The sequence below is a fragment of the Arvicanthis niloticus genome, chromosome 15 (genome assembly GCF_011762505.2).
Source record: "Arvicanthis niloticus isolate mArvNil1 chromosome 15, mArvNil1.pat.X, whole genome shotgun sequence".
In the NCBI taxonomy this organism is placed as follows: domain Eukaryota; kingdom Metazoa; phylum Chordata; class Mammalia; order Rodentia; family Muridae; genus Arvicanthis; species Arvicanthis niloticus.
The window spans coordinates 57,397,811-57,516,595 of record NC_047672.1 but is presented as its reverse complement, the minus strand read 5'-3'; the positions used below and the strand labels follow the sequence as shown (position 1 = coordinate 57,516,595).

At 41.8% G+C, this 118,785-nt stretch overlaps 5 protein-coding genes across 10 annotated transcripts; 2 read left to right on the top strand and 3 right to left on the bottom strand.

Moving 5' to 3' along the window:
- The first annotated feature begins 4,411 nt into the window (after positions 1-4,411).
- On the top strand, positions 4,412-15,792 carry Gatad1 (GATA zinc finger domain containing 1). The gene is made up of 5 exons (XM_034519589.2): positions 4,412-5,024; positions 5,439-5,564; positions 7,669-7,728; positions 12,023-12,206; positions 14,152-15,792. Exons 1-5 carry the CDS (start codon positions 4,791-4,793, stop codon positions 14,340-14,342), a joined length of 795 nt encoding a protein of 264 aa, XP_034375480.1. The 5' UTR covers positions 4,412-4,790; the 3' UTR covers positions 14,343-15,792.
- Positions 15,793-16,792: 1,000 nt separating this feature from the next.
- Pex1 (peroxisomal biogenesis factor 1) lies at positions 16,793-57,978 on the bottom strand. 4 transcript variants are annotated; one of them, XM_034519585.2, is made up of 24 exons: positions 57,754-57,972; positions 51,061-51,204; positions 47,369-47,452; positions 46,682-46,796; positions 45,826-46,583; positions 44,553-44,672; positions 42,320-42,443; positions 41,989-42,098; positions 40,746-40,828; positions 39,598-39,730; positions 35,826-35,922; positions 34,127-34,297; positions 32,485-32,639; positions 30,239-30,428; positions 29,780-29,946; positions 28,326-28,460; positions 26,808-26,872; positions 24,924-25,066; positions 24,743-24,846; positions 23,226-23,402; positions 21,122-21,352; positions 19,355-19,552; positions 18,965-19,095; positions 16,793-16,999 (listed from the first exon to the last, which is right to left on the bottom strand). In XM_034519585.2, the coding sequence occupies exons 1-24, from the start codon at positions 57,880-57,882 to the stop codon at positions 16,915-16,917; spliced, it is 3,849 nt and encodes a 1,282-aa protein (XP_034375476.1). In that variant the 5' UTR covers positions 57,883-57,972; the 3' UTR covers positions 16,793-16,914. The 4 variants fall into 4 exon arrangements, 3 of the variants coding, with proteins under 3 accessions (XP_034375476.1, XP_034375477.1, XP_076769186.1); XM_034519586.2 differs by lacking the exon at positions 28,326-28,460 and having other exon boundaries at positions 57,754-57,973; XR_013103898.1 differs by lacking the exons at positions 16,793-16,999; positions 18,965-19,095 and having other exon boundaries at positions 19,407-19,552; positions 21,122-21,290; positions 57,754-57,976.
- Positions 57,979-58,130: 152 nt separating this feature from the next.
- On the top strand, positions 58,131-69,199 carry Rbm48 (RNA binding motif protein 48). The gene is made up of 5 exons (XM_034519587.2): positions 58,131-58,307; positions 58,818-59,008; positions 61,958-62,103; positions 62,911-63,473; positions 68,376-69,199. The coding sequence occupies exons 1-5, from the start codon at positions 58,197-58,199 to the stop codon at positions 68,460-68,462; spliced, it is 1,098 nt and encodes a 365-aa protein (XP_034375478.2). The 5' UTR covers positions 58,131-58,196; the 3' UTR covers positions 68,463-69,199.
- On the bottom strand, positions 68,854-85,766 carry LOC117720885 (calaxin-like). 2 transcript variants are annotated; one of them, XM_034519590.2, is made up of 6 exons: positions 85,580-85,766; positions 77,003-77,158; positions 75,826-75,930; positions 72,625-72,776; positions 70,957-71,061; positions 68,854-68,957 (listed from the first exon to the last, which is right to left on the bottom strand). In XM_034519590.2, the coding sequence occupies exons 1-6, from the start codon at positions 85,635-85,637 to the stop codon at positions 68,901-68,903; spliced, it is 633 nt and encodes a 210-aa protein (XP_034375481.1). In that variant the 5' UTR covers positions 85,638-85,766; the 3' UTR covers positions 68,854-68,900. The 2 variants fall into 2 exon arrangements, with proteins under 2 accessions (XP_034375481.1, XP_076769188.1); XM_076913073.1 differs by lacking the exons at positions 68,854-68,957; positions 70,957-71,061 and adding an exon at positions 71,916-72,145.
- A 2,271-nt stretch (positions 85,767-88,037) lies between these two features.
- Positions 88,038-114,451, bottom strand: Fam133b (family with sequence similarity 133 member B). Of its 2 annotated transcripts, none has more exons than XR_013103897.1 (11): positions 114,301-114,451; positions 102,488-102,585; positions 99,342-99,420; positions 98,634-98,708; positions 98,488-98,520; positions 97,997-98,059; positions 97,533-97,625; positions 96,334-96,384; positions 93,515-93,601; positions 89,444-92,117; positions 88,038-89,349 (listed from the first exon to the last, which is right to left on the bottom strand). XR_013103897.1 is itself a non-coding variant. In XM_076913069.1 (11 exons), the coding sequence occupies exons 1-11, from the start codon at positions 114,322-114,324 to the stop codon at positions 89,321-89,323; spliced, it is 684 nt and encodes a 227-aa protein (XP_076769184.1). In that variant the 5' UTR covers positions 114,325-114,451; the 3' UTR covers positions 88,038-89,320. The 2 variants fall into 2 exon arrangements, 1 of the variants encoding a protein (XP_076769184.1); XM_076913069.1 differs by having other exon boundaries at positions 92,066-92,117.
- Between the last annotated feature and the right edge of the window lie 4,334 nt (positions 114,452-118,785).

The window sequence follows — 118,785 nt, the reverse complement described above, 5'->3', positions numbered from 1 at the left end:
ATGGGTCCAACCCCTACAGGTGATTAATGATGAGAGAGAGAGAGAGAGACAGAGACAGAGACAGAGAGAGACAGAATAAGATTGTTGAGAGGAGGAAGTGTCCTGGGGAAGCTGGAGGAGGGAAGGAGATGGTTCTCTGACAGTACAGGGAAGTGGGGCTGAAAAGACAAAGCTGTAAGGCACCAAAGTTTGTAAGCATGCAAAACCAAAGCATGATAAACCTCAGGATTGCAACAAAGAGGTGAGACTGGTAAACCATCCAGGTGAGAGTGGGAAATGCACAGGGCCCTGGTGGAAGATGCGGCTTCCAAATCTTACTTAGGTTTTGCTTGCATCTGGTGAGAAGTGTGCAGGCACCCATCTCCTCTGGCACAGGGATGGACTGGCATCCTTCACATGGCAAGCTTCACTTACTACTCAGGGCAGCAAGGAAACGGTCAGGAGTCAGCTGGAGCGTCCCTGCATCTCTTGTTGCTCCATGGCTTTCAGATCAAGAGTCAATGCTCTAAAGTAGCATGTTTGGGGCTAGACGGTTCAGGATCCCCTCAGCATTGGTCTAAACTGAGACCACACTTCAGCCATCATTTCCAACCACTTGTAGAGGATTTTGGTTTACTGGCAGGGAAACCTACACATACAGGAAACCATCGTGACTGAAACACAGCACTTTTGGGCTCTGAAGCTCTGCCCCAGGAGCAGGACCATAAGACACAGATGTAATAGCAGGCAGCCCTACAGATAGCAAAGACCAGAAGATTATTAACTACATTCATTTCCAGCTTTCCAGGAAGAAACAAGTGTCTATCTTCTCCAGTGAGGAGACAACCCTGTGTGTTTAGCGTTCCTCGTCTCCCTGGTGCTTATGTGCAGGCACAAAGACCTCAAGCCCATCCAGCCTCAATGCAGTGGCATATGCTTCTATTACCCCATAGAATGGAAGCAGACAGGAAGATCACATAGTGCTTGTTGGACAGCCAACCTCACCACCTAACAGGATGTAGGAACTCCTGGTTGTGTGAGAGGCCTGTCTTAAAAAAAAAAAAAAAAAAAAAAAAAAATTGCAAAGGGAACAAGAAAGGCCTCCCAGTGTTAACTTCTCCCCTGTCCCCACACACAGATACACAAAATTGAGACATTTTAAAGCCCAAGACATAAGTATGTATTGATTAGCCATTGGGTAGCCATGCTTGTAGCCTCTGAACAGAATTCCAGTGTAGCAAAGAACAAGAGTGAGTAGGCCTGATTCCTAACAGCACTGTTGAATAGTGGTTCTGACCCTTCGGATCTCCCTAAAGGATCTTGAGACATAGGAGGGTCACACTCAGGAGCAGTCAGGAGGCTTACCAAAGCCTCTGTGAGAAGCCAGGCGGGCTTTAGGAATATCCATAGCAGAGATCTCGCTGTCCAGGCATGTCCCTTCAAACTCTTGTAGCATGTCACTCTTGCCCCTTCTCACCATCTGGGTTCCTTGGATTTGGCATACTTGGAATGCTGCTGGTAGCCACGCGGGGACAAAGGAAACACAAGTCCCATGCCTACAATGTCACAGTCTTATTTTGTGCTCATGATAACCTTTTTTTTTTTTTTTTTTTTTTTTTTTTTTTTTTTTTTTTTTTTTTTTGAGACAGGGTTTCTCTGTGTAGTCCTGGCTGTCCTGGAACTCACTCTGTAGACCAGGCTGGCCTCAAACTTAGAAATCCGCCTGCCTCTGCCTCCCAAGTGCTGGGATTAAAGGCATGCGCCACCACCGCCCGGCTTCATGATAACCTTTAAGTGAGAAATAAATTATTCTTGTTTTATCATTAAGTGATGGTTGATATTTGACTTGCTTGCTGTCTATCAGCAGAGCTTCAGAGCCCAAAAGTGCTGTGTTTCAGTCACGATGGTTTCCTGTATGCGTAGGTTTCCCTGCCAGTAAACCAAAATCCTCTACAAGTGGTTGGAAACGATGGCTGAAGTGTGGTCTCAGTTTAGACCAATGCTGAGGGGATCCTGAACCGTCTAGCCCCAAACATGCTACTTTAGAGCATTGACTCTTGATCTGAAAGCCATGGAGCAACAAGAGATGCAGGGACACTCCAGCTGACTCCTGACCGTTTCCTTGCTGCCCTGAGTAGTAAGTGAAGCTTGCCATGTGAAGGATGCCAGTCCATCCCTGTGCCAGAGGAGATGGGCGCCTGAACACTTCTCACCAGATGCAAGCAAAACCTAAGTAAGATTTGGAAGCCGCATCTTCCACCAGGGCCTTTGCATTTCCCACTCTCACCTGGATGGTTTACCAGTCTCACCTCTTTGTTGCAATCTTGAGGTTTATCATGCTTTGTTTTTGAATGTTTACAACCTTTGGTACCTTAAGGCTCTGTCTTTTCAGCCCCACTTCCCTGTACTGTCAGAGACCCATCTCCTTCCCTCCTGTTTCAAAGAAGTTAAAAAGTGGCTAGCGAGATGGTTCAGTCAGGAAAGTGCTTGGGGAGCCTGAACTGAATCCCAGCATCCATGTGAAAGGCCACACATGGAGATTAGGACCCAGGGAACTTGAAATGGTGGTGGTGGTGGGGGGGGGTGTTCCTGGGGCTTGCTGGTTAAGCCAGTCTAGGTTAATTGGTAAGCTCCAAGTTCAGGAAAAGACTGTTAAAAAAAAAAAAAAAAGGTAGAAAATGATCAAGGGAGAGCACCCAATGTCCAACCTCCATTTTCCACACAATGCTTATATATGCACACACACACACACACACACGTCTGCTCAGAACACATAGAAATGCACCTATGAACATGTGCACACATACCACATGCAGAACAAAACTCCACTGAACATACAATTTTTCAGTTCAATAAAAACCTAATTTACCTGTAACCAGTACTTAGGATTTCCCTCATTCCTTGGGCTAGTTTCCCAGGGGGCTTTAGACTTCAACAATCATAGCCAATGTTCAGGCTTAATTCTCTCATATGAATACAAGTCTCCTTTCCAGGTGAAAGGTGTATTGTGTCTGCTTTTGCTACTGGTTCTCCCAGAGAACTGCTAGTTTTGCAGTGGTTTAAATGTGTCCAGATTTACATGTGTCCAGTTCCTCAAACCAAAGATCACAGAAAAAAAGATAAATTCTTTCAGCAATCACCCCTAATTAAAGCAGTGTTCCACGAAGTCTCCAGTAGTTTTTTTTGGAAGTCCTTTATGCTAAGCCACCTTATTTTAAATGTTAGGAAGGTACTGCTTGTTCTTTATGCAAATAAGTTGATGTGAAGCCATAAAAGAAACGAATATCCCAGCTCTGAACCCAACTGTGTTAATACAAAACTGTAATAATGTTTTAATTATAGTATAACTCATGAGAAATAATTGATGGGAATTCTTCTGCACACTGCTCATTTTTAACTCAACTAATAAACCCCCTCATACAGTCTTCAGTGCACAGCACTGTTACAGCGGCCCAAGTAAAATAAATCATTGACAGATTAATCTCACCCTGGTGTTTCAGCTCTTTTCTGTCTGAATGTTCTTAGTACGGGAATTTTTTAGATCCCCAATTTGGGGGTAGGTTTCAAGAGCACTTTATTCTAAAGCAGTATGTCAAGTAAGAATGTTTAAAGGAAGTTCCATAGATAGTGTAGGTGCTAATTCTGGATCTAGTCTTAGCTGTCTCTCCACACACCTAGCTTTTTAAGTGGGTACTGGGTGTTAGCATTCTGTCTAAACTGCACCCCCCTCCTCTCTCTCTCTCTCTCTCTCTCTCTCTCTCTCTCTCTCTCTCTCTCTCTCTCTCTCTCTCTCTCTCTCTCTCTCGCTGGCTGTCTCTCTCTCTCTCTCATCTTGATCTCCCGCTCTCTTGCTTCTTGGGCTCTACCCTTCCCCCACCCTCTCCACATGGTCCTGGCCAGCCTCTACTTCTCTACCGTCTCCCTCTCTCTGCCTCTTCTACCCTCTTAACTCCCCTCCCCATGCCCTGAATAAACTCTATTCTATACAACACTGTTATGTGGCTGGTACCTCAGGGGGAAGGGATGCCTCGGCATGGGCCCGCTAAGACATCACTGGGGATCAAAGTCAGCCCATAAGCTTGTGCCAGAAGAAGTTTACCCATCAGGTCACCCCCAACCCCCAGCCTCCAAAGTGAAAAAAGAAATAAATAAAAAAGTGTAAACGAGTTCTAATCAATACGGCTAGATTTATCAAATAAGAACACAGGATACGCGGGTAAGTGTGAATGTGAGATAACTATCACACGGGCTACTACTCTCACTACTCATTTGAAATTCACTTTTAACGGGAAATTTTGTATTTTCCCCGCCAGTTACAAACACAGCAGAACGACAAGCAGAGGTAATTGTGGCAGGGCCACTTCCGGCCAGTAGGTGGGGCTTCCGGAGCCCAAAAGCCTAGGTCAGCTACTCTGGCTTACCCGGCCCCGCCCCGCCCCGGGAGCCCCGCCCACCGCCGGAAGCCCCGGTGGGCGGAGGTAGGGCTGTGGTCGCCCTCGGGACCCCGGCGGCCCGGTCCGCCCCGGGTGGCGTCCCCTCGGCCCGAGCTGGCTTTCCCGGGAGGCCGGGCCGAGTGTCGGGCCTGCGTGCCCCGCGGGCGGCCCAGCTCCAGGGCTGGGTCCCGGGCTGCCGGAGCCCGCTTCCCGCCTCCAGGGGTCAGCGGTGGCCGCTGGGTACCGGCGCGGGCCGCTCAGCACCTCAGACCTTGCTCTTCCAGTCGCCGAGGTGGCGGGCCGACCCCTGGGCGGCCTGTGCAGACGGCCGCCATTCCCGTGTCGCTGCGTCCGCGGGGCCCGCCCGAGCCGGCCACCATGCCGCTGGGCCTAAAGCCCACCTGCAGCACGTGCAAGACCACATCGTCCTCCATGTGGAAGAAGAGTCCACAGGGCGAGATCCTCTGCCATCACTGCACGGGCCGGGGCGGCGCGGGCGGCGGCGCGGGAGTGGCGGGCGGGACCGGGGGAGGCGGCGGCTTCGGCACCGCCACCTTCGCCACCATCTCGGCCGGCCCTTCGCAGAGCAACGGGGCCGGGGGCGGCAAGCAGGTGAGCCCGCGGGGCCGGCCGAGGCCATTTGGTTGTCGGCCGAGGAGCTCTTGCCTATTATGTCCTTGTGGTTACGTTAAGAAATTATTAGGACGTTTAAAACGACAGCATTAGAATTCTGTTACGAGGTATGCAGGAAACTTTTAGGCGGGGTAAATGGATATTTTACCTGTGCAATAATCTCAACAAACGAATAATAAATAGTTCCCGCCTTGGCCTCCACCCACTCCTGTCCTCTTCCTGCATGAAAGCAGCGCCATCTCATGGGAGGTCCTGTAGGGTTCGACAACTCAGCCCAGGGTCCTTTAAGTATTTTAACAAAGTGCATCCTCTGATCTTTGTGAGATTGTTAGATTGTCTTTTCTTCCGCAGTTTTAATTTCTTTTTTTTTTTTTTTCCTAAATTGTGTAACAGAGTAAGCAAGAAATTCACAGAAGGTCCGCTCGGCTCAGAAATACCAAGTACAAATCTGCCCCAGCTGCTGAAAAGAAAGTTTCCACCAAAGGAAAAGGGAGAAGACATATTTTTAAGTTAAAAAATGTAAGATGATTGTGGACTGTGTTTTCTGATAGGGCCCTAAGGGTATGGTGGGACTTGCCACGGCTTTCTCTATTCGTTATTGAATGCAGTGTACCTCTTGGGAGCACTTATGCATTATTCTAGCGGGAAGGCAAGATTCCCCACAAGACAAGCTCTGTGGTAAGAAGCTTGCAATATCTGACGTTAGGAAAGCAGTTTCTGGGTTTTTTTCTTCAGCTTTAATTTTTCATCTGAAAAAATATAGAAGATGAGTGTAAGAAATGCTGTATAATTTACCTCTGTCACATTCTCTATGCAAAGAGAAATTATTCTTCTTTTGTACATTGGTTAAATTTGTTCATTGACAGTTTTTTGAAGTTATGGTTCTTGATACATAGTTAATTAAGAAACATTTTTTTGCTGGGTAGTGATGGTGCTAACCTTTAATTCCTGTACTCAGAAGGCAGATACAGGTGGATCTCTGAGTTTGTGGCTAGGCTGATCTACTGAATGCGTTTCAGGACAGCCAGGGCTACACAGAGAAACCCTGTCTTGAAAAACAGAAGGAAAGAAAAAAAAATTTTCTGTCTTTTAAAAAGCGAGGCAAATAACTTAATTCATCAATACCTTATTTGTTATGATTGCACCAGAAAAAAAATGTATCTATTGGTTCATGATTAATTTGGTGATTATAAATCCAAAATTTTTCTAAACCTGATGTGTATGAAGATTGTTTAAAGTCTCATGTCTGATTGTTTAAAGTCTGTTGTGGTAAGTTTTTTTTTGTTTGCTTGGGACAGTGAATAATATAAGTGTTTTGTTTTGTTAATCTCAGCTTGGTTATTACTTTGGAACAAAAATGCCTCACTTGCCACCTTTCTAAAGTAGGCATACTCATTTGAAAAGTGGGCCCAGGAGAAGAGACATAAAGATTGTAGACTCTTGTTTAAATATTTGTTTTTATTTTATATGTATGAGTGTTTTGCCTGCATGTGTGTACCAGGTACCCTCAGAGCCTAGCAGAAGACATTGGATCCCTTCGTCCTGGAATAACAGACAGTTATGAGCCGCCATGTACAGAAGGTGTTGGATCCCTTGGTACTGGAATAACAGTTATGAGCCGCCATGTGAGTGCTGTGGACCGAACCTGGCTCCTCTGCAACAGCCAGTGCTCTCTCTCCACCACTGAGCCTCCTCCCAGGCCTAATTGCTTTATTTCTTTTTAAATGTATTTTTTTTATCGTATACATATGAATGCAGGTACATATGCCAAGGTACATATGTGGAGGGCAGAGGGCAGATTCTAGGAGCTGGCTCCCTCCTGCCTTAGTTCCCAGGTTCCAGCTCAGGTTGTCACACTCTGAAGACTGTGTTCTATTCAGTTACTTCATTATCAATTTCTCTGCATATCCATTCTTGGAAAATGGCACAGAGGCACAGGAAAGGCCATTTTGATGTTGTGATAAGGTTTGTGTTGCAGTTCTAAAAAAGGATTTTAATGGTGGTGCAATGTGGCAAATTACTAAGAACCTAAAGAGTTCAGGCTTGCAACAAAATTAGATTTTTCATTTTATATTTATCTGGACATTTTTAAACATTTCCATCCTGTCACGCTCAGACATTTAGAGCCACTGTATTTCTAAGATGTTACTATCTGCTGGAGCGCTAGAGAGCTGTGTGTGTGTTAGCACCTAGCAGCAGCATCAGAAACATCACCTTTGTCTTCAGCACTTTGAAATGGCTGGTAGCAAAAATAGTAGAACTAGTCACCTGCTTCACATTCTGTATATGTGTGCGTGCATGCGTGCCTGTGTGTTATGTAGTTTCTGTCACCAAATAGCAGTATTTTGGTTTGGTTTTTTTGTTTTTTTGTTTTGTTTTGTTTTGTTTTTTCAAGACAGGGTTTCTCTGTGTAGCCCTGGCTGTCCTAGAACTCACTCTGTAGACCAGGCTGGCCTCGAACTCAGAAATTCGCCTGCCTCTGCCTCCCAAGTGCTGGGATTAAAGGCGTGCGCCACCACTGCCAGGCTTGGTTTTTTCAAATTAGATAATTCTCATGTAGATGAGAAAATGCCCATACATACTATATAGGTACATAAATGTTTTTGCATCTGTTTTCTTGTAGCCGATCAAAGCTCCTGAATCTGTTTCTACCATCGTCACTGCGGAGTCAATCTTCTACAAGGTAAGGCCCTGAAGTCACTGAGAAGGAGCAGCTGGGCTGGTTGTAGCCTGTGCTACTGAACACTGCAAGAAAAGTTCCTGACGAGCATAACGGTGCCTTCAAGCAGAAGGCAGAGCAATAAAGGCAGTAGGCATCAGGGCCTCTGTGTATGTGTTACTCTGTTAGTTTGGTGTTTTGTGGGATTCCCAACAGTGGAAGTGGCTGTCTCTTTGACTCTTTTCCTCCTACTGAGTTGCCTTGTTCAGCTTTATTATGAGGGGTTTTGCCTTGTCTTACTTTATCTTGTTTTGTCTTGATTGACTATTATACCTTGGAAACCCCTGCTCTTTTCTGAAGAGAAACAAACAGGAAGTGTATCTAGGGAAGAGGGGAAGTTTGGTGGAAAGGACACGCTGGGAGGAGTGGAGGGAGGGGAATCTGTGGACCTGATGTTTTATATGAGAGAAGAATCTATTTCCAAATTTTTAAAAAAAGTTTTTAAAAGTTGGGCTGGAGAGATGGCTCAACAGTTAAGAGCACTGCCTGCTCTCTCAGAGGACCCAGGTTCAGTCTCCAGTGCCGACATGATGGCTCACAACTCTGTTCTCCAGTTCTAGGGCATCTGAAGCCATCTTTTCATCTCCTTGAGCACCAGGAACACACATGGTATACAGACTTACATGCCATCAAAACAGCCATACACATGAAAAAAAAAAAAAAAAAAACTTATTAAAAGCTGACTGAGTCTAGGGTATATGTTCTTTCCAGGGATATATCAGTTTATATCTGAAATACCAGACTTTCTGTATTTGAAATATATCAATTTTTATATATAGACTGTGTAAATATAGTTATAGTCTGATTAGTATGTAGATTGGCACACAGTCTGCAGAACAGGCGAACAGGCAGCTTCACAGTATCTCTGCCTACAAGAAGCCTTAGAGTATTAAGGGCAAACATTTACAGTAAGCTTGCGTTTTTCTAATACATTTCTTTACATAATAAAAATTAGCGTTGTAAATCTAGTCAAGGGGTATACAATTGAACTTAATAAGCAAAACAAAAAACTGAACAAGAGTATTCTTATTCTTAGTTCACGCTCCAAAATTTTGCTGATAAAGTAAGATGTTCTTTGGGCCAAAGCATGCAGACAGCTATAGCTTCAGTGAGGCGTCTGACATCTCATTGCTTTTAGATTGGAAGACATACAAGGAGAACATAGCTAATGCCTCTGAGGCTGGCAGGCCTGGCATAAGCAGCAACCGTTAAACTGCCATGCAGGAGGCAGTGGCAAGTCAGTGCTTTATACCTGACCTAAGTGGACCAAACAGCCGATGGCACTCAAACGGGTTATGACCTTTGCGTGAGCTTATTTTTGTTAGTCCACATGTGTTAGTAAAAAGAAAAGTCTGTCTGTCCTAGGCCAGAGTTCCTCTTATATTTCTAGAATTTCGTGTATGATTAATTGTTAATCATAAAATAAAGTTGAGTGTGTATGACCACACATGTATATGCATGTGTGTATGTGTACTTACATGCTTGCACACACAAACATGCATCCTATGGGTCAGGCAGTGAGCTGAGCATTGTTTTCCTCTTTTTATGGATAAAGACATTGACTCATATACTCATGAATTAGCTTGTTCAAGATACTACAGTAAGGAATGGAGCACAGCAGTCTGCTGCTAGAACCTAAGCAGATCTTGTCCCATTTGCTTTGGCAAGTGATTATGTTACTAATCTCTAATGTTCCTTCATCTGTAAAATAAATTTGTGAGTAGTAATTATTTCCTGATATTACACATGTTAAATATTTAGCAAGGTTACTAGCCGATGGATGATACAAACGGCCACCATCACAGCTTCAGATCTGTAGAACTTCTCCAGCAATTCATAGGTTAGAAGATACAGTTTTAGCATAGTAGTGATTTCTATGTGTGTGGTAATGGAAAAGCATGTGGGACTTGTTATTGCAAGGATCAGTCTTTTCATATTGCTATCTACTGCTTTGTTTATTAAATACTAAAACCAAAATACAGCAAAAAATTCAAGTAATGTTGCCGAGAGCCAACATTATGGACACTGGCAGCAGAGCCGACATCATGGTGGCAAGTTCAAGAGGTCAGTGTGAGCTTCTATCAGTGTGGGCTTCTAAGCTGAGCTGGAGCCCCAGATCAAACCTGAGAGGGAGGGACTGGAGAGGTGGCCCAGTGGTTAAGAATACACACCTCTGTCTCAGAGGACTCGAGTTCAGTCCCCAACACCTTCATCCAACGCATCACAACTCTCTATACTCCAGCTCCTTTGGCCTCTGTGGTACCTGCATTGACATGCTGCGCTAATTAGAGTGGCCGTTCCTGATCCAGTGTGCTTTGACATATGTGCTCTCCTCTGCTGTTAGCAAATGCCAACTGCAGAAGTGTCTCAGTGATGTTTGTTAGATATTTCTGTTAGTCTTTCCCTATCTGCAGTTTCAGTTGTTTTACTACTAAGTATTCTATTTATTACTAGCTATTGCTGCTAATCTCTTACCCAAGTTATTATTTATAAATTAAACTTTGATAATTATGGATATATAGGAGGAAAATTTGGAGTGCATAGAGTATCAGTGTCTAAGGTTTCAGGTGCTGACTGGTGTATTCATTGTGTCTCCACAGTTAAGGGGAAACTGCTTAGACACACCTCATGTGCTCGGTATACTTGCCATTGAAACTTCTCTAAGACCTTGTCTTTGCATTGCGGTTTTATTTTCACAGTATATGTGTGATTCATATTCAGCATATGTCTGAGTGCCAGTTAAAAGCAAATACAATTGTCTGTAATTTGGGAGAAACTACATTTGTAAACATAGCAGATAACAAACACAAACTATCTGATGGGTAACTTAGAACAACTTTGGAGTAGTAGAGGCAGGAAAGGACCAGCTGATAATGGCTGTGGACTAATAAGTAGACTGTAGCCTGCAGTAACAGTACACATTATTGTGACCCAGGTGTGAGTCACCTCAGACACATGAAGAAGCATCCACTAGGAGAAACTCTTGGTCTATCAGATGCCTGTGTTGCCATTGAATTACTGGAAGTATTCATTATCATTTTTATGGTTAAACTCTATGTATCTTAGTACCTTCGGTTGCTACAAAAGCCTTGTTTCAAGGAAAACACACATACTTCCTATAGTTGAGGACCATAGGACGTATTGAAAACTGCACCCACTTACATGGAAGTTTCTCATGTCATAAAGATCAACCATTATGGATATTCAAAGGTGAGTTTTTTCCATCTCAAGATCCAAGGAGGAGGACCTAGGATGGATAGCGGAAGAAGCACAGGGAGCATCAACACTGGAATTCTACAGATTAGTTAATTGGATACATAGTAGAACAGGAAGTGAATATGTCATTCTTTTGTTGAGAGGATGTAGAATAGAAGGAGTCTGGGAAATGTGGTAACACATCCTGAATGCTGGTTATAATTTAAAAGGGTTTTCATCTTTTTTTTTTTTTTGAACTTACCAGATCTATTTTCTTTGAGTAGACAACTGGAAAGGGCAATGTGTAGAATCCAGTCTCACCGAGCAAATGGTGATTTTTTTTTTTAAGGTAGTACAGGAAAACCACTGAGCTAGTTAACGTAGGCACGTAGTTTACAGTTTCTCCTGTGTGGACTTCAGCAACAAGTCGTTCAAGTTTTCTACAGTTTAATGACTGTTAAATAAAAAAAAAAAAGTAGGGCTTTCTAGGCCAGTGGAGCTTCTCAGTGACGTGATCATAGTGGATCCCTGTTACACATGTCCCAAAGCCCCAGCTTATAAAGCACCAAGAAAACTCAGGTTAATCTATGATGTTTGAGTCATCAGGATGTGGTGTCTAGTTCATCAGTCACTGTAACTGTCTCACTGATAACCGAGACTTGGATAGAGGGTGCATGTATGTGCCAGGTAAAGGAACCAGGGGAAATTCCCTATCTGCTTCCATGATCTCACTGTAAATTCAAAACTAGTCTTAAAAATGAAGTCTTTCTTTTAGAAATAGAGATAGTACTTTCATGATGTAAGAATCAAAGAATTTATATACAGAAATATTTTTCCCAGTTGTAAGTTGTCATATATTGGTGTTATGTAATTATTTTTCATTCAGAAGGGAAACAAACATCAACATAATGTAAAACATTGATATTCAGACTTTTTTCTTTTTGTTACTATTTTGATTTTTTGCTTTTTGAATTTGTTACTATTTTGAAATTTTGCTTGCTGATGAATGAAGGTTGTGATCTGTTACTATTTTAAATACAAGATTGTCCTCTGGTTCCCCCAGGGAGTATATTACCAAATTGGTGATGTTGTTTCTGTGATTGACGAGCAAGATGGGAAGCCGTACTATGCTCAGATCAGGGGCTTTATTCAGGACCAGTATTGTGAGAAGAGTGCCGCGCTGACATGGCTGATTCCTACCCTCGCTAGTCCCAGAGACCAGTTTGATCCTGCATCATATATAATAGGTAAGGCCCAGCATCTTACATTTGGTTAATTCTTCAACACATTATAAACGAATGTGCTAGTCTGTGTGAGCTGTCATATGGCAAAATGTCACAGACTGTGGGGCTTGAGCAACAGACTGTTCTGTAAGTCAGAAGTCAGCTCTGGGTGCTGGGACGATGAGCGTGGATGAGGCCTTGCTTCCTGGCTTGCAGATGGCTGTTTGATTGCTGTTTCCCATGGTCTTTGTTCTCTTGTGTGCACACTGAGTGAGAGTGCTCCATTGTCTCTTAGAAGGACACCAGTCTTATCAGACAGGGGCCCACTATTTTAAGTTAAAATGCAATTATATTTTTTCCTTTTCTTCCTCTGATCCTCTCGTGTACCCCACCCCATTCTTTCTCAAATTTATGGTTCTACTTCTGTTACTGTTAATTGTTTAATTATTGTATATATTAATGCATATTCTTAAATACATAAATACAACCTGCTGAGTCCTTTTTATGTTACTTTATGCACAGTTTCAGGGCTGCGCACTTGGTAATAGATAACTAATTTGGAGATAGGGCTTTTTAGTTACTGTTCTGCTGCCATGAGGAAACACCATGACCAATTCCCTCTCAGCACTTCTTAGTTGCCTGTAGTTCTTTATCTGGAATTGAGGGAGCCCACTCTTTTGCTTTTGTTTGACCCTGGTTACCCGTCTAATGGTCCCATCTGCAGCACATAACATATTAAGCATGTGAAATGAGGCTTGAGACCCAAGTTCAGTCCAGAATTTAAAAAGGCATAAATATCATTACGTACAAAAAGTAAAGAGCATTGTATGAAATACGGACACATTTTACATAGTTGATACTTGGATGTCATCTGTTACTATGGGCTAGAACAGTGTGTACCCACTAACACGTGGGTAGGATGTGTTTGTATGACCCAAGAATAAACTCTATGAAAAGAATTACACAGGAGTCAAGGTTATATAGGGGACCTATAAAATTACTCAAACACAATTTCTAAAAGAACTTTTCTAATTATTTCTAAAACCTATAAATCCTCAATATACGTCCTTCTATACAGCATATATAATCTTATTCTTAAAAAAAATCGTTGATGGTTGAAATGGCATACTGTACTCTATCATTTCAAGGCATTCAAAAAGTAAGAGTACAACTAATTTTTGACAGACTCATAAAAATGACTGGCTAATATAATTTTGAAAGTTCAGTCTCCTTCAGTTATTTTGTACTTTTCTTTCTGAATTGGGCATGTGTTCATTTTGCATCCCAAAGGGAGTGACATTTCTCTTAGGGAGAACTCCCGGGACAGCTGACATCCCATGTTATTCTCATTCACTGTCAAGCTCATCGCATGACCAAACAGTTGTCTGTGTCTGTAATATGGAACATCAGAGGCCATGACGTACTGAATCGTTTCTAGGCTCCTCTTTCACTCCCTTTTCGTGATCCTCACAGTCCTGATGCTTCCCTGTCTAGATGATGTCACATGGTGTTCAGGTCAGAGCACAACCTCTGGACCAGACTACTGGTTTCATAGACCCCCCACCACCACTTGCCTGCTGACTAAGGAACTTCACCAGTCCTTAGTCCATCTTTCCTCAGTGTGCCTATATGTGAAATTGGAAAAAAATAGAGCCCTGGGAGGAAGTTGTGAAGATTCAAAGCGTGGGTATATTTAAAGTACTTAGAACACTACAGGCACCACTTAAACTACATAGATACTCAGTGTTTTAGGACCCTTTCTCAGTTGAGCTCTCTGGGAGGATGCTGTATTCCTTAGTCAGTTGAGTAGAGATGATGGAGTGTGACTTCAGAGAAACACATGTTCTGAGGCAAACATCAGGTAGGTCATCCAAGAGCGCTTCTTCTTAGTGTCTGTGAATGCTAACATTTTGTAAAGATGATACCTGTGTTCAAAACTGTATTTACTATTTCACCGGCTGCCCCTTAGGGCCAGAGGAAGATCTTCCAAGGAAGATGGAGTACCTGGAATTTGTCTGCCATGCGCCTTCTGAGTATTTCAAGTCAAGGTCATCACCATTTCCCACAGTCCCCACCCGACCAGAGAAGGGCTACATATGGACTCATGTTGGACCTACTCCTGCAATAACTATTAAGGAAACAGTTGCCAACCACTTGTAGTTACAAAACCAAACCTGGGGCATGCCTACTTAGCAGGTATAAAGCTTCAGTTTTAATCCTAGAACATACATACATGTCCCAAAATAAAGCCAGATTTCCAGTTTTCTTATAACAAGATATGCCACACATTTTCCTCTTTAAAACTTTTTTTCTTTAATTTTTTTTAGATAGGGTCTCATATGTAGCCCAGGTTGGCTTGACTTTGAGATCCCCCTGCCTCATCCTCCTTGAGTGCTGGAATTACAGGTGTGTTACACCATAGCTAGTTAATGCCAGATACTTCTTCATGAAGTTCTTACATGGAAACATGACTTGAGAACAATTTTACCCTACTTACTACCCAGTAATTATATTACCTTGCTTAGTACCTGTTGCTTACAAAATCACAGGGTGAAAAAAGAATGAATTGAAGTAAAATACTAAATTTAATGTGTATTTTCCCAGGCAAAATCGCAGATTCCAGGGATACCATTATAAACATATAGTGTCTATTTTTCTTCATAATTTATTTCTAGGAACTCATAAAATGAATTACTTTTTTATAGGCACAAAACATTCTTAGATTTTTTTTTTTTCTTCTTTTTTTTTAAACCCAGGATTTCACTATGCAGTCCTGGCTGTCCTGGAACTCATTCTATAGACCAGACTGGCATTGAACTCAAGAGATCTGCCTGTTTCTGCCTTCCAAGTGCTGGGACTAAAGGTGTACACCACCATGCCAGGCTTAAGTTTTAGATTTCTGATCAAGGACTAAACCAAAATGTGGCCAGTATGCCTCACAAACCCAGTCTTTTTTCTTCTCTAGAGGCATACCTTGCTGTGTTAGTCCTATAGAAAGCAACTGGTGGGTAATTGGTTAGTCCTGGCTCTTCACACTTTCATCTCATGCCACAGCTTTCAGCTGCTTTCAGTAGACATGCCTTTGCCTGTCAGCATCAGCTGCATCTGTGAGACTGCTTCAGCCTTTGATCTATCTGCATGCAGTACAGACATCCCCTCCTACTGAGGCAGCAGCCTCTGGCTGTTGCTAAGACAGGCACTGGTGACTGGCTATCTCGAAAGTGACTAAAAGGTCATTAGTTTTGATAGTCAAAAGATTCAAACTATGAGCTGAGAACTTGGATGGTGTGCTTTGGCTTGGGAAAGCCTGTCGTATATGCTTCAAGTGCAGTTTGGTCACATGATGGAGGGAAGTGGGCGGGTACCCACTTGTTGCCTCTGTCCTGATCTATCTAGACAGACATTTTTAGCTGTAGGAATTTATGGGGATTTGACATGCTCTAAATGATTTTCATCAAAACTCTTTTACCCTTTTTCTTTAGTCCCAAAGTTGGGAAAAAGCATCTTCAGGCTTACATAAGATATAATAAAGTTCATTGTAAATATTATTGGGAATGATTTTCTAAATGCTAACATTCCAGTTTTTTATTAAAAATTATTTTTACCATGGGTTTATTTTGGATTTTTAAATTTCACTTAAACTACTTAAAAAGGAAATGGGATGCTTCCCCCAAGATGGTATTAAATAGAAACATCAATCTTTTGGTTACATGATTCACCTCACAGTGAAGAATAACATAGTGCTACCTGGGGGTTCACAGGATTTAGTTTAAATGGTGACCCTGAGCCAGTTGACCTTTAGGGGAGACAGCTCTGGGAGCCTGCCATCCTACAAGGCACAGCAGATTTCCTATGTGCTGTGAACCAAAACCACAACCCTAATACTAGAACTGGAGAAACTGAGGGAGGACGTATTAGAGTTTAAAAGAAAAACTGCAGGGTAGGCAAGCTATAAACCGCGGCCAGCATCCAAAAGGAGGAGACAGAAAGTTTTCTGAGACCTGGCAGCCAGTTATCAAGACTTCAGGCAGGCAGACATTCTGCATGTGTACCCACCCACATGCAGTCTCACACACTTACCTATATGTTTCAATTTACTAACTCTGTCTTCCTTTTCCAAAGCCAATTACTAGATATTAGAGATACTGTTTGTGTTGATGGTGGCAGACTTTACAAGTTAGTTCACGGATTAAGAGAATATCAAGATAAAATCAAAGATTCTGGACTGGGGGCTGGATTAAGAGTCTTATCAGGCATTTTTGGTTGAAGGGATTAAATTTATTTGAATTATGTGTAAATGTCATGTTCTGATTTAAAAAAAAAAAAAAAAAAAAACAGGATAATAGAATGTATCTTTTTCCAAAACAGTCAAAAAGTTGCAAGGTATACAATCTGTCAAAAGCCAGAAAAACAGTAACTCTGGGCCTGTGAGTTCGGAGAAACACTTCCCTCTAATAGAAAACGAATGAGCTCCACCACTGACATAATGTCATCCAGGATTTAATGCAGACTTGGGAATAAAATACACAATCTGTTACGAAGAACTTCATTTAGCCTGCACTGTTACTCTCAGAGTGTCCTGAGCATTATGTAATCACAGCACTTAACCATTCTGTGAGATTAATAGATTAGTCAAATTTATTAAATTAAAATTTTTACATCATTTTTATAGTTACAACTTAGGGACAGACCATCAGGCAAACAAACACATCTAGAAAAATCAGAAGTGCATTTATGCTAAAGTCACTCTCTGTCCAGTTCGAAACACGGTTCCACTTTGACTTTTTCTCTTCTTTGGATTTTGAAAGTTTTCATACCTTAAAAAGAAAGATGATACTAATGAATAATACTTCCTAATTACAAAATAAAGATAATGGATTCTTTTTAAATAGCTTTATATTTTAAGAAATAAAAGGGAAATAATTTGGAAAGTTATAGAGAAAATTCAAAATTTCTTAAAAATAGGTTTTCCAAGTTTCAGTTTAGTAAAAAAGAAAATAAACAGTATATTAGACAGAAGAAAATACAAATGACAAAAAACAGTATGAAAACAAATAATACACAAGCACACACATGTAATTGTATTTGAGATATAGCTCTATAGTTTTATTCAAAGACAAGGAAACTGCTAAACAGTACATAGTATCTCTGCAGTCATATGCAGAGATACTATGGTTAGAACAGTGGACACTGAGCTGCGGGAGGGTTTGAGATCTGGCATGTGTTCTGCAGTGAAGGACACTGGACACTAGTGCAAGTTGGCCATGCATTTTCAAAGCCTTAGAACTATTAGTGCCCTGTGATGCAGTGATTCTGTCTTCATCTCGGCGAGCTACTGAAAGTAGTGCAAACATTTGGCTTCAAGCTGCGTACAGAATAGCAGTGAGCACCTTGAGGTATGTAAATGTCAAAACATGGGCACTGTCACAGAAATCTACTGGAAACTGGCATTGAACACAACCAAGTGGTCACCTGCATAATCACACACAGTGTTTAAGATGAACAGATGGCTTAAAGAGGACAGTGGCCTACCAGCATAGGGAAAGCACTCTGGCTTTAAAAATGTAAGTACACAATAAAAAAAAAAAAAAAAAAAAAAAAAAAAAACCTGGTTCAGGGTGCACAGCACACTATTGTTCCTTTTGTAAATATGTGTTTTAACTCACTCTGCTTCACTCCTGGGCTCCTTCACCCAAGAATTAAATGGATATCAAATTATGTGTTTTAACTTATTCTACTTCACTCCTGGGTTCCTTCATCCAAGAATTAAATGGATATCAAATTTTTTTTTAAAAAAATGTAAGTACACAAAGTCACATGAGATTAAGGAAATTTCTGTTTCTTACTCTTCTTATCTTTGTTTTTTTGGTATTTGTACAATAAAAACACATTGCTGATATATGTACACTCCCTCTAAAGAACTGCAAAGTTGAGCAAGAATTGAAGTATTTAACTCTTAGACAAAACCAGGAACAAACTTTTTGAATTATGTTGAATCACTAACATGGAATGGTGGCCAGTCCACCATGAAAAGTAGCCAGAGTGTAACCTTTCCATAGATAAGAAAGATTCTAAGTAAATGTTGACACTAATAAACTGTAAATCATCTTAAGGGCAAAACCAGCACACACACACAGTATATATATATATATATATATATATATATATATATATATATATATATATATATACACACACATACATACATACACACATACATATATATGTATACACATACATATATATATACATACATACACATATACACATACATATAATATATACACACACATCATACAACTATATAAATAATACACAAGCACACGCACATATGTATATGTATTTGAGATATAGCCCTGCCTGTCCTGGAACTCAGTATGTAGACCAGGCTGGCCTCCACCTGCCTCTGTCTCCTACGTGCTGAAACTAAAGGGTACACCACCACGCTCATCTAAAACCAGTATATTTTTAATAAATATTATAAACTAAATAGAATTAATTTATACCATTCATTGTCCTATTTGTTTTCTAAAATTCATTTACTATAATAGAACTCATAGACTCTAACAGATTAGTTAAGGAAAGTCTAAGTGCATACTTATTACAATTTCTCTTTTGGTTATGGGAATGATGATCCAGGGTCTCACATATCCCAGGCACATACTCTGTCACTCATTTACAACCCCAGTTAACCATAGATAGCTTTAAATTAGCTTCCAAATTTAAAAAAATGTAAACAATTCAGAACTGAAGTGAGCAACATGTTTCTTATGGTTACTTACAGCTCAGCAAATTCCTTCCCTTCATCTTCACTAATGGATGGTCTTGTGTGGGCCAGTGCAGTCATTAAATGTGCCTGGCTAATGGCAAAATTGGTTTTGATTGGTCCAGGCTGGTTAAGGGATTCATCCTCCTTAAATAAAAATCAGATTAAGCAGATGTCAACTTAGGAATTCAAGAGATAAAGTGGCAGTCCCCGAGCTATTTCTTGTCAAGTATTTTCCTGTAAAGCATACATTCTCATGAGACAATCACAGAGCAAGGACCGTCACTGGGCTGGGTCACTGGGCTTCAGCACTTGGCTTGTAAATATGTATCAGTCAAAACCCAAAGAAACATGTCAGAAAAGGAAAAGCAACTTGTAAAAGTTCTAAGAAGGGAAAAGGCCATACTCCACTTTGGCTCCGGTATCTGCCTTTGATGATGCTGATGTCCGCCCTCAGCTGGTCTCTCTGTTCCTGTGTAAGGTCTTGGCAGCCTTCTTGGGAAGGTGTCCTGAACACAGCATGTGGTGTAAACAATGGGTCTTTCCCAGGAGCTGCAGGTAAATCCTGAGTCATGGAGCTTGGTGCTGACAGACAGTGTGAGCTCTGCATGATGGGTAAAGTCCAAAGAAAGAGATGGGAGAGAAGAGAGGGAAACAAAGAGCCATGTTCACTAAAGATAAAAAATGAAAACTTTGCTTTCTCTTTAAAATTTATTACTTGAGAATTTCACACATGCATATACGTAATTTTATCAAATCCATCCCACTTCCTGGCCTCCCTCTGCTGCCATACTCCCTCACCACTTTCCCTTTCAAATTCATGTCTGCTTGATGCTGCTCTGTCTACTTGGTAGGAATACAGGCAGACTCTCAGGGGCCATAACCCTCAAGCAATAACCTTAGGTAAGTTTATATTTTATTCACTAAAGTTAAGCAAGTTTAAAAGACAATAGGTTCACTGATACCTGTGGTGTAAGATCTCCATAGCAAAACAAACCACCATCCATAATATAAAGGTTTATTTTCTTTTAATATTTGGATACTCAAACTTATTACACTGATGGCAAGGACAGGTTCAGCATGAGCCTTACTCTTCAGCACGCGTGCGTGCGCGTGTGCGTGTGCGTGTGCGTGTGCGTGTGTGTGTGTGTGTGTGTGTGTGTAAAAGCATGTGTGGAGGCCAGGAGTCAATGTGAGGTGTCTTTCTCAATTGCTTTGCACCTTATTTTCTGAGAGAGACTCTGACCTGGAGCTCACTGATGTCTAGACTGTCTGACAGCAAACCTCAGTGATCCTCCAGTCTGTGCCTCCCCAGCCTGAAATGACAGATACGTGTCACTGTCCAGCTATCTATCTATCTATCCTGGGTCCTGGGAATCAGAGCTCAGGCCATGCCTCTGTGCCAAGCACTTTACTGTCAGGGGTCTTCCTAGCTCTTTCTCTAGTCCCTAGAAAATAGTTATGCTAGTGTTCCCAGGTGTGTCTAGAGAGAAGTTAAAAAGTAGAAAACAGAAATTTATAAAAAAAATTTAAGACCTTCTCAGAAAAGTAGGTATTTTTATATTTTTAGAAACATGAATTATTAAAAACAAATATACAAAAGCAACCATATATATAAAAATGTTATATATTGAAAATAGTAAGCCACTATTTGAGTGAGCATATATTTTAAAGAGAAAAACAATGATATTGGCCATATTTAATCTAAATTGTCCTTGTTGATACATGTTATTACTTCTTTTCATGCCTTCCATAAGAAGGTTCACAAGTAGGCATCATTTGTGGGTTTTATGAATTTTAGACATTATTGCAGCAAATTTCCTAATATCCAGAAGTACTTTATGATGATAAAGTTTATATTTAATATTAAATAGATCTCAACAGTAAAAAGGGTTTAAAATCACTCCTGGGGAGAGAAACTCCCAAGTGACCACAAGAGGGAGCCACACCAGGTCCCTATGGAACCAACCCCCTTGCTCTTGGCTCCTGTTAAAAATGTTTAATAAAAACTTAAAAATGACTGGCATAATTTAAAAAACAAAGCTACCTTTATTTCAGACCAACCAACCATAAAGACTATGTGGGGCAGGTTAGGAGACGAATCCCAGTCCAATATCACATCAACATACAGCTTTATGTATCTGAGCCACACAAGGACAAATGTACAAGGTACCAAGTCAGAAGAGGTTCCATTTCCAAGTTCTGATTCATATGAGCTTCCAAAGTAGAGCCGGTACATATTGAATTTTGATTCGTCTGGAAGGATCTCAGACATCTCGAGAGAAACAAGGGATTGCTCTAAGCCACACTCTCCATCTCCAGCTGAGTCGTCGGAACCACTGCTGTGGTTAAGAAAGACCATTGAAGACAGACTTAGGTCACTATCAGAGCTGGAGCCTCCATCCTAAATTACACAGAAAGAGTGCCAGTTGTAAGACTTAAATACTCCGTAACTAGAAATAGCAGCAGACATCACTCCCCAGAGCAGCATGGGAAGCTTGCACTTCTAAGGAAGCTCTTAACCCTCTGGACTGAGGTATGCAATAAAAACGTTTGTATGAGACTTGGTGTTGTGGAGCCCACACCTGCTACATTTGCTATGTAGCTTAGGCGCACCTTGATGTTATGATTCTTAGGACTTCAGGTGCACACCAGCATGGCTGGTTTACCTGGTGCTGAGGGATGAATCCAGCCTTACACAATACAAATGTAACTATTACCACAAAGGAGGATTAACATGAAGAAAACCCACTGACTATCCCAATGACAACAAAAGGAGAACTTAGAATCTTGGTTTTATTCTTCATCTCTGCCTTTCACTCATTTCTGCTTTTACTGTGAAATTTTATCAACCACATTAGAGTATATGTCTGTGTGTGTGTACACTTGTAAAGCATTCATATGAAATAAGGATTCAGAAAGAAGAAACTTGTAAATTGGCTCTCCACCAAGCTGCCTTTCAGTGTCTCAGCTGCAAGCAGCTCATATCATCACCGGCCAAGGCCAAGATCAGCACATAAAAGGCCCTGGCCACCCAGATATTCTCTCTCTCTCTCTCCCTCCCCCTCTCTTTCTCCCTCCCTCTCTCTCTCCCCCTCTCTCCCTCCCTATCTCTTTCCCTCTTTCTCCCTCCCTCTCTCTCCTCCCTCATCTCTTGTACCCTATCATTCCCTTGCTCACTCTGTCTGTCTGTCTCTCATGTCTTCACTCCAAGTTGGCCTTTCACTCTTCTCTCCTCTCCCAGTAAATCTCTTGCCCTTGATCTGTTGCACGATCTAACTTGTGGCATTCCTTGGCTCCAGCCTGCCAAGGCACCTTTTGCCACTTTATCCTAGTAGAAGTCTTCAGGGCTAGGGATGTAGCTTAGTCGTACAGAGTTTGTCTAGCATGTGTTAGGCCCTAGTTCGATCCCTAGTACCATAAAGAGCAAAAATAAACACCCACAACAATGGCTTGCTAATAGCAAAAGTCGACTGGGGAGAAGTGCTGAGTCTAACCCCCAGAACCCGTGTAGAACCTGGGGCACCGAGGTGTGGATCTGGAGTCAGTACTGCTGAGACAGGTATGACCGAGATGCTCCCTGGACAGCAAGCCCACCAGGGACAGCCTAGTGAGAGACTGATTCAGAAAGAGAGGGGTGCTTGAGGCGTGTCACCCCCGGTTGCTCACTGACTGCCATGTACACGGTCATCCCTATGTCCTCCCCACATACTAGGAACTAGTTAAGAAATTTAGAACCTGCAGAAATTTCCAACCAAAATTGGTGGAGGGAAATATACAGAAAAGCTTACTAGAAAATATAGGCAAAGTCAATAATGTAAATTTATCTATTGCAATAATTAAAATTAAATGCCATTGTTGGAGAAAATGCTGATTCTAGGGCTGGGATATAGAAAATTCAAGATAGATAAAGATCATCTTGTAGCAGGGGCTAAGACTGCTGAAGAATGATGGGATAAGAGACCCCAAGTCATCCACAGAGACTGCCTCAGATAATACTCGTTACAAGCACAGAAGAGTGGAAACCTTAGTTGTTGTTCTATTTATATGAATTCACACTACTTCACTCTAAATAATCTTTCTAATATCAAGTAGCTTGTTAATATTAAGGTAATATTAGGGAAACAGATACCAAATCTTCACAATTAAAATTCTCTGCAAATCCCACATTCCAATTTTGGACTATTTATAACAGGCAAATGAAAGCTTCTACACAGTCTATCAGTAAAGTGCTTTTCCCTCAGTGACCCCCCCAGCTGCCTTCCCATGGGACTCACGTGGAGCCCACTGGGCAGCAGCCGTCCCTGCAGGGCCTCCAGCTGTGCGTTGTACAGCAGAGCTTTTAGATCCGCTCCAGTGAAGGACTCGGTGACAGACGCCACGTGCTGAAGGTCCACATCGTCTGCCAGAGCTAGAGACTTGCTGAGGACAGTTAAAATCTCAAGACGAGACACCTGAAGGAAGAAAAACTAACTTACTAAACACACAAAAAACTAGCTGTTACTGTAACTTGTGACTCCTATGACCTTTCTCATGAATTGCCATGTGTAACAAGCTTTCCAAGGACTTTGTACTAGAAGTAAGTCATTTTTCTCAGAACTGGATCCCTAAAAGGAGACATAAGTGTAGCCTTTGCTGCTTTGTGGGTGTTTTCTTCCACCTTTCTCTACCCTGTCAACTCTCTAACACTAGATAAAAGAAAAAAGGGTAGAGAGAAAAGGGGGCGACTTCCCGCTTAGGGGCATCAAGTTCCTTGGGGCAAGTTTAATCTTCTATGACAGGATATCTAATTTCCTCTTCCTCCTCTGCCTCTTCTTCTCACACGACTATTTAACAAACTGTAAGCAACAACCCACGACAAACAAACTCTCAGGGGAACCAGCATTTATGTACCTTCTGAAAAGTCCCCAGAATTCCAAACATCACACAATTGCAGAAACTATCTGCAGCTGGCAAAACCAAGCCCCTGCTGGAGCACGAGGCAAATCATAGCTGCTGTAACAATCTGAAGCAGCCCCACATCCCCACACTTGGGATTAAAATGAAAGCATATTCCTATTTCTATGTTTCTTAAAGAAACCCAAAAGCCAACATTTGTAACTTCAATGCAAATACACATACTGTGGTTATCTCCTAGATTTGGACAACTGTGCCAACACAGGAGAATCATTAAGAAACAAGCACACATGGCCTATAGACTTTGACTTTTGGGCCATTCTCTTTCATTCATTTATTTATTACTTTCTACATTTGGGAGCAAGGATTTGCAGAACAAGACAAGAAGAGTTGAACAACTTTCTCCACGTGACCTGGCCACATGCTCACTGGACACATGCTTGATTCTGAACTGGAGGCTAATTACAGTATATGGAGTGTGGGATCTTGTATGCTTTGAGTAAACAGTGAACAAAGCATTCGCTTGCAAAGCTGTCTTCTTTTTTGTTGAGATACGGTTTCACTGTGTAGCCCTGACTGTACTAGAACTCGTTCTGTATATCAGGCTGGTCTCTACTTCACAGAGATCTGCCTGCCCTTACCCTTGCCTCCTGAGTTCTGGGGTTAAAGGCATGCATCACCACTACCACCACCACCACCACCACCACCACCACCACCACCACCACCACCACCACCACCACCACCACCACCCACCACCACCAAGCTTCAAAGCTATTTTCTGAGGACAAAGCTATCTTCTTAGGACAATTGCTATCACATGACCAAAGTAAAGCTCACAAGCAAAGAGTGTGGCATCTGATGGAGGAGAGCATCTGTGGATGCTCCAGCATTTTGTCACCTGATCTGGAGGAGGGCAGTATACACATTTATCCAGTCGGCCAGGCCGCAACAGGGCAGGGTCGATTAAGTCAGGGCGACTAGTAGCAGCCAACACATAAACTCCTGAGAGGAAAAAGACTTTTAGCATGATCATTTAGTAATTTATTTTATATTGTGCTTTTGCGTGAACAGTGATTTACCCTGTAAGCCTTCTACTCCGTCTAACTGTGTCAGCAACTGGTTGACTACTCGGTCTGTAACCCCTGTGTTGTCGTGACCTCTTCGAGGAGCGATGGATTCAAACTCATCAAAGAAAAGAATGCAGGGCTTTGCAGCCTGTGCTCTGAAGGGGGAAAATCCTATATTTTATCAGGGCTCCAGAGTTTTCAAACTCTTCACACACACATACACACACACACACACACACACACACACACACACACACACACGATAATAATATATAACATAACTGTGTATATAAGCAAGTTACATGCAATTATTCTTATTTTCTGTCAATTTAAATTTAAACTGAGTTTTCTGTTCATAACAGTGCTACTTATATTATTAGTTCTCTGATGACTCCATACACACACACAATGTATTCCATACACACACACAATGTCTTCCATATATTCACACAATGTATTCCATATATACACACAATGTATTCCATACACACACACAATGTATTCCATACATACACACAATGTATTCCATATATTCACACAATGTATTTTTGGTCACATTTGCCTCCCATCCTCCTCTCTAAATCGACTCTTGCGAGTTTAAAATATTTGTTTGGAGATTCATCCCTGCGGATAAGTAAGAGACTAACACTCAAATCTTAGCCAATAGGTTATCATGGATAGCCATTTGTATTTTTTAATGTGTGTGTGTGTGTGTGTGTGTGTGTGTGTGTGTGCAGTGTGTGTGCACGTGTCCTCAGATGCTAGAAAAGAATGTCAGGTCCCTTGGAGTTGGAGTTAAAGGCATTTGTGAGCCACCTGAGGTGAGTGCTGAGAATCAACTCCAGGTTCTCTGGAACAACAGTAAGCTCTCTGAACCCCTGAGCAACTCTCCTGCCCAAGGTGGCCATTTTTATGTGTGCTCACTGGCTTCTGCTTCTGAGAATGCCTGTTCAATTCTTCAACCTGTTCAAAGATAGCAAGCTCAGTATTTCTGATTGTTTTATAGGAACACTCAAAAAAAAATCTTATATTATTAGATAGATAATATTTGTAATTATAATTTTTTAAATTAAATTAAATTTAATTTAAATTTAAATTTAATTTAATTAAAAATTTAATTTTTTAATTTCATCAATATGTAGTCATGGACTTTAATAATAACCCCTCTTTGAGGCTCTATTTCTTAAATTGCACAATAGATACTTATATAAAACTTTACCTTATTATATTTTACAAATTATATTCATATATTTACTATATATAGTAAAATGTTTAGAAGACTATTACAGAGTTAAAAAATTACCATAATTCTGTGCCCCCTGAATAATTATTTCAACTTTAAGTATTTTCTTGTGTATTAATATATTATCTTATGTACGTTCAGTAATACAAGCATTAATGAAACTGGATAGACGGTGTATTGATTTCTAAGAGCTATGTTAGGAGCAGAAGAAACAAGAACATAAAACTTAAAAACATAAGGTGTGTATTAGGAATAACTATTTGCTTCATATAAGAATCTAATTTGAAAGCAAAATGTGGTGCTGTATACTTGTAGTCCCAGCAACTGGGGCAGAAGGTCTGGGAGTTCAAGGCCCGTCTGTCCCATAGACTGTGAGCTTGTCCCCAAAGAGAGAGAGATCTACTCTGATCTTGCTTTGAACACTACTTAGGATTCTACTTTCAGGAATATTACTACTGTAATTACAAAATAATCTCCAAAATTTAACACTGAAGATAGCCTATTTTTGGTAGTATTTGCTGAAATAAAACTCTTGCCCTTTGTTAGTAATTCACATAAACCATGGGTTTTAAATACTGTTCTTCAAAAAAATATGTCCAAAACCATGATTTAGTAAGTGGTAATGGTCACTTATTAAACACTCCTAAGGCCACCTGGTGAAGACGTCCCGCACGGCCTGCTCACTGGCTCCGATGTACTTGCTCAGTAACTCTGGTCCCTAGAGGGTAAAATAAAATCAGAGAGATGAAGTTAATTATCAACAACAGGCCTTGGGTCTAGATTAAGCATAATGAAGCACAGAACTTCCAAGATACAACTGAATGGGTGTCTCTTGCGTATGTAAGGATGAGCTTACAAATGAACTGCACCGGGCTAAGTGACAGCGGGTCCCTGCCCTGAGCTTCCTGTGCCTGTAACATTGTCACATGTTCTCGTAGCCTATGGCTTTATTTCCTTTCCATCTTTGTCAAAGCATCCCTCTTCTGAAGATCTTTGCATGACAACACTGTGACCACCCCAGCTACCCCGTGCCCCTTTACTGTGTTTTTCAGGTTGTGCTTCCTCCCGCCCAGTGTGCTGGGTGTCTGTTTACCATCTCTTTCCACTATTAACTCTTGTGGTTGCTGTCTGCCTAAAACCATGTTAGAGCTTGCATGCAGCAGGGAGAGTGAAGGGTAGCCAGCAAGGGACCATAAAACTGGCCTTTACTCCTGCAGGGCTCTTCTCCCTTAAATACACTTTGCTTGTTCTCTTATAAAACTCTATTCACAATGATGGTGGTTTGCCTTAAACAAACATACGAGCCACTGAGAAAGAGGTGGATCAGCACGGGAATCCTAACAGCTCTAAACCAATGAATACGTCATTCTTCCCCCAGCTTTCCAGATAGGAGATAACCCATGACTGAGAAACATAACTGAACTGGCCAGGACTGTGGGGGCGGGGGAGGGGGATGAGGGTTCCTGAAGGAGCTAAGCAGGACTTATCAGAAGACCCAGTGATTCTACTCATTGTACCAAAAGAAATGTGAACATATGTCTACAGAAAACAACAGTACCCATAAGAGCCTCATGGTAGAATACTGAGGTGGTAGCTCAGAGGATGCAGGCACCTGCCACAAAGCTGGCAACTTGAATTTGGTCTGTGGAACCACATGGTGCAAAAAAGAACTAACTCCCACTGGTTGTCCCATGACATGCTCGCCGTGGCACGTGAGTGCCCACACATACACATAAACATGCAGGCAGAATAAACAATTCCACGTGAAAAACATGTAGTAAAGCCCAATGGTGAAACAACCCAAGTGTTCCCAGTAACAATGAATGTCTATGCAAAACGTGGCACAGGGAAGCAATGGAATGCAGTTCTGCCACAAAAGGGATGATGGTATTAACACACACAGCTTGAAGCTTACTAGGTAGAAGCAGCTAGACACTGAGGAGCACCTCTTACCTGATTTCTAGCATACAAAATCCACAGACACAGACGTAAGATTAATGGCTGCTAGGGAATGAGAGGAGAGGGCACAAAAACAGAATCGGGAGGGGGAGGGCTCGGAGCTCTGTGAGTGCACTACAGTGCAATGAGCTCTACACTCAAGCGGGTAACTGGATGGGACGTGAGTTTGACTCAGTTAAAAACACAAGGGAGGAAGGCAGGTGCACACATACCTTAATACTAATAAAATTCATTCCACTCTCTCTTGCAACTACCCCAGCAAGTAAAGTTTTTCCTGTCCCAGGAGGACCATAAAGCAGTATTCCCGTCCTCTGTCGTATGGGTAAGTTTGCAAATAATTCTGGGTACTGAAAAATAGTAAAAGTATGGCAAAGAGCAAACATCTAAACAGAGACTGCACGAACACAGTGCACAGAAAGTATCTGGATGATGATAACTGCCACCTCCCTTTATTAACAAGAACACAAACGCAGGAAAGGAAACCCTCATTGGAAATAATGAATGGAGTCCATGGAATGCATGTGTACAAAGAAAGCATCTGTCAGGGCATCAGAACGTCCTTCCACTTCGCTGAGGTTTTGTTTTGGTGGTAAGAAAGCGGGGCAAGGCACAGCCACTGAGCTATAGGGAACTAAACCAGTCTTCCTTTTTAACATGTGATAAAAGTACTGTTAGGAAAACAGAGGCCAAACATCCAGTCTTCCAACAGCATACTACCGCTTGTTTGGTTAAATTCTGATAGCTGATACATTCAAGTACTGCATCAAAGAGACACAGAGGAAGCACATGTCTTGGTTACAGACAGTCATGCCTCTCCCTGCTAAACAGTGATTAATTCTTTTTAAATAACCAGCTGCCCAGAGAACAAAGCCCCATCTGACATTAACTAAGTATCAACTACAGTCAGCACTATCCTTGCCTATTCTCTCGAGCAAGCCTCTGCAAGTCATCGACTGACAAAATTCTAACCTCGCTTCTATGGTCACACTCACTGGAGAGCCCTCCAGATATGTGGGTATTAATGCCTGGTGCCCAAACTCAGCATTTGAGGTCATGATGTTGCTGGCTAGTAATTTTATGCCAATTTCTCCTCCCATAGGCGTAAACCTATGGTTCTGTGCTGTATTCAACATCCCAGGCCCTGACAACAAGAGTTGCCGACCACCACAGGCAACCCAAAATCCTTAATCATTTCTGTCCTTTGCATGACTCCTGGATCTCACACAACTGCCCTCATTTCTCAGTCTTCCTGATTCAACACACTGTGCCCTCGGCTCTACCTGCAGCCCTTATCGTCCCCTCAACCTAGCTCATACTACCTGTCAGCTCTGCCTTTCTAGGACAAGTTCCAGAGTCCAAAAGCCTGCATAATCCACCTGTCCTACACCACTCCTGTCTGCTGCTGTTGAAATTTCAGCAGATGGCTCACTGTACTTTAGCAAATCTGAGCGACTTCAGCAAAACAGAGTTAAGATATTCATGCCAAAATGGATTCACATTTACAAGCCAAGAAAATGTCAAAATTGGGTTTTGTCTGATAATTTGGTAAATACTTGTCAATCAGTTGGCAGCTGGATGAGCTAATAAATAAAGCCATAGCCAATAGTTCAGGGTTTCTTCTGGCCATTAGTACTCTGTTCGTGCGTGCCCGTGTGTTTTATTTTACCTTGGCTGGTAACTGGATAGTATCCATGAGTATCTGCCGAACTTCATGCAATCCACCAATCTTGTCCCAGCCCAGGTCTCTCGGTTTATGCAGGTTGACATTTCGCAGAGAAGCAGGAAGAAATCCATGGAGAGCCTTTTGGAAGTCTGATGTTGTTAAAGTCAATTCTGTTTAAAAATAAACAAAAGTGCTTTTTCTCTTTTTTTCATAATTTTAGATGAGATCTCACTAGGTAGCCCTCGCTAGCCTCAAACTCAAAGAGATCCGCCTGCCTCTGCCTCCTGAGTGACGGGATTAAAGGCGTGCACCTCCAAGACCAATTCATTTTTAAAATATGCTATGATATTGGCTGGAAATGCCAGACTTCTACACAAATATCATCTGAAGTCAAATGTATGTAATCCTTGCTGTGCTCTGACTATTCCCACAAGAGAAAGAAGGGCAGGGTTGCACACACACCTTCCCGGGTGGAGCCATGCTGGCGAGACAGAGAAGAGTGTATGGCTCGGTCCACGAGAACTGTAAAGTCTCGAGCCACAAAAGCTTCCGTGTCTTTAGCTATGCACTGCAGGTCCACGTCCGGAGACTCGCTTATATCACAGCCCAGTTTATTTTTCACTACACTATGCAGAATTTCACATCTCTGTTCCTTAAGAAAAAAACACAAAATTCAGATTATTAATTTCTCAAGGGAACATTCCATGAGTCATATGTCACTTAGCAATGGGAATATAATCAGAGAAAAGCCTCACCAGGCAATTTTATCATTATGTGAACATCACAGAATGCATTTATACAAAGTGGGACTGTATAGACTTCTAGGCACCCACACTACATGGTGAAGTCTGCTGCTCTGCCACATGCACTCTGGCAGGCAATTCTGTCCACTCCCAGCATATGCAGCTCGTGAGGATGGACTCCCAGGCCCTCAGCACGTGATGAAGAGCTCGCTAGTGGGCCAAGTCTGAGCTGACAGAACTTAGGCAGCACGGCTGGGTGGAGCCTTTTCCTTCAGAGTCACAGATAAATAAGCTCTTTGCTTCTTCCGAGACCCTGTCAGAGGGTTATATTTTTGTGTCTTGTCTAAAATTATACTTCAAGCATTTTTCAGTAAATTTTCAAAAAACCCACACTGATACAAGATTGCAGTTTCTTTCTCCAATAAGTAACATAATAATAATAAGTAAGTAACACTCTGATTCTTAAGAGGGGTTTTTGTTTGTTTTTTTGTTGCTATAACATTTCTAAAAACATACTCAATAACCAATGTGCAGGATAGTTTTATGTTAACCTTATACAAGCTAGAGTCATCAGAGAGGAAGGAACCTCGCTTAAGAAAATGCCACCATAAAATCAAGCTGTAGAGAAGCCTGTAGGGATTCTCTTAATTAGTGATTAATGTGGAGGACCCAGCCCCTTCTGAGTGGTGCCATCCCTGGGCTGGCGGTCCTGGTTGTATAGTCAGCAGGCTGAGCAGCCACGGCAAGTCATGGGAACAAGGCAATAAACAGCACCCACACCAGCTTGGCCTGCAGGTCCTGGGCCTATGTGAGTTCCTGCTGTCACTACTTTGTATGGAACTGAGGGAAATTAACCCTTTCCTCTTCAAGTGGCTTTAGGTCCTGGTGCTTTGTCACAGCAGCAGTGACCTTAATAAGACAGCCAGTATCACTGCTGAGTCCTGAACCCAGGGCCCTTACACATACTCGGCAAGCTCTTTACCACCAAGCCACTGTGACACAGAATGACAGGGCCATACTCCTGCTTTTTCAGTACACAGTTAAAGGGCAAAGAGTCTGAATAGTTAAGGTAGAACTAGGCAAGAATCTTAAACAAAATTCTTACATGTCTCCAGTGTGCGTCTCAGCCTGAGAATCCTTCCCCTGCTCATGGTCACTAAAGGCTTGGTGAGCATAGGGTCACAAAGGGAGTTATCACATTGTTAAAAGATGTCTAGTTTTCATTTCATCCTCATTTAGAAAAAATACTAACGGTAAGAAAGCCATGTCCTTCAGGATGGGTATGGCCCTCATGCCTCACTGAACGACAGAAGGACCATTGCCATTACAAGGTCCCCTTTAATTACTGGAGGTCAGGCCTCTATCGCCATGGTCCTTATATACTTGGAGAAGGGAGGAGATGTCAGGGGTAGCCCTGCTTATACACTGAAGGCCTAAAATCAGCCATAGGCCTAAGTCAGCCTGCTAACACAAATCCTTGGTCTCTGTGGAAAAACACTAAAACAAATAGCTATAAGATATTGTAAGCAGGCAGCTTTGGTGGAAATTTACCAGCCTGGATAAGAACTAATAGCCACAGACCTTGTGGATAGGCAACCTTGGTGGACAGTACCAGCTTAGATAAGAAACACGTGATTCACAGACAGAGTCATAGTGACCTGTTCCCTGAACCTTCACCCAGCCGATACGCTGTTCTGGAAGATATCTGTACTCCCCCTGAACACCTATGCTCCTGCATCATCCCCTTCCCTACATCCTGCCTTTTTGTGTTTATAATCCCTGTTTGATTAAAAAAAAAATTGAAAAAAAAAAGTCATGTCCTTAGCAAGTACATAACATTTTAGATGATTATAAATTATAATCTCAAACTGCACTTGTTGCCCTTAAATATCCACACAGTCTCCTATAAAAGCAGTTTCTAAGAAAAAGAATATGGCATGATAACCTTTGTAAGTAGTGAGTTACCTGGCTGGGAGGCTGAATGTGCTGGATGCACTGGAATGTGTGGATTCCTTGAGCAGATACAAGTGAAGGGTGTAGAGAGCGCTGCAGCTGGCTCGTGGCGATGAGCCCAACCAAGCTTCCCATAGACACAAGCTCTTTGATCATATCGTTCAAAGCTAGAATGATGTAAAATACCATAAAGCTCAGGGAAAAAAAACATGACCATTTAAACCTGCATATTTATTAAAATGCTAATAACTTAACCTCAAGCTAGAAGATGGAACAGCTCCATCATGTTTAAAACCCAGTCACTGATGCTGAATCAAACAGAAGTGTAGGAGGTCCTGGAAACTCAGAACATGTCTACTCCTGGATCTTATAAGGTAAATGAATCAAAACTGTTCATTTTTTGACATCTTAGAAGTGAATATTCTAGAAGGATGGTAAATGTCCATACTATCATGGTTATTAGCAGAACAAGCTGTGTTTCTAACACTTCCTAAATAATTTCTTTCTATTCAAGGCTTAGCAATGTTTGGCTGAGATTAGAACTGAAATAAGCATTAGTAATTTATCTGAGTCCTGATCCAGAGAGCTGCAGCCTTCCTTTGAGATCAACTCTAGCTAGCCTAATGGAAGCTACTCTTGCTATATTTTGGTTGACTTCAGCTCTCTAGAACCATGAGGTAATCCTGTCAGTCCCTGCAGCCCTCCCTCCCCACCAGGTCCATCTTCGAACTGTAAGCTACAGTCAAAGGCATACTCCTTGACATGATAATCTCTTGCACCTCAGCACCTTTCCCTGTGAACTGTACATCTTTTGCTGCTTGTTGATTTTCACCTTTCCATTAAAACTCGGTTCAGTTACCAGTATCTCTGGAAGCCTTCTTGGTAACCCTTGTAGCCCATCACACTATCTTTTTAGCTTAGATGCTCATTCCTCTAAGACAGTGCATCTTGCCACCTTCTAGTTGATTAACCTGGCCCAAATACTTGTCACTTTCCATTTACTGGCTTATGAAACCAGGGGATACCTGAATGAACTCTCAAGGCATACCCTCTCCCAGAAACTGCATCCTACAGAGCAGTCACCATTATTACCACTATTCTGCACTGAAATTGCTTCCTTTCCTCTCCTGGACTTTGAGAAGGCTGAATACAAAGGCGTATTCAACCAGTACCTGTCAATGCAACAGAAGCGAGAGGAAGTCTGTAACAGAACAGTTTCCAGAAGTGATGTAGAGTGAGAAGGCCAGTCATGAAGTCAGGGGATGTCTCTGTTCTTGCTCTGTCATTTCCTAATACAGAGCTGGAGAAGGCTACCATGTACCCAAAGGAACACACAAGAAGCATATACCTTATTCCCTTAAAGTGGAAGACTTAGGGTTGGCGAGATGGCTCAGCAGGTAAAACCATGTGCCACCAAGCCTGGCAGTCCTAGGCCAATCTCCAGGATGCACATGGTGGAAGGAAAGAAGAGACTCCTGAAAACTCTCCTCTGATCTCCATATATACACCCAGGTATTACGGGTGCTACCCCAACAAATGGACAAGTAATAAATAAAGAAAACTAATTAAAAATGTAAAAAAATCGATTTACCATTAAAATGAAAAATGTTGACTGACAAATGAAAAAGCTCCCAACCCAGTGGGGGACCGTTACCATGTGCCAGCCGCTGGCTCTGCACCGCCTCAGGGCTGTGTTCATGCTCTGGGACACTTGGCAGTCCAGCAATGAGGTCCAGGTCATCCAGCAGAAGGACAGATGGCTGCCTCCAGGCCGCCTCTGAGAAAGCCACCTTGAGGGCTTTTTGTATGCTTTCAAGCCTTTTTCCTAGACACAAAAAATGTGAATCCAGTGTTATTTCAAGGGTGGGAAGTTTAGGCTCCTCTTGAAAGCACTAGAAGAACTTAATATTAATCTGTAAAACTTAAACCCATGTTTTTATTAACACATCAATCAAAAACCTTATTAATCACTGATACATTCAACTCCTAAGTCTCCAAGGACTCAAAATGCCAAACTGTATCCCAAAGGACAAGAATATACTCCTCTGACTCTTGTCTGCACGCACTCAGCCACACTCCGGAGTTTCAGACAGGTCACAGCTGTGAACTAAATAGGACGTAAAAACACACACCAGAGTAAGGAGGCGACATCTGACTCAAACCTAGCAGTTGCCCAGAGACCCTAAAGTTCCTGGATTTCTGTGATACATTTGATTCAAGATTGCTCCACGTGTGGTACAAAGTTTTAATTTTCAAAAGACAGAAAGTTTACAGGTCTATAATCTAATGCAAAAGTTTCCTGATACTTAGCTCTAAATTAAATTTTTTTCCCAGGGGGCCTCAAAGAAGATTAAAACCTCCTTTGTAGCAAGTGAAATAATGAGTTTTCAAAAGCTGTCTTTATCTTGCTTTAAAATGTATTTTTTATTTGTTCTTTGGGGATTTCATACATCTATACAATGTTATTTCTTCCTTTCTTCTTATGCACTAGGAAAACACATAAGCTGCAAAGGCTAGCTGGGAGCAGGGTGTTGGTGGGAACCCAGAAGAAAGTCACTTGTTCAAAGAAGAACTGTCCCAGCCTCGTGTTTTAACTAAACAGATAACACAGTGCTAGACTTGAAAACACACCAGGAGTGGTGACATATGTCTCTAATCCCAGCACCTGGGAGGAAGAGGCAGGTGGATTTCTGTGAGTTTGAGGCCAGCCTGAACTCTACAGAGTGAGTTCTGGGACAGCCAGGGCTAAAGAGAGAACCCCTGTCTTGAAATATCAACCCCCCACACACACAGAGAGAAACCGACAAGTGTTACAAAGTCAACTATAATTGTCTTGTTGCTACCACCCATAGCCACCCACTCGCTCAGTCCATGAGTTCTAGCACTTTCCTACAGCAATTCAAAGATGGAGCACAGATTCAAATGCAGCATGCCCTAAATACTTGGAGCGGCATATGTGGTGTTTCTACAGAGCTTTCACTTAAAAAAATGGCTTCCATCAGACTGTCAAACAGAGTTTTATGGATTTCATCACAAACATCAGAAATATAAAGTCTTCAGGTTTCTAAGGATTTTCTTTTTTTGCTTTTTTGAGACAGGGTCTCCCTATGTAGCTTGGAAGTCCTGAAACGTGCTCTTTCCATCAGGCTTCCAACTCCCAGAGATCCGCCTGCCTCTGCTCTGCAAGTGCTGGCATTAAAGACTTGTGCCACAAGCCCAGCTTCTACATTTCTAAGGATTTCCAATAACTAAAAGACAAAAATAAAAGTTTAGAAACTACATAACTGTATCTATTAATAGCACAACAATACGTTCCTGTCTACAAAGGGGGATCTGTGTGGACTCATTCCTACCTCGTAAAGCTTTGCAGTCGACTATCTCCACATGGGCATCCAGAGCGGCATGTGCTTCCTTACAGATGGCTTTAGCTAACGTTGATTTCCCGCTTCCCTGGAAGACAATTGCTTCCTCAGAACAGTCAGTAGACTCACTTACAGAGGCAGCTTCTGCCACTGCCGCAGCCACCGAGATTCAGCCTCACTGACTGATGAGTAGACACCAGGCCAGCTGCACTGTGGGATTCTGTGCAACTAAAATAAGGCTCTTACTGTGTTAGGCAGCGTGTGTTCACAATAGTGCACAGGTAAAACATAAGCTCATTTCTACACTTGCTAGCTAATACTACTGATAGCATTTAAATAAAAACCTGTGAAAATAATACTTTATTGGTATAAGTCATGATTAATATAGAAACAATTTTTAAATAAATAAGAAATTATTTAATTTCAATTATCTTAATGAGAAAAGTAGATTACTATCCCTATTACCTTGTACTAAATATTTTTAATTACCACTTTCTTAATGATTTATGGCCATTACTGTAGCTACCAATTCATGTGGAGTACAACCTTCAGGCACCTTTTTTCTGGTGACAGAGATATGCCATATTTTAGCAGATCAGGTCTTATCATGTTGGTCAGTCTGGCCTTGAACCTAAGATCCTCAGCCTTTGGAGAGCATGGGATTACGGTCACATAGCACTGCCCTTGAGAGACAAGTCAGCTCCCAGACTGTCTACACTGATAGAACAAAGGACTTGACACTGCCTTACAGTCAATGAGATTTTTTTTTTCAGATACAAGTTTTGGGTTTTTTTTTCTCGTTCTAAAATATTTTGTAAAGATTAAAAACATGTATACTTAGTAAAGAAGGGTGAGAGACCTCAGGTGAGAACTCTGCCCCATATCAAGGGTTTCATCCTTCTAAGCATTCTGTTACAAATGTATACAAACAGAACTAAAATATTAATGAAGTTTTATAATTTCATGTTTTTACTTAAACTGTTTAACAAGTTACTTCTCTATGCTTTATGTTCCTTCTGATTTTATCCATCACCAGGTCAAAATGAACATCCATACAAACCCATGTTTAGTGGGCTGTCAGTATGCTTTCAGAAGGAAGCAGCATCATGACATCAGAAGGTAGCACGTTTCAGTTTTTGCTCACATCTCTTCAGTGTCCTCTAGCATGACCAGCCTGGGTAGGTTTTTATAGTTCTTTGCCATCAGCTTCCTCTTTCAGTCTATTACCGCTTGCTGTCACTTCTCTGGAGTCTAACAGCATCGTATCAGTTCACATACAGTGTCCTGATTACTAGCAAATTCCAGCAAAATTTGACATGAGAAAGCTAAACTTTGGAGGCAATCAACAAATACATACTACCATCATTATCTTTCATAGAATTAGGTATCATATAGAGTTATATAGAGAGATATTATACAGAATTAGATAATATAGATATTATAGAGAATTACCACATTTAAATCCAATGGACCTCAAAGACTAAAACACCATGAGGGGTGCTGGACTGTGGACCAGCGTGTCATTGTCGTCTGTCCTATCAGTCAGCCTTTTCTTCCAACTCAGAGTAAGTCACATTTGTAGGCACTGTTTGTGCATGTTTTCTCTCCCTTAAGTGACGCTAATCCCATGAGCACAGATGAGAAACAACTTAAAACTTAAACAACCACAAGTGCATTACAAAGTCAATCCGTCAACCCAGGATCTCTGTTGTTCTGCCGGCTATGGCACTCTAGGAGGGACTGCAAACGTCTGCTTTTATAGACAGTGGGATAAGGCTTCTTAAGAATAAATATTTTACCCTGATGATGTGGTCATTAAAGAATGACAAAGAATAGTTCCTATATTTACATAAAATAGGAAAAAGAAACTAGACTAGCAACAAGAAAAGTTATTTAAATGGAGTGAAGAGAAATGAAGAAATTTTAATGTCTATAATTGTAAAAGCACTATGACTAACCAAGACCACACTGTGGGGTTTTTGTTTTTAAAGATTATGTGTAAGACTTTTTTAATGCATGCTTGTGTGCTGTGTGCATGTGTGTGTTTGTGTGTGTGTGTGTGCGCGTGCGCGCGCGCGCGCGTGCGGCATGCGTGAGTACAAATACCGTGGAGGTTGGAAGAGAGCACCATATCATCTGGAGCTGGAATTACAGGTGGTTGTGAGCCACCCGATATGGCTGCTGGGAACTCAGCTCCAGCGCTCTGCAAAAGCATTAAGCATTTTTAACCAATGAAGCAACTCTCCAGTGACAACATGCTGGCCTTTGGGCACAGGAAATAACACAGCATTGGAAGAGAGTAAGACAGTAAGCCTCTTTAAGAGGTCAGGGATCTCAACCAAGACAATAAAGTTAAAAAGAGAAGAGACATCTCCAGTGTCAGGAAACAGGGCAGCACAACAGATCCTGCAGGAATCTGGAACTAAAGGAAAACAAGAGAAAGTAACTTTATGCCCGTAAATTTGACATTGTATAGAAGAACTGCACCAAGTTTAAAAACCAACAACTGCTTGTCAATCAAGATGAAGCAGACGACCAAACAGTCCTGTAACCATTAAGAACATGGAGTTGATCATTCAAAAGCTATTGCATTAAGGACTCTCTAGGCTTGGATGGGTTTGCTGCAGATTTTACAAAGCATTTAAAGAATGAATGAATGCCAACTTCATAGTTTCTTCCCCACAAAAACGAGGGGACACTTGACAGCTCATTTTATGAGCAAGTAAAACACTGACTGTCTTAGTTAGGACTTCACTGCTGTGAACAGACACCATGACCAAAGCAACTATTATAAGAACATTTAATTGGGGCTGGCTTATAGGTTCAGTCCATTATCAAGGCAGGAACATGGCAGCATCCAGGCAGGCAGGGTATAGGATAAGCTGAGAGTTCTACATCTTATTCCAAAGGCAAACAGAAGACTGGCTTCCAGGCAGGTAGGACCAGGGTATTAAAGCCCACACCCACATTGACAAAGCTACTCCAACAAGACCGCACCTCCTAAGAGTGCCACTCCCTGGGCCACATCATCACACTGACTGTACAACTAGACAAGACAGGACATCAGCAGGAGCTGCAGAATAGTGTCTCTCATACATACAAACAGAATGCTAGTAAGTACAAGTAACCACAACCAAGTGGAATTTATTTTTAAAAATATACCAATACTATCAACAACCTCATCAGTAGGCTAACCACTAAAAATTATGTAATCTTATCAATCAACACAGAAAAGGAATTGAGAGGTGTGCTGGTATGAAGAGGAACGGCCCCTACAGACTCATGTGCTTGAATGCTTGGTCCTTAGGGCGTGGCACTATTAGGAGGCATGGCTTTGTTGGCCACTGGGGGGGTGCGGGGGGGGGGGGGGCTGGATTTTAGGTCCACTATCCTCATGCCCAGAGTGGCTCACAGTGTCCTGCTGGTTTCAGGTCATGCTGTAGAATTCTCAGCTCCTTCTCCAGCACCCTGTCTACCTGCATCCTGCCATGCTCTGCATCATAATAATGGACTGAACCTCTGAAACTGTAAGCCAGCCCCAATTAAATGTTTATTTATTTTTTTTTATAAGAGTTGCTGTGGTCAGGGCGTCTCTACACAGCACTAAAGCCCTAAGACAAGAGGGTGTATGAACTCATGATTACTTCCCTGATACCTGACAAGCACACACCTACTAAAAGTTCTATAAAATACACAAACAAAATCAAGAGAGAAGCATGAAATGCTACTAGCTAGTGAGAAGGAACATATTTTAACTGAATACCTTTCCTCCAGTGATCAAAAGAGCCCCATTCCTAAGTCCTGCGACGAGAGACATCAGCTGCCGAGACAAAGGGCGTCCCAGGAGACTGTGAGTGATGTGTTCCATGGCGGATATACCTAAGGAACTCACTCCACTGCAAAACACATAAATTCTTATGTGACAAAAGACCGTAGCAAGGAAAACCTAGCTATAAAAGACTGAAGCCTTACTTCCTGGGCTAGTTAGCGATGTTGTAGGAATAAAGTCTTAGAAGCTTCCTTTAATTAGGCTAATGGTGGCAGACTGTATCTGATATGCAGCTTTCAGACACTGCACAGCTGAAACTGTCTGTCAGCTCATCTCGATGCTCCCATCCTCACAGCCCTTTTGGTTTGGTAATCAATAATATCAGACAGCTGCTTTGGGAGTGCTTACTGGGGTCATCAAAGACACGGCTCCTCTGAAATTTCCTGTGAAACATAGCTTCCCTCTGTCTTAAACACACTTTGAATGAATACTATTTCTTGATTTCTACCATGATTTTATTCATGAAAACAGAAAGGGAACAAAAACTCCAGAAAGTGGGATCCAAGGAGAGTTTACTTCCTATTAACACACACCTTTGCACCTCTAAAGGTTTAATTCTTTCACTAAAGCTCTCGCCTCCAGTATAAGCTCGGAAACTATCAAGCGAATGCTTCTATGGCTGCCTCTCATAGCGCACAATAAAGAAACTAAGAGGCTTTCCTTTCAGATTTGTTTTTCTGAAACGATGAAAAAACCATACCAAAAAGTTGCTGATCATTACAATAAAATAGTGAAGGAATAACTTAATTTGAAATATTTTTCACCACTGAACCAGTGTTTTAGATTTAGCTATTAAGATGCTTTTATTGGTCCCAATCAGTACGTTTTGGTCAAGTACAATCAGGTGATTTCCAGCTAGCTTTCGTCTCAAAAGTCAATTCTCCAAGGAGAGAATCTCTAATAAAATCACCTACCTAAGGAGACTAGGTCAACTTCCAACCTGTGTGTGAGGAAAGAAGCAATCCTTGACAGTTCTCTCCTCATCTTTGGCGTTCCTGGCCACTTAACACACTTGTCCATGAAGCTGCCGGAGAGCCTCCAAAGCAGTCTGTAAACAGACTCATTTGATCATAACCTCTTACCCCAAACAGCTCAGCGTTAAAGAGGGAAGAAGAAAGTCAATTTCCGCACTGTGTTCTTCTCTTATCATGGGCTCTAGAAGGACCTACAGCAAGGAAGAGCCAGTTTTACATTTCAAGGTTATGTCTTTTGTTGGATTTCCAAGTCCCAGAAAAAACAATCACCAACTTTGCTAACAGAGAAAGGAGATGCTGGCGCACAGAGAACACGCCTGACACTCCCTGCTGACCAGGTCCTCTTGCATGGAACACAGATGTTCACAGCACAGAGACCAAAGCTGTCTGATGACACACTACGGGTGCGTGTTTCCTTCATTTGTGTCATAAGCATTCTTCACACGGTCCTTACATTTGCCCCTTTTCTGAAGGGCAGCCCCTCAATCACATTTCAGAGATAAGGGAACAGTGTCTAGATCCAAACCACTCAACTTGCAAACAAGGAGCACAACTTTGATTCCACTGCAGCAAGCAGAAGGAAACAATATTCTAAAAACACGGGCACTAAGACATCTCTGCAAGAAAAGCAGTGTGAGCAGAGAAGTTAACAACTATCAAAATAGTATAGCAAAAAGGCATGTGAAAATATGAATTAAAAACATTTAAATTATTTGCACTGCAACAAGAAGGTGGATCAGGTGTTGCAGCGCACATGTGAGGGTCAGAGAAGATTCTGAGGTGTGTGTGTGTGTGTGTGTGTGTACACTTCAATGCAGAGGTGGCTTATGTACACATGTGGAAGTCAGAGAACAACTTTGGAGTAGGTGTGCACACACACTACAATGAAGAGATGTCCCATGTGCACATGTGGAGGTCAGAGGACAACCTTGGTGGGGTTGGCTCTCTCCTTCCAGGAATGGAACTCAGGTCACCAGGCTGGTATGGCAAACATGTTTACCCACCAAGCCATATCACTGGCCCCAAAATAAGAACTTTAAAAAAAAAATCAGTCTTCTAAAAATTTCCATTTGTTTAATACATAGAACTTTAGCTTGTGACCCATTTACCAGTTTACATAAGCAACGGAAAATCTGGAACTTAATTGTACTTAACTGATGTTTACATTTAGGATAAATCAGTACTTTGTTTAGATAAACTACAGAGTAAGATATTTAAAATCAAGCTATTCCTTACTCTTCTCACGTGCTTTCTAATCTACTTCTGGATGTACACTCCAGACAGACACTCAGACTTTACTAGTCGCAGATAGCAAGCATCGCTTCATTGCACATCAATAGTATATAATTACTTGTACTGAGATCCTCTGCAGCAGAATGGGACTCAACACAAAAACAGTTTTTTCTTGATCCTTTTCTTTTTTCTGAGAATGAACTATACTCAGAGAGAACTCTTTCAACCCTGTTAAGAAGAAAGTAACAAACGAAGAGTTAGAACTGAAACTGAGAGGAAATAATTTGATTTGAAATATCAGACTTATTTAAATTAAGGACATTCTTCAACACAGAGAACACTGTGATGTTTCACTGTTTAGGTGTGACACAAATTGGAAACACAATTTTAAAAAATGTTTCAATGTTACAACTGTTTCATAGGGGAAACAAAATCACACTTTTACCTACCATCTTTAATTTCCAGTTTAATACACTCTTCCTTTGATATTACCAAAGGAAGCATGGTGGTAGTGGACTGCTGTAGCCAAGACGAGAACACAGATTTTACATCTTCTTCACTCACGTCTTTAGGCTGCCAGAGAAAAAGACAGAAGAGTAAACCAAGTACCCTAATATCCGCCTTGCCTTTTCCACACTTATTTTAGCATGTCTTCCTAACAACACACAAAATCTTACCAAATGCAGCCAGCACAGGATGCTCGGCTTCTACATGCTGACCTGTGGTCTGCTGTGACGCTTGCATTCCTCAGCGTGAGCTACTGAGGAGCCATTTGTATGCATAGCAAAAGATGTAAGCGATCCTTTCCTGTCTGCCCAGTGAAACAAATACCAAAGTGGAGTGTATGCAGCCTCGCTGTGGCCGGTGGCATGCAGTCAGCAGCCATGAAGAACCTCTCTTCCCACTCAAAGGTAAAGAACAAGCATCAAGGAAGCTTAGGCCTTGTTTTGTTTTACTAGTCCATAGAATTCAGACAGGACACTCAGAAGCACTGCAAGCATGTTGTATCTAAAGGAGCCAAATCACAGCCAAAGACAGCAGGAGAGAAAATGATCCAGAGCCTAGGTCCTTGTCAACAAGGTTAACCACCCATGAGTACCTTCAGCTGCATTCCCCGTACATGGTACATGAGAAAATTAGATACCACATGTTATTTAAGCCACATATTTAAGCCACTGTCCCTTTTCTTAATGAGGACCACAGACTAGTTATAGACTAAATGAGTAGAGTGTTCATTGTTCAAAGCTCTAAAATAAATTATAAGAAACCCATTGCTAAGTTTTAAAGTTTTAAAAATTCAGTTCTTAAGAACTCATCTGACAATAAATGACACTCAGTAACATCACTAGAATAATAAAAATTCATAAAGAGTTGGGATGATAGTTTTCAAACACAAGCACCTGAGTTCAGTCTTAAAATTTTTAAAAGCCAGATGTGATAACACACAACTGGAGTCCCAGCCTTGGGGTAGATCCCAGGGCCCCGGGCTAGCTAGTGTACTTGCCAAGTCCTAGGCCAATGAGAGACCATGATTCAGAAAACAAAGTGGGTGGCATCTGAGGAATGACAGCAGAGGTTATCCTCTGGCCGCCATATTCTGCATGCCCACAGGCACACACAGTGTGTACATGCATATATATATCATATAGAAAACACTGTGACTATTTTCCCAGTGCAGTAGACCTGCGCTCTCCCATTTCTCAGACAGGCCTACTTCTGCTCTTCCTCTTATACAGTCACCTGCTGGCTACGCTCAGTCTAGAAGCTGATCACTACCAAAGGGGAGCTAACTAAGAAACAGCACCAACTCCTCAGGTCTCTAGGCTGCCCTTGAACTTGGTGGTGCTGAAGATGACCTTGAATTTCTCATCCTCCTGCCTCCACCTGCCAAGGGCTGCTATTAACAGGTAGGCAGACAAACACTCTCCCAACTGATCTGCATCCTTACCTCCAAAATATCAATTAAAAAAGACAGAATACCCATATTTGCACTGATACATTCATACTTGCTTACTAATGATTTCTTTGCTTCTAAAATTAAAGTTATTGGCCCAAAAATCTGTGATATCACCTCTAGATATGTGTGTGTGTGTGTGTGTGTGTGTGTGTGTGTGTGTGTATCTCCAAAGAATAGAACACAGAGAGTCACAGACACTTGTACCCCACTGCTCCCTGCAGCATGACTCACAGAAGCCAACAAGAAGTTAACTAAGTCCATCACTGTTTGGACGGACTTACAACTCCATAATGAAGTACTATCCACTAGATGACAGAATGAAGTTCTGATGCATGCCACAATATAGAGGGACCTTGAAAACATTATGTGAAATGAAGTAAGTCAGATACACAAGACAAATCCTGTCTGACTCCACGTCTACACAGTATCTGGAATAAATAAACTCAGAACATAGAGCAGGTTGTCAGGAGACGGGGAGGAAGGGAAGGGCATCATTGTCTAACGGCTAAGTGTTTGTCTGCAGTGAGGGAAATGGTTCGGAAAAGGCGGCAGTGGACAGCGCACAACATTATGAACAGTTAATGCAGCTGAGCTGTTCTCTGAGAATGGCTAAATACCATGCCATGTAACTTGTAACAAAAAAGAATCACATTATTATTAACAAACAATGAGAAATTCTATAGCATCCATAAAAGAATTTTGATACACCATAGGTTTGAACTCACTAAGTTCTCTCTAGGCTGTAATTTCAGACATCTTGGGATTTTAGGGGTGGTTTCCAGTGGAGTTATTCTGACTACTGCATGCATTTCTATATTTAGTCTCTTTCTCAGGTCATCTGGAATCTGCAATTTAAAAAGAATATAAACACATTCAAAGACTGGTTAAGGTATTTCATAGCCTAAATACTGATATTAATTCTCTAAATTCAAGTGAAATTATAGATGTCATCACACTATCATATCACAGTGATCCATAGTTCTTTCAGCCCCTTGTTTCAGACCACTTTAACCAAAATACCATGTGACTGGCAACTCATAGACGACAAAAATTCATCCTTGGTTTATAAATTGGGATGTCTACCATTAAGGCACTGGCAAGGCTCTCTCACAGACATGCATGTGAGGACTCTCTTGCCGCGTCCTCACTGGGTAGAAGAGGAGGAGTCAGAGAGGGCATCTCCCATAATGACATCAGTTGCACTGGACCCTTCATCCTTGTAACCTAATCTCCCAAAGGTCTCATGTCCTGACACAGTCACCTCGTAGGATGGATTTCATATATTGGTTTGGGGGAGACATAAACATGAAGACTATCAATGATATAACCATTTGAGATGTCTTTGTATTTGTATGAGAAAGTTGAGAACCACTGAGAAAACTAGAGTAGTAGTCAAACCTAATCCCAATCTGCCGTGGGTACAGTTCAATCCAACAAATAAAGGGTAAAACTTACACCCACATTAATAAAAATACTCTAAACTGAGATTATGGCAATGATCACACGATATTATACTAAAAACAACTTGTATACACATTAAATTGTACACTTTAAATTTCATCTCAATCAAGAGGGTCAAAAATTCTTTAAACGTTTTCTTAGATTTAGTATAGGTGTGTGTTCTGCCTGTATGCATGTCTGTTCTTCACAAGCATGCTTGATGCCAACAGAAGCCAGAGGCTATGGGATCCCAGGGACTGAAGTCACAGATGGTTGTGAGCCACCGTGTGAGTGCTGGGAATCGAACCGAGTACTCTGCAAAAGCAACAATGCTCGTAAGCATCACTCCGAACTCCAGTGCCCCCCAAAGTCTCATCTCCCCAGTACTGGTGAGCACTAAAAGATTAACGAGGGACTGGAGACACTGCTCACTCCACACGAGACTTTCAGAGACTCTAACTCTGGTCCGGTTGGTCTTCAATTTGTATGTAATTATAATCCAAAGTTTGGGGAAGATCAAGTCACAAGTTTCCCCCACACTGTAACCCACATACTAACCCAGACTTTGCCTCGGTGGAGAGGCTCTAGACTTTTGGTGAACTCCGAGGCATTCTTCAGCTCCTCGAGTCCGTTCCAGACTACCTTCAGCACGCAGGCCTCGGCTTCCTCACTGTGGGTGGAGCCGATCTGCTTAGGATCTGGAGACTCGGATGGTTGCTTTTCTTTTTCAGGTAACAGGGCACCCTGCTTACTTTTGTCTTGCTGTTGTTTTGGAGAATGTAGCTTAACTAGTTTTCCATAGATCACAGTGAAGCTGGGCTCCACATCAAAATATTCTTGGTCCCACGGAAATACATGGACGGTACAGTGTTTGTGAAACACGGAGGTAGCGGGGGTGTTGTGCACACTCGGAGGCTGAACTCGGCATACTCTGTAAATACTGTCTAGAGGGACAGCCTGTGACTGCATGTTTTTGAAAGCACCAAGTTCCAACGAGCCCCAGGCTGACTCTTTGTTGTCAGGCCCAAAGGAAAACATGCTTCCTAGCACAGCCCACCAGCGTGGCTTCAACGGGTCACCTGGGACTTCTGGGTCTCGTCCATTAGACCCGGGAACACCTTCTGTGTTCATATGAAGCTGCTTGGTTTGCAGTTCTTTTGATATCCCTTTCTGTTCTCGGCCATAACTATGAACTTGTCCATGTGTGTCTCTTTCTTTTGGAAATGTGCTTTCTTTGGTTTGGCGTGTCTTTGGCTGAATAAGGAGTTTGGTGTTGGTCTCTAGCCTTCCGTAAGGGGCAGCTGGCATCAGAGCAACTGGGTAGAAAACAGAGCCCATTAGTACATGTTCACCTCTGCTTCAGACCTGGCACTCTAGAGCAGGGAATGACAGCAAATCTTACAGTATCACCTACCAATCTGGATAAAAATGTACGTCTGCTGGTCAACCCAGATGGGAACAACGGCTTGAGGGAAAACGATTCGAATCTGATCTAGAAGATGCTGCTCGAGGGAAACGGCATGCAGCTCCTAGAACCAACGGAGAGCAAGGTCAGATCATGCTGCATTCAGATCCTTCCATACCTGGAATAGAATCTCCACTCTTGTTTATTTTAAAGTTTCTTGTTATATTTGAGATATACCTGATGGCATGGGACACACAGGGCAGATCCAACATCTCAGCTAACCACTGTTGTTTTGTTTCTGTGTCAAGAGACTCTAAAGTCTATTTAAAATTAATTTCCCGTACCTTTCCACAATACCGCATGCCCAGTGGTGGTAAGGCACACCTTTAATCCCAGCATTTGGGAGGCAGAGGCAAGGAGAATCTCTGAGTTTGAGGCCAGCCTGGTCTACAGAGTGATTTCCAGGACAGCCAAGGCTACACTGAGAAACCCTGTCTGGAAAAACTGAAATAAATAAATAAATCCCAAACATAGAACGGTTAGCTCATCTGTGGTCTCATGTTATACATTACATCTCTACCAAGCCATCTTTAAAATATGAACTAACTCAGAATACATAAAGAAGCCTAGTAAAATTTATCAACTGATGTTTATACGGTTAACCTTACAGCAAGAGAGCACATAGTTTTCATTTACCAGTATCTCCCAGTCGTCTGCCGAGAGGGGCTCCACCTCAACCTGTTGGCAAGATACCACATGGGAACAAGGCCTGAGAAACACCTGGAGAAATCAGAAATAAAATATTACTTTTATAAGATTTTCCTGTATCTCTAGAAAATAAGTTATCTCTTTACATAAGATTCTGTTTCACTGTCTCTCTCTGTCTCTCTCTGCACATACACACACACACACACACACACACACACACACACACCCCTTGCCTTTCTCTCTTTTTCTTCTTCCATGTCTCAGATAAGTACCTATTCTTATCTAGGCCTTGATATACTCACTATTTTAGGAAGAAAACTTTCACAATGAACTACAGAACAAAGGAACATCCAAGTACAACACATTTTCAAAACCAAATATATTCCAAGAAAGAAGGCTGGAGCTACAGACAGTTATGAGGTGCCACATGGATGCTGGGAATTAATATGGGTCCTCTAGGAGAGCAGGCTAGTGCTCTTAACCACCGAGCCATCTCTTCAGCCGCTCCTTCCTTTTTTTTTTTTTTTTTTTTTTTTTTTTTTTTTTTTTTTGGTAGCTCTGACTACACTGCTAAGGCTAACCTTGAACTCAAGGTTCTCCTGCCTCAGCCTCCAGAGTAGCTGGGATTACAAGCACAGGCGATCACACCTGACACGCTCTGTTTGGACGGGATGAGTATGGGGAAACAGAGCACCTCCCGCCCACCAGGAAGCGAGTGCTCCCCAGGCTAGCAAGGGGACTTGTTCATATTCTTTGGGAGTCTTCATAGTAGGATACAAAGGAGAGTCTGCAGAAACGCAGGCAAATGTCACTAAGAAGCAAGCAGAAATGAGAAGCAAGGACTGTTCAGAGTTCTAATCGAGACATCAGAATGTACCCTAGGAAGCTGACCCTGCCCAGAGCTGTTGCCACTGGATTGTGCTAGGAATCCTGGGCAAAGAAAGATAGGTTGGCAAAGCAAGGCACTGGTGACGTCTAAGGTCATTTCCTGTTAAAAATGGAAGATTCTAGGGGCTGGGGAGACAGTTCAGTCTGCGCTTGCCATGTGTGCATGAGGACCTGAGTTTGGGCTCTGAGCACTCAAAGGTAAAGCCAAAGGTTATAGAAATGGCTCCTATAACCCCAGCACTAAGGAGGGTCCTTGAGGCTTGCTGGCCAGCCAGGCTCAGTAAATTACCAGGCACTAGGTTCAGTGGAAGACCCTCTCTCAATAACCAGGATGGACAGGCTGGAGAGATGGCTCAGCAGCTAAGAGCATGTACCCGCCCCCAGACAATGAGAGGTATGGTTCCTAGCACTTATAGCAGGTAGCTCATAATCCCTGCAACACTGGCTCCAGGGGCATCTGACTTTTTCTTCTGGCTTCTGTGAGTACTTACACTCACATGTACATAGCTCATTTGGACACATAATTGGGCAAAGAAATCTTAAAACCAAAACAAATCCAAACAAACAAACAAACAAACAAAAAAAAAAACTAAGGTGGGAAGAGCAATTAAGAAATTAAGGGAAACATCTGTTGTCAACCTCTGGTCTCCACATACATGTGTATGTGCATTCCTCCACACACACACACACACACACATACATTCCCTCCATTAAAAAAATAAAACTCTAGGGAAAAAAAGGACACACAAAAGCCTATCTCAAGACTTATGGACTTCTCATGAATGACTTATTTTAATTATCAACAGCACACATAAGTAAAGCCATCATGAGTTCAGAATAAGTTTTAAGCTATGTGGCACCTCATGATCTACTATGAGAAACTGGTGATAGAGAGACCTTCAATGTCATGTCACCACCAGACATGATGAGTCCATCTTTGACAGCTTATTCCCTATTAATTGGTGAAGTACCCCTAACTTGAAAACGTGAATTTTAAATGCTCTGGAATCTGAAATGTTCTGAGCATGAGTTTTACATTTCAGGCAATCCATGATATAGAATTTTGGATGTGCACTGCCAACGGTAGGCTCTGCAAATACTCCCAGGTCTGGAGTACACCCGGTCCCAAGCAGTTCACGAAAGAGCTTCCCACACTACTTAAGATTCTGAGAAAGTAAAAAAGCAGCTCCAGAAAGTAAGACACTGAGACCTTGGGGCTAGGCAGCCTACGTCGGTTCCTGCAATGATGTACAACCAGCTGTGGAGAGAAAACGATGGAGAAAAAAGCCTGCATCTGTATTAAACATCTTTTTCTTGGCACTGTCCCTAAACAATATAACTATTTACACAGCACTGACACTGAATTAGGTATATAAGTCTCTCACGGTGATTTAAAGAGTACAGGCTGATGTGCACAGGTTTTTGCAAATACCATGCCATTGTATAAAAAGGAGATGAACATCTAACGACCTTGACCTTGGTATTCATGGGTGCTCATGGAAGCAACCTCAACTCATACCCACTGGTGACTGTACATAGAAAGGTATGTGATATACTTTGTGGAGTAAAAATTATGGGAAATATGTATGAGCCTTTTCTTTTTATCCTAAAGGTCTAGTTGGATCCCAACAAACAGTAATATCCATTCTAAGGTTGGGTTTCAGAAAAGGGAAAAAGGAACTTGTTACTTTCAATCAAATTTTAAGTGACTATTTAATTTAAATATTTAAAGTTAATAAACTGATGAACATAATGTAACAAAAAAATGACACAAAGCCTTATGCTTTGTGGTCTACAATAAGCACATACAATCATGGGTAAGACAGAAGTGAAAAAAAACCACTGTCTGCTGAAATAACATTTTTAATAAACCAAGCTCATGGAAGGTTAGAAATTATGTAAGAAAAATAATAAGCCAGGTATCTTGGCACACGACTGTAATCCCAGCACTTGGGAGGTTGGACCAGGAGGATCAAAGAGACTAGAGTCCATCCTCAGCAACACAGTGAGTTCTTTAAAAAAAAGAAAGATGAGGGGGAGATGAGGGAAAGAAAGAGAGGGAGGAGGAGAGGGAGGGAGAGAGAGAGGAAGGGAGAAGAAGAGAGGGAGAAAGAGAAGAAGGAGAGAGAGGGAGAGAGAAGAAGAGAGAGGGAAGGAGAGAGAAGAGAGAGAAGAAGAGAGGAAAGGAAAGAGAGAAAGGAAGAAAGAGGGAAAGAGAAAGGGAGAGAAGAAGAGAGAGGAGGGAGAGAAAGAGGAAGAGAGAAGTTGGAGAGGGAGGGAGGGAGAGAGGGAAGGAAGGAGATAGGGAAGGAGAGAGAGAGGAGTAAAAGGGGGGGGTGTAAAATGGAGCCAGGGAGATGGCTCCGTGGGTAAAGGCCCCTGCCATCAATCCTGACAGACACCCTGAGTTCAACCACTGGAACTCACTTATGAAAAAAAGAGAACAGATTCCTGCAAGTTCTCTTCCGACCTACAAGCATGCCTTGTGACCATCCCCCATCCCACCACATACACATAACCACATAATAAATCATAAAACTGTTGTGACAAGAACTAAAATTAAGTTCTAAAATAAGGAGAAAACCTGACACTCCAAAGGAAAAATAATTTCACAAAAAATTGACTGAAAATTAGCAATACAAAATCACGTAGGAGGCATGTTAAAGATAAGATAGTGACTTAACAAACTATAGTTAGCTCGAGTATCTTGGCCTGGTTACAAGAGCATCGAATTACCTCACCTTAGGATAAGACATTAAAAAGAAGTGACTGCAGTCACGCTTTGTACTTACCTGATCCCCGCTCGAGAGTCCAAGTTTCTGTCCAACTTGTCTATTAACTTCTGCCACATTTTCACTTTGATCATTAAAATGCCTGCCTTCTACCCAGCTCAAGTAGGTAGGCTGGCGGTCCCCAGTTACTTCTATAGCTTGATTCTATTTATCCAAACAATGGGAAAGAAAAGGTGTTATAAGTTTTTATGGTTTTTTCCTCTGGATTCAGATTTTTATTATAATACATGAAACAAAAAAAAGTACTAGAGGCAGTTAATCATTTTTATTCACATTTATAATTTTAAAAATGATAATTATTTTAAACATCCAGTAGTGGCAATGCTATCCACAAAACCAATATGCTCACAGTCTTATGACAGCCTTACTGACTGATTCAGGGAATTCATAATTCAAATGCCATAGGTATTTGGATGAACTTACACAGGCTTTCAGTATGCATGTGAGAAGAAAAAAACCTACATACATCCAGGGAAAATGCTTATACATTTAATAAAATAATTAAAATGTAAAAGTATAAAACAACACAATTTAGACAATATCAATTAGCTGGGGTATTTAATCTCTTACTGATCAATAAATTTATTTAAAAAGTAATAAATACACATGATAAAAGTACAAAAATTGCCAGGCAATGGTGGCGCAGGCCTTTAATCCCAGCACTTGGGAGGCAAAGACAAGCAGATTTCTGAGTCCGAGGCCAGCCTGGTCTACAGAGTGAGTTCCAGGACAGCCAGGGCTACACAGGAAAACCCTGTCTCAAAAAACAAAACAAAAAAGCACAAAAATGAAAGAAGGTAAAGGTGAGGCCATGTTCCTAGAGGGAATCACTGTTAGTGACTTCCTGAAATATTTATTATATTATGCAGTTTCTTAATGATTTTTAAAATTCATGAAACTGGCTGGGCATGGTGGAGCATGCCTTTTATTCTATCACTTGGGAGGTAGAAGCAGGCTAGTCTCTGTGAGTTCAAAGCCAGCCTAGTCTACACAGTGAGCTCCATGTCAGCCGAGGCTACACAGTAAGACCCTATCTCAAAAAAACAAAACAAAACAAATAAGTAAATAAAGGTCATAAAACTATAGAAACATGGTTTAAACAGGGGTCAGAGAGATGGTTCTGAGTAGAGCAGCAGCTGCACGTGAGCCTGTAGGGGATCGAGCTCTGGCATCCTCTGGCCTCCATAAGTACCATCATATGCACATAACTAAAAATAAATCCTTAAAATTAAAAATCTGTTAGACCAGCAAAATGTGAAAATAACATAAAATGTACACTTGTGGCTGAGAGTTAAATGACCAAAGTCCTCTATAATTAAAGAACTATATTGGCAGGGATGCTACTGCAGGTCTGTGGTCCTAGCACTTGGGAGGCTGAGGCAGGAGGGTTATGATTTAAGGTCAGTCTGGGTCACATAGTGATATCTTGTCTTAAAAACAAAAACAAGAACAAAAAAATTATCCTCATAGGAATCTTGGGAAATATGTGCACTTGGAGTGAAACACAATCATATGACCTATTTTGTAAACTTCTTGCTAACCCTTTTCAGTCAGTGATTCATGAGTTTGTATGTTATGGACAGGACGTAATGTTTTACCCATATACTATTACATCACAAGCATTCCACGCATTTACCACTCCTTAGGAAAAATCAGCAAGCACCTTGATGAATAGTCCTGAAGACTCGGGATCTCAGGAAGCTTAAGTGTTACTTAATTTATTTCAAAATAAATTCATTAACCTTAAAATAATGAAGCCAAACTCTCATTTATATCAAATTTCAGCACTCCGTGTTTCTTTAAACAAAACAAATGGCAAAGAATACAGGAGTCTTAGGCAACATGGCTCTCAAACACACTCACTAGTAAACTTGTGTACATTAGAAAGTCACTGTTAGGGCTGGAGGGCTGGCTCAGCGGTTAAGAACACTGACTGCTCTTCCAGAGGTCCTGAGTTCAAAGCCCAGCGACCACATGGTGGCTCATAACCATCTGTAATAAGATCTGATGCCCTCTTCTGGTGTGTCTGAAGACAGCTACAGTGTATTTATATATAATAAATAAATAAATCTTAAAAAAAAAAAAAAAAGGAAAGAAAGAAAGAAAGTCACTGTTATCCTTTAATCCCAGCACAGGCACACAGATCTCTGAGTTCAAGGCCAGCCTGGTCTACCCAGTGAGTGCCAGGACAGCCAGGGCTACACAGAAAAAGCCTGTCTTGAAAGAACAAAAAACAAAACAAAAGTCAAAAGTGTTTGTCCTTTAGCTGAATAATTTTTCTCACAATTCCAAACAACGATGCAACTGCTTTTTCTGGCAAAGCTCATTCCAGTAAGGACAGTTGATAAAGCCAAGCAAGCCCTGGCTCCGGGGCAGACGTCCTCAGTCACTGTCTAGGTTACCAGGGCAAAGGTAACCGAGCTCCAGAACTTTTTAGGTGGTTTCGTAAGCTGCTGATATTACAACTCAGTGCCTCCCATTTAATAAGAAAGCTTGAAAACCAGAGACATTAAAGAAAGAAATATGAAGTATATCCTGAAATATCTAAAATATCTATCTACTGGGCCACTGGGAAAAACAAAAGAAAAAAATCAACTTTATCAGACAAGAAAAACATTTCAGTCATTTGGTTTTGGTCAAAATGTAGTTACTAGCTGCATAGTGTCATGAGCTGCACTCGGTGAGGTTTGGCAAAGTAGTCTTCTAAGCTGATCTGCACATTGTTTTTCATCAGAACCATAGAAGCCTTCAGATAGAGGCAAGCAATTGAACAGAGCCCCTTCAGAAATATAACCAAGAAGTGCACCGGTTGTTTACTTTGGCCCAGTTATCAACATCACCTCGAAAGAAACAATCAGCTGAATCTATACATTCAAATGCCTCAGGAGTGCCTAGGTCTAAGGCCTGGGCTATGTCTTGCTAACATGAGGAAATGATAAGTCTGTACATGGTGATTTCTGGGTGAGGTGTAGATCCATTTTCTGCATTCAGTGTCAGTAGGAATCCTTTTGCTGTTGCAGTCACAATGTATGCTGAGATTAAAATATACAGAGACTGACTGGAAGCAGTGGTTCTCACCGGGGTGTGACTGTGTCCCTCAAGGACAGTTGTGTCTGGAGATGGTTTGAAGTGTCACAATGGGAGACACTACTCATATCTAGTGAACAGGGGTCATGATGGCCTTAAGTATGTTACAGACCAGGCATGGTGGCTCCTACCTTTAATCCCAATGCTCAGGGGGCAGAAGCAGGTGGGCCTCTGTGAGTTCAAAGCCAGACTGATAAATATACAGAGTTCCAAGCCAGCCAGGGCTACATAGTGAGACCCTGCAATAATAGAAACCTAGCAAGAAGTAAGGGTTGACCAGTATGACCAAGAACTTCTAAGTTAAATATCTACTTGGTACTTAAATAAGGACTTGTGTGAACAAAGTAAGACAAGCTTGAAACCAACTAATATGTAACAAATGATACACAATTAGCTATGGGTAACAGAGATCCACAGAGCTATGTGGGAGGACTGTACTATTGTTAAAGACCTGGGTTTATGTAGCAGCATATATTCCCCACAAGTTGGGAGGAGCTAAGGTGGGAGGAGTAAGGCGAGGAAGAGGAGGAGTAAGGGAGGAAGAGGAGAAAGAAGAGGAGGAGCTAAAAGGCAGAGATGTAGGAGCCATGGAGAGCCACACATGTATTGGGAGCAGCTCTGGTTAACAACTTATATCTAGGTTAGTTAATTGGTTAACACTTCCAGTTGTGTGGGCATCTTGTTATTGAGAATTACCAAATATATAAAGCTATTGGATAATCTTTAAACATTAGAGTCTCATTTCTCCCGGGTACCTTGGATGGCGGGATGGTCTGGGCTCAGCCCAGCCTTGTGGAGAGGGCATGGAAGATTGGCAGAGCCATCTCCCATGCTGGCGTCTAGTGAGTGGCAGGGCCGGTGTCTCTGGCCACCTGAGCCAGTGGCCTGAGCCTAGTGGCGGCAGATCAGGTACCACCGATTTACAATATTACCACAACAGGCTGATATGAAAGGAAGGAGACTAAGGTGGGGGCGGGCATAGAGCCAGCAAAAGAGCAGAGTCAGGAGTGAGATCAGTCAGGTGAGAAACAGCCACAGGCTAGTGGAGCTGACACAGGGCAGATGAGAGCACAAGTTAACTGCGTGAAAATGGAATCTGCATAGGACTCCAGCATCCTTGTGTTTGTTTGACAGTAGGAGAATGACCTAGATAACTCAGGTCCTTTCACTGTTAACCTTCATGGTTCTATAGCCATGGCTCTCAACTCTGTGTACCTAGGTAATCTGACGATTTATAAATTTTAAAAATCTGCTCCTCACAGATTCTGGTTCAGTAAGTTTGAGGAAGAACCAGAATATTTAGATTCTGAAAACCTTGATGTAAATCAGATTAAGGCCATTGTCGTAACCCTTCCATTAACTGCACATCTGTGTTACATACGTAGGGCTTCAGCTCAAATGAAATGATTCAACCTATTAATTCCCAACACATGAACCTTTCTGCCCTAATACTATGTCTTCTAGCCCAATTTGTGCTGGATAGTTTCATGTTAACTTGATACAAACTATGTTATTGGAGAGGAGGGAACCTCGATTAAGAAAATGCCTCCAGAAGATCCAGCTGCAGGCAAGCCTGTAAGGCATTTTCTTAATTGGTGACGATGAGGGAAGGCCAGCGCATTGTGGGTGGTGACACCCCTGGGCTAGTGGCCCTGGGTTCTATAAGAAAGCAGGCTGAGCAAGCCATTAGAAACAAGCCAGTAAGCAGCACCCCTCCATGACCTCTGCACCAGCTCCTGCCTCCAGTTTCCTGTCCTGCTTCAGTTCATGTCCTGGTTTCCTTCAATGATAGACTACAATGTGGAAGGGTAAGTCAAATAAACCCTTTCCTCCCCAACTTGCTTTTGGCCACAGTGTTTCATCGCAGCAGTAGAAACCCTGACTAAGACACAATTTTTCTGGGAATTCTAAATAACCAAAAAAAGAAAAAAATGAAAACAATGACCCATAAGCAACAACACTTTACTGTTTCAGTAAAACATAGCTGTCACTTTAAATTTCTAAAAGTTGAGTTTAAAAGTTAATCATGGTGAGCAATTATATAAATTATGGTGTAATAATTTATATAATTTATAAATTTTATGGTGCCAGTTTATGATGTTATACCAATTAACTACTAAAAATGGCGATCTCTTAACAAAATTAGTCATAGTACTGCTACACACAAGAACAGGGCACGAAGCTACATGTGTATACAGCTCCGCACTTCCATAAACAATAAGGATTAGATATAAGCACGCGAGACTGAATCCAAATGCTTAGTATTAGTTATTTCCAGGCATTGGAATTATGGATAACTTTTATCTTCTTTTAAATAATCTTCCTATAAAACAGGTATTCATTTGATAATAGGGGGTGGGGCTGATGTGTTCTGCTGATACAGGCTTAGAAGAAACAGCAATTTATTCCAAGGCTGAGAACATTTAAACCTTTGAACCAGTTCTCAAGAACACTTCTTCACATCTCAAATAATAATAAAATAATAATAATAATAATAATACCGAGTCTGTGTAATTCCTAAACAGCGATGAATCTAAGGAAGCAACAACATGTCAGGATCAAATTCTTAGTCACTGTAAGGAAGCATTTTTCTAAACTCATGGAGTGGTGAGTTTATTCCTATAAACTCATTAATTTGGGAGTTGAAAGTACACTGAAAATCTCCATCAGAAAGGACAGGGAACAATGAACCAAGCTGGAATTTGGTGACAGTGACTGATTCTTTTCAGCCACCAGAAAGCAAACCAGACAGTTAAAGAATATTTGGTGAAGATAAACCAGCAATAAGAATGATTCCGATGAAGTTGGTGTGTTTTGATAGGTGGATGGTAAAGGCAAATTAAATGAAGCAAAGAGGAAATAAAGGTGAGACTCTTGAAGTCATTTCAAACTCTTGGATATTTCCTTTATGAGCCAGTATTCAGGTACCATGCACTTAGGACTTTAGATTTCATATAGTCTAACCCCATGAATACACTCAAACTAAGAGAGTCTATCTTAGAAAAATATGGATGTTGTATTTCCACCGATGGTTATAGCCTTGAAACACCATAATGACAGCATCCAGACAGTGATAGTTCTCTGAGGTCCAAGTAATCCTGACTACCCAGGTGAAAGTGTGAGGTGTGAATAATTCCATCGCCTCGACACCTCCCCCACCCCCAAAGCCCATACTCTTGCTGTGTTCGAAGTCCTCCTAAGCAGGGAGACCTGTCACCTTATTAACCTTTGGCACAGGTTGGAAACCTTGGTAATCTACAAACCAAATCTGCCACTCAACGCCTCTACGGCTGCACTGGCAATTCGTTGGCAGGATAATGCTTTAGCAAAACCTGTAAGAGCTCTCTAGAACTTTCCATCCTAGAGTGAGGACCGCTTCTGATTGTTGTGGCAGAACCCTAGTATGTTCAGTCTGGTTTAACCGAGTTAAAGGGTGCACTAGGAATCTCACTGTAGGGTCTGGGGATGCACTGGCTGCCACCCCACGCCCTCTCGCTCACGCCTCAGCTCGGGTCCGGTGACAGACGGTGCCCCGGCGGGGAAAGCTGTCAGCAGACACTCGTCCCACGAGACATCGGTGGCGTCCGCGTCCGGCCAGCGCCTTACCTGCAGCAGGTGAAGCTGGGCCACGAGGCGCCGCGGCAGATGCAGGAAGCAGTCCCGAGAGTTCGTGAAAGCTATCGTCACGACCGTCCCACCAGACCCCGCACCCGCCAAGCGATCACTGCTCCACATTGTCCCAAGGTTCAACTCTCCAGGGAGAGCGGAGTCCACCCGCTTCCCGTCAGGTCAGGGCGTCGGAGCCCGAGAACATCGATCGGGCCCGCCCCCCTCTACACACACCGGGCCGCTGTCACTCCAGGACCTCTCCTCCGAGGCTCTAGGGGGCGGCACATCGCTCGTCGAATTCTCGCTCTCAGGAAATGATCGTCGATGGCGTCGATCCTCCAGCCAATCCTAGCACGCTTGGCCCATCCTGCTCTCTCATTGGACACAGAGAAGAGCGGCTGGCGGATGTTGTTCTGGCCCGGAGGACTAGAGCCGGCAAGATGGCATCTAGTGACGGGAAACCTGGTGGCATATTCGACCACCACGTCCAGACGGCTGTGTGTGACTCGAGGGCCAAATACCGGGAGGGCCGACGCCCTCGCGCGGTCAAGGTAGAGTGACTGGGGTTTCTTCTCTCTCCTCGGCAGGAGCATTAACTTCCTGTGAGCACTAGCTCCCATGGCCTGCCTCCGTAAAGGCGTGATGCTGTCAAGTACTTCTCTCAGTGGAGGGGGCCACGAGGAACCCGGTCCCAGGTACCAAAGGTTATCACTGTTAACTGCTTACTAAACTGCCAATCCACGATTTTTAGCTTTGTATCCTATGCGTTGACAATAACACTATTCACAGGATAAGCCCAGGGTGAGTGTTCGGTGGCTGTTTAATTTCTCTGGAGTCAGCTTTTGGAAAAAGACGTCTGTTAAGTAGTTTAGTCAGATACTCATATGTGGAGTATGTTATTCTTTAGGCAGAAAGAGTGGCAGTTTTGTGTGTATATTTTGCAGAGCAGATTGAGCCGAGTGTTTCTTGTTTTCAAAGCTCCGTTTAAAAGGGGGTGGGAGAACAGATTTGCCATAGACTTGTTTGAAGCGTACATTTAACGAGCTCTCCCCCGGCTTTAGGTATATACAATCAATTTGGAGTCTCAGTACTTACTAATTCAAGGAGTTCCTGCAGTGGGAGCCATGAAGGAATTAGTCGAGCGATTTGCTTTGTACGGTGCGATTGAACAGTATAATGCTCTAGATGAGTACCCAGCGGAAGATTTTACAGAAGTTTATCTCATTAAATTTGTGAAATTACAAAGTGCAAGGTATGTACAAGTTAAGCAGAACCCGTGTCTTCTAGTCCTGTTGCTGTCATTTTGACCCCAGGTTTTTCCCAAACGTACCCAAATCACTCAAGCACTTCTCGCTGTCACTTCCAGATTTGGGGGGGTGGGGGGGAGACAGGATTTATTTCTGTAGACTAGGCTGGCCTTGAACTCAAAGATCCCTCTGCCTCTCGAGTGCTGGGTTTACAGGTATTCACCACCTCACCTCCCCTTCCAGTTTGTTTTTTACCAGGTCTCATTTATGCGACTCAATCACTCTAACAGTGAGTGACAGCCCAGCTCTTCCTTCAAGCTTTTAAAAGGCTGACTTTGCAACAATTCTCTTCTCATCCTCTCATACCTGTGCTTGACAATTTTGAACCTGTAGTGTGGTCGATTAAGAATTACATTTGAAGTAAATTTCCAGTCCTATGACTTTGGAGAATTTTAGTCCTGCTAAGCACATTTTTTTTTCTTTTCCTAAAATCCATATGGCAAAAAGGTCTACTTCTTGAGGAAAGATGAAATAAAACAATTTATGTAAAGGGAGTAGACTGGTACTTCCTATTAAGAGTAAATATTAGAGCTGGGCGGTGGTGGCACATGCCTTTAATCCTAGCACTTGGGAGGCAGAGCAGGCAGATCTCTGAGGTCGAGGCCAGCCTTGTCTACAGAGTGAGTTCCAGGACAGCCAGAGCTACCCAGAGAAACCCTGTTTCCAAAAAACAAACAGAAAGAGTAAATATTAGTAATGACAGTTCTCATTCATATGGTTCTATGTTAATCAACCTTGTATTCCAATAAGGCTGAACTCAACAATGCTTTATGTTAACCCTTTTGTGGGGAGGAGTGTACTTGCACTTGCATGCACACTAGCCTGAAACTAGCTATGTAAACCAGCTGACCTGGAACTCAAAACTTCCTCCTGACTCTGCCTACCCATCTCCACCAGCTTTAAAAGCATGTGCCACTACAGTGCACTCTACTGTGTTTTTTGAGACGAGGCCTCTTACTGAATCTGCAGCTCACTGGCTAGAATGGTTGGCTGACAAGCTCCAGTGATCCTCCTATCCCTACCTTGCCAGCCCCGGAATTACAGGCACAGTGTTGGGCCTAGCGTTTGTGCTCATGCTAGGAGTCTCACCAAGACGCCTAAGCTTAAGCAAATGCGTTCTGCCTGAGCAGTCTCCCTAGCTCATGTTAGCCATTTTTTCTTTTTAATCACTAACCTGATTTAAACTATATCTTTTCTCTGGTGCTTTGGTTTCATCATGAGATGGTTATGAGATACCAATTTAAGTGACACATTTGTGGCTTTGGATGGAGTAATAACTCAATAAACATTAATCATTATCTGTAGATACAGAAGTACTTAATTACTTTTTATAGTGCTTGGTTCAACATAGGTGTTCAGTATTTTTTTTTAAACATTATTTATTTGTTTCTCTTATTTTTATGAGTATTTGTTGTGGTTATGTGAACTTTTACACCCTCTGTGCATGCAGGATCCTGCAGAGCAGAAGAGGGCAGTTCCCCCTGGAACTGGAGTTACAGACAGTTGTGAAGTTGCCATGCTGGGAATTGAACCTTGGTCCTCTGGGAGAGCAGCTAATGCTCTTAACCCCTTAGCTATAGCTCCTTAGCCCCAGAAGGAACACACTCCTTAATTTTGCATTGATTATTTGTTGTCTATTCAGTATTTTCATTCATGTGTGTGTATCTAGGAGGGCATGCCATGGCATATGTACAGGAGATGGGCCTTTCCTACCATGTGAGTTTCAGACACTGAACTCAGGTCACCAGTCTTGGTGACAAGCCCAAAGTTACACATTTTACTCACAAGTTCTATAACTCAGGCTAACCAGTAGGATCCTGAGTTAGTTCAAAAAAGTCTAGGTGAGTGTGTCCAGCTTAGCTGAAAACGTATTACATTATTAGGAGAGGGAAAGGGAAGAATAGTTTCTTGGTGCTGGAGAGATGGCTCACTTTAAGATAGCTTGCTGCTCTGCCAGAGAATTCTAGCACCCTTATTAGGTGGCTCACAACAACCTGTAACTCTAGCCCCGCTGGATAGAATGGCCTCTTCAGGTCTCTGTGTTGCACTCATATGTATAGACACACTTACATAAAAATAAATAAAAAGATAAATCTTTTCCTTAAAAGAGTACTTTCTGGGTCAGTGGGGTCATTCAAAAACAAAGCATCTTATCCAGCACCCCTACACACACACACACACACACACACACACACACACACACACACACACACTTGGCTCCTTAAAACAAACTGTGCAATATCTGTTAATCTTTTATTTTAGGTAAATCTGTATTTAAAACACCATGGCTGGAGAGATGTCTCAGTGTTAAGAGCATATACTACTCCTCCACAGGACCTGAGTTCAATTCCCATCAGCTAGGTCAAGTGTCTAACTCTAGCTCCAGGCCAGAGCCTCCAAACATACTTACACATAACTAAAAATAATAAAAAATAAATCTCCCTGGGTGTAGTGGTGTATGCTTTTAATCCCAGCACTTGGGAGCCAGAGGGAGGCCTCCATGAATTTGAAGCCACCCTGATCTACAGAGTAAGTTCCAGAACAGCCAGAACTATATAGTAAGGCCCTGTCTTGGGGTTGAGGTGGGTGGATGATGGAGCCATGCATCTGGGAGCTAGAGAGGTGACTCAAAAGCTAAGAGGACTTATTGCTATTCCAGAGGACTCAGATTTATAGTTTGGTTCCCAACACCCATGTCAGGTGGTTCACAACTGTCTGAAACTCCAGTCCCAGGGAGTCTATCACCTCTGGCCTCTGCAGGCAACTGTACACATGTGTATATACCCACATATAGACATCCACACAGAAATAGAAACAGTAAAAATAATTGTTTTTAAGCCATGTAACGTATGCGTTTCTTTAGAGTTCTCTTTAAGTTATGTATTTCTCTTTAGGCTAGCTAAGAAAAAGATGGATGAACAGAGCTTCTTTGGAGGGCTACTTCATGTGTGCTATGCTCCAGAATTTGAGACAGTTGAAGAAACTAGAAAAAAATTAGAAGAAAGGAAGGCTTATATTGCAAGAGTTACTAAAAACCAAGGTATGGAAAGTCTGTATTAACACTTCCTGTGATTCAGGCACTGCTAGGTATGTGTCACTGGAATTCCTGCTCAGTCAAAGTCTTCAGGGACTTGAACCGCAGGGGTCTGTGCCCCACTGTAGAGTCTCGGCTGGGAAGGGAGAGACTTGATTCATGGATATTGCTTCTGGGATGTGAGAGATGGTTGACTAGTTGTAAATGGTAATCAGAAAGGAAGGTAAATAGGATGGCATGGTAAAGCAGGCTACATGTCAAACACTTTGATAAATTGCCACCATACATTTGGTTACTCCCAAAGTACCTAGGCTGAGGGACCCAGCCCAGGAAGTCAACAAGCAGCAGTTGTGGCGTACAGACTGCTTGGATGTGTTGCTGGTCACAGAAAACTTCCAATTATTGATCAGCAGCTGGTGTAGTGGCACACACACCCAACTGAGTTTCTCTTGACACAAGTAAACATGGTTTATCCATATAGTAGAATATTCCAAAACCGTAAAACTCTCTATGCAAGCATGGAGACTCAGATTAGTTACTGGAAAATGTAAGTTTTGTTACATTTCAAGTGGCTGCAGAGGACAATGGAGGCATTCCAGATAGATGAGTAGGTGAGGCCTCACAGTGTCCATGGGGTCCTCCCAAGCCTTCAAATCTTACCAGTGCACTCTGACCGCTACAAGTATCATTTTGGGAATAGAGCTTCTTAGCATTTGAAGGTTTGTTTTTAGAATTTCAAGATTCTGAATGATCAAAATGATTAATGAACCATTTGTTTCCCTTCCCTCAACTTTTAAAACTATGACTGTAAAGATTATTACATGACAAAGAAGAAACCGGTTCCAGAGCAAAAAGGAACAAAAGATTCTAGACAAGATTTCCATCCGCCCATGCCTGGATTTGGTACAGCTGCTTTAAACACACCTTCCGAGAGTCCTCCGGGGAACTCAAGTCCTTGTCTTCCTTATTCGTCTGAATTCCCTTTATGCTATTTTGCCTCCCAAAGCAGTTGTTCACCTGGGGACCACGTGGACAGAGCATCAAACTCCTGTAATAGTGCTAGGAACCATGGGGAGCTACCGAAGCACCATGACCACAGTGCCTTTTCCCCAAAACTACAGATGAACACTTACAAGCATTCTGTCCCTTGCTCCAGTGTGCAGGACGCCATTGCTACCTCACAGGTAGTTGGCAGATTTATGCCTAGGACAACACAACTGCAGGAGAGGAGAAGGCGGCGAGACTGTGACCGGGAAACAGAGACAAGCGGGAACGAGGTTTTGATTGGACCTAAGTTGCCAGGTATTCCCACAGTGGATCTGCAGGATGACTCCTTGAATACAACCGCAAACTTAATTAGGAGTAAACTTAAAGAGGTGAGGTCTGTCTTTGCTTTTTTTAATGGAGATAATTGTGAGACCAGCAACTTGATAGGAAATTATTTGGAGGAACTAAAACTTTGTAATTATTTGTTGTCTTTTTCAACCTTTATCTTCTAAAATAACAAATTTGATCAAGATCTATTTGATTTGACAGTCATTTTTTTAAAAATTTATTTACTTATACATGTGAGTACACTGTTGCTCTCTTCAGACACACCAGAAGAGGGCATCAGATCCCATTACAGATGGTTGTGAGCCAACATGTCTTTGCTGGGAATTGAACTCAGGACCTCTGGAAGAGCAGCCAATGCTCTTAACTGCTGAGCCATCTCTCCAACCCTGATTTTGATTAATTAATCAATTAATTTTGATGGGAACACAACTCAGGGACGTGTGTGTTAAGCAAATACTCCATCACTGCCACATCCCCAGCCCACAAAATGAGATTTCTAAAGACTGAGTCTGTGGTTGCCTGCACTCAACATTTTATGTGTGAACCTCTAAGCTCTGAGCTAGTTGGAGATCAGATTGTCTTCCCCCCTGTTATTTATATTATTTTCCATTTCCTAAGCACAAACGAAAGCTAACAGTTGGAGTAATTGTGAAAGCTTTCTTCTTGTGGAGTGGAGATGGACCTTGAAATCATCCATGGAAGGCCGTGAGCATTTTCTTAGTTAACTCCCAGGTCAGCAAGCCCTGCTCACATGGGCGCCCACACGGGCGCCCACAAGGTGCTCTCCTGTTCTGCAGTGTGATTAGAGAAGCTAAGGTGGCTTTTTTTTTTTTTTTTTTTAAAGAGTTTTAGTTTTGCCTAATTGAAACAGTAAAAGTGTATGAACGTGGTTTTTAATGTTTAAGTCTACCTAAGTTTTTCAGTGTATGTCAGCACCTTACTTCCTTCATGTGCACTGCACTAAGGCGTAGATACAGACTCATGGATGTCTCAGTCAGGACCAACTTCATTTAAAGTGTAAAGTCTACATCTCAGTGAATTAATAGGACAACAAAAAAATATGTAATATACCTCACCACAGCTTAAATCAAGATGCTCTTATACTGTTTTCAACTTACTATTAAGTTATTTTGGGGAATGGAGTAACAATGAGTTCAGGATCCATTGCAGCTGAGATCTTTGTAAAGCCAGTCTGGTCTACCTAGTAAGTTCCAGGTCAAGCCAGGCCAGTCAAAGTTACACTGTGAGATCCTGTTCAAAAACAAAACAAACCAACAGGTAAAACCAGGGTGTTTTATCTGTATCGTGTTGGTTTTCTTCATTGTAGCTGTTTCTGGAGGGACGTGAAACCCCAGTGTGGTTTGAATTTGCATTTGCATTTGCTTAGTTGAGGTGGGATAGCATCCTAATACATTCTTTTGCATTTCCCTGATGCTAATGATGTTGAACATTTTCAAACATGTTCTGGCCATATGTCTTTCTTCCGATGAGATCTGTTCATCCATGAGCCTGTTGATTGGATGCCTTGGTTTTAGCGTATCACTTTAAGTGTTTCTTTACAGACGCTCCATTTAACTCCTCGTTTGTATAGTTGGGCACAGACTCCCGGTTCACAGGCTCTTTTTACTTCGATTTTCTGATTGTGTTCCTTCCTCAGCTCCATGTGATCCCATAGTCAGTTTGGGCGTATAACCTGTTCCATTAGAATCTGCTGCAGAAAATCTTTTCCTATATCTTGAGGTGCTCTTCCTGTTCTCCTCTGGTAGCCTCAGAGATTGTTACATACAGTCCTCAATACATGTTGAAGTGTGTCTGTGTATGTGTGTGCTTGTATGTTTTCCCCATGTGTTTTTGATACCCTTGTCAAAAATGTCATGGCTGTAACTACATAAGATTATTTCTGGAACTCTATGCTACTCCCTCAGTCTGCATTCTTGATATTATCCAGAACGAGGCTGCTTTTGTGTCTTAGAGTTTCTAACGCCATAGCCAAAAAGCAAGTTTGGGAAAACAGTTTAATTAGCTTATATTTCTATTGTTGTTTATTATTGGAGGAAGTCAGGACAGGAACTCAAACAGGGCAGGAACCTGGACGCAGGAGCTGATGCAAAGGCCATAGAGGGGTGCTGCTTACATGCTCAGCTTACTTTCTTATACAACCCAGGACCACTGGCCCAGGAATGGTACCATCCACAATGGCCTGGACTTTCCCTGTCAGTCACTAATTAAGAAAATGCCCTACAGCCAGATCTTCTGGAAACATTTCATCAGTTATGACACAGACTGGACAGCACATCTTGTCACTGTGGCTCTGTTATCAGACATAAGATTCTGTTCCATCTCTAGTCTTGCCCTCACTGCTTGGGATGGCTTTAACTCTTTAGGGGGCATTCCTACTTCCATATGAATTTTAGGATTTCCTACCTTTATGAAGGATGTCTTTGATACAAGGATTGTGTTTATTCTACAGATCACTTTTGAACATAAAATCATTTTTACAATATTAATTCTGCCAGGGCGGGTGAAATAGTTGAACTACTTTCCACACGCCCGACAACCTGAGTTCAATCCCAGGACTCACATGATAGGAAGAGACAGCCAGTTCCCATAAGTTTTCCTCTGGCCTTCATGTACATGCTATGGGCACATATGTATTCCCTTGTGCACAAATAAATGAATAAATGTAGTTTTCAGAATTAATTCTGCCAGGGGTGGTGGCAGAAATCTTTAATCCTAGCACTTGGGAGGCAGAGGCAGGCAAAGCTCTGAATTTCAGGCCATCCTGGTCTACAGAGCCAGTTCTCGGACAGCCAAGGCTACACAAAGAAACCCTAGAAACCGTGTATTGAAAAACTAAAAAAAAAAAAAAAAAAAAAAAAAAGAAAGAAGAAAAAAAGAATTAATTCTGCCAAGGGCTGGCAAGATGGCTCAGTGGGTAGAGGCACTTGCTCCCTAACCCGAGCACCTGTGCTCAAGTCCAGCACCCACTCCAACAAGTAGTTCTGACATCCCTGTGTGCCCTGTGTTGTAGGTGAGATGGGGCAGAACAAGAAGTCTAGATTGTTAAAATTCTACAATCCAGGAACATGAGGAGTCTTGCCATTTTCTATTTTTCCTTCAGTGTCTTTTCTCACTAAGAGTTTGAATATAGAGGTCTTGGGCCTTCTAGTTATGTATTCCTGACTTAAGTATGTGGTATATATGTGTAGATATGTTCATGTATGTTCATGTTCATGTACATGGCTTCTCTGTCACTTTTTACCTTATTTTTTGAAACGGTCTCACATTTAACCTGGAGCTCACTGATTGAGCTAGACTGCCTGCCAGCAGGCTCCTGGGACCCTCTGGTGTCTGTCTCTGCTGTTCAAGATTATAGGTGTGCTCCACTGCGCCTGGCCGTTTTGCAGGGCGCTGGAGATCAGAATTCAGGGCTTTGTGCCTGCATGGCAAGCACTTCACCACTGAGCCATCCTCCCAAACTGTTTGGTTCCGTCGTTGTTTATTGTGAATGGGATTTTTTCCTATTTTTTTTTCTTGGTGAGTTTATTGCTTTATAGAAAAGCTACTGTTGTTTGTTTGTTGAGTTTATATGTTTTGATGATAGTGTTGAGAGTTTTCTGGTCAGATCTTTAGAGTCTTTTAAGTATGGAGTTGTGTAGTCTAGAGATCATACGACTTCTCCCTTTCCTCTGTTATTTTTCTTGTCTCGTTGCTCTGGCTTAGACTCACAATACCATATTGAATAGAATGGAAAGAGTGCACACTGTTGTCTCTGTCCCTGACACTAAAGGCAATGCCTTGTCTCCTCTGTCTACTGACAGGAATGTGTCACGTCTGTTCTTGAGTCTATGTGCTGGATTGATTGATTTGCCTATGTGGGACCCTCCTGGAAATCTTCAAATGAAACCGACTTAGTCATGGTTCTGTGATCTTAATGTGTTCTTTTATTCAACTTGCAGTATGTATCGAGACTTTTTACTTACATGTTGATCAGCGGGATTTGGCTCTGGTTTTCTTGTTTGTTGTGTGCTATATGACTTATGGGGTGATGCGGCTTCATAGAGTGAGTCAGGTGATGTTCCCTCCTAACTCTTCTGCTTGTTTACCTAGTTTGAGGAGTGTTGGTATTAGCCTTTCTTTAAGCATCAGTGGGATTCAGAAGTGAATCCATTGGACTTGACTTTTCCAAGGACTTTTATTGATGCTTCAATCTTGCTGCTTGTTGTGGATATATTTAAATTATTTGTATCATCTTGAGTTAATTTTAATAGGTCGTATTGTTAACCCCATTGCTCAACCTTTTTTGTTAAATGAAGCAAGCTTTATTTAATGTCAGACAGGGCTGTCTCCCTTATGTAGGGATTGAAAGATCAGCATTGAACATAGAAGAAAGTGGGATTTGCATAGCTTAAGATCTGCAAGACTAGATTACAGAGGAACTCACCAGGACACCTTATCAGGGTGGATATGGGTGTATAGTATGTGGAACATGTCAGATTCCAGAAAGTGGGCCTAGGCATGGTCAGAGTTACGGAAAACAGGAATGAATTTATTTTGACCTTGTAACAAGATGGGTTAAATGGGTCAGGCTGATCCATCAATATGCCTAGGAATTTATCAATTTCTTCTAAGTTTTCCAGATTTTTGAAATATGTTTTCAAAGAATTCCCAAATGATTCTTTTAATTTTACTAGACTCTGTTTTAACTTCCTGGTGTTTTATTTGTTTGTTTGTTTGGTCAGTTGGTTGTTCGGTCACTTGTCGTATGTTTGTTCTTTCTCTCCCCTGTCTCCCTTCCCTCCCTCCCTCTCATTAGTTTGTTAATCAAGTCCTTTGGTTGGTTCTATGTGTTGTTCTTTTAATCTAAATTTTATTCATTTCTGTCCCATTTTTACTAACTGTTGCTGTTGACTGCTTAGTGATTCTTTTTCTTTTTAAATCAGGTGATTTCATCTGTGCCAAAGCCTCCAGAGGACAATAGAGAAGACTTGTGTACAAGTTACCCACGAAAACAAAGAAGAAGAATATAGCAGCCAGCAGGGACTTAGTCTCGTCTTTTCTTTCTTTTTTCTTTTGAATCAGGGTCTCACTGGATAGCCCTGGCTGGTCTGGAACTCACTACGTAGACCAGGCTGGCCTTGGGCCTCTGCCCATGAGTGTTAGGATTAAAGGGTGTGTGCCTTCACACCCAGCTAAAGCGGTGTTTTCTGGAGAAAGTCCTTACGTTTGGCCCATATTAATTCTCCCGGGCATCTTAACCACTGCTGTTGTAAAGTTTTTCTTTAAACTGTTTGCAGATGTTCCCATCTTCCTTGGATCTACACTCAGTGTGGCAGAGACTATGCTTTTCATACCATATTAGTTCTTATATTACAATATGTAAGTTGACTGAAACAAATATAAAAGTATGTAATGCAAATAAAGCTGATCAGGGTCTGATTTTAATTCAAGTATGGAGCAATTTGTGTTCAAAAACTGGCAGGGGGGTTGTTCTTGAATACCAGGGTTTCAAAATGAAAGCAGGTCTGTAAAGAAAAAATGCCAAGAAAATGTTAGAACAAAGTTGATATTAGAAACTTACATAATGTAACTTCTAAGACTAATTTACATCAAATATGTTGATGTAGAAACTAACTTTGGAAATTCTAGGTTTCTGCACTGTCAGCACATCTGTACTTTTTCTTCTTTCAGCGGGCCACCGTGTAATTTTGTCAGGCTGTTTCCATTTTCTTTTCTGCGAAAAAATAAACTGAGAAGGCACATGCTACACTGTGTGCTGTGTGCCTGTCAATTCTCGTCCTTAGGGGCCTCCTTCAGTGGGCTGTATCTGGCCTTGTCGCATAAGGTTTGCATTGGTTGCCATGGTTGACAGTACAGCTCTTCAGTACTGGAACCTGGAACCTGACAGCCAGGGGTTAGGTTCTGCGTGTATGAGAGGCAGGTACACAGATTGTCATGCTAAAATCTAAAGACACATAGTATCGGCCTATGACACACGGAGCTGGGCAGAACATATGTCACACAGATCAGGCCGCTCAGATATAAAGTGCTGAGTGTGTCTCTGTACCTCAGGACCTTGATCTGTTCTGTGAGTGTGAGAAAGCATTTGATTACCCGCCTTCACCAACATACACGGTAGTGGTCATGAGAGGGAAGAATAAGCACGGGCCACATCAAGCAGAGGAGGAGAAAGAGGAGGAGGCAGGAGGCATCTTCAGGAGTTTCCACAGTGGAGGTACATAGACCACACTGCAGTGGAGCTACAGACCCTGGCCCTGTTATTAGGCTAAGCTGGCTAGCCAAGAAGCCCCAGGATCCCCCTGCCTCTGCCTCCTCAGTGCTGGGATTACAAGCACACTCCACCATGCTCAGCTTTTTACATGGGTGTTGTGAATTGAGATCAGGTTCCCTGCTTACTGGGAAGCCCTTTAGTAGCTGAGCTGTCTCTCCCATCAGCCATTCATCTCCTCAGTTTAAAAGCCTCCTCAGTTTCATCAGTACATTCGTTGATTAGAAGAGGTCATGGTTCTAGCACCTTATGTACTTGCTCAACCTACTCATTATTCAGTGTTCCATCATGTAAGTGAGGTGAGACACTGCTTCAGGCTGGGTAAAGTGTGTCTCCTACTTACAGAGTGTTCCATCATGTAAGTAAAGTGAGACTCTGCTTCGGGCTGGGTAAAGTGTGTCTCCATACTTACAGAAGACAGGAATTATGTGTAGCCAAAGAGGTAACAAATTAAATCAAAGTCTTTTAGCTATAATAACTGAACTAGTCAGTAATGTCATTTTTACCCCTGAACTGGGATGAGGCTAGTGACTGTACGTATGACTGTCTTCGATTTGGCAATAGGCTGAAGCTCCAAAGATGAGAGGCAATTATTTCCTAATCTTTAACCGTTTTTCCTTAGTTGGGCCAGTGAGATGGCTCAGTGTGTAAGGCATTTGCTTTGAAACCTGACTGCTTGAGTCCAGTTCTCTGGGATACTACAGATTGTCTTCTCATCTCCACACAAGCATCGGGGCAGGTCCTGGATTGAGTTACTGCTGCTGTGATGAGACACCATGTCCAAAAGCAAGCTGGGGAGGAAAGGCTTGATTTGGCTTATGCTTGCTTCCACATCCTTAAGTCCATCACTGAAGGAAGTCAGGACAGGAACTCAGACAGGGCTGGAACCTGAAGGGAGGAGCTGATGCAGAGGCCATGGAGCGCTGCTGCTCACGGGTTTGCTCCTCATGGCTTGCCCAGCCTGCATTCCTATAGAACCCAGGACCATAGCCCCAGGGGTAATACTACCTACAATGGTCTTGGCCCTCTTCCATCAGTCACTAAGAAATGCCCTTCAGCCGAACCTTACGGAGACATTTTCTCAGCTGAGGCTCCTGCTCTCAGGTGACTCTAACTTGTGTCATGTTGACATAAAATTAGCCAGGACCTACACACACACACACACACACACACACACGTATACTTTTAATAAAGTTCCCTCATCTACTTTAAGCTCTTAGTATTTGTAACTCTACCTTTGCATCTGGTAAACACGGTCCAAACGCCTCCAACAAAAGTCCGTCCTTTTTCACTGCTTTTTCAAAGTCTGCAAAAGAGATCTTGCCATCATTGTCATAATCCTAGAGAGAAAGATGATTTCGTTTTAATTTTAACATGGAAAACTAGCTATCTAGACTGCTAAGAAAAACTAAGTTTGTTCTCTTGAAGACATTATTTACACAAATCTATGGGGATTTATGAGTAGAAGCCACTGGCGTTTGATTCTAACCAGAGTCACCTTAGCTATACACAGTGTAGCCCTGTCAATTACATACATTGGAATTGAGGAATAATGCAAAATATTGGGGGAACTATATTAACATACTGCCCCCTTTGCGATTAAATAAGTATTATGTCTCAGATTTGTTGAGAATAATTTTATTCCTCCAAAAGCCCTTTATTTGGGAGCTCATCAGGCAGGACAGATAGCTGTTAAGGACAAGGCACCTGGAGTAGCTGTCCTGACTGGACTAGAGTCATGGAATGGAGACTCCTGCTGGAATTAATACTAGAGGGCTTCCATCTAGGGAAGTACAGGGGACAAGCACAGTTCTGCCACCTGCATTACAGGAGGAAGCACGCATCTAAGTCCATAAACTGTTCTGGACAAGGCTTTAAAAATGAAGTATGTTGTGCAGAGTGCAGGGAAGGAGGAATCTGTATGTGAATTACAAATGCCTTAGACTGCTGCTTCAGATTGAATAAGACGACCTTGATTTTTTCGTTTTTGTACATAAGTTCAGAATCTACTTTAGAGGAAAGTATGAGTGGCCATCAGAATAAGGTGCACCCCATTCATTTCCATTCCAGGAAGGAATCTGAGAACATCTTGTTGCGAAGAAGGCATCTGACTCAGCCTGAGCAGCAGCTAGTATTTCTAAAAGAGATACTCTCACACAGGACAGACAGACAGACAGACAGACAGGCCCACAGTGTGGCTGGTCTTGAACATGCACCACCATGCCTAGCTGTTTCTTCTCTGAGCCTCTGAGTAATGTCAGTGAGTTTGTCAGGCCTGCCCTGGATTCACAAAACCTCACTCAAAACAGTCTAGGTTCCTCATAAGAGTGGACGCCACCATTCCTGTAATAAGGAGCCACTACCGTAAGGCTTTATTGCTAGGTGAATTCTGCACCACAATTCCTGTGCTTCAGATCGTCTCATCTACAAAGTAGAGATAATAGTTCAGTGGATAAAATGCATGTCTGCTCTAGAGGGCCCCAAAGGCCGTCTATGTAGTAAGCACTCTCTAAGGGTCAAATGGTTTTTTACTGTTATTTTGCTGAGATGAGTACTTGATAGACTCAAAGAGTGAGGTCATGAAGACAGAAAGTAGCACGCAGTTTTACGTCTGTTGCATCAAGCCTCCTCCCAAATTAATAAGCTCGTACTGGTAGTGACACTTTTTTAAAAGAACTGAACGGACATTTATTTTGCGTAATGATTATTTAGTCAGCGGACTGTCCCTTGTCTATTGAGGGCCCACGTTAAATGAAGCATTGCTCTGGGTAGTGGGTGGACCAGAAGAGCAGGTGAGAACTGCCCACAGGGAAGTTGGTCATTGCGGAGAAGCGGCCAGTGCTCGCTCCGTAGCCTCAGTGAAGCAGCTACCTCCGTGAACGCAGCGTGGTGCCCAAGCTTACCATCTTCTTCAGGCTTATTTCTACCAAATCCTTTACTCCTTCTTCATTCTCGTCTTCAGGAGAGTGCTGGAAGAGACTACTCTTCAACATGTCAAAAATTTTTTCTCGGGAAATATAAGCATCTCCACTTAAATAATAAACTTCAAAACAGACTTTATAAGACACAGGAATCAAAAATTGAACAAACAAAATATCATTAGTTATTTCGGCATAAGATAATAAAGGATAAATATACAATTACTGATCTGATCCACTATATGGCAGAAGTTTTATGACAAAGAGCTTCTTGTTAAATTTCTTTCCATAGGAATAAATACCCTGTGGTGGTTTGAATGTGCTTGGCTCAGGGAGTGAGTGGCACTATTAGGAGGTGTGACCTTGTTGAAGGAAGTGTGTCACTGTGGGGGTGGGCTCTGAGAACCTCCTTGTAGCTGCCTGGAAGCCAGTCTTCTCCTGTTTGCCTTTGGAACAAGATGTAGAACTCTCAGCTCCTCCATGTCTGCCTGCACACCACCATGCTTCCCACCATGATGATAATGGACTGAACCTCAGAAAACTAGCCCCGATTAAATGTCCTTTATAAGAGTCACCTTGGTCATGGTGTCTCTTTATGGAAAACCTAACTAAGACATACCCTTGGCAGGTGAAAAAACAGCTCAGTTTCTGGATTTGGGGTTTAAAAATGGTATCAAACTGCAATAAAGGAGGTGGATTTTTATTGATCTACTTTTGTTTGTATGCTTACGTATGTATGTTTACATGTGTGTGGTGTGTTTGTATTTCTATTTATGCATATAGACTATTAAAACGAACTACATACTTTTCTGTATTCTTGGAAAATGGTTTACATACACACATTTATATAGTGAATTAAGTAAGCTCCTTGGGGTCTGCCCTTCTGTCCTGTGTTCAGACCTCTCTCTGGAGAGTAACTTCTGTCTTCCACCTCAGATGACCTTACTCATATCCTGGGAAGGTGGGTGGCAGTGAAGTAGCTTTCCTGGAGTTTATTAATAGTCTAGTTAAATGTTGGCAAACACCAGGAATATAAGCTGGAGTGATAGATAAGTTGGGTATCCGTTAAATCCCTCCAGTTCACAGCATGACATACAAGTTGAACAAGCCCCCTGTAGAAAGGGTGGTCCCCTACATGAACTCCTAAGATGTGTAAGAAGGCTTTTAGGAAGCAGGATTGGAGAAGAAGCATCTTCCTCAGTGTGATCTATTTAACCACATAACTACTCAGCCACACAGCTATGTTCCCCAGCAATTAGCGTCCCCACAAGGACTGACGACCTTGACGCAGCTGTCCCATCCTCAGTGAGACTGGTGTGAACCCTGCAAGGTTGGAGGAGATGGACTGCAGGGGACGATGGGTTAGAGTGGTTGCTTTAAAATGTGTGAGGCCCTGGGTTCAGTCCCCAGCACCGCCATCTCAAACCCTGGAGAGTGGGAACTACCATGAAAGATTAAATGGGGAGAGAATTTCAGAAGAGCCCGGAATTATTAAATATCAGAAGTTAGGGTGTTCAAAACACTGTTATATAAAGCTTAAGGTACCTTTAGCTTAGACATTTTTTATTAGAAAATCATGTGGATGTGTCTATGTGGATGTATACCATGTTTGCACAGGTACCTACAGAGGCCAGAGAGAGTATTCAATCCCCCAGAGCTAGACAGATTACAGGTAGATGTCAGCAGCCCCGTGTGGATGCTGGGACTCAAACTGCAGTCCTTTGGGAAAGCTGCAAGCACCCTATTCTCTCTCTCCTCCAGGCATCTTTTTCAGTATTCCAAGTTAAAATTCAAGTGAAAGGGCAAAAAGAGATGCAAATTTTCTAAACTACAAAGAACTCTGCAGTCTTAAGGGAATGGATAATCTAGGCAGTTTGCTCCCCCTGACCACTGGTGTCTAAAATGGTTGTTAATTCTGTCTCCAGGATTCTACACAGGGAATCCTGACAGCTGGAGTAAAGCATGGGAAACGGACATAACCCTGGTGGAGGTGGGGTGGGGGTAGGGCTTGGGGGGGGGGGAGGAGGACGAGAAGGGGGCGGGGCCAAGAGTGCGGGCAGGCCGGAACGACAGGAGTAAAGTATAGGGAATGGAGGAGGGGTGGAGCCAGCGGATCAGGGCTGTTGCTGTGGAGAAGTGTGGATAAGGGCAAGCTTCCCAATGTTCAGTGCTCCTCCTGTTCAGAACTCTTCTATCGGGCTTGAATTGTCTTCCGCTTTTTCTCACCTCCCTCTCCTCCTCGGTCATAAAGACCAGGATATTAATGTGTGGGCTGTTAGGGGGTGTTGAGCATCGTCCTCATTCTCTTGTAGTGTAGTGCACATTTTCTTCAATGAAGAGAAAACGAATGATCCCAGAGTAACACAGACATGACCCTACATCAAGGCCTGCTTCCTGCTGAGCCCAGAGGCAGGCCCTTAGCCTGGTCAGCTGATCAGAGTTAGAGCATGGCCGCTGTTCTTAACTGGGCTGGTAGCCAAACACCCACTCCAGTGACAGCTGAGCATTCTAGGCTCAGTAAAGGAGATGGGTCACACGTAGGTCCCCCAATTCATCGTTTGTGGGGTTTTCCTTGCTTTTTTTTTTTTTTTTTTTTTTTTTTTTTTTTTAATATTTATGTATGTGAGTATACCAGAAGAAGGCATCAGATCCCATTACAGATGGTTGTGAGCCACCTTGTGGTTGCTGGGAATTGAATCAGGACCTCTGAAAGAGTAACCAGTGTTCCTAAGGGCTGAGCCAGCTCTCCAGCGCCCCCGACCCCGGGGGTGTAGAGGGCTGTTTTTATCTCCTTTAAAAGGCCATTTATTTTCCACTTCTGTATGTGACCTAACATCCTCATAACTATGGGTAAATTCTTTGGAGTGTTTCCAGCAGCCCAAAAGCTGATAATGCCATCAGACAGCACAAAAGACCTGGAACAAGTCCCTGCCATGCTGTGACCACACACTTAATATTGCCAAGTGATTTTCAAAGTGTTGTTTTGTTATTACAGAAACCTCACAAATTCCACATCCAGATGTGGAATTTGGGTAAACCAGAATCTATGTTCCCAGGCTATGGTCACTCCTAGTTATCTCAAAATAAACTCTCTCCTGTCCTTTTTGCAGCGATGACTGGCACCACCTTAGCACACTAAACGAAGGATTGATGGGCATTAACACCCAGCCAGTAACCCCTTCTTACATCTCATCTTCTCTTCAAAAGTCCCTCGGAGAAACACTGCCAATCCTTTAATCCACTCTTGTAAATTTACATGGTTATCACCATCTTTGTCAAATACAAAGAACACTGAAAAAGAAAAAGAATCTGTAAGTGTATTGTAGCTGCAATTGTTTTATAATGCCCGCCCCTGTGTTTAGACAGAATACTTCTTACTAACCGGGGAGTGGGGGGTGTTGTCTTTTGAAAGAATCTGAATTATTGGGAATGTGTTTTCCCCCTATAAGTTTAAATCAGAAGGGTCATTCCACACAATGAGCAATAATAGTCTTCATTTCTGATGTTTTATATAATTGCTAGGGCCAAGAAAATCCTTGGAGCTAATTAATGACATAATTTTAATTTTCAAAAATAAAAAGTGAAAAAAAGTGGTGAAAATGTTATAGAACTTTCACGATCTCAAAGTAAATTACTAGTGTGTGTGTGTGTGTGTGTGTGTGTGTGTGTGTACAAACATGTTAGGCAAAGGTCAAAGGACAGCCTGTGGAACTGGCTCTCTCCCACTTTACCTGATGAGCCATCTTGCCAGCCCAATTTTTAAAGTTACCCATGAAACTTTATCCTATAGAAAACTTCAAATGTAATTTGTCCTTTGGAGATGAGGGATGTATTGATGTTTTCATTATGGTGATGATTTCAGGAGCCTACATGTGTCAAATCCTATCAAAATGTATGTCTCAATGATTGACCACAGAACTTAACTTGGTACACCCACCCTTTCCTGTCTCAGATATCTGACTTTTAATATTTCCAGTATAAGTAGTCACCATTTTTTGTGCTGACACACTTCTATGAAGAAAAAAAAGCCAATTAATGATTTACATTGGTGGTATGTACTTTCATGATTCACATCTGTGGTGTGTGCTTTTGTAGTTAAAAGTCCTCAGTTACTTATCCTTTAAAAATACTAGATTCTTTAGTCCAGTGGTAATTATTTTTCAAAACTCCTCTGCTATGAACTACAAAGTCCTGAGTGGGTTTGTATTAGAAACTGTCCTCACAACCGTCCTGGGTTCTCTTTCTATCACTCTCCTTCTACTGTTGTTCCTCAGTGTGGCATTCAAAGTCCAGTCTCATGAAGAGGACATGCAGAACAATTCAGCTTTTGGTTTGTACATTTTGGTTTGTTGTGGCTTCTTACCCCTATTCATCAACATATCGTGAGTCATTCCAAATATGTTCTGCAGGACTCCCCGAAACGTATTGCGGTCCAGCCTGGCATTATCAACCTTCCCAACAGAGCTTCCCGCCAAGCTATAGAAAAGTTGTATGAGACATTCAATTTCAAATTTGTTGACTGTAAAATGAGAAGAAAAATAAGATGTAGATTTAACCACCGTGTTACTCAAAGCAATTGCAGCTATTAAGTTATGATGCCAGATGGCCATACACGATGTGAGTTTGTTATTGAGTAGTGTAGTGTTTTGTTTCTACTAGACCTGCAGCCTTCAACCTGGAAATTTGGAATACTCACACATGGTTCATTACAGACTTAGAAAGTGATGTTTAGGGCTGAAGAGATGGCTCAGTAGTTTAGAGTACTGACTGCTCTTCCAGAGGTCCTGAGTTCAAGTTCCAGGAACCACGTGGTGGCTCACAACCATCTGTAGTGGGATTCGATGCCCTCTTCTGGTGTGTGTGAAATAAAATTTGTTTAAAAAAGTAAAAAAAGGTGGTGATGTTTAGACACAGGTGACTTTGGTGCCACCAGGACAGAAACTGAGCATTCAGCCTGGGGTTGGGGACACTAGACTTTAAGCATCTGGACTCTGTTTCCATTTCTTTATTAAGATTTATTTTGGTTTTATGTATATGTAGATAGGTGTCTTCCGGCATGTGTATCTGTAACACATGTGTGCAGTACCACTGGAGGCCAGAAGAGGGCACTAGATCCTTGGGAACTAGTTGCAGATGGTTGAGAGCCATGATATGAACTGAGCCTGGGTCCCCTGCAAGATCAAGTGCTCTTAAACATAGAAACACCTCTTTAGCACATTTCTGTTTCCTATCCTAAACAGGTAAGACTTGGCTTTTTAGTGCATTCTCTAGGAACAGCTGAGTACTATCCTGGGTACTATCTCAGACGCTTCAGTCTCAGAATGTTTAATTCTGTGATTGTCTTAGTTAGGGTTTCATTGCGGTGAAGAGACATCATGAGCAGAATAACTATTATAAAGGCAAACATTTAATTGGGGGTGGCTTACAATTTCAGAAATTCAGACCATTATCATCATGGTGGAAAGCATGGCAGCACACAGGCAGATTTGGTGCTGGAGGAGCCAAGAGTTTTACATTTTGATCTGAAGGCAGCCAGGGGGAGGCTGTCTTCTGCACTGGATGGAACTTGTGCATAAGATCTCAAAGCCCACCCCTTGGAGACACACTTCCTCCAACAAGGCCACACTCACTCCGAGGCCACACCCACTAATACTGCCATTTCCCACGGCCCAAGCAAATTCAAACCACCACAGTGACTCAACAGCTACTTGAGTGAACTAACATATGGAGTGAGAGCTGCTTGTCATTTTTTTGATCCCTTCTTTCTGTTTGTGGAGGAAGGTGAGGGGATATTTTAATACTATCTTTGGGATGATTTTAGGTTACCCACATGAAAGCACTGAATATACGGTGAATACTCAGTTTATATGTGGGGTTCTATGTGGTTTAAAGAACATTGTTCCTAGGATAGTGACTGATAACCTAGAGAATAAGCAGTTTCAAAGGTGCTTAATAACATTTATTTTGTAAACCAAATTAAAATGTTTCTTAATATAATTTCATATTATATCAGTGCAACCCTGAAATAGAATGGCTAAGTTCTGTTCAGTGTCTTAAAGAACACAGAACATGAGTCAGTGAGCATACACAGACAGCACTGTTGCCCTCAAGGCTGTTGCAGACTTGTCAAGACGTACATTAAGAGCTGTGGTGTGGCTCAGTGGTAGAGCATGCATAGCATGCTTGCTCTCCAGATCCTAAAACAAGTGTGAAGAGTTAAGTAAATAAAGTATAGTAAATCAAAAACCAAAGGAAGTGATAGTCAAGTGGGGAAGGTGCTGAGTGATTAATATCCAAAGTGGAGGCGTTAATCGGGGCTGAGTCTGTCAAAGGGCCAGGCACTTACCTAGAAGGCAACTTGAAGGTTTGGAGCTTCTGAGCTCTGAGTCAGCAGATGGGCCCATGCTGAGGCATGCTGTCATATCTTACAGACAATGCAAAGCTTACCAAACAATTCCGGCTGATAACCAGACTTGGATTTAAGGACAACCACTTTCTCAATACATTCTTGAAATGATTTTTGAGTGGACGACCAGCAATTTGTATTCTGCTACATGATCATAACCTGTCCAACACATACACACACACACTTTTTTTTGAGACAAAATCTCACCATATAGCCCAGGGTGGTTTGACATTCTATACCAGTTCAGTCTCCCAAGTGCTAGTGTTACAGACATGTGCTGTTGCCTCCAGCTATGTGATTTTCACTACAGAAGTGAGGTCTAAGAAGCCTTCCTTTAAAACTAGTGAGATTTTTTCTGGTGTGGTGATGCATGCTTTTCATCCCAGCACTCAGGAGGCAGAGGCAGGTGGATCTCTGTGAGTTCAAGGCTAGCCTGGTCTATAGAGTGAGTTTCAGGCCAGCCATGGCTACACAATGAGACCCTATAATGGAGGGCAATTTCAATTGTCAACTGTCACATTGCCATTTCCTCTGACCTCCTCTTGGAGGGTCAAACCAAGGAAGTAGATGAAACTGACAAGGTTCAGAAGTAGAAGTCTTGAGGAAGCTCCTGAAACCCGTGCTTTTAAACCCTTCCCCAAGGTTATGTAGGTGCTAACAGGTACTTGAGAAGGGCTCTCTGCCTGCAAGTTGTGTTCCACCGGGGATGCCAATGTTGGTTTTCTTCTTGACAGTTTCATGTATGTAACAAATTTTAGTCTTTCTCACCTGCCATTACTCTCACGCAACCCCACACTGAAACCTTTTTCCACTTTCATGTCCTGTGTGTGTCCCCCATGGAGTTTCATTAGGGTTGCTTGCATGTCCATGCTTAGGAGGCTGTTTACCTCCAGAGGTGCATGGGTAACTGACCAATGGCTATACCACTGAAGAAAGGGATGCCCCTTCCCCCAGCCATTAACTGTCGGTAGTCCCTCAGGGGGCAGGGCTCATGAACCTTTTCCATGGTGAAATGTTGATAGGTCTCACTCTGGTCTTGTGTGGGTAAGCAAATGCTGAATGAGTTCATTAGTGCAACAGCAATGTCATGTCAGGAAAGACACCATTTGTGATGCACCTCCTCCATCCTTTGACTCTTTACTGTCTCCTCTCTCCTGCAATGCAATGTTTCTTGAGTCTAGAACGGAGTGATTTGGATGACCCGTTTGGGGCCAAGCAGTCAGTCCATTGCGATTATCTCAGAACTTTGACCGGTTGGGAATCTCTACATAACTGCTGCCTATTGCAACGGCTTTTTTTTTGATGAAGACCAAGAGCAGCTTTAATTCTATGCAAATGTTAAGTATTTGAAAGTGGTTTGACCATGTCCACTTAGCCAAATGAAAGCAGTGGGTTCCTCTTTAGGTACTATGATCTCCCTGCCGCCAGCTCCTGACCAAGTGCACAATACCAGGAATGTGTCCCAGCCTCTGGAGCAGGCCTTGACTGCAATTAGAAATTGGTTACCCCCAAAACGTCCATACCATTACCACACCAGCGGACAAATCTTATTAGGTCATTTGTTACTGTAACTCTTAGTATTCACACCTAGGTAAGAGTGGTGGCAGCTTTCCTCCCCCTGAAGTTTGCAATAGAACCTTCTAGCCAGCAGGAAGCATCCAGCTATTCCAGCCTGATTTCTCTAAGTTCTGTGACCAAAGTGTGAGTGTCTTCAGCAACAGGGTCTTACTATCAAGTTCTGTTGGAAGCCAAAAGCAACAGCAGTAGCATGTGGTATGTTGGGGCTTCTGTGACCAACACATCATAGGCGAGTATTCCATACCTGGCACTGGGATCTTTGTTAAGAACAAGGATTCTGGGAGGAGCACTAGGGGATGCAGATTTGTCACTGTCCATACTAGGGTGGGCGTTTTGATGAGACAGCAGCCTTTGAGTCATCGATGCTCCTGTGAGATCCCTCACCTGCATTCCTAAATAAACTCACTGGTTCACCCAGGTAGATTTGGTTCTGTGGCATGTTGTAGATACCTTGGACAAACTACATCGGTATCTCCCCATGAAAAATTGCACATCAACTTGGCAGGATCTAGAACCACCTAGGAGATAAATGAATTTCTAGACTGGGTTAACTGAGGTGGGAAGACCCACCCTAAATGTGGGCAGTGCCATTCCAGAGGGTGAGCGAAGCACCAGCATCCAGGTTTCCCAACTGTAGGTGCAGTGTGACCAGGTGCCTCACATGCTTGCAGCCATGTCTCCTTAACGTGTGAGCCAAGATAAGCCTATGCAGACATTGCTTTTGTTGGGTATTTGTCATAAGAGCACTACAGTGACTTTAAAGGTTGGGCCATATAGGGGATGCAGCTGCCCTGAAGGAAGAAACCTAGATGGTTTCTTCTGATGTGGGCATGTTATATTCATGAACAGGGCAGATTGATTGATTGATGGCCTTGAGCTCATGATTCTTAGTCTTCCAAGTGCAGGGGTGACAGGTGTGTACTGCTAAACCCAGCTGGAATAAGCTTTAAATGAATTAATAATTGATCAGCTTGGGCATTTTTTGAAGGTTTCAGATTTACCTAAGAGCTACAAGGATAGTGCAGAGATCTCTTCTTGTATCCTTTGCACGAAGTCGAAGCTTACAGACCTATGGCACTTGCTCAAAGCTGATCACTGTAGACTCCTCCTAATGGTAGACTGTAGTTGTATCTTAGCATTTTCCCCACTAATGGCCTTTTGCTGTGTTAAGATTCAGTCTAGGATAACACAGTTGGTTGCCCAATGTCCTCTCATCTGTGATCATTTCCAGTTTTTCTTGGCTTTCATTGTTCAGCAGTTTGGGTCTGATTTTGTGAAGTGTCTCATGTGTCTTGGGGAGCAATGCCACAGAGATGTTGTGCTGCATTTATCAGTCAACAGAAAGCCACATATGTGGTATGGTCTGAGTGGGTTCCTCCTGCTGTATGTTGAAATCCTCCCCTCCAATATGACAGTTTAGGAAGGCGGGGGGCTTTTCTGTAGTGATTGTGTCTGGTACCCCTATAAAACAAGATTCCAGTAACCTACCAGCTAGGAAGTAGGCCAGTGATCTCGCTTGATTTAGACCTGGCAGCTTCTAGAACTCTGAACTGTACATTTCCAGGCTCACCTTATATTATCCCCTTTATTTATTATTTATATATTATTCTCCCCGCCCAGTGAGTTCTAGTTCTTTTTACTTGAGAAAGCAGCAGTGGGATTGGTGCTATTGCAGTGCAGCTTCTCAACCTTCCGCACAGAGCTAAGACATATTTATGCAAACTATGCACACACTGGCATGTTGTCTCACAAATGCCTAGAGGTGGCCCTGCTTATGGGTGTTATGGGTGGCACCCGTAAATCTTGACTCAAGCCTAGGGCCAAGAAACAAAATCCCTCCAATCTCTGAGCTTACCCAAGCTCGGAAATTGAAACCCCAATCCTCACCCTGGAAATATCTGCTCCCCAGCGTCAAAGATAAATCCTAGATAAACTCTGCCTTCTGCTTAGTTGCCCAAGCAGAGGCAGACACCATCCTGGGTTTCCCTCCCAGTCAATCTCTTGTTTGAAGTTTGTTGTGCAGTGGTGACTTTGTGGGATTCACTGGCTCCCTCCAATCCCAGCTCTAACTGGGGAAGCCTCTCCCTGCTGGAGCAGAGCTGTAACACTCCTGTAAGGGAAGCCCTTCACTTCAGAGTTGCAACTCTTAGTCACTGTATCTTAACACTGAGTTAAAAGTATGAATATTCAGTCTGTCCTTTGTCTGGGTGGCAGTATGTCTTTCAGAGACTCTTGGTTATACTGATAGTGTATAGATAGATCCTTCTATTAGATTCAAATTTTTATTGCTTATCTCTTGTAGCTCAGATTTGCCTTGAACTACTGATCCTTCAGTGTCTACCTTCTTAAGTGCTAGGAACACAGGTGTGAGCCACCATTCCCAGCTTGTGTGGTGCTAAGGATCAAACCCAGGGCCATATCTGTGCTTAGCAGGCACCCTACAAAGGTTTATGGCCTCTTCAGCATCTCCTGTCATACAGCAAGTAAGGGATGCAGGCGTCTACTCCAGATGTGAGCCCAGGGCTCCATCACTTAGTCACCTTCTCACAAACTAAGTTACTGACAACAGGGTATTAAACATGAGGTCCTGTGAGAATGCAGTTTGCACAACCACAAAGCCAGTCTTCAGAGGTAATCCCCTGCCTCCGTGCCTAGATTAAAAGACAACTGTTATTGGAAATGGGATTAAAACTATGTCTTCAGCACTGTACCACCCAACAGACCTTCTCATATCTGTGATGTTCAGTTTGGTAGCCATCATATATAGGTGGACACCGACTCCTGAGAAGTGGCTAGTGTGACCAAGAAAAGGGCATTTTAAATGCCAACCATTTACAAATGGTCATACATAGCTAGTGCCTACCTTACTGAACACGGCAACTCTAGAAAGTAGTGCAAAATTAATAGATACTATTTACACTGCCTGTAGAACACATAGCATTCTAGACTGATAGGGAAAAAATGCAACAGTTGTGCTGTAAAGACTTCCTTTGTGAGGTCACTAGCTTTTTGAGAGTCTTGAGAGTCACTCAGTAATGGCTGTTGTCCTCCCAAAACATTTTCATCACTACTAACAACAGGAGCAAAATTAGTTATGAAGTGGCAACGAAAATAATTTTATGATTGGGGGTCGCCACAGCGTTAGAAGTTGAGAACCACTGCTCTAAACAAAAGCCCAGGAAGGTTCTTGCCTAGAGTGCTGTACAAAGAGAGAAAGAATTAAAACTGAAGCTCTCCTAAGCAGCATAGGGCAAACCCAATCGCTTTATGCCTGGTATGTGGGAGCACACACACAGACAGCCACAGAACTGCCTCCACTGAAGTACAGGGACCACCTGAGAATTAGAACAAGCCTTTGTGCAAAATCTCTGCATCTGACAGACAACCTGTACCAACTTTGTCACCACCAGAAAATCTAATTAATGTGTGACTTCAGATCACTAACTCTAAGGGCTGGTTCTTTGTTAGAATCTCTAACCTCACTGGATTTGTCTGTAAACCAAGTGTAAAACAGGCGACTGGCTAGAGCTGGGTCCCAGCACTGGACTCACTACTGTCTAACTTACAGTATCTTTGCAAGACTATATATAAGATATGGTACTAATCAACGATTATAGCCTAGCGACTAAAAATTACCAACCAGGATCATTTATAGTTACGTCTAAGGAAAACCCTCAGGCTTGTACCGAAACTTTCAGGGCGAGGATTAACGGACTTGATGGATTAAGTTTGGTTTATAGGCAAATACTTGCCACATGTAAAGCACCACACTATTAGGACTTTTGGGTTGTTTTTTTGGAAACAAAGAGTCTAAGTAGCTCCAGCTAGCCTGAAATTCTCTTGTATACCAAGCTGGCTTTGAGCTCAGAGACCAACCTGCCTTTGGAGTGCTGGAGTAAAGCTGTACCCAACACACCCCACCAAAATTATATTTAAAAAGGGCTCGTGTACGTGTGCATACAAACATGCCGTATGTGCGAGTGGGGGTGAGAACAACTTTGTAGAGAAAGTTTTCTCCCCCATTTTACATTGGAGACTAAACTCAGGATGTCAGGTGTGCAGTCCAGCATCAACTCCCTTACCCACGGACATACCCTGCCATCCCTGCCCTAAAACTGTTATCTGTGGTTTGTTTTAAATCTTGTTATTACTAGACATTTGTACAAACATGTATAGAGGTTGGAGAACTTTGGGGGAATTGGTTCTCTTTCCACCAAGGGCTTCAGTAGTCAAAGTCAGGGCATCAGGCTGAGCCATCTTACTGGCTGAATGAGTCATCTTATTTGTTTCCATTAGTCCCCTGAAGTACAGCAATTTGAAACTGAGTTTTGTGCTAGAAACCACAGAGAACTGGTCAAAGTAAACACTTATAATTTAAATTCTTATTGTCAACTGCTTTGTTGGCAGATTCTTTTGCATTTATGACAAACATTCTCAAGACATTCTCCCGGCATGGGTAAATGTGCCAGACACCTGATGGCTTAATTATTTCTAAATACAACTATAATGGTTCACTTGTTTATGTACTTTAAAGTAGTTTATTATTATTTTGTGTGTGGTATGCAGGTCTAGGACAGTTTTTTTTTTGGACTCAGTTCTCATGTGCCCTGGAGACTGAACTCAGGTTTATCAAGCTGTGCAGCAGGTCCTTTATGTACCAAGCCGTCTCTCTGGCCTCTTACCACTACTCTCCCGACCCCTTTTTTTGAGACAAGGCCTCACTATGTAGCTATGGCTGTCCTCAAACTCAGCGATCCGCCTGCTCCTGCCTCCTGAGTGTTGGGATACAGGGCGTGGCCACCATGTGTAGCTGCATTTTTTCTAAATGACCAAGGACGTTAGAAACAGACTCATTATACATGGTTTTAGAGCACTTCCTGATGTCCAATAAATCCATCAGCCAACCTCACTGAATCAAGGCACTGAGGCAGCGTTAGGGATCTGCTGGGTACTCACAGCTCTTGACGGTTTTTCTGATGGATTCTGCCAGTTTCTTCATAGCTCTCTGCTCCATGAGAGTGAGTGGTTCAGCTCACTGCTTTCCCAAATAGCCCGCCTCCAAGCTTGTGTCCCAGGCTGGTACTAACTCTACAACTCCAAAACAGAATGTGGCCATGGCAACTTCCCAGCAACCACACAGAATGTTCTCAGTTTGGAAGATGAACAAGTGGACCCTGCCATTCAGTACATATGCAGCAAAGCTGTTGTTATTTATCTTATCTCTGAGGATAAACATCGTGTAAAATGCTATTTCATACTATTCCCGTGCAAATTAGAAACACTGTTCTTCCTACTTGAATATATGCTCACAAAGCTTTTCTTTATAGATTGCCAATAGCTCCTTCGAAGGCTGCCACCTGCTCTGTCACCAAGCACCTTCTCACGTAGCCTCATACACACGAGTTTTTCAAGCGTAAAACCCACTTTCTTGCTTCCAATTTGGAACCAATGGTAGGAAAACATGGTCTGACTGCGCTACACTGACTAAAACGTAGCATTTTATCTTTGTGTGAGACCTTGGAAGATCAGCTATCAAGCTTCTAGGCCTTGTGATTTTCACAGAGACAAGGCAATACTAAAACTATGGTTACAATTCAGTACAATTTAGTACTAAATTTAGTAGTATTTACACAATTTAGTACACAATTTAGTATTCTTTTTGGGGTGTGGTATTTCTGCTCTACCAGCCTTATGATCTAGCCCTGAGATACAGGTACACATATCCTCAGTCCCTCTAAGTTTTCAATAAAATAGAAAACAACTTCTATAATAAAGCAGAGGGGCGGAGGGGGGAGGGGTGCTCTCAAAATCCTCCTTATAAATACACCTGAAGAATGCAAATGATTTTAAACAGAAATATGGCAATTTTTTTGTGTGAAAGCTACCAGCTAAGTTTGCAGAAGCAATTCACACTTACTGTCCCTGAGGCTACAAAACTGCGGAAAGGAAAGGAAAAGGGAAAAAGGAAAAAAAAAAGGAAAAAGAAAAAGGAAAAAGGAAAAAAAAAAGGAAAAAAAGGAAAAAGGAAAGGAAAGGAAAGGAAAGAGCAGGGCTTAGCATAGCATGACTGAAGGGCACAACTTTGTATTTTATATAAAATACAAAATATATTATATAAAATATATTTAATAATATTTTAATATTAATAACTGGTTAAAACTTGTATAGCACATGCACTTTAGAATTGTGAGCTATCAAGCCCAGAAAGTACCAGTGTCTACTAAACTTTTTATATATTAAACTTTTTAATACATAAAAATATTTTATATAAAATACAAAGTTTGGATGCTCCGAGGGCACTAAAACAGCTAACAGCTTTGCTTGAGCAAACAAAGGGAATCCAAGTGACCAGAAAAGCTAGTGCCGGTGTCAAACAGACATTTCTACAGATTTTCATCATCACTTTCTGGCAGCTACCACAGTGCCACTGTTTTAAGAGATGTGTCAGGCCTGCAAAATTCATATAAAATCACACAAGAAAGAAGAAGGGCAGGTTGGGGGGAGGAGAGAAGGTATGTTATTAACTTACACATCATCATAACCATGGAATTAACATAAGGGGCAACATCCCATAAATATCCATTTTATGTCTATCAGAAGACTTGCTAGGGTCACCAAACACCATGAAAGGAGTGTTTCAATCAACAGACTCTGAGAAAGACACGTTCCACCAACCACCTACTCTCTACCTTCTCTAATGTAACAAACAGCTGCTTCTCACAGGCTGTGGCTGTCATATTCTAGACAGTCCTTGTACATTCAATAAAAGTGACAAATGATCCAACAGGCTTTTCTAACATTTAGATAAACATTAATTTTGAAAAGAAATTGGGGGGAGGGGTAATATAATATATCCCTCAAACTTTTTATACCTTATATTAGGTATCTTTAAGCAGGAAAATTTCAGAAACCACCTAAGAAAGAAGTTGTTTTTATCTCTAAAAATCTGATGGTAGCTGGGCAATGGTAGTACATGCATTTAATGCCAGCACTAAAGAGGCAGAGACAGGCAGATCTCTGTGAGTTCAAGGCCAGCCTGGTCTATACAGAGCAAGTTCTAGGACAGCCAAGGCTAAACAGAGAAACCCTGTCTCAAAAAAACAACAAAACAAAACAAAACGGTGTAGTTACTTTTGTAACTCCCTGTGTGACCCAAAGGGAGGTAAGAGCACAGCTATCTTAAGTAAAATAGCTATTTATTCAGCCTCTTCTCATGCCAAAATGCTCTGTGCATCCTCCACTACAATTAGCATAGCCTCTGAGACTGGCAAAACTGTCCATTGTTGTATTTCACAACCAGATTATATAAAAGTGTAAACTGAAAGTGACTTATCAAGGCCTTTAGCATTCCTAATCATTCAGCAGAGACACGAAGCACAAAATCTTAGGAATCATGACACAGGAAGACCAGTAATGTAGTTCTCACGTAAGTTGACATGTCACAATCTGTTATTGATATACAAAGACAACAAACTTTTAAAACATGTGTTTACTAAGATTCTGGCAATAGCTTTATGTAACAAGATACAGCATCCCAGGCCTGCCACTCAACTTGTTTGTGGTAGTCTCAGCTTCAATATGAAGCCGTTAAAAACAAAAACCAAAGTCCTGCTTTTTACATGCTAAATATCTTGTAAGTGTGCCATTAAACAGTTATGAACTTAAGACAGCAAGAGTTACTTAAAAGCTAAACACTGCAGCCGAAACAAAATTTATACGAAACATAAAGTATCTATCACTGGCTACGTAAAAATCTCCTGACTGGTTAAAACTTGTATAGCACATGCGCTTTAGAATTGTGAGCTATCAAGCCCAGAAAGTACCAGTGTCTACTAAACAATCCCTCTCCAAAGCCAAAGTGTAGTCGAAATGAATTCAAATGACGTAACACAATGTAACCCAAAAACATTCAGTTATTATTGATGTGGAGGTAAATTCCAGAGCTTTGGGGGCTTTCTCATGCTGCAAAGTGCAGGGTATCTCTGGTTCATTCAAAGCAGCATACACCAAAGTCTACGGATGTCATTAACCTCAGTCGGGGGCAGGACTGATGGTGCCCAGCTCTGTCCTCCCAGGAAGCATGGCTACTGTGTCCACAAAAGTAGGGTGTGTGAGATCAAAGGCACGCTGTTCTGGTAGCTAAAAAGATAGCAAACCACCCCCTCTTTAAAAGCTCCTTCCCCAAGTAAATCAAAGTATACATGGGGAAAAATTAAAATATACTTATCTACAGAGTAAGGATTTTGAAATATTCATCTAATCCCTACTTTGAACATTTTTACTAGAGCCATCTCATTACTTCTGGTTACATCTTAAAAGATGGATCCAGATTCAGTTTCTGTTGATTTATTCTTAAGTACTTCTAGCAAAAAATATTAGCTTTATTCCAAATACCTTAACCACTAGCATGACTGCAAAGTACTATCTCCCAGAGTCGCCAAGCACTGGAAGAGGAAAAGGTGTTCAAGCAGCAGGCAACAATCATGGCCCTCCACACAGCGGAATCCAAGTGGTACTGACTAGTCCAGGACAAGTCTAAAAACAAGGGAATTCATGCACGTCACTAAGTATGTTATCATCTTCACAGTTGAGAGCTCCTTTGACATTGCACTCAGTAAGGACCCTGGTCTTCCTGGATGCTACGGCGAGTCTGAGCTTGAACTGGCAGCCTTCTTTTTCTTCTTCTTGCTGTGCTTCTTATGCTTCCTTCTCTTTTTGGCTTTGTCCTGTAAGAATAATTCCATGGCAGGCGTTATTACTGTGCCCACTTAAAACCATGCCAGTTAAGAACACCATCACTTCTACATCTAAGCTACTTACTATAAACTACCGAAGAAGCAGGCACACTAGGCAGACTTTCTAAAACAGCCTCAATAACCACAACTATCAGGACGAGAGTTCTTGCTGGGTCTCAAAGACAGGGAAAAACCTGAGTCAATGGAACATTACAGCTCCCAACAGAAACTGCTACAGAAAAGACTACTGGACTATGCCTCCAACCACTACATTTCATGTTAGACAGCTTCTAAAGGAAAAGCTCTAATGCAGGAAAGACACATGCAGCAAGGCACAAATGGCAGGTTTTTAAGGACACAGTATGTTTAGGTTGGAACACTACATTAGTTATTAGTACCATTTCATTAATATAAAACATTGATATACTGAAAAAAACATGTTTATTAAATATCAATAGATATTTTATATTGATATTTAAAAATATCAATAGATATTTTATTTAATGAAACATCAATTGATATTTTATTTAATAAGACAAATGTTAGTATCAATTTACAATATCAATATTTTAAATATTGATATTTAAAAATGAATAGATATTTAATGAAACATCAATATCAATTGATATTTTATTTAATAAAACACATGTTTTTTGTCTTTGTTTTTTGAGATAGGGTCTCATTTAACTCAGGCTGGCCTTGAATATGCTATGTCGCCAATGATGACCTTGAACCCCTGATACAGGCATACACCACAACATCCAACCAAATGCCTAATTTTTATAGGAAAATTGCTGCCTAGAAAAACAGTCAAATTGTTAGTGGATTGAAGGGTGCTAGAGTTTAGGCTCCAAGCCTTCTGAGTGCTTCTGCTGCAGAAGGCATAATTTCAAGAAGCAGATACTTCAAGAGGCTAGAGCCCAGGTAAGGAAGGCAGAGCTCCGTCTCGTCTGCTCCTGCTACAGAAGAATCTCGCAGCTTGCCTGCTGGGGAACTGTTGAAGAAGGAGCCACAGCTTTGTGCATGGCAAGTGCTCTTGTCACCAGGGGACAACCAGCCCCCGAGAGCTTTCCATTTAAAAGCACGTACTTAAACACATTTCACAAAGAAGCCAAAGACCTCTGAGCACTTATTTACTGTGGTGCTGGTGAAGGAAGCACATTCCCGTGGAGTTTCCTCCACAGGCCTGGGGTGGCCTTCTTTAGCTGCTCACTGTTGTCCACATATATACTTCTACCTATCGCAGACTCTACGGAATCTTGAAGAACTAGATTGTTCTGGTAGAGAGGCTGGTAACAAACATACAGCACTTCAAAGAACAAGAGTGCTAAAGTCTACCCTAGACCTAGCCAAATGTTTTTCTAATCAATCAATCAATCAATCAATCAATCAAAATGACAGCCCAGAACAGCCACACAAATTATTTTCCACTTGGAAAAAAGTGTTTCTTGTAACCATGGTCACAAAATACAGAAAGTGATTGAGAATCATGTCTCCCCAAGTGAAGCTGGTGTTTCAGAGGCAGTCCTAATACTAAGAGCTATGAAGTTCTAGGAAATGATGAACCCAGGCATACAAATGAAAATGCTCTCCTTCCTTTTACCTGTCCTTAAGAAAGCCTTCAAAGGCCACTTCTCACACCTAGAGGACCCTTACTTCACAGAGAAGGTCTGTGCTACTCTCTGGAGGTTATTAGCTAGTTTCTTTTTCTGGCTTGCTTCTCATTTGAATACATTCCCTTTCCTTAAACCCCCTTCTTTCCCTTCTATCGATTTGCATAACGGCAGGGCTGTTTTTAAAAGAATATGATAATTAGTTACCCATTCCATGTTGCACTTCTAGTATATTTCTCATTGCAGCTAGTACGTTTTAGAAACCTTTTATTATTCTAGGTTTGGCTGACTTGTAAATAATTTCTTCTAGGAGACTGAGGTAATCACCATATTTTATTATTGTTTAAGAAAGTTAAACAGGAGCTGGTGATCTGGATCAGTGGTTAAGAGCACTAACTACTCCTGCAAAGGACCTAGACTCAGCTCCTAGCACTTATAGGAAAACTCTAGTTTCAGAGGATCCTATACTTTTCTGCACCCCATGATACACACACACACACACACACACACACTCAGGCAAACACTCATACAAGGAAAAATAAAATTGAGAGTCAAATGTAAGTTGGAGCATATACATGTGTGTATTTAAATATATAAATGATACCATTTTCTAACTATATTTTTATTTATTTTATGTGTATATGTGTGTCATGGTGTACACGGAGGTTAGAGGACAACTAGTATCTTAGAGATCAAACTCAGGTTGTCAGCAAGCTCCTGTACACACTGAGCAGTTTCATCAGCCCCTTGAACTTCTATTTCTTTTCTTCCCCCTCCCCGCCAAAATAGGGTCTCTCTGCCTGTCCTAGAACTCACTATGTAGACCAGTTAGTCTTGAACTCACAAAGATCCATCTGCCTCTGCCTCCCAAGTCTTGGGAATAAAGGTGTGCACCACTCTGCCCAGGTCTGAACTTCTATTTTTAACAGTAAGATACTACAAGGGGTCTGGGGAACCTTGTTTCCCTTCCTAAGCCAACTGGATCTTCTCCTATCCAGTAAGCAAAGGTGATAGACACCACATCGTCCCAGTACTGAATCAATGTTTCATTAAAGAACAGTGGGCCTGCTGTTGTCTATAAAAACATAAGATACTTGCTGTTGTTCTCTCTCGTTCTTCACCGCTTTTCTTCTTTTTTGCTTGCACCTATAAAGTTGACATTTTTGTTAACAGAAGACAAACATGGAATTTGTACTTAGTACATTTTAATCTTATACCTAATATATCAAGTCATATGTAGAAATGTTTGATTATAAAACCCCATTTTATGACTCCTGTTATGTATCAGTACAAGCAACAGCCATAACTTAAGATTTTAAATGTCTCTAGGAGCTGCCTTTAGCATCAAAACCAAGCAAGGAGCTGGGGAAAGGTATCATAACCTAGTATAAGCAGACAGCACCCGAGTCTCAGCTTCAGCTTAATCACGATCAGTATTCTCTACTGCCAAACACATGGACTGCCCTCTGTATAGAAGAGCGGCTTAAAATCCTTGTAACAGTTGTATCATTTGTATTTCCTTTTGATCTTTTAAAGGGTGGTGCACTGAATTGAAATTAAATCCAAAGTTGCCAAAGCCCATGCATATTAAATGTTATTAAACTTTCCTTATTGTATACTGGATGAATGTTAAATACAGCAGCCCTAGAAGATAAAACTGCCCAAGAATTCAGTTGTATGGCATGCCTGTTTGATAACTACATGATAGACAAATACATGACACAAACACATAAACATGTCATGACAATCTAAAGGCAAATAAGGATTAAAGGAACAGACATAAAACAGTAGACATTGTTTGCTTGCAACTGGGTGACAGTTCTCTGAGAGCTTGTCTAGGTTTTGTCTACCATTCTAGAACATGACTGATGGCAAAGACTTCCAAAGGCCACCTGTGAGGTACCATCCAGCCTGAACTGAAGGTTTTATCTCCTGAGCTTATCATAGTCAAGTACTCACACAACCAAACACAATCTTGTCAGATTATACATTGGTATTTACTTTGTTTTTTTTCTATTAGGGGACTGCTGGCGTTATCTAGTTTATATTAGCTATGAGTTTCATTTCAAAGCGTGTAAAAACTACAATGATGAGATAGATGAGGTAGCAGGTCTGAGGCCATTACCACGGACCACAACCAATGAAGTAACAAGGAGACTGGCACAAGCAAACAAGGAAGGTACGAACATGAGAGAGCAGCGAGCTAAGGGACAGAGTTGACAGACAGCTGGGCAAGACGGATGCCAAAGGACAGAAGCCTAGAGAAGCATGACTTGGGAAAGTAGCTCCTTTGGCAATGCCCAGACAGTGCGTTTAAGACAAACAGCACACGTGATCCTTCTTTTGACTTTAACCATGACTGGATCTGAGTTGGCTATATCGTATATAGCCTCTTCCATGTACCCAGATGACTACATAATATCAAAAATATGACATCAGGTAGGCATACAAAAACATGATTAATTATCAAAATGATAGCCATGTAATATCTTCTGGAAGAACTGTAACACTTACTTTGAAAAGCACTACTTTGTTTTACTCACCTCTCCACAGTCTGACTCTGACAGTGACTCAGATGATAATGGTTTATCTTCATACATCTTTCTCTTTTTGCTGAGTCCTTTAGTGTCCTACAAAAATAAATAGAAACACCCTGATTTTAAGAAATAATACTCTGCCAAATCAACTTTATGGTTAATTTTCAAACTGAAAGGTTTATGTCATGTGTGTGTATCTATTTGTCAGCAGATGTGTGCATGTGCAACAGTCAGAGTAACTCTGGAAGTCTGTTCTCTCCTGTAACTTTGTAGGACTCGAGACTCAGTTCTGACTGCACCAAAGGCTTCAACTGAGCCATCACACAACCCCGAACCTTATGCTTCTAAGTTACATTTAATAATTCTTCTAATTATTACAAATACCCATTTCTTAATTTAGAAATTTCTGAAAATGGTGACATTTACTAGGATTTCAGTTTTTAATTCTACTAAAACAATGCTTTTATTTAATAAATTGAAGCAACTACATATCCATTTAGATCAGTGGTTCTTAACCTATGGGTTGCGACCCCTTTCTTGGGGGGGGGGCGGTCATCAGAAAACATAAATACTAATGATTTCTAACAGTAGCAAAATTACAGTTATGAAGTAGCGGTAAAAATAATTTTATGGTGGAGGGGTCACCACAACATGAGGAACTGTAGCAAAGGTCACAGCATTAGGAAGACTAAGAACCACTGCTTTAGAAAATAATGTCTGCATTTCTTTAAATTAACAGATATAATTTTTTAGGTCATAAGAAACCAAAATGATGGAAGATTTAGGTCTTCTGTATTTTAATCCTTTTGTTTCTACTCAGGGTTTCACCAGAAAAGAAAGAGAGAGAGAGAGAGAGAGAGAGAGAGAGAGAGAATGAATATGAATATGAATGAATATTTGTGTGTGTGTGTGTGTGCGCGCGCGCGTGCAGGTATCCATGGAGGCCAAAAGAGTCAGACTCCCTGGAGCTGAGGTTAGAGGTACTTGTTAGGCATGCAATGTGGGCGCTGTGAACCTCAGGTCTACGGAAGACAAGCAAATATGCTTAAGCACTAAGCCATCTCTTTAACTCCTACATTCACATTTTGAAAACATCTTAATTAGGGACAGCAAAATGGCTCAGAACACAAAGACCACCAGAAACTCATATAAAGGTAGAAGGAGAGAACCTACTTCACAAAGCTGTTTTCTGATCTAGATACATAGCATCATTCCCCCATATCATATGCACATTGTATATACACACACTAAAATTATTTTTTATAATGTACTTAGGGACTTAAATAGACATTTTAAGAACTAAAAATTATGCAAACATCTAGTACAGCCAACTGTTTAGAAATGTAAATTGATAAACTAAATTAAATGTATCTACATTCTGAAGACCTAGAAATTACAGTCCTAGATATGCATTAAAAAATTAAGAATAACACATAGGAGCAAAAATACCCTCTGAATAGAGCCAGGGAGAGCTCAGTGATTAAGTGAAAACTGCTGCTAGTTCAGTGCACAGCACCTACACGGTAGCTTACAACTGCCAGCAATTCCAGTTATGGAGTCTCTAACGCCCTCTTCTGGCCATCCTGAGCACCAGGCAAGCACATGGTGCATATGCATACCTACAAGCAATACACTTAAACCAATACAAATAAATAAAATCTTTAAAGTCAAGGAAGACATATGTACTGCAGCAGTTTGTGTTGCTGAAATCTGTAAATAATTGGTGGCTGGAGAAATGGCTCAGTGGTTAAAATTAAGAGCATTTACTGCTCATGCAGAGGATCCAAGCTTAGTCGCCCCTACCCATAACAGGCACCTCACAACTCCAGTTCCAGAGATCCTTTATCCTCCCCCGGCCTCCACAGGCACACACCTGAATAGACACAGTGCACACAAACTCATGCAGACAGATACACAAATAAATAAATCTATAAATTTTAAAAAGTGAAAATAAGCTGGTCAGTCAGTGGTGGCCCACACCTTTAATCCCAGCACTTGGGAGGCAGCCTGATCTACAGAGTGAGTTCCAGGACAGCCAGGGCAACACAGAGAAACCCCTTCTCAAAAACAAAACAAAAAAAACCTGAAAATAATCTAGAGAATAACTAAATGGACTATTGTAAACAAAAGAAATAAACTTGAAAACAACAAGGATGTCAATAGTAATACTAAATAAAAAAGCTAGTTCCAGAACTTGCCACTATTTTGAAAACTACAATGCCAAATGTTACTATGAATACATATATGTAAGTGATAAATGTGACTGAGAAGCATGCATATCAATTTGATCACTGCCTCTGAAGGAATGGCAACTTTAAAACAGAAAACAGTCAGAAGTAAATGTAACCATTTATTAATTTTAGCCACTATGAGGATGGCTGTTCTCAGTGTGTGTGTATATGAGATTCTGTATGTCATACTTTGAAGTATTTAAAAATCATAATACAGCTGTTTCAGATTTTTACTATGTATTACGACGTTTTAGTTGCACATATACTTTTCTGAAACATGAGAGCAACCATTATTTTATAATGGCTCTGACTATCAGGAAATAACTACATTTTTACTTAATAGACATCAATCAGCATTAATAACAGAGAAGTCCTAGTGGGAATTTTGCAGCCCCAGCCACAGACCCCAGGAATTTGAGGCTAGTCTGGACAACACAGTGAGCCTCCATCTCATAAATAAATTCATTACATGACATGCGACATAAGAACAAAAGAAATCCCTGACATGAAAAGTGGCACACATCACTGCTTATCTCTTAAAGTCATCTACGTGTTGTATGATAGCCTACCCCAAGGCAATGTAAAAATAGTTACCTTTTCTCTTTCAGTTACTTCCTTTGACTTCTTTTTCTTTTTTGAACCATCCTAAACAAATATACGTAACTTTTAAATGTAGAAAATACAGTGTAAGTATGGCCCTCCCCAAAATTATTTGATTCATGGCTAATAAAAGTTTATTTCAATATCAGCATTTTATTCTGAAAATAAAAAGATCAACCTATTTTATGTATATTTGCACATAAGACAACAGGCCTTTTCTCTTATGTCTCTGAATAAAACCTATGTTCCTCTAAAACGATACCTATGTGTTTATTTTAAAATAGGGCTTTATGCCACCACTGCCTTGTCTCTGGCGGCCACGTACACTGGAGGTCTATAATCCACATGGTTTTCTGCCATCCAACAATCTGACTAGCCTACCATTCTTATTCCTCTAGCTCTAGTGATTAACAAGCAGCCTCATCCATGTGCTGAAACGGTTAAATGAAGGAAGCATCACAAGCCTATACAGGTCCTGCTGCACAGCGGGCTTTTCATGAGCACTGCACCAGCTATCACAGTCACTGGACTGCTGCCTTAAAGACACAGGAGACAACCAACAGTCACTGAGCACTTTCTACAAAAGAAATCTTCCTCGGGTGAGTGGAGTTCTTTTAGAAACCAAAAGACTGTTCAACGAAAGTTATATTAATTGAATTTGACATTTCTAGTTAGTACAAAACAAATTTAGGTGAAAAAAGAAAGATGACTGACTGGTCATCAAAAGGTAATCAGCTCAACTTCCAAGGGTTTTTTTTTTTTTTTTTTTTTTTTTTTTTTTTTTTTTTTGGCCTAGAATTACAAATATTATTTTGAAAATAGGGGAAACAATAATAATGGAAATTTGAAAACATAGAAAGATACATATGAAGAAGGTACTTGGGGATAAAAAGATAAAAACATGTGCAATACTCAATATACCAGTCGACTGGTGCAGAACCTCAAAGTTCAAAAGTCAAATGTGGTTGGGCATGGTGGTGCACGCCTTTAATCCCAGCACTCGGGATGCAGAGGAAGGCAGAGCTCCATGAATGTGAAGCCAGCCTGATCTAGCTCTATTACCCAGAAAAACCCTGACTCAAAAAATCAAAAATCAAATCAAATCTGCTGCTTCTAACTGAAGTGACGCTAGACAGGAAAAGCAGACAGAGGAACGGAATGTTCGCTCTCAGCAGTCCAGTGCTCACTCTCACCTTGCTGTCTGAGTCGGAATCCGATGCCGAGGTCTCCGGAGACTTATGGCAACGGCTCTTCTTTTTCTTCCTTCTTTTTGTTTGTTTTTTATCCTACATAAAACATTTTTAGAAGCATTTGCTTTCTGTTTCAGAAAATAATTGACCCGTTAACTAATATAAATGCAGTAATGACCAGAGCATAATGAAAGGACCAGCTTATAAACATATTTCCTCAATTCATATTTATAAGGTAACATACCACTCTTCTATTTGAAGAGTCAAGTGGTCTGAATTATATGCATGAAATTCTAAGTAGTGAGTCAAAAGCATTTTTAGAATCTTTAAAGGAATCTATTATTTTAAGTGAACGAAGCAAACTTAAAAAAAAAAAAATCAACATGTCTAGCAGCGATTTCACACCAGGAGTCCCTCTGACATTCAAGTCGTACCAATTACTTCAAAAGCATCACAGCAGATCTTACCTCATCTTCAGAATCTGAAGAACTGCTGGAAGAATCAGAGCTCGATGAAGAAGAAGATGAATACTTGACCAAGCACAAAACAATTAAAGCTTGTGAGATGCAGGAATTGGTTTCTTTTACTAAGTCTCTCAAGCACTTAGTGAAATCAATCTAGTGTCTAAGAAACAGATGCCATAGTCATAAGATTTAGAAACTAAACTAGAAAAGTCATCTCCCTCCCCCAAAAGCTCAACAAAGCGACAACATGTACAGCAATGAGCAACCCTGTCCCCTGCAGCGGCAACAGAGACATTACTATGGTATGAGGACGCTGACACTTCTTTCATGTCACTGAGAGAACATCACCACCCAGCAGAGCTAAAGGACCTCTAGGCTGCTTGATGCATCTACAGTCTAAGTTAGCTTTAGCAGACAAGGAAAGACCAGTCACTCTTACTTTGCTTTACAGGCCCTTAGCTGTAACATTTAGAGAATAGAAAACTTTTGCTCACCCTACCAGATTTCTTCTTTTCTTTTTTCTTTTTCTAAATAGAAAGAAACACAAGCCTGAATAAGTGGATGTGACTCTCAAATAAATTTATTAATACATCATTATGAATCAATGATTAAAATGACAATAAACAAAAAGTGGTGTTACCTGTCGTTTTTTGGATGAGCTCTCATTTCCACTTAATAATTTTTCTCTATGTTTTTCTAGTTCTTTCTTCCAATTCTGCAAGAAAGTTAAAAGATACAAGTTACTGAACCCTCTCCGTTTCTTTATTACCACTCACCTATCTCAGCTTCCTCTTTTTAAACAAAAGATTTTCACTTATTTTCACCTGTGTACATATCTGTGTAAAATGTGGTTTCTCTGTGTAGCCCTGGCTGTCCTGGAATTTGCTTTGTAGACCAGGTTACCCTCCAGACTTAGATTTCCATCTGCCTCTACCTTCTGAGTGCTGGGATTAAAGGTGTATGCAACCACACCTGGGCTTTAAAAAAAATGTAATAAAAATGTACATTTCTACTAGGTGGGTATGACACATGCATGGGTATGAGGACAACAGTGGAGGTGGTTCTCTCCTTCCATGTTTATGTAGTTCTGAAGATCAAACTCAGAGCACCAGGCTTTCAAGCAAGTGCCTTTACTGAGTCCTTCTCTTATTTTTATAAGAAAGTATTTATTTACTCACAAACCTGTCTTCAAATATTTAACAGTAATATTCATAAAATATAGAACCCCTTAATGAAAGTACAATGATCAAATTCTTGGTTTATTAAAGTGAAACAATTGAAGTACATTTCATTTTTATCATAACAAAAAAAAATCAGTCTATTTCTTTAAGAAATGCTCTTTACAAACCTCATTCATTTTTTCTTCAAACTCAGCCAGAGCCTTGGAGCCCTTCTTCTTCTTCTCCAGCTGCTCCTTTACCTCCTCCCTTAGAAACAGAGTGAGAGATACAATGTGAGTGGAGGAATATAAACAGGACATGTGTGTAAATATTATTTTAATATTCTAAGACTCCCTTTCATATTGATAGTCCAAATTTCTTTGTTCACAATAATCATAATAAAGCCCAGTAAATCTAGACTGCCTAAATATTATTCTGATTGACTCCCACAACAACCTAACAGGCACTTCACTCTACAGCACTGCTGAAGGTCTAAGACAGTGAGGCATCTCAGGCCACAAACTCTAAGCTTTAAGATGAGCCAAGTCAACTCTATTTTATTCAACTGCTGTTTTGCCAGTAAGAGCATGATCTAAAAAACTTGACACGTAATGTATGCAGAAGGCTTGAAACTCCCTACCTTTTAGGACCAGTGTCCTAAGGTGGGCAATCTTGGAACTGGATTTTGGAGAGCTCTTACCATTCCCTTGTTAAGAGCAGCTAGTTTGGCCTAAACTCTGCATATGTGAAGATATGGTGTAGTTTAGGCTGAGTATCTTCTTTATTTCCAAGAATGTGGAGTTTGAGGATGTGACAGCAGAGGCTGACTAACCAACAATAAAATCCCGGGCACCAAACACCTACAGGTAACTGCCTGCTCGGCTGGCAATGTCCTACATGTGTTGTGCTACTTCCTGCTGGGACCTAGGTTTACCTTGTGTGATTCTGTTAGGAAGGGCATTAAAAGCCTCGCCTGGCCTCTTCAACCGTACCTTTGGTTGCCATTAGCAAGATTATCTGCCAAGACTCCTTCGAGTACTTTTATGAATTACCCAACCTATGGGTTGTTTTAAAAGGCTTCTGACTCACAGACAAAAACGCCTGTTTGAGCATTTCTTCTTTAAATTCCATCCCCTCTTACCATGTTAAAGCGAAACACTTTATTTTGGGGGAACATTTCTGGAATGCTGCAGTGGTTAAGAACAAGACTTAACCACACTAGAGGAGGCGGACGGTGAGCTGGAAGGACTCCCTAGAACATATGATGAGCAGCAGCTACAGTTGCCTGGACCTAAGGGTGCCTTACAGCTGGTGAGAGGTCACTTCAGGACTGCAGTAACAATAAAGGAGAGAATATTAAATAACAGTACCTGTCACTGTGACATCTATTTACAGACATGAGAGCTACTCCTCCAGTTCCCTCACTGGCCTGCCTGAGCCAATGAGCTGGGAACAACACTGTACATATTCCTGTGACTCCTAACCTCTAAGGGGATTTCAATGAAGGGCACAATCGCTTCCATTGCTGATAGTACAGACTCTGCAAGGTTAAGCAAGACATTTTGGAGGCTAGGGAAGAGAGGGACAGGAAAGGTTTCCTTGAACTGCTTTAGCTATACCAGTTCTCAAATGTCTGTGTTGTTTATGCATGTGAATCATATATTCAAAACAAAGCCCATGTTAAATGTTACTTTAGTGTATTACCCTGAACAAAAATTACCTCTAGATGGAATCAAAGACCTTAGTGTGAAATCAGAAAGGTTAAAACTGCTAAAAGAAAGCACAGGCTGTGGCTTACAGATACAGGAACAAAAAATGACTTTCTGAACAGAACTCCATCTGTCTAGGAATTAAGACCAACAATCAACAAACATGCTGTTACATATTGGTAGAGCAGGGAAACAGCCGAGTGAAGAAGCCCACTGAGAATCTCTGTCAGCTGTATTTTTGACAGAGGATCAATATCCAGATATACAAAGAAATTCAAAAAACAAGGAAACAAACAATATAAAAAGGAGAATTGTGGGCTGGAGAGATGGCTCAGCAGTTAAGAGAACTGACTGCTCTTCCAGAGGTCCTGAGTTCAAGTCCCAGAAACCACATGGTGGCTCACAACCATCTGTAATGGGGTCTGGTGCCCTCTTCTGGTCTGTCTGAAGAGAGCAATGATGGTGTACTCATTTGCATAAAATAAATCTTAAAAAAAAAAGGGGGGGGGAGTCGTGCCACGCAGGGTGATAATGATAATGCTATCTGAAGGAGCCATCAATTACATAATGAAACCTGAGTGCCAGGCATGAGCTGGGGAACCAGAGAGACTACCAAAACAATACAGGATATTGCCTCTCTGAAGACTGATCATACACTTCAAACACAGGACTTGGAGTTACCGATCTGGAACTGACCTGGGAGCCTACTTTCTGGGGACAGACTGGCTCTCACAGTATCTGAAGGTGCTATGCAAGCTCCCAAGGGAGAAAAGGCAGTGGTAAAGCCCATGAACCACAATGATCAGAGGGCATATCCAAGAGTGGCACCTTTAGCTTGGAGGTAGTCATTAGCTATCTAATTGGACTTAAGGCCAATTAGGAGAGAATTCATAATACTGCAACCATAACTAACAACTTGTGGCTGACAAGACTCTGGAGGAGAACTGAGTACTGTCATTTTCCTAATCCAATAAAATTTCTAACTACATTCTAAATATGTACCCTTATATTCAGATAAGGGTAGCTCTCACCCTCAACAATGCAACCTCTACACTTAAGGCTCAGGGAAAATTACAGAAGAATAACAGAAAGATTTTAAGAGCCAAAGGACCAGGATGCTCACCGAGAGACAGTACTGTTTCCTAGACATAACAAGGAAGCTGCACCCATGAAATCTCAACAATATAGTTGCCTAAATAAGGTTTGCATAATGCAAACACCAGATGACAAGGCAACTTGAATGAAGATGCTCCAGATGTCCTGGGGGTGAGGGTAGAAAATGAGTATGAGTCAGTTTTCCTCAGGGATGAACTTCCTGATACGTCATCCAATGCCAAGTGGCCAGCCTTGACCACATGTGCATATGAGCAATTCAAAATGAATTCAACTCAATAGGGTGTGTATGTGCTTAACAATATTAAGGAAATCCTGAATTTGAGAAGGAGTAGGAAGGGAAACCAGAGAGCTGGAGCAGGGCGAGAGAAGAATGAAAACTATATAAATACAAGCAATACTCATGTATGAAACTCTTGAAATTCAGTAAAAATCACTTGTTATCTGGCATGTGCTCAACAATCAATAAAGGCAGCAAGGTTAAACTTATAAACAGGTAAACTGAGGAATACCAGGTAGGCCTTGGTCGATTCAGATAATCCTGGATTGTTGGTCCTGAAGACTGGATCGGACCCCTTGACCGAGCCATCGCTATTGGATTCATGTAGGCCTTGAGGAAAGAACAAGAATTAATTCCATTAAAAATAACCACTAAGAAAAGTCACTTATATCTAGTGGCATTATTATAAATAAATACTATTCTAACTGAGCATGAACAACGTATTACAAAGCCAATATCATCTCTAAAGCCATGACTGTTTATGGGTGAGCAGTCACTCCATGTTCCATGTGCTGCTGCACTTTTTCAGACATTTGGTGAATAATGATCCTCTCACCTACTGGAGCCTAAGGGGTAACTTGTCCTAAAACCCAGTGACCCATGAGTGAGGGTGACCACACACAGCATGCTCACTACCAAACAAAGTAAAATGGTCTACTTTACTGTTAATTCTCCTATTCCAGGAAGTTCTGTGTCACACTGATGGCAATTGTCTTCTCAAATTAACATCAAAATTAAATGACAATCAATAACAAAAAGGAGGACTTCATAAAATGTGGCCAGTCATAGTGACACAGACCTGCAATTCTAGCACTTTGGAGCTAGAGTGGCTACATGATATTTTATCTTAAAACAAAACCAAACCCAAAATAATTTTTAAAAATTTAAAATGTGTATGGATGTTTGCCTGTATATCTGTCTGTGCACCAAGTACATACAGTACCTGTGGTGATCATAAAAAGGGCATCAGATCTTCTGGAAATGGTAGTTACAGATGGTTTTGAGTCACTGCAGGAATCAAACCCAGGCCCTCTAGAACAGCCAGTGCTCTTAACACCTGAGCCATTTCTCCAGCCTCCCCCCACAAAATTTACAATGTGCAAGAAAGTACATTACCAAACAAAGAAAAGACAAAAATTTGCAGAATGAAAAACTATCTGCAAATCATATACAGAATAAGAGAATAATGCCCAGGGTTTACAAAAAGTCACTACAACTCAACAACAAAACCTCTCATCATCTAGCTTAAAACTGAGCAAAGGACAGATATTCCTCCAATTGTCATTTCATACACTGACAATGGTCAAAAACACATGAATGTTCAGTATCACTAGGAAGGCTATTATCAAAAACTCGAAAATCACAAGGACTGTTAGAAATGGGAAGAAATGGGGACCCTTTGTATACTGTTGGTGGGAGTATAAAATGGAACAGCTGTTGTAGAAAATAACTTAGGTGCTCCTCCAAAGTTACACACAGAATCCTCACATGAACCTCCAATTGCCATGTCCAGGTACTACATATACCCAAAGGAATGCAAAGCAGACGCTAACAGAATACCAGTGCTCACAACAGTCAAAGGGCAGAACAAAACTAATATCCATCCATGAATGACTACAAAAAACAAAAACAAAAACAAAAAACCCCACCGCCCCTCCCACTCTATTTCTAAAGAACCAAATTCTACTACTGCATCCAGATGGGTCTGAGGAAAGACAAATGCAACAGGACGGCTTCACAGCTCCTCCTCTGGGAAAACCTGCAAGAAGCAAATCCATAATCCAGAAGACAGAGCTGAGCTCATTAGCTAGAGAAACGTGAGAGCTATCATTTCCTCAGACACAGCTTACTTGGGATTCTAGCAATTCTGGAAATGGACAGGTGGTTGTAGAGCACCGAGAATGTAGCTAATGGCACTGAACTTTAAAATGGCTAAGGCTGGTACCCCTTTAATCCCATGGGTTTAAACTCAGCAAGAGGCAGGAGGATATCTGTGAGTTCAAGGCCAGTTTGGTCTACAATACCAAGTTCTAAGCCAGCCAAAGGGAGTGACAGACACCTTGTCTAAAAAAAGAAAAGATAGGGTTGGAGAGATGTCTCAGTGGTTAAGAGCACTGACTGCTCTTCCAGAGGTCCTGAGTTCAATTCCCAGCAACCACATGGTGGCTCACAACCATCTGTAATGGGATCCGATGCCTTCTTCTGGTGTGTCTGAAGACAGCTGCAGTGTACTCACATAAAATGAATAGATAAATCTTTTTTAAAAGAAAGAAAGAAAGAAAGAAAGAAAGAAAGAAAGAAAGAAAGAAAAGGTAAATTTCATACTATGGAAAAGAAGGTATCAGCCTCTGCCGTCTGAAATGCCCAACAGAGGCAGATGGATGAAATATCCAAGACTTTATGTTTATATGAAAACAAAGTGTGCTTGGAAATGGGGAGATGACCCAGGATCTGATCCTAATCCCCTACCTCCACTTTCTGAGTAAAGAGATTACAGACACACACCAGATCTAACTTCATATGGTGCTGGGAATCATACTCAAGGCTTTGTACCTGCCAGGGAAGCTCTATCAACTGAGTTACACAACTGAGTTACATCCTATACTGTGCACGAGAAATCAGTTTAAAAAATGATTTTATAGTAGAATAAACATACATGTCAAAGAGCCCTTTCCCCAAAAACACTGAGACAAAAGAAAGCAAAAGTTTCTTTGTTTAGTGATGGTTTCTGGCAAAGATGTTGATTTCCTAAAATTTGCTGTAGATTCAGAATCTGTTTTGTTGAGACAGGCTCTCCCTAAGCAGCTGCAGGCTCTCCTGGAGCAGAGTGATTCTGCCTCACCTGATGATTACAACCATGCACCACCATACCTGGCTCAGTTTCAACCTCTTGATCTTTATATTCAGTTTTCCCAAGTTTAATTCAAGTTGATAAATGTTTACAAACTCTTCTTTCTTCCCTCTATCTAATGATAAGAACTTAGGCTAAACACACCTGAAAGCTCTAGAACAAAAAGAAGCAAACCCTCAAGAGTAGTAGATAGCAGGAAATAATCAAATTTAGGTTGAAATCAATAAATTAGAAACAAAGAAAATACTAACAATCAATGCAACAAGAGTTGGTTCTTTGAGAAAAATCAACAAGATAGACAAACCCTCAGTCAAACTAACTTAAAAGGCAGAGACAGTTCCAAATGAAGAAAATCAGAAAAGGGGGTACATGACAACAGACATTGAAGAAATCCAAAGATTCATTGGCTCTTACTTCAAAAACCTGAACTCCACAAAACTGAAAAATTTAAACAAAATAAACCATTTTCTTGGTACATAACGAGTACCAAAGCTAAATCAAGATCAGGTAAACAATCTAAACAGACCCTTAAGGAAATAGAAGCAGTCATTAAAAGTCTCCCAACAACAACAACAACAACAAACGGCCCAGGGCCAGATGGTTTTAGTACAGAATTCTACTAGGCCTTCAAAGAAGAGCTGACACCAGTCCTCTTCAGATTATTCCACAAAATAGAAGAAACACTGCCAAACTCATTTATGAGGCCACAGTCACCCTGATACCTAAACCACAGACTCAGCCAAGAAAGAGAATTTCAGACCAATCTGCTTATGAGCACTGATGTAAAAATACTAGTAAAATATTCACAAACAATCCAAGAACACAGGAAAAACATTTTCCACCATGATCAAGTTTGGCTTCATCTCAAGAGATTCATGGATGGTTCAACATATAAAAATCCATCAATGTAATCCACCATATAAATAAACTGAAAGAAATATGGGCCACATAATCATCTCATTAGATGCTGAGAAAGCCTTTGACAAAATCCAACACGACTTCATGATAAAAGTGTTAGAGAGATCAGGGATACGAAGTGCATAACTAAACACAGTAAAGGATATGTACAGCAAGCCAATAGCCAACATCAAATTAAATGCAGAGAAATGTAAGAGCAATTCCACTAAAATCAGGAACAAAGTTGTCCACTCTCTCTGTATTCACTCATTATAGTACTTGAAGTTTTAGCTACAGCAATAAGACAACTAAAGGATATAAAGGGGATATAAATTAGAAAGGAAGTTGTCAAAGTATCACTATTCACAGATGATATGATAGTATACATAAGTGACCCCAAAATTTTACCAGGGAACTCCTACAGCTGATAAACACCTTCAGCAAAGTGGCTGGATACAAAATTAGCTCAAGAAATAACACCTTTCACACTAGCCAAACATAACATAAAATATCTTGGTGTATGTAACTCTAACCATGAAAGCAAAAGACCTGCATGACAAGAACTTCAAATCTTTCAAAAAAGAAATTTAAGATACCAAAAGATGGGAAGATCTCTCACACTCATAGACCAGTAAGATTAACATAGTAAAAATGGCCATCCTACCAAAAGCAGTGTACAGATTCAACACAATCCTCATCAAAATTCCAACACAGCTCTTTATAGACTTTGAAAGAACAACACTCAAAGCAAAAACCCAGGACAGCTGAAACAATCCTGTACACAATAAAAGCACTTCTGGAGGTATCATGATCCCTGATTTCAAGCTGTACTACAAATTAATAATAAAAACTGCATGGTACTGGCATAAAAACAAGACAGGTTGATCAATAGAATCAAACAGAAGAACCAGAAGTAAACCCATACACCTATGGATGCTTGACCTTTGGTAAGAAGCCAAAACTATACGATGGAAAAAAAGAAAGCATCTTCAAAAAATGGTGCTGGTCTAACTGTCTGTCTGAATGTAGAAGAAAGGAATTCGAATTAATCCTTATCTATCATCCTACACAAAACCCAAGTTCAAGTGGTCCACAGATACTATTAGCATAAAACCAGTACACTGAACCTGACAGAAGAGAAAGTGAGGGAATAGTCTTGAACACACTGGCACAGGAGACAACTTCATAAACAGAACACCAATGGCTCAGCTACTAAGATTGACAATTAATAAATGGGACCTCATGAAATTGAAAAGCTTCTCTAAGGCAAAGGACACCATCAAAAGGACCAATCAACCTATAGAGGAGGGAAAGATTTTCACCAACTCTGCATCTGACAGAGGGCTAATATCTCTCATATATATATATATATATATATATATATATATATATATATATATACACACACACACACACACACACATATATGTATAATTTTTTTCAAAAAGTTAAAACACCAACAAACCAAATAACACAATTAAAAATTGGGTACAGATCTAAACAAAGAATTCTCCAGAGGAATCTATTGCCAAAGAAGCACTTAAAAAAAAAAAGGTGACCATCCTTAGTCACCAGGGAAATGCAAATGACAACAACTCAGATTTTATCTTACACCCGTCAGAATGGCTAAGTTCAAAAACTCAAGCCACAGTTCAAGCTGATGAGGATGTGGAGCAAGGGTGACAGCCCTCTATTTCTGGTTTGAAGGCAAACTTGGATAGTTCTTTGGAAATCAATTTGGTAGTTTCTCAGAAAACTCAGAAAACCCAGCTATACTACTCACTCCTCGGCATATACACAGAAGATGCTCCACTCTACCACAAGGACACGTGCTCCATGACGTTCACAGCAGCTTGATTCGTAATAGCCAGAAACTGGAAACAACCTAGACGTCCCACAACCAAAGAACGAGTAAAGAAAACGTGGCATATTTACACAATAGAGTATTACTCAATTATTAAAAACAACATCATGAAATTTGCAGGTAGATAGACGGAACTAGAAAAGCTCATCCTGAATGAGGTAACCCAGATCCAGAAAGACAAACATGGAATGTGCTCACCTGTAAGTAGGTATCAGCTGTAAAGAAAAACCATTCCATAACTCAAGGACCCAAAGAGGCTAAGTAAAAAGGAGGGCTCAAGGTAGGAGGGTGTGTGTGTGGAGGGGTTTGAATCTCAGTGAGAAGGGAAACAGATTAGACATGGGGGTGGATGGAGGGAGGGGACTGGAGACTGGGTGGGGGAGGGGCATGGATGGAACAGGAGGGATGGAGGGATGAAGGAAGAGAGTACTAGGAGAGAGAACTGGATCCTGGGGTGGGGGAAGGGAAGAGCACATCTCTGGGAAGAGCTAGAAACCTAGGACAATAAAAACTCCCAGGCATTTATGAGGGTGATCATAGCTAAGACTCCTAGCAATAGGGAATATCAAGACTGAACCAGCCATCTTCGGTTACCAGGCAAGATGGACACCAATCCAGTCACAAAAGCTTTGACCTACAATTTGTTCTGCCTACAAGGTGTGCAGGGGTTAAAAGATGGAGCAGAATTTGAGGGAAGGGCCCAGTTGAGACCAATGCCATGAGTGGGAGGGCACCCCTGACACTATTAATGTTATTCTGCTATACTAGCAGACAGGAGCCTAACATAACTGTCATCAGAAAAGGCTTCACTCGGCAACTGATGAAAACTGATGCAGAGACCCACAGCCAAACATAAAGTGGAGCTTGGAGAATTCTGTGGAAGGATTGAAGGAGCCAGAGGGGTCAAGGACACCAGAGACTAAACTGCCAACCAGAGAGCATGTATGGGATGGACCTAGGCTTTCTGCACGTACATAACTTATGTTATGTACTGTTACGTACATAACGTACGTAACAGTTGTGCAGCTGGGTCACCATGTGGGACTCCTAAAGAAGCAAGGGCTGTCTCTGAGTCTGCTGCCTGCCTCTGGATCCTTTTTTGCTATCTGGGTTTAGCCTTGTCTAGCCTCAATATAAGACACACCCAGTCTTATTGCAACTTTGTATGTCAAGGCTGGTTTATATCCATGGGAGGCCTCCTCTTTTCTGAGGAGAAGGGAAGGCTCCTCTTTTCTGAGGAGAAGGGAAAGAGGCGGATTGGGGGGTGGGGGGGGAGTGTCTGTGACCAGGATGCAAAGTAATTAACTTTATAAAAAAAGAACTTAGGCTAAAGGCAATTACTCTTATGTTAATTTTAAGGCCTCTCTTACTACTTAACATTTGTTGTACTTTATAAAAACTTGTAAAAATGACCAACATTTCCACCTATGTAACAAATGTGACAGACTTCCAGATTTCTCTGGCAGAGTAAACAATACAAAAACCACAACTGACCAGCAAATTACTTCCACAAAAACAATACTGCCTAACTACTTGGTTGACCACAATCTCTGACGTAAGTTTCTTACAAGCAGGAAGGAATATTAAAATTTCCTAATGTTAGGGAATATTAGAGAATCAAGACAAGATATGGGTATCAAATGCAATGAAAATAGAGAGACACTGTGTGTGCCTGGGTAACCACAGGCTGACATGGCAGGGTGTCTTCCTCATTTGCTCTCTACCTTATTTTTGATATTGGGTCTCTCGCTGAGCCTGGACCTCATGAATTTCACTACACCGGCTAGCGAGGCCGAGATCCTCCTGTCTCAACCCCTACCCCAATGCTGAGATTAAAGATGCACACCAGTGCACCTGGCTCTTCACATGGCTTCTGGGGATTAAGTCCTCAGGCTTGCATGGCAGGCCCTGTCCTAAGTCATCTCCCAATCCCACAACTTTTGTTCATTTGTTTTTATATAAACATACATTCTCAAGTAACAGAGCTGTCAACTCACTAACAATGCTGCTGATTCACATCACACAAGCTAAAGCCAACACTTGTAAACACTGGCAAATACAGATCATGACATTACTGTTTTAATTTAGGTGTATGTGTCTGCTTGTGTGTACACAATGTGCAAAGGTGTCCTTGAAGGCCAGCAAAGGGCATCAGATCCTTGGAACGGAGTTACAAGAGTTTGTGAGTTATGAGTGCTGGGAATCAAACCCAGGTTCTCTGCAAGAGCACTCAGCACTCTTAACTGCAGTTACTTTAGTAGAACCTAATGGCAAAACATTCTAAGTCTAAAACTATAAAATTATTTCCAAACAGCGCAACTATAGAAAAAGACCATCCCAACTAAATTACCACAACAGCAAAAAATGAAAACACCCATGCCATCATCAAATTAGGATTCAAGAAATATACTGAAGTGTACCTCCTAAATGAAATATTATGTAGTCACTGAAAAGTAGATCTATAGCTTTTGTGATTTGGAAAGATTTCCAAGGTTCTGAAGTGAAAAGGAAACTCAGTTGTAAAAAAATAAACAATAGCATTTTAGTAAATAAATAACAAAATATAAATGCATGTAACACCAAAATGAGGAGATATTCCCCTCAATTATTTTATTTTTGATTATGTGTATGTGTTTGAGAGCATGTGCACTCAAGTACAGAAGCCTGTGGAGGACAGAAGATAGCTGGTGTTGGACCACTTGGAGTTAGAGATGGCTGTGGATCATCTCATGTCAGTGCTAGGAACCCAGTTCTAGTCCTCTTCAGGAGTAGGATGAATTCTTTTTTTTTTTTTTTTTTTTTTTTTTTTTTTTTAAAGAGTTACTTATTTATGTGAGTACACTGTCACTCTCTTCTGACACACCAGAAGAGGGCATCGGATCCCATTACAGATGGTTGTGAGCCAACATGTGGTTGCTGGGAATTGAACTGGGGTCCTCTGGAAGAGCAGTCAGTGCTCTTAACTGCCGAGCCTTCTCTCCAGACCATCCCCTTCACCCCATTTTATATGCTGAAGATTAAGTGAAGTAATCCACTACTTTGGTAAGAGAAACACTAACTGCTGGGGAAATGGCTTAGCAAGTAAGAGCATTTGCTTCTCTTGCAGAGGATCTTGGTTCAGTTCCCAAAACCTTGTGGCAGCTCTTAAATGGCTGAAAATCCTCGTCCAGGGAATCTTACACTCTCTTTGCCTCTGGTGCCTAGTGCCAATGGAGATCAGAAGAGGGCTTAAAATGCCTTGGAACAGAGTTCTTGAGAGGTTGTAAGCTGCCATGCAGGTGCTGGGAAGCAAACCTGTGTCCTATGGAAGAGCAGCCAGTGCTCTTGATCACTCGGCCATTGCACTCACCCAACTTGATCATTTTAAATAGCGCAGCCTGGGCTGGAGAGATGCCTCAGTGAGTAGAGGCATGTGCTTCCAATTCCAAGCCTGAAGGCCTGGGTTTGTTCTCTGGGACCCACACAGTGAACAGAGAATACTGACTCTGGAAAGGTGTCTCCTGGCACACACACAAATTAAATGTAATAGAAAATTACAAAAACAAATACTTTGACTTTGTAAGTCACACATTCATATTATATATGACTATAACTGTCTGTGGCTCCAAACTGTTGCATGAGTTCAAGTAAAAGAAAATGATTTGTTATTGTAACTCAAGGGAATATACATGTGGGCAGGCACCAAGAACACTGCAGTACAATGCTAAAGGGACGAGCAGACTGAGCCGCTGCTCTATCTACGTTTACCTAGAGGATAGATCTACTTTAGAGGGCACAGGTTATCAAAAAGAATATGAAGCAAGCATCCAGAAAACAACAGGTACTAAGGCTGTGAACTTCAGTCCTTTACAGATACCAAGAATAAAATGGCCAGTTAAAATGATCTCGAGAAAAAAACAAAACAAAAAATTCGTAATGTTATCTGTGATCCTGGAGGACAATGTGTCAAACAATGCAGGACTGTAACAAAAGTACCCTGGTCTTGCTAGATACTGGTAACAGGAGGCTGTCCAGGTGTGGGAATGTAGGCAGCCAAGCTTTCACACAAGCACAGAACTCTCGGCCCTTCTATTCACTCTTCTGTGAACCCAAAGCTTCTCTAAGAAGGGCTGGAGACATGGCTCATAGGTCAAAGTGCATACTTCTAAAGGACTCAAGTTTGGTTCTCAGTAGCTTCAAAAGCTGTAACTACAACTTCTAAAACAAACAAACCCCACAACAGAACAAAATAAAAATTACCGAGAGAGAGATAGCTCAACTCACCAAAAACACTTCTATACCCAAGCCTGATAACCTGAGTTTGATCCTGGTAATCTACATGGTAGAAGAAGAAAAATCCTTGCAAGTTGCTTGCTGGCCTTCATAAGCTTACTGTGGAAGGTGTGCACACATACACACAAAATAAATAAATATGAATAAAACCAAAACAACTGTTCAACATGAAACCAAAAAAGAGGTTTTCTGATTGTTTTTAATTTGTATCTGTGCTCCCGTGTGCATGTGAGCTGTCAAGGATATCAGAAGGCACTGGATCTCCTAGAGCTGGATTACAGAGGGCTGATGTGGGTGCTGGGAACTCAACTTGAGTCCTCTGCAAGAGCAGCACATATTAGGCCTGGTGGCTCCTGCTTTTAATCCTAATATTCCAGAGGCAGAAGCAGGCACAGGCCAGCCTAGTCTACAAAGTTCCAGGTCAGTCAGGGACAAACATAGAGACTGCCTCAAAACAAACAAAGAAACAAACAAACAAGCAAACATTAATAGGAAGAAAGGAAGGGAGGAAGGGAGGGAGGGCGGGCGGGCAGGCAGCAACCTGTGCTCCTAACCTCTAAAGGTTTGGCTGGTTTATGTTTGTTTGTTTTTTAATCCCCAAGCCTATAATCTTTAAAACTATGAGGGCATCATCAATGCAAGAAAAAGAACTGGACTGCCAATTTCTAGAAAACAACCAACATCAAAACAGCTAGTATGTTCAGAGGTAGACACTCAAACTCTAGTCCTAGCAAAACTATGGTGCTAGTAAAGAGACCGGTGATTGTGGTGGATTGAGGGGCAGGTGTGACTGAAGCAGAGTCTTTCAAAGTGGTAACAATGCATCATAATGGTTGATATCATTAGTAATGTGTCCAAAGACACACAATGCACAGGAGCACAGGATCACGCGATTCCTGAAACATAAACCCCAAGTTCACCTGTATCTCTACTGTGGGGGATGTTGATGATGGAGAAGCTGTGTATGTGTGGGACCAGGATATATAGGATATCTGTGGTTTAAAAGTCCTGTTAAAAAGTGAGACTTTGAGGTGGGGGAAGGGATCCAGATCCATGAGGTACTGAACCAAGTAGCAAATTATACATCTGGTCACAGTTTAAGCATCCTTGTCTGTCCTCTATGTATTACATCTCCTACACCTCCTACCTTTTGATGCAATGTTTTCAGTCTTAGAATCTTTGAAGTACAAACAATATGCTACCAGAACATATTGTGCGATGACAACAGAAGAACAGAGTTGTCAAAACGCTCCACTAAACGAAACTAATTTCGTATGCTTTGAAAATTCCTTAGGGAATGTATAAATGAAAAATTTCCAGTAAAATGAAGCAGTCTGGATTCAGTAAGAAACTATGCCTGTAAGCAATCCTTTCATCTCTAAAACAACGATAGCATCCTTAATAACAGCAAAACTGAAATTCTCCAGGAAGCAGGTGAGATGATTTCTAAGCCTGAGAGGCCATTAAGAGAGCCCAAGCACTACTACATCGAACTCAGGGTGCCCACGCACATGGACCATTTCAACTCTATTCTATGGTCCAGATCAGACGCGTGATTTTGTCCTGAAGCCAGGAGGAAAGTACATTCCTGAACAGCGTAAACAAGGTTCGCGACCACCAAGTTTCCACGACGGAATGACAAGGAACTAAAACGGACGTTTTGGTGGTGGTGGTTGTCGTTTTTAAGACGTGGGGAACACATCTTTTCCCTGGCAGCTCTTTAGGTACCCACGCGCGTTCGCTCGGGCAGTTGCCTTTGTGGTCAAGCTGTGACTAAGGAGGACCCCCCATTACCATAGATGGAAACTTGGGTTCAGAAGTCACTAACTTCCGAGGGCACAGGAATCTAGACTACCCCCAAAGCCCTCATCCCTGCACCCCACCCCCATCCCCGCGGTCGTGCTGCGCTGGGTTTGGGCCTCTCGGCAAAGGCGGCGCCCGCCCCGCGCTCACAGCCCTTACCGCTGCGGGGCGACAGGCCCCAGGGCCCGCCGAGCAGGACGCTGAGGACGAGCAAGGCGCACGCGCACCGCACGGCGGGGGTCTCGGGGCCCCAAGTGCGACGCGGCCTCCAGCCCCGCCGCGACGGGCGACGGCTTCTGTTCGCTCGCCTACCGCCCGGCCCCGCCTCACTCCTCCGTCTTCTCCGTCGAATACTCACCACGCGATTGTCTCGCTTCCCCATGGTGGCCGGCTGAACGCGCGGGAAGCTGCGGAGAGAGCAGGCCAGGGAAGCCGAAGCGGCCCGCCGCAAGTCCGCTTACCGCCTCTATGCCCCGCCCAGAGAGCGGCGCCCCGCCAATCCGGGAGGGACCGCGCACGCCACAGCGCTCCCTGGCGGTGCGGAGGACAGACTGGCGCCTGCGGTTCTCAGGAGCTGCAGCAGGATTCCTGTGACCCACCATCCCTGAACAGGACACACGCTGTACCCCGCCTCTCCAAGGCAGATAGCTCACTTCATTTGGCCTTGGCTTTCTTATGCGCCAAAATACTCATTCTAGGGGAAAGCAAGATTACTACCACTCCTACCGTGCCTGAGCTGGTACACTGTTGAAAATAAAGTGAAGACCAACGCAAACGGGTCCTAGAGACTTGCTTAAGGAACTTGTATTCTTCACCTGTGAATCCATCCATCACCTGTAGCCCTGGCTGTCCTGGGACTAGCTCTGTAGACCAGGTTGACCTCGAAGTCATCAAAATCCACCTACCTCTGCCTCCCTGGGATTAAACAGGTCCACCAACAACAACTGGCCATTTCTGTTGCCGTATTTTTTTTTTAATCATCTACTTTACATAATTATTATTTAAGAACACTTGCTGCTCCTGCAGAGGACTTTGGTTTAGTCCCAAGTAACTACATGATAGTTTGCAACCATCTGTAACTCCAGTTCCTGGGTATCCAACGCCCTCTTCTGACCTCTGTGGGTACCAGGCACACATACTGTACACACACATACATGTAGGCAAACATGTGAAATAAATCTAACGAAAAGTTTGTCATAAAACTTTTAAAAATTAGTCTGAGACAAGTCAAATGTAGTTAAGACATAATCCTTATCTTTAAGGGGTGTGCTTATAAACTCGTAGGAGGAGATAAACACACACAGGTTAGACTTTATTGCTTTGGTGCTATGGGATTATCTGGACTGTACCTAACCTTCAGAAGTGGTCTAGACTCTAGAGACTAATGCACCATGCTCTCTGAGCATTCACAGGCTTTGAAAAAATGGCTTATAGATTCATGTCAACATCAGAGCATAAGGAAATAATTTAAAATTGATCAGAATCCTTTCTGAAATTTTAGAAAATGGAAATATAGGCCTTTCATTATATTGAAGAAAATCCTTTAGCCTTTTCCTGGACCTTATGAATATGACCATAGCACCTGGGAGGTTAGGGGTGGGTGAATGAAAGTCATGAGTTCGAGGCTATTTTGAGCAACAAAGTAAGTCCAAGTCTGACCTGGGCAACTTAGTGAGACATTGTCTAAAGTAAAATTAAAAAAAAAAAAAAGGCTGGTATGTGTTGCAGGATATGTAATCACACTGCAAAACCTGAGATTGTGTTATTTACTAAAAAATAGTTTCTAGTTGTGGTATGGGTGAGTTCTCAGTACACATCTTTAACCCCAAACAATGAAGGTAAAGTTAGTTTATAGAAGGAAGCACCCATGTTTGAAAGTTATGTCTAATTGAATGGCAGACAAAGTGATGAATCAGAGAAAAAAACTGACGGAATAGGATATGCCCAACTCTGAGTTTGTAGAGAGAGGAAAAGGAGAGCCATGCAGAGAGAAAGAGAGGGGAGAGGCAGTTTTACTGGATGAGATTTACAGAGACAAGTTGAAGAGAGAACAAGCTAGACACAGGTGAAGACTGAATGAGCCAGAGAATGAGAATGAGCCAGAAGATTAGAACAGATTGCCAGAGTTAGTTTGAGGCCAAGCAGAGCAATTCAGTCAGAAACTGAGAGAAGCTGGTTAGAATCAGTCAGCTTGGAGAGGAATTTGAGCCAGAACAGCTAAACTGAACCAGCCAGTCAGAGCTCAGGAAGAACAAAGAAGGGTGAGTTTTTTCAGCAGTAAGTCTCAGAGCCTGTAAGACATTCTAGGCCTAAATTAGATCATATAGAGACTAGACGCTTCGAGGACTAGACCTAGGCTAGCAGACTGAGGCAGTAAATCTCAGAGACGACATTTAATTCAGAGAAATAAAAGTTACATTTATAGGTAATATCAGTGGGACTGATAGATCATTTACCTAGCATGTGTGAGGCCCTACATGTAATCCAGTACCTCAAAGAAAATCTTTTTTTTTCCCTCTGACAGAGACTCCTTTCTTTCTCACACGTTAGTGTTGAAACAAATACTCCAATCTCCACTTTCTTTCTTAAAATGTTCTTGTAGTAGCTTGGATGTAATTGTCCCTCATAGGCTATAGGAAGTGGTGCTATTAGAAGGTGTGGCCTTGCTAGAGTGGGCGTGGCCTTGTTGGGGAAAGTGTCTCTGTGGAGGCAGGCTTTGATGTCTCCAATGACCAAGCTAAGGACAGTGACACAGTTCTCCTTCTGCTGTCTGTGGATCAGCGTGTAGAACTCTCAGTTACTTGTCTAGCAGCATATCTGCCATGATAATAACGGACTAAACCTCTGAACCTGTAGCACCATATCTTCCTGGACTTCCCACCGCGATGATAACAGACTAAGCCTCTGAACCTGTAAGCCAGCTCCAATCAAATGTTTTCCTTTATAAGAGTGACCAGTGGTCATGGTGTCTCTTCACAGCAATAAAACCCAAAGACAGTTCCCGAACTGTGTCGAATGCAAATTCAACCAATGGTGGTTCTTCTAGTACCACTCAGTGCTGATGGTCCTTGGGGAACCAGCTTCACTGTCCACTGTGGATCTGGCCTCAAGGTTTTTATTTCTGTTCCTTTTTCCTTATCCCTTTCTTCCAACTGAGGTTGAGGATTAACCACTTTTGCTTTGTGCCAAGGAAAAGAGTCTGTGCCTAATAGCCTATTCTCTCTGTGGCTCACTGATGGGTATTTCCAGCAGCCCAACTAGAGAGGCCTGAGGAGACGGGAAGTTTTCCCTTCAGCTCCTTCTTACTTTCACTTTCCTCATCGTTGGCTTGCTTGACACAATTCAACAGGAAGATTTGTGTTTCCTCTGGCTATCTTTAGCCATCAAGTGACCCAGTCCTAGAGCAGGTATCTCAGTGGAGAACAGATAAACAGGAAAACTAGGTAGGACACCGTGGAGATGATAAAGAGAGAGGGGGAGACTTCATAAAACCTACATCAATCCAAGTCTTCCCAGGACAAAACTCACAGTGACTCTGTGGGAAAGACTAAAGAGATGCCTTACACACCACCCACACATGTGATCTGCTAAGCAACACACCTCCCTTCTAGCAGTGAATTACATTCTGTCTCAGATGTCTAAGGCATAACCAAGAGATTGCATCTCATCTTTCAGATGATAAGAATAGAGGCCAGGAAGAGCCAAGTCATTCGCAGACAAAGCAGAGCTGCCGAGCATTTGAACACAAGTGTGTCAAATGTGAAAAAAAAAAAAAACATGTTTCTCTTACTATCTCACACTGTCATTGGTGGGGAAAAGGAGGACTGAAAATTTGCATTTTGCGTAGACTATGACCCTGGGCAGACTTCCCACTGAAGAGCTGAGAGGGAAGAGAGAAGAGCTCAGGTAAAGGAGATAGACAGAGCAAGCATGACAGCATGGAGGGATAGGGTTGGAAGGGCACATGAGGCTGGAGGCAAAGGACCTGACTTTGTTTATTGTACAGACAGAGTTTTGAATATGAGTAGATAGGAGTAGATGAATAACTTCAAAAAAGCAAAGCTGCAAATAACAGTAAGAACTAGATTAATAACTCTCTTGGGTAGAGATGTTCCCAATGATTAGATTATAACTTGGGCCATTTTCTAAATGTACTCGTATACTAAATGACTTTCCCATACTGCCGAATTATTTGTTGTATGGGTACTTGAGAATTTGAATGGAAAGAGATGTAGACACTTAATCGACAAACTCAAATGTCGGTCGTTTGGATGTTATGTATCCTTAGACTTGAGAGATAAGGGTGGCACTTTATATTTGATGACAACAGCACCTGCAACGATTGCTCTTTTGTTGGGAGGGATCAAGTTTAATATTTATGACAAAGGAAACTGTTAAAGTATAGTACTCCTCCCATGCAGTGACAAACCATGCAGGAGTTTTAAAGGCAAGGTAGAGCTGTATGTGTTGATTTGGGGAAATGGCCATTACATATTATTGGAGAAAAAGGAACTATAAAACAGTGTAGACCATGACAACATGTAATAAATAAAACTATGTATTAGGGCTGGGTAGGGTGGCTCAATGGGTAAGGCGCTGGACATCTTTGCTGGGCAAGGATGATGACTGGAGCTTGAATCCTCAGCACGCACTCGAATGTCAGGCAGGTGTAGTGGTCCACCAGTAAGCCCAGTGCTCTGGAGGTGTAGATATGTTTTCCAGAGCAAGGTGGATAGCTAGACTGGCTGAACTGGTGAGCTTTCTGATAAAGCGAGAGACACCTGCCTCACCTGTACCCACCTGTAAATGTGCATGCACCCACATACATGTGAATACACACATG

What these genes read in the sequence shown, in the direction of transcription:
- Gatad1 (XM_034519589.2), top strand. Translation starts at nt 4,791, where the DNA reads ATGCCGCTGGGCCTAAAGCCCACCTGCAGCACGTGCAAGACCACATCG. An exon ending in CGGAGTCAATCTTCTACAAG is followed by an intron (nt 7,729 to 12,022) that starts GTAAGGCCCTGA and finishes TGGTTCCCCCAG; the next exon opens with GGAGTATATTACCAAATTGG. An exon ending in TCCTGCATCATATATAATAG is followed by an intron (nt 12,207 to 14,151) that starts GTAAGGCCCAGC and finishes GCTGCCCCTTAG; the next exon opens with GGCCAGAGGAAGATCTTCCA.
- Fam133b (XM_076913069.1), bottom strand. Translation starts at nt 114,324, where the DNA reads ATGGGGAAGCGAGACAATCGCGTG. An exon ending in TTGAAGAAAAAATGAATGAG is followed by an intron (nt 98,709 to 99,341) that starts GTTTGTAAAGAG and finishes ACTTTCTTGCAG; the next exon opens with AATTGGAAGAAAGAACTAGA. An exon ending in GCTCATCCAAAAAACGACAG is followed by an intron (nt 98,521 to 98,633) that starts GTAACACCACTT and finishes CTTTCTATTTAG; the next exon opens with AAAAAGAAAAAAGAAAAGAA.
- Rbm48 (XM_034519587.2), top strand. Translation starts at nt 58,197, where the DNA reads ATGGCATCTAGTGACGGGAAACCTGGTGGCATATTCGACCACCACGTC. An exon ending in GACGCCCTCGCGCGGTCAAG is followed by an intron (nt 58,308 to 58,817) that starts GTAGAGTGACTG and finishes CCCCGGCTTTAG; the next exon opens with GTATATACAATCAATTTGGA. An exon ending in TTAGGAGTAAACTTAAAGAG is followed by an intron (nt 63,474 to 68,375) that starts GTGAGGTCTGTC and finishes TTTTTAAATCAG; the next exon opens with GTGATTTCATCTGTGCCAAA.
- Pex1 (XM_034519585.2), bottom strand. Translation starts at nt 57,882, where the DNA reads ATGTGGAGCAGTGATCGCTTGGCGGGTGCGGGGTCTGGTGGGACGGTC. An exon ending in GTACATTTTTATCCAGATTG is followed by an intron (nt 46,584 to 46,681) that starts GTAGGTGATACT and finishes TTTTCTACCCAG; the next exon opens with TTGCTCTGATGCCAGCTGCC. An exon ending in TACAGCCTAGAGAGAACTTA is followed by an intron (nt 42,444 to 44,552) that starts GTGAGTTCAAAC and finishes TTTCTCTGGCAG; the next exon opens with CCTAAAGACGTGAGTGAAGA.
- LOC117720885 (XM_034519590.2), bottom strand. Translation starts at nt 85,637, where the DNA reads ATGGAGCAGAGAGCTATGAAGAAACTGGCAGAATCCATCAGAAAAACC. An exon ending in CGATATGTTGATGAATAGGG is followed by an intron (nt 75,931 to 77,002) that starts GTAAGAAGCCAC and finishes TTTCTTTTTCAG; the next exon opens with TGTTCTTTGTATTTGACAAA. An exon ending in CGTGTTTACCAGATGCAAAG is followed by an intron (nt 68,958 to 70,956) that starts GTAGAGTTACAA and finishes TTTTCTTTACAG; the next exon opens with ACCTGCTTTCATTTTGAAAC.